This window comes from Pseudonaja textilis, chromosome 7, assembly GCF_049901715.1.
Source record: "Pseudonaja textilis isolate UNSWEBS1 chromosome 7, rPseTex1.2, whole genome shotgun sequence".
Classification (NCBI taxonomy): domain Eukaryota; kingdom Metazoa; phylum Chordata; class Lepidosauria; order Squamata; family Elapidae; genus Pseudonaja; species Pseudonaja textilis.
In genome coordinates, this window is record NC_141996.1 from 8,394,359 (window position 1) to 8,538,537 (window position 144,179).

The following is a 144,179-nucleotide window of genomic DNA, read 5'->3' on the forward strand; positions in this document are numbered from 1 at the left end:
AGTTGCCAGGCCGATATCTTTCGGATGCCACACTGTAGCAGGCAATACTTAGCAAGAATGCAGGAACAGATCTTCACCCTAATGAACTAATTGTCTACTGCAAAACCCCACTTCCCTTTCGATCCTCTTTGGGAGGGGCCATTCACCGTCCACCAGTGGCTTTACTTCTTAGTTGAGCCTTGTACCTTAGCTGTTCCCTTCTTCTGGCAGCTCTGTGCATGCGCATGTTGGGAACAGGCTCCAGCTGTTCTTCTGCCTCACTGATGTCTGACTCTGAAGGCAGCTGATAACTGTCAGACGGCTGTGGCCCCAACTCTGCCTTCAACACAAAGTACTGGTCAGAGCCTTCCTCAGACTCCAGGACTGGCTTATGTTCCTCCCCAACCTCCTCACTGTCCAAATCTGCTATCAGCTGTGCTGGCCGTTGGCGGGCCACAACAGAACTTTTAGAAAATCTCTAAGTCATACCACAGGTAGTTCCGGACTTACAATGGTTTTTTTTAGTGACTGTTCAAAGTTACAATGGTCACTGAAAAAAGTAACTTATGACTCTTTTTCAGACTTATGACCATTGCATCATACCCATGGTCATGTGATTTATGCTTGACAACATATTTTATGGTTGCAATGTCCTGGGGATCATGTGATCCCTTTTTGCGACCGTCTGACAAGCAAAGTCAACGGGAAGCCAGACTCACTTTACAACCGTGTTACTAATTTAACAACTACAGTGATTCACTTAACAAACGTGGTAGGAAAAGTCGTAAAATGGGGACAAGACTCATTTAACAAATTTCTCACTTGGCAACATAGGTTCTGGGCTCAATTGTAGGTTGTAAGTTGAGGGCTACTTGTAGTAACTTCACCACAGCAGCGATTCACTTAACACCTGTGGCAAGAAAGGTTGCAAACTGGGGCAAAGCTCACTTAACAACTGTCTTGCTCAGAGACAGAAAATTTGGGCTCGATTGTGGTCATACGTCAGGACTGCCTGTATATGTGCTTGGTCCTTCGAAGGCATTTGGCATTTGGACAACTGCTTCTTGGGAAGATGTCACTTTGACAGAAGAGACAACCTTGTAGAGGTGGCATCCAGCCAGTTCTGACAGGTTCTGGAGAAACAGTAGCGGACATTTTGAGTAGTTCAGAGAACCGGCAAATACTATCTCTGGTTGGTCTTGCCCCCATCTATTCGCTGCCTCCAGAGTCCCAGCTGATCGGAGTTCCAGCTGATCAGCTGGGTCCTCTTTTGTTGCCCTGCACGGGAGAATGGAGCTGGAAAGCAGGTTAGTGGGGTGGGGAGGGAATGGGATTTTGCAGTAACCTTCCTCTGCCACACCCACCAAGCCACACCCACAGAACCAGTAGTAAAAAAAAATTGAATACCACCACTGCAACCTTGCACTAATAATAATTCTTTCTTCTTTATGACGGTGAATAGCTGGATGAATCTTCAGACCTCAGCGTTGTCTCCCGGAGATTTCTTCGCCTCTAAGGCCACCTCAGATCTGCAATCCAGAATTTCCCTAGGGCAGAGTTGTCAACTTGCTGTTCTCCAGATGTATATTAAACTTCAAAACTACCCGCAGCCTCCAGGCAATCTGGCTTATCCTGAGGATTACGAGTCATTTTAAAACATCTGGGGAACAGCATCTTGGAGAAAAGGCTGCTTTAAGCAACGCAGGTGCTCCGGTCCTGGGAAAGTGTCCTCTGCCCAATCTGGCCATTCGTTTCTTTAATGGAGAAAGGGATGGAGGGTTTGTGTTGAAGTTGGAAATTTGCTGGGACACATCAAGGTTTCTTTGGCCCTGACACTTGGCTTTCTGTAATCCTTGACTTTTACTTCCTGGCTCTGGTTCCTGGCTTGATCTTTTGGTACTCAAAATCACCAGGCTCACATTTAGAATTAGATAATTGGAAAGGAATGATCACTTCCATTCCGTCCAAGTTCATGCTCAGTAGAAAAATCCAGATGGAAGTGTTTGTCTGAAATGGTATAGGGCAGGCCTGTCAAACTGGTGGCCTGGATGCATCAAACACAGGTCACGCTCACCCTGGCTCCACAAAGGTGGAATGGTGGCCTAGTGGTGAAGATGCTCACCTCCTGCTCGGAAGGTTGAGATTCAATCCTAGGTAGCAGCAGATATTTCTCTCACGGGGCACAAAGAAAAAAAAAATCTGCTGCTGTGATCGCCGGGTGGTGTCAGGAAGGGCATCTGGCCAGTAAATGCCCAGTTGCCCTGACTCTATCCCAAATTAAAGAATTACTGCAGGGGTGTCAAACGGGATTTCATCAGCATTGTAGTGACCTTCCACAGGCCAGATTGGGGGCGAGGAGACGGGATAGACTCCTCCTGTAGCGCACTGCTGGCCAAAATGGGGTGCAGGGGGGGTCACATGTGTCCCCCTCAGCCCCATTTCTGTCCCGAATGGCCTTCTGTAGCACTTTGCCACCCAAAACGGGGTGGGGGGTGCACGCAGCCCCCTCCGTGCCTTGTTTACGGCCTCTATGGCCTCCTGCAGCATTCTGCCAGCTGAAAACAGAGGCCTTGCAGAGCCTCTGTGTGGCCTGTTTTTGGCTGGCAGAGTGTTGCTGGCGGCTGGGGAGGCTGAAAACGGGCCTTGCGGGGCCTCACAAGGCCTCCATGTGGCCCATTTTTGGCCAGCAGAACGCTGCTGGCGGCCAGGGAGGCCGAAAACGGGCCTTGAGGGGCCTCGCAAAGCCTCCATGCAGCCCGTTTTGGGTTGGCAGAGTGTTGCTGGAGGCCGGGGAGGCCAAAAACGAGTCTTGCGGGGCCACACAAGGATGCTGATCCTTTGATATTTCCATGCCAGCCTCACAAGTCAGATTTAAGCACCCCGTGGACTGGATCTGGCCCATGGGCCTTAAACTCAAGGACACCCCTGGACTACTGGGTCATAAAAAGGGAGTTACTTTCAACTGACATTTCTAATCTATCAAGATTGCTTTTAATTTTGTGTCTTCAAGGGTATCAGCAATCTCATCAAATTTGAGGTCATCTGCAAATTTGTTAAGCATTCTTCCATTTCTTCATTGAAGTCATTAGTAAAGCCAGATCTGGTCTTTGGCACTCCACTTGACAAATCATTCCAGACTGATGAAGAGCCAGTGATGAGTGTAATTTTTAAGCCTGCGATGTATCCGCTTAATTTTTCAAACCATCCAGCCCACACTTATTTAATTAGCTAAACACAGTGCTCTTTACTAAAATCCCTTGATCTTATGTCTGAAGCATTTGCAAATACACTCAGGAAAGTGACCCAAATAAAAAAGTACATTCAGTGAATTGAGCAAAAAAAATAATAATAATTTCCTTGACAATTCCATACTACCTTCTGTTTTCTAAAAAACAGATCTAAAACCTCCCTTCTTATGTCAAAAGGGCCGTTTTACTGTTCTCTGCATCCTCCCTTTTTGAAGACTGAGAAATATGTGAAACAGATAATCAGAATTGGAAGGGACCTTGTAGATCATCTAGTCCAACCCCCCCACCTAAGCAGAAGAGCCTACACCATTTCTGACAAATGGCAGTCCAATCTCTTCTTGGAAGTCTCAAGTGATGATGCTCCCACAACTTCCGAGGGCAAGCTGTTCCATTGGTTGATTGTTCTCACTGTCAGAAAGTTTCTCCTTATTTCCAGGTTAAATCTCTCCTTGTTCAGTTTCCATCTATTATTCCTTGTCTGGCCTTTCGGGTACTTTGGAGAATAGCTTGACCCCTTCCTCTCTGTGGCAGCCCCTCAAATATTGGAAGACTACTATCATGTCTCCCCTTGTTCTTCTCTTCACTAGACTAGCCAGGCCCAGTTCCTGCAACCGTTCATCGTATGTCCCTATTCATCTTGGTTGCTCTTCTTTGCACTTTTTCTAGAGTCTCAACATCTTTTTTATAGTGTGGTGACCAAAACTGGATGCAGTACTCTAGGTGTGGTCTTACTAAGGCTTTATAGAGTGGTATTAGTACCTCACTTGATATTGATGGTATCCCTCTGTTAATGCAATTTAGGATTGTTTTTCTCCAATCATCCGTTGCTTCATCTGTTCTCAAAGGTATCTCAAAATATCTCATAAAAGTTCAGTCAGAACATTAACAAGTTCATCCAGAGCTCTCTGATCTCATCTGACCTCAGACAGTGTAATGATTCTTCTTTTATTTTGAACATAATTAGCTGAACAAGCTCTTTTTTTTATTATCCTTGGTCAACCTCTGCTCATTTCACTCTCCAAAACTTACTCTATTGTTCCATAACAGGGCTCTTCAACCTTGGCAACTTTAAGACTTCAACTCCCAGCAAAGCTGGCTGAGGTATTCTGGGAGTTGAAGTCCACGAGTCTTAAAGTTGTCAAGGTTGGAGACCCCTGTTTCTTACTATCTGTCCGGTTCTTTCTTTTCAACGTGATCCTTTTTTGCATTGCAACTATTTGTTTAGAGAGCATCCAAAGTCATAACAGCAGCACCCAGTATAGACTGGGTGAAATCAGGTTTAATAGCAGTAACTGTGAGAGGGAGTCTTAGTGGGACAACCAATTAAATATGATTCAACCATGTGTGGCCGCAGCCAAAAAAGCCAACGTAATCCTAAATTGCATTAACAGAGGGATTCAATCAAGACCAAGGGAGGTTACTAATACCACTCTATAAAGCCTTAGTAAGACCACACCTAGAGTACTGCATCCAGTTTTGGTCCCCACGCTACGAAAAAGATGTTGAGGCTCTAGAAAAAGTGCAGAGAAGAGCAACCAGGATGATTAGGGGACTGGAGGTTAAAACATATGATGAACAGTTGCAGAAACTGGACTTGGCTAGTCTGGTGAAGAGAAGGATAGCAGTCTTCCAATACTTGAGGGGCTGCCCCAGAGAGAAGGGGGTCAAACTATTTTCCAAAGCACCCGAAGGCCAGGCAAGGAATAATGGATGGAAACTGAACAAGGAGAGCTTCAACCTAGAAATAAGGAGAAATTTTCTGACAGTGAGAACAATCAACCCATGGAACATAAGTTGCCTTTGGAAATTGTGGGAGCGTCATCACTGGAGGCTTTGAAGAAGAGACTGGACTGCCACCTGTCAGAAACGGTGTAGGGTCTCCTGCTTGGGTGGGTGGAGGGTTGAATTAGATGACCTACAAGGTCCCTTCCAACTCTGTTAAATCTGTTAAAAATTTAATCTATTAAAATGATTTGCGACCGGTCTCCACCCTTAAAACCATTTCAGCACCCCCACAATCACGTTTCTCTTAATTGTCTTTCTTTTTCTCTGTTCTTTCTCCAATGGTTTCTATAGGGGAAGAGAGAGTGTTCTTTTCAGGCATTGAATCTCATTGTTTGCTCAAGCGTTTTAAGATTAGGCTAAAGTCCATAAAAGACCCATGCTCTCCGTTTGTCTATGTTAATTCGAGAGATTTACCTCTACTTTTTAAATTCAACTGATGCAAATCATAAGATCCAGTGTCCCTGAATTCTAAAAAAAAAAAAAAGATATTACTGTATTCTTTCGGAGAGGCAATTGAATCAACTGGCTTGAAGTTAACAGTTAACTTTGCTAACCACAGCAAAATTCGCAGTCCTGAATAAAATGTTTTGGAAACATCTGAAATTCTTAAAGTTTCCTTCATTCTTCAGAAATTATTTCAGAAACTGTGCATAAAACCTCCATTCTTCTTCAAATTCTGAAACAATCTTCTTTTTAAAAAAATAACGTTTAAAAGTAGATTTTGTGTGGATAGATTCCTGATAAATGCTTGCAGAAATATGCGATTTATTGAGCCAACTTTTCAATTTAATGTGGACATATATGTAAAATAAGTGTGCTTTGTATTTTAACTCCATTTTATCGGACGTTAGCTATTAATGAGTGTTCTGTTCTCTCTAATGCAGTGATTTCAAACCAATTCTGCTTTCAATGAATTTACAGATATGAAGATTACCCATGCTAATAAGGAAGTGGAACCAATTCAGAGTTAACGATTAAATAAATAAATTATGCAAACATGGATTGCATAGGTTAGAAGTTAGATAACTTTTTGATGGGCAGCTGATAGTTGAACTTATCTTTTCTTTTCAGGAAGTCAACAGCTGCAGTGGATATAGCAATGTAGGCAAGTCCATGTTTTGCATTTGTTATTATTGTTTGGAGTGTGTGTTTAAAGTATTTAACAAAAATACTTTAAGTCTAACTTGTTTTTTCAGTCTTTGTGTGTTTTCAACCTCTAGTAGCAAGTGTTGTGGCTCGCCAGCAGAGCTGGTGGCAGAATCAGACAGTGAGGATGGTTGGAGAGGAACACGGGCCAGTCCTGGAGTCTGGGGAAGGCTCTGATGAGTGCTCTGCCTTAAAGGCAGACATGGGGCCAGGGTCATCTGACAGTTATCATCTGCCTTCAGAGTTGGAGATCAGTGGGGCAGAAGAACAGCTGGAGCCTGTTCCCAGAGTGCGCGTGTGCAGAGCTGCCAGGAGAAGGGAACAGCTAAGGAACAAGGGTCGCCTCGGGCACAGGGGGAGGGTGAATGGCCCCTCCCATAGGAAATAAAACAGGAGCGAAAGAGGAGAGTTTTTTTGCAGGAGACAATTAGTTCAATTCATTAGGGTGAAGATCTGTTCCTGACTTCTTGCCAAGTAATTTCTGCTACAGTGTGGCATTTGGAAGCTTTCGGCCTGGCAACTCTCCAAGCCTGATAAAGGTCTGCAGTTGTGAAATCTCATGAAAGACTGTTGGCCGGGACTTTGCTGGAGAGGAATTCCCTTTAACCTAAATAAAAGGGTTTTTATCGGGATGAGGAGTCGGCTTCATGATCTTGGGAAGCCTAGGTCAGAACAGTAGAAAAATTTTTCAGTCTTTACGTGTTTTCAACTGTAAGTAGTAGGAAAATATACTGTTTTTAGAACACGTGGCCAGAGTAAGCTCTGAGGATATCCAAAATAAAGATTTGGGGGGATATGTAGAGAAAACTAGAGGATACAAAAGATGCAAGACTTGGGGTGCAGGAAGGTTTCCCCTCCATTCCTGCTTGATTGAATGTTTGTTTAGGTGCCTTCCCTCTGCAGGATTCCTTGACATACGACCACAATTGAGCCCAAAATTTCTGTTGTTAAATGAAACACTGGTGAAATGGGTTTTGCCCCATTTTACAACCTTCCTTGCCACTGTTGTTAACTGAATCACTGCGGTTGCTGAGTTGGCAACCCGTTGTGAAGTGAATCTGGCTTCTCCCTTTGACTTTGCTTGTGAGAAGGTCACAAAAGGGGAACCACACGACCTTGGGACACTGCAACCGTCATAAGTACAAGTCAGTTGCCCAGCCTCTGCATTTGATCACGTGGTCCTGGAGATTAGGTTGTAACTGTGAAAAATGGCCACACGTCCCTTTTTTCAGTGCCGTTGTAACTTTTGAATGGTCAATAAATGAACTGTTGTAAGTCAAGGACTATCTGTATAGCAGAATAATGTAATAATAATAATAATAATAATAATAATAATAATAATAATAATAATAATAATAATAATAATAATAATAATAATAATAATATAGCGGTCCAATCTAAGCATAGTTCACAAAATTGTCTGCTATAACATCCTGTCAGTCAACGACTTCTTCAGCTTCAACCACAATAATACACAGCTGTGGTGGGATTCAAAAAATTTTTACTACCAGTTCTGTGGGTGTGGCTTGGTGGGCATGGCAGGGGAAGGATACTGTAAAATCCCATTCCCTCTCCACCCCACTAACCTGCTTTCCAGCTCTGTTCTCCTGTGCAGGGCAACAAAAGAAGACCCAGCCAATCAGCTGGGACTCAATGGGAGGCAGAGAAGAGATGTGGGTGGGGCCAGTCAGAGGCGGGATTTGCCAGTTCTCCGAACTACTCAAAATTTCCGCTACTGGTTCTCCAGAACTGGTCAAAACCTGCTGAAAACCACCTCGGATACACGGGTAAACAACCGATACAAACTCAAGGTAAACTGCTTCAAACTCGATTGCAGAAAATATTTCAGCAACAGAGTGTTCAACGCCTGGAACGCCCTACCCGACTCGGTTGTTACAGCCTCAACCCCTCGCAGCTTCAACCTCAAACTGTCTACCGTGGACCTCACCCCATTCCTAAGAGGTCCTTAAAGCGGGCGTGCATACGCATACCAGAGTACCTACAGTCCCTGTCTTACTGTCCCCATTCATCTGTATCTACTTCCTTTGTTCTTGTTTATGTTCATACCTACACTTGTTATCTTGTACATTTGACAAACAAATTAAACAAACAAACAAACAAACAAATAAATAAATGAGCTGGAGGTCTTTTAATTCAGCCCCCTGTATCTTTTCAAATTGTTGTCCAATCGCTTCTTAAAAACTTCCAGTGTTGGAGCATTCACAATATCTGTGGACACATTTTGAAATTTTGCTAGGCTGAGCTAGACGTTGTACCTACATTTGGCAAATTTCTCTCTTATCTTGGTGATTCAACGTGCTGCAGCTGCTACCTCCCCCCCCTCGCAGCCCCAAACCTGGCAAACCCTGGCATGTTCACCTCCAATAATAGACGTTAGATAACCATGGAATTGTTAAAACCTTCACCATTGCCACATTCCGTTCCAGGTGGCAAAGATGGGATTTTGTGCCAATGTTTGATTTGGTTTGGCTTTCCAAGTTCCTTCCGCAAAAACAAATTCATTCAAAGTCTTCTTTGGGTTTCAGGTTTGACCTAAATTTTATGAAACCACTTGATAAGCTGTTAAATCTATAGTATAGTCAAAGCTGGAATAAATTACAGGCCACAATGGAGTCCCAAACTTCTGTTGCTGAGCCAGACAGTTGAAGTACTGTCATACTTCAACGAGTAGTCCTTAATGGGTCTAAGTCTACATGAAGGGAAGTAAGCAGTGGGGTGCCAAAAGGTTCCATCTTAGGCCCAGTACTCTTCAATATCTTCATTAACGACTTAGATGAGGGGATAGAAGGGGAACTTATCATATTTGCAGATGATACTAAGCTGGCAGGAATAGCTAATACCCAAGAAGATAGGCTTAAGATCCAGATGGATCTTGACAGACTAGAACACTGGACCATATCTAACAAAATGAATTTCAATGTAGAGAAAAGTAAAGTTCTACACTTAGGCAAGAAAAACCAAAAGTACACATATAAACTGGGTGAAACCAGGCTCAATAGCAGTAACTGGGAGAGGGATCTTGGAGTCTTAATGGACAGCCAGCTAAATATGAGCCAGCAGTGTGCAGCCGCTGCCAAAAAAGCTAATGCAATCCTAAATTGTATTAACAGAGGGATACAATCAAGATCAAGTAAGGTACTAATACCACTCTATAAAGCCTTCGTAAGACCAGACCTAGAGTGCTGCATTCAGTTTTGTCCACCACATTATAAAATAGATGTTGAGACTCTAGAAAAAGTACAGAGAAGAGCAACCAGGATGATTAGGGGACTGGAGGCTAAAACATACAATGAACGGTTGCAGGAACTGGGCTTGGGTAGTCTAGTAAAGAGAAGGACCAAAGGAGACATGATAGCGGTCTTCCAATATTTGAGGGGCTGCCACAGGGAGGAAGGGGTCAAGCTATTTATTAAAGTGCCTGTAGGCCAGACAAGGAATAATGGATGGAAACTGAACAAGGAGAGATTTAACCTGGAAATTAGGAGAAACTTTCTGACCGTAAGAACAATCAACCAATAGAACAGAAGTTGCCCTCGGAAGTTGTGGGAGCGCCATCACTTGAGACTTTCAAGAAAAGATTGGACTGCCATTTGTCAGAAATGGTGTAGGGTCTCCCACTTGGGCGGGGGTTGGACTAGATGACCTACAAGGTCCCTTCCAACTCTGATTATCTGTTAAATCTGTTATCTGATAAATCTGAAGTGAATTTTGCCCCAAGTCTTTCTTGCCACCGTCATTAAATGAATCCCTGTAGTTGTTAAGTTTGTAACAGTGGCACATTTTAAAGACCATTGTAACTTTGAACAGTCACTAAATGAACTGTTGTAAGTTGAGGATGGCCTGTATGCCCAGTAGTGGAAAGATCTGATATTACTTACAATGCAAAAAAGAAAAAAGAATAGCGAAGTGGAGGGAGCTGGCTGAGAAATGACTCCATCTTATTTTACAGAGGTGATATTTATGGCCATAATGAGCCATGCTGAGATTTTTTTTAATGATACTCACATATTTATTGCCTGTTTTGCAATGAGAAGTTTCTTGGAGCAGGTCATTGAACTAATCTAACTCCCGGAATATTGGAAGGACTGTTTTGCACTGGAAGTGAAAAATGCAGTTTCTCTTTTCTCCACCTTCTCCAATCCTAGTTCTGGCAAGGATAATGGGAATCATAGTCCATCAAGTTGGGACTTTATTATGGCAAAGAGAGAACATCGTGTCAAACCTGTCAGCAATCTATATCAAAGCCAAGTATCACTCACTCATCACGAAATCTCCAGAACCATAAAGCCTACAAACTTGAAATTTGGCACATATGTTCCTTTTGGCTTCTAGGTACTCGCTAAGAAAGGGTTTTTCAAAATGACCATCAGATCATTCCTATTCCTATTCCTATTCCTTAATACAGCAATTAACACGCTCTGATGCTAAGGAGTTCTACTCCCCGCCCCACCTGAAAAGAACTCTGTTCCAACTGCCATTTGCCTCACATTCGGTTACCTCAGTTCAAACCGGCAGATATTCTACTCCTTCACTCAGGAGCGGCCTGGGGCTCCTTACAATACTAAATGTTGGTACCTCACCAAAATGTCTTTGCCTTCGACCTATGGAATTGCTTATGGACTCAAAGCGGTGGGAGCGATATTCCCTTATGTGTTTCAATCACGGACCACCACTGAGACAACAGATTGTGAACCGGATTTCTCCTGCATAGCCCGATCACAAAGTTTTATCGAGAAGCACAGGCATCAAGCTAGTTTTCCAATACAACAATGTTCCAATATTTGAGGGGCTGCCACAGAGAAGAAGGGGTCAGGCTATTTTCCAAGGCACCTGAAGGCCAGACAAGGAATAATGGATGGAAACTGAACAAGGAGAGATTCAACCTGGAAATAAGGAGAAACTTTCTGACAGGGAGAGCAAACGGCCAACGGAACAGAAGTTGACGTCAGAAGTTGGACGCTGGAAGCTTTCAAGAAGAGACTGGACTGCCACCTATCAGAAATGGTGTAGGGTCTCCTGCATGGGCTGGAGGTTAGACTAGATGACCTCCAAGGTCCCTACCAACTCTGTTACTCTGTAGCTGTAATTCCTTAAAAGAAGCTGCATATAGGCGAAGGAGTGGCAGAACCTGGGGCGGAGTCAAAACAGGAATCGGCCTGGGGTCTCTACTGTAGCCATAAACAGACTAAATCCAATCCTGCTTGGATTTTGTTGATCCTTCCTTCCTTAGTCCCAAAATAATGCTGATCGCTAATTGAGTAGATTCTTGTGCGCAGGCATCAGCAATAAATCAGTTTAATTGGAATTTAACATATGATCCCTAACTTTTGATTCCTGACACTGCATCTCTTTACAGACTCATGCTGTTGTTCCATTGCAACCCCAGGTAGGTGTGTTTGATTTAAAGTGGGACTGGCAGGTAAAATGTGCGGGTCCATCTGTCTTCTGAATCGCTTGCTCTTCCTCAAACCCAGATCCTTCCACAGCCTTCTTTAAAGTACACCTGCATTTCTTTCCTGTTACTGTTCAGATTTAGAATCTCTCTCACCCCCTCTCCCTCCTCACCCCCCTCCACTCCTGATAGAATGTCCCCTTTCAAGGAGCCCGGCTCCTCAAAATGGAGGGCGAGAAAAGCTGCTTTCCCCTCCTCTCTCGCCCCTCCTTCCTTCCTTCTTCCTATCCTCTCTCTCTTTCTCTTCCTCCCTCCCTCTCCCTGTCCTTCTCTCTCTCTCTTTCTCCCTCTCTCTCACTCCCTTCCTCTCTTTCCCTTCCTTTCTCTCCCTCTCTCCCTTCCTCTCCCTGTCCTTCTGTCTGTCTGTCTGTCTCTCTTTCTCCCGCTTTTACTCCCTTCCTCTCTCCCCATCCTTTTCTCCTTTTCTCTCTCTCTCCCTGCTTCTACCTGTTCTCTCCTTCTCTCCTCTCCCTCACTTTTCACTCCCTCACTGTCCTCCTCTCTCTCTCTGTCCCTCTCTCCCTCCTCTCTCCTCCCTCCCTCCCTTCCTTCCTTCTTTCCCTCTCTCCCTCCCTCCCTTCTTCCTTCCCTCCCTCCCTCCCTTCTTTCTTTCCCTCCCTCCCTCTTTTTCTTTCCCTCCCTCCCTCCCCTCCTTTCCTCCCTCCCTCCCCTCTCTCCCTCCCTTCTTCTTTCCCTCCCTCCCTCCCTCCCTCCCTCCTTTCCTTCTTCTTTCCCTCCTCCCTCCTTCCCTCCCTCCCTTCCTTCTTCTTCCTCCTCCCTCCCTCCCTCCTTCCTTCTTCTTTCCCTCCCCTCCCTCCTTCCCTCCCTCCCGCGACCCTCCTGGGGCAGGGAAGCGTCCGCAAACGTCGCGCGCTCTTTTAAGGCACCTCCGGCTGTCAATGGAGCGGCGGGAGGTGAACCAGGCTGGGGGAACAGCGGAGTGGGGGGTGGTGGAGGGAGGAGAGAACGTCGGAGAGAGAGGTCGGGGATGGGGATGGGGGGGGCGGTGGGGGGCAGTGGCAATCGGAGAAAGCGATCGGGGGTGGGAGGAAGAAGAGAAAGTCAGAGCAATCGGGGAAAGAGAAAGTCGGAGAAAGTGGTCGGGGGCTCCTTTTTTTCCCTTGCTTTTGAGCGAGGGACCAGCGCCTTTTCATGCAGGTCTTTCATGCTCTCCCCCCCCCCACCCGCCCCCCCAGGCACGCATGGATTAGCAGCGTTTTGGGGACCCGAGACAACTGAAAAGACTTCAAGCGCCGACTCCGAACCAACCTCTGGATGCGCAGGGAGGGGCGGGCGGTGCACCGAGATGGGGAGGGGAGAAGGGGGAAGAGGAGGAGGAGGGGGGGGTTATTGTGGAAGGAGGGGAGGGGCATTTGCCCGGCCGGGGAAGAAGAAGAAGAAGAAGAAAAAAAAAAACACACAAACTTGACAAAAAGGCTGGGTTGGGTCACAAGGCGCCTGCGCCAGGCTGCCGGCTGCCGAGCCGTCCCGAACTTTTCCTCCGCCTCCTCCTCGCCTTGGCAAGCGGAGCTCAGCCCGGAGCTCGCAGAAGGAGCGCGGCGGGGCTCTCAGCTCGCACCTCCGAGGATCCCCTTCCCCTCGTACCTTCCTCCTCTCTCTCCGGGGCTGCCCTCCCTCCCTCCCTCCCGCCCAGGGGGAAAAGAAATAAGAGAAAAAAAGAGGTCCACCCGCGGGAGAAAAGCGCTCGCCCATCCCCGCGGACTCCCTCCCGCGTGGGGAAGACACCCCCATACCCCCCAAAAGCTCTGATTTTATGAAAAAAGATTGATTTAAAGCTTTATTTTTTGAGGAGGAGGAGGAGGCGGGGACGGGATCATCAGTGCGAGGAAACCTGCGAGGGGATGGGCTGTCGGTGCCCACCTGCCTGATCGTTGGGATCATCACTTTTCAACCCAGAGCGAACTTTTGCTTTCGGGAGCCCGGAAAACTTTCGGCGCCCTTAAAAACTGCGGCAGAGGTAAGTGGCGAAAGAGTCGGGGGAGGGCGGGGGGAGAGACAGAGAGATAGAGAAAGAGGGAAGGAGACAGAGAGAGAGAGAGAGAACAGAGAGAGAGAGGGAGGGAGGGAGACAGAGAGAGAGAGAACAGAGAGAGACACACAGAGAGAGACAAACACAGAAAGAGAGACAGAGAGAGAAAAAGAGAGGGGGAGGGAGGGGAGAGAGAGAGAGAACAGAGAGAGAGACAAACACAGAAAGAGAGACAGAGAGAGAGAAAAAAAGAGAGAGGGAGGGAGGGAGACAGAGAGAGAGAGAAAGGGAGGGAGGAAGAGAGAGAGGGAGATACAGAGAGACAGGAAGACAGGAAGACAGAGACAGAGAGAGAGAAAGAAAAAGAGGGACGGAGGGAGAGAGACAGAGAGAGAAAGAGGGAGGGAGACAGAGAGAGAGAGAACAGAGAGAGAACAGAGAGCGACAAACACAGAAAGAGAGACAGAGAGAAAGAAAAGGAGAGAGGGAGGGAGAGACAGAGAGACAGAGACAGGAAGACAGAGACAGAGAGAGAGAGAAAGAAAAAGAGAGGGAGGGAGAGAGAGAGAACAGAGAGAGACACAGAGAGCGACAAACACAGAAAGAGAGACAGAGAGAGAGAAAGAAGAGAGGGAGGGAGACAGAGACAGGAAGACAGAGACAGAGAGGGGGAGAGAGAGAGAGGGAGGGAGGGAGGGAGGGAGGGAGAAAGACATAGAGAGAGAGAGGGAGAGACAGACAGACAGACAGACACAGAGACAGACAGACAGAGACATACACACACACACACACACACACACACACACAGAAGGGTGGGTGGCTGGGTGGAGGGGACCGGCGACCCCTGCAGCTGATGCCCTGGACATCCCCTTCCCGCGAGGCTCCCAGGCGATATGGCCAGTGACCAGGGATAATGGGAGGTAGGGTCCAACCCACGATGAAAAAAGAGCCTCTCCTGCCCCCTCCCCCCCAGCCTGAATCACAACTACAACCCCCGTGCGGATTTTGAGGGGGCACCGAAGCCCTTCGGGGCGCCCCGAGTCTTCCCACTGGAAGATCCCACTTTGCATTGGAAGCTGGAAGCTGCCAACCAGGAGGTATTTAGAGGGGCTGCATTTGAGGACAAAATACCCCCGATGGAAGGCCGTCCTTCCTTTCTGCCGCTACCGGGGATGGTTGCCGGTGAGACTTCTGGCGGAAAAGAAATTCGCTTTTGGTGAAGTGGTTCTGTTCGGTAATTGGAAAGGCTACTTCTTGGTGGTATCAATGAAAGGTGGAGCAACGAATCCAAGGAACTAGACGGGATCAAACTTGGTGGCCCAGCCAATGCTCTAGAAAACAGAAAGGGTATTCCCAACATTTTCACTAGTTTGGGCTGCAGTAGTGGGGCTGAAATTAACAGGGGAAAATGAATAGGAACAACAGCTGTGGTATGTTATCTCATTGTTGTGCACTGCCCTGGGTCCTTTTTGGTGAGCTGTGTGGCTGTATAGACAGACAGACAGACAACATAGATAGATACTGTAGATAGACAGACAGACATATCATAGATAGATAGATAGATAGATAGATAGATAGATAGATAGATAGATAGATAGATAGATAGATACTGTAGATTGGGGTCTTCAAACTTGACAGCTTTAAGACTTGTGGACTTCAACTCCCAGAATTCCTCCTCCAGTCATTTAGCTCAGAAATTCTGGGAGTTGAAGTCCACAAGTCTTAAACTTCCAAGTTTGAAGACACTTGCTGTAGATAGATAAACAGACAGACAGATAGACAGATAGGTACTGTAGATAGGTAGATAGACAGACAAAAGGGATGATAATGATGAAGATAGCTAGATGGATAGATATAGAACTGTAACTTTGAATAGACGGTTTGGCAGCAGGCAAAAAAGTTAATGCAGACTGCATTAACAGGGATCAAATCAAGATCACGTGAAGTGTTAGTACTGATTTATAAAGCCTTAGTAAATCCACATTTGGAATGCTACATTTAGTTCTGGTCACCGCAATATAAAAAAAGATGTTAAGACTCTGGAAAGAGTGCAGAGAAGAGCAACAAGAATGATTAGAGGGCTGGAGGCGAAAACCTATGAAGAATGGTTACAGGAATTGGGTATGTCTAGTCTAATGAAAAGAAGGACTAGGGGAGACATGATAGCAGTGTTCCAATATTTGAGGGGTTCCTACAAAGATTGGGGGTGGGTGTCAAATTATTTTCCAAAGCAAGATGGAAAACAGTGGATAGAAGTTGACCAAGGAGAGAAGCGAGCTAGGACAAAGAAGAAATTTCCTAATGGTGAGAGCAATCAACCAACGGAACAGCTTGCCTTCAGAAGTTGTGGGTTCTCCATCGCTGAAGGCTTTCAAGAAGAGATTGGACAACCATTGCCAGAAATGCTTGAGCAGAGGGTTGGACTAGAAGATCTCCAAGGTCCTTTCCAACTCTTGTTATTCTATGTTCCGTGAACAGTCACTAAAAAATTGTTTGTAATTTGAGGACTAACCTGTACTTCTTTCCTGCCTGTCTGAACTTAGGTTATGTATACATCTTTAATTGTCCAAAAATGTGACTGCCAAAGTTAAAAGCAGTTGATCTCATAACACAGCCTTTAGCCTCTCCCATCTGATGAAGGCAAGCATTCCAGAATTCCTCATTAGCATGGCTGGGAATTCTGGAGGCTGAGATGTTTAGACAGCCCCAGACTAGAGAAACCTGAAGAGACATATTTCATCTTGAATAGTATTCTTCTCTTTCCACTTACCTTACCTTCACGTTCAGATTTGTATGAATTTGCTCTTAGCGAGGAGACTTATTTCCTTACTAACTCGATACCTGTGCTTCGCTACAAAACTATGTGGTCAGGCTTAGTTTTTGGGGAGGAAAATAAGGGGAAAGAAATTCTACCTCTGCCTACCAGCATCCATCGGTATTCATCTGGCTATCTTTGCGTCAGGGTGTGAGAGAGTTGAGGGCTGTTTCGAAACTGAAATGGTATTTGCTGTGTGAGCAAGAAGGAGACAGCAAGTAGCCTGGGCGTGGCTTAGCTCAACTGTTCTGTACTAAAGTTGGTTGCTGCTGTGAAACTAAAACTGAAACTGAAACTCCTCTGCTTGTGTTTTGCATTTGGAACAGATTTCTTTTCAGGTGGGGAGGTGGAGTAGAACTCCTTAGCATCAGAGCGTGTTAATAATAATAATATAGGAAATACTAATGCTCTGATGGTCATTTTGAAAAATCCTTTCTTAGCGAGCACCTAGAAGCCAAGAGGAACATAGGTGCCAAATTTCAAGTTTGTAGACTTTACAGTTTATGATGATGTGTGAGTGGTGTTTCGCTTTTATATAGAGAGAGATTATTCTTTGAATTTGTTAAGGAATTTAAGAAGCTACTTCTGTAAGATCAAAGTTTTAGTCTCTCTAGGATTCTTTTATTGAGTTTCCTATTTTTTTGAGTAGGACATACATTCAACAGGGAAACTTTTGCAGGCGAAGTCTGGATTTTGCTCTGGGCTACCATCCTTCTCTTGGTGAGAAAGCATGTTGCTCTGTGCATGCTCAGTGACTCACATAGCAAGACTTAGTAGGTATAGTGGAAATTAAATGAAAGAGTGTTGCATAAAAAATTAGGAATGCTTTTTATGATTGCTAAGTCACGAACCAGAAATTCTTCCATGCTTTTTTAAAATTGGCACAAAATAAGGCACCTCTCACCAGATGTTTATTTCTTATCTTGTTCACTGATTGCTTGCTATTCCGTAGTATCTTATGAATTTTGGTTTTGCTCTTCTCCAACAGCCCTGTAAAGCAGGCCAGCACAATCTCGCAACATTGCAACAAATGTTATTAGACCAAGATGACTAACCAGTGAGTTTTCAGACAAGGCCAGTTGAAACAATTGTCTAATTCATGCTCTTGCAGCTCACATTAATTTATGCGGTTCCTTTCATCTTGGTTGAGGCTTTGGATTTGTAAATCAGAATAGGGTATGTCTAGAACTTCTTGGCTTAGTTGGGAATGCTTGTTTTAAATGTGTTTTTAATGAGGCACAATAGCATATTTTTCCTTCCTAGAGATAAGGGCTTTCTACGGAAACATATGTTCTCTATGTGAAGAATTTTTGTACTTATTTTTGTTTAATTATACTAAACCGACTAAAACACACACACACATACCTCTCAAGGGAAAAAAAAGGCAAGATTTGCAGATGAAATATGCAATTTTTCTTATGTCTTTGAAGGAGTATCTATTTGGTCTAGTTGCTGCCAGCCACAGCTTCTGCACATAGTGTGACTTTAAGCCAAACAGACATTATGTTCACGCAGTTTCCATGCAGACTGGTCTTAATATTCCCCCCTGATTTTTAAGATTATTTCCCCTTAAGGAGACATGTCCTGTTTGACCCACCCATTTGAGTTATTATTATCTGTTTGTTTCCAAATTTGATTTACACCCTGCTTTTTCTAATCTGGCAAGTTCTCAAGGCAATTAATTAAAGGAGTCCTTTTGGCCAAAGCATCAGGAATGTTTGCCCAGGAACTCATTCTTTCTCTAGCTGGCGTTTTGCTGGAATTCTCAAACAACAGGTTTGAGAAGAGGTACTTCAAGAGTCAGTAAAGTCTCTTTCCAGTTGAAGTGAAGTTCTTGTGACTTCATGAACAACAAGGATGATAAGGGGTCTGGAGATTAAATCGTATGATGAGCAGTTGAGAAAACTAGGTATATGTGGTTTGTCAAAGAGGAGGATCGGGGAGACATGATAACTGTCTTCCAGTCCTTGACTGGTTGTCACAAAGAAAAGGAGATTGATTTATCACCACGATAAAAAAAGATGTTGAAACTTTAAAAAAAGTACAGAGAAGAGCAACAAAGATGATTAGAGGACTGGAGGATAAAACATACAAAGAATGGTTGTAGGAATTGGATTGTATAGTTCAGAGATCTCCAAACTTGGCAACTTTAAGACTTGTGGACTTCAACTCCCAGAATCCCTGGTCTAGTTTAATGAAAAGGACTAGGGGTGATATGATAACAGTGTTCCAATATCTAAAGGGCTGCCACAAAGAAGAGGGGGTCAACTTATTTTTCAAAACACCTGAAGGCAGTACAAGAATCAATGGTAGATAGATAGATAGAATTCTTTATTGGCCAAGTGTGATTGGACGCACAAGGGATTTGTCTTGGTGCAAATGCTCTCAGTGTACATAAAAGAAAAGATACATTCATCAAGAGTCAGAATCATAAGGTACAACACTTAATAATAGCCATAGAGTACAATAAGCAATGAAATCTTACTAGGAAACAGTCAATAAAAATTGTTAGGATACAAGCAACAAGGTTACAGTCATAACAGTCATAAGTGGGAGAAGATGGATGAAAGGAAGGATGGGAGGATTAATAGTAATAGTAATGCAGACTTTGTAAATAGTTGGACAATGTTGAGGGAATTATTTGTTTAGCAGAGGGATGGTGTTCATCTTGGTTGCTCTTCTCTGCACTCTTTCCAGAGTCTCAACATCTTTTTTGTAGTTTTGTAGATAGTGCCATCAACACAATGCACATGAATTTGGGCAAACTCTGGGAAACGGGGGAGGACAGGGGAGCCTGGTGTGCTATAATTCATAGGGCTGTAAAGAGTTGGATACCACCTAGTGACTGAACAACAACAACTGCTTGTGTAGTGGTGGGAAAAGGGAAGATTTTTATCATTTGTCATCCTACTTGGTATCCATTTATGGCGGTGAGCCAAGTGCCAGGAACACACAGGAAAAGTGTTCATCCTAGTTTGGTACAAAAAGGTGAAGTGTGCAAGTCTCTGTGTGGTGATCTTCAGAGACCCCTGGAATGGATCCCAAAAATCAGGAGTTTAAGAATCATATTTTCAGGTAGTACCAGATTTTATTTGAAGGCATAACCTTCTGCGAGCTTTTGCTTATTTCATCAGACATGATACATCTGATAAATGAGATGGTCTCCACTGCTTCTGAGGGAATGAATTACAGATAGTCCTTGTTTAATGACTGTAACGGGGGGGCTGTTAAACAATGTAGTCATTAAGCAAGACATCACACAACTGTGTCTTACCATTTTTACTCTCCATTGACTCTGCTTATTGGAAGCATGCAAGTGTCAATCATGTGCCCGCACATATGTCATAATGGTTGTAAGTGTATAGCAAACCATTAGGCTAAATTGACGGCTAAATGGATCAAAGAAAAAACAAAAACAAATACTTTTATTTCTACTTGGAAACCACTTCTGGACTTTGTGCTTGAGATGGAAAAAAAACCACCCAAACTACAATTTTGGGTTTTTCCGCTTAGATAGATGTGTTGTTATAGAAATGGTTAGTTTAAACAATGATGTAAAAGTAAAAAAGTGAGGTTTGGTATTAATGCCTTATTCTACTGCACCAAAAGGAATCAGAAGTCAATGCCTTTTCTTTCTTTCCCCCCTTCTTTTTCAACCTTTCTCCTTCCCCTATTTTTCCTGTTATTTGCTTTTGTATTTTTTGTATGTTATAACATAAATTAATAAAAGATTTAAACATGCGTTAAGTGTGAGGACCAGTTGTAAAGTTAGCTTTTCAGCACCATTATAATTCCAAATGGTTGCTAAACAGTGGAGGGTTCCAGTGAGGCCTACCTCACAAAAGGTAGACTTTTTAAACAAAAACTGTTAGAAGAGGTGATACTGGATTTCTCCTGATTCTGGATTATGATCACTTTTCCCCTACAAATTCTAGAATGGGTGGGGCTTCCCATTTAATCCCATTTTTCTGTTCTTCTTTGAAGACCCTTAGGGCCAAACGGGCATCTTAAGTAGAAGTGGGATTCAAAAAAATTTACTGCCGATTTTGTGGGCATGTCTTGGTGGGCATGGCATGTCTTGATGGGCGTGGCTTGGTGGGCGTGGCAGGGGAAGGATACTGTAAAATCTCCATTCCCTCCCCACCTCACTAACCTGCTTTCCAGCTCCGTTCTCCTGTGCGGGGCAACCAAAGAGGACCCAGCCAATCAGCTGGGACTTGGCAGGCAGAGAATAGATGGGGGCGGGGCCAGTCAGAGGTGGTATTTGCCGGTTCTCTGAACTACTCAAAATTTCTTCTACCAGTTCTCCAGAACTGGTCAGAACCTGCTGAATGACCACCTCTGATCTTAAGCTTTCCAACTATTTAAGTAACCGCTTCACTCTTGGAACCCACCCAAACCTCTCAGCTTTGCCAGATTTTGGAGTGCAACCTTGGCCAGCAGAATTTCACACCGAGGATCATCTGTAAGCAAACCAGTTCGCTCTGATGATCAGATACTGGGCCTGCCCACCTGGGCTCTATTCTGACCTTTATATCCTGGTTTTCAAACTCAGCTGCTTTGCGCGGCACAGCAGATTGCCGCGCATCAGCTGTTGAACACACAGGGAGAGTGCAGGATTGCAAGCTACACTGCTGTCATTAGCAGTGGTGGTATTCAAATTTTGTTACTACCGGTTTGGTGCGCATGGCTTGGTGGGCGTGGTGTGGCTTGGTGGGCGTGGCTTGGTGGCATGGCAGGGGAAGGATACTGTAAAATCTCCATTCCCACCCCATTCCTGGGGGAAGGTTACTGCAAAATCCTATTCCCTCCCCATCCCACTAACCTGCTTTCCAGATCTGTTCTCCTGTGCAGAGCAACAAAAGAAGACCCAGCTGATCAGCTGGGACTCCGATCAGCTGGGACTTGGGAGGCAGAGAATGGAAGGGAGCAGGGCCAGTCAGGGGTAGGATTTGCCAGTTCTCCGAACTACTCAAAATTTCTGCTACCGGTTCTCCAGAACCTGTCAGAACTGGTTGAATAACTACCTCTGGTCAGTAGCGAATCCTCTGCATGCATGTGCAAAGCATGTGTTGTCCCCAAAATTGAGCTCTTGCTTGGTGTCGAAGCTGATAAGTCACCGGACAGAAGGTGTGATACAATATATTTTTATTTTGGTACCAAGATATAAGGACCCTGGCTCAAAACTTAACCGAGGGCCCCGATGAGAATCTTTATAGTCAAGGGGTGGTCACATTAAGCCCTTTGCCCTTCCCCTGATAACGCATGCATAACAGGTAATATTGATCGGTTATTTGGATCTCAGCCCCCTACATAGCTAAATGTCGAGTCATCTGGTTTTCACCCCAGGTCACGGGTATCTTGCAAAGTGTCCTAGTTTCATGTGCCAGCTATATGTGGTTTTTGGGGTTTTTCTTATAAGCAAGCTATTCTTGTCCCTAATATCCTGGCTAGTGGTTTAAGGTGTTAACTTCTGCCTCGCTAAGAATGTGCAGGTCCAACCCCCTTCCTATTGCGGAGCAGCTCAGAGCAGCACTCCCATTCCCCGTGACCCCCATCTTTCCGCAGAGAAAAGTACAAGTTTTAACTTTGTCTGAGGCAGCACCCCCCCCCCACGACCCCCCCTCCTTCTGTAGAGACAGAGAAGACGGGAAGGAGCTAGACTGCCCAAGGCACAGAAATGAAGACGAGAGAAAACGTTTTTATCAGATTTCACGTTCCTCACTCTCATGTCCATTCCATCCCTACCTGGGCCCTATTTCCACATATGACCCTTCCTCTGATCCCCAGGGCCTCCTCTGTACATACATTCCATCACACGATCCTTCACGTGCGCTCGTCGAAACGGTTGTTACACCGGTTGAATTGCACCCCCCGAGCCACGACCACCAAGCCACGACCACAGAACTGGTAGTAAAAAAATTTTTTTGAATCCCACCACTAGTTAAGACTTGCAAAAATGTATACAGGTAGTCCTTGACTTAGGACCGCAATTGGGTCTTTCTGACACCAGTGAAAGAGGCAAGGAGCTCCTACTTCCTGGATGTATTTCAAGTAGAAGTTGGACAGAAACCTGGTCAGAGATGCTTTCATTTGGATTTTTGTGTCAAATGGATATTGAACCCCTGGAGTCCTGAGTGTATCCATCCAATTCTGTAAGTGCAGTTTTAGATAATTATACCGGACACTTTCTTAGTCGGTTGCATTACAGGTAGTCCTCGACTTACAACCACAATTGAAACTAGAGTTGCTAAGCGAGACAGTTCTTAAGTGAGTTTACACAAAGGATGGTTGTGTCGTGATGTCACAGTGCAATCTAGTGGTTTTGATGAGATTATAGCTTGTTGCTGATGCCCCTCAATGCAACTCCTGTCATTTGCACATTATGGCTTAGAACAATATGCAAACCTAGGCATTTGTGGCTTACCTAACTCATGGTTAAACCATCGTGATAGGGTGGTTGTGGGAATTAGGCCACTGTTAACAGGGTTGGGTTTTTGCCTGGATCTTTCTGACATGCCAAATTTCTGCCAAGTGGTTTTTCTTTTCCTACTGGGCGCTCAAGAAGTTCGCTAGGTTAACACTAATGCTCCAAAACAGCTTTCCAATTTTCCAATTGTATTTATTCAAATATGGCCCAAGCTGTGTGATTGAATCAGTTTGCTCTTTGGTTATAAATGTGGACACTTCTTTGGCATGGCTGCATTTGGAGGGGAAAATATATCCTTGTGGCTTGAGAATTCGAGGGCGGAACTCGGTTTGCAGGTTTAATTTTGCTGGGTCTGTTTTCATTTAGATACTTATAGAACATTACATAAAACAGTTCCTTTGCAGAGAAGTTAATGTTTAACTTCTTATCTGAATGACTGTGAACACACCCGGATTTGATCTCCAATCCATTCTCCCCAACTGCCTTTTTGGTCAGGCCCCATAACAAATAGCATTTTATTTGGCCTTGCTAGATGACTGAGGTCTGCTGAAGCAATAGAACATAGAATCGTAAGGCTTCCATCCATCAGAATAAGAGCTGGAAGGGACCTTTGAGATCATCTAATCTGCTCAAGGCAGGAGTCTCCATACCATCCCGGTCAAAGGGGGATGGTCCAATCTACTTTTGGAAACCTCCAGTAATAGAGTACCCACAACTGCAGGAGGCAAGCTGTTCCATTGATGGATTGTGCTCGCCGTCGGAAAAATTCTCCTTGTTTCTAGGTTGGATAAGAGACGAAAAGCAAACGTCAAGAGGTAAAATTTGCCCTTTTCATGATGTAAAACTGTGGTAAAATTTGCCCCTTTCAACTGTGTCTGTAGCTGGGTAGTAAGGAAAGCATGATATGAATAGAATGGAACGGAATAGAACAAGAACAGGAAGGAACAGAATATAATAGAACGCAATGCAGAAAAATGCAGAGTAGAGTAGGGTACATGCAGAGGGCGCATTGCATTGTGGGTACCAGCATGCGCGCACGCTTTCGACAGGCCACAACAAAAAGGTTCGCCATCACTGCTTGGGCGGGGGGTGGGGGGTTTGGACTAGAAGACCTACAAGGTCCCTTCCAACTCTGTTAACTTGTAAGATCTGTAAGACTAAGTCATTCAACTTGCCCTACACTGCCAACTGCTAACCCAATAACATCACAATCCTATTATTTTTATGTGTGGGGGGTGTGTGCAGTTGAGCGCCATATATCTGCTGCGCAACTACTGTATTTGCTGGCACATAGCCCATATACTTCCAGATGGCTTTGAGCATTTTTAACCCCCCTGGCATGGCTCCTCTTGTAACCCTCAAAGCAGTTGAGCTCAGGGTAAAAGGAATCAGCGAGTCTGCTGTTTGGCATCGTTCCTGTCGGTTGTAATCGATACAGTTTATGTTTTTAAAAATGTCACACACACACACCAGGTTTTAGAAAGGGATATTTGGCTTCCTTGACTGCACCCTTAACTAGCCGCAGAAAAGGTTTGTTTCACTTGGCAAAGGTAGAAGAGAGTTGTGGGTCGGTGTACACGCTGCCGTTGGTTTCAGGAATCTTTCTCTTCTCCCTCTTGGTCCACTTTCCCCTCTACCGTCTATCGTTTCCCATGGAAAAACTGCCTTCATCGCGAGCTGTAATGGAGATTATGGCTTTGACACCCGCTTCTCCTCCTAGGAATTCTATCCAGGGTTTGGTAAATCATGACTTTAAAAAAAAAACAGAAGCACAACATGCTTGTCCTGGTTGCAAAACGATTCATGGAATGATTGAGGTAGATAGATAGATAGATAGATAGATGCATTTCAGAGAGTAGGTAGGTAGGTAGGTAGGTAGATAGATAGATAGATAGATAGATAGATGGATGATAGGTGCATATCAGAGAGTATGTAGGTAGGTAGGTAGGTAGATAGATAGATAGATAGATAGATAGATGGATGATAGGTGCATATCAGAGAGTAGATAGGTAGGTAGGTAGGTAGGTAGGTAGATAGATAGATAGATAGATAGATAGATAGATAGATAGATAGATAGATAGATAGATAGATAGATGGATGATAGATGCATATCAGAGAGTAGGTAGATAGATAGATAGATAGATAGATAGATAGATAGATAGATAGATAGATAGATAGATAGATGGATGATAGATGCATATCAGAGAGTAGGTAGGTAGGTAGGTAGATAGATAGATAGATAGATAGATGATAGATAGATAGATAGATAGATAGATAGATAGATAGATAGATAGATAGATAGATAGATAGATAGATAGATAGATAGATAGATAGATAGATGATAGATGCATTTCAGAGAGTAGGTAGGTAGGTAGGTAGGTAGGTAGATAGATAGATGATAGATGCATATCAGAGAGTAGGTAGATAGATAGATAGATAGATAGATAGATAGATAGATAGATAGATAGATAGATAGATAGATAGATAGATAGATGATAGACAAATAGGTAGGTAGGTAGGTGGAGAGATAGATAGATAGATAGATAGATAGATAGATAGATATAGATAGATAGATAGATAGATAGATAGATAGATGGATGATAGATGCATATCAGAGAGTAGATAGGTAGGTATGTAGGTAGGTAGAGTAGATAGATAGATAGATAGATAGATAGATAGATAGATAGATAGATAGATAGATAGATAGATAGATAGATGGATGATAGGTGCATATCAGAGAGTAGATAGGTAGGTAGGTAGGTAGGTAGATAGATAGATAGATAGATAGATAGATAGATAGATAGATAGATAGATAGATAGATAGATGGATGATAGATGCATATCAGAGAGTAGATAGGTAGGTGGGTAGATAGATAGATAGATAGATAGATAGATAGATAGATAGATAGATAGATAGATAGATAGATAGATGATAGGTGCATATCAGAGAGTATGTAGGTAGGTAGGTAGGTAGATAGATAGATGATAGATGCATATCAGAGAGTAGGTAGGTAGGTAGATAGATAGATAGATAGATAGATAGATAGATAGATAGATGGATGATAGATGCATATCAGAGAGTAGATAGGTAAGGTAGAGATAGATAGATGATAGATAGATAGATAGATAGATAGATAGATAGATAGATAGATAGATAGATAGATAGATATCATGTTTCCCCAACAATACGACCTCCCCCAATAGGAAGACCCAGCATGTTTTCTAGGCATAAAATCAAATTAAGCCCCTCCCCCCAAATTTAGGCCTATTTTAAAACATGCAAAATGGGGGGAAGGGCGGGGGGACTTGCCGTTAGGGGCGCCCCCTGGGCAGCAATTCCTCACCACCAGCTGTTCGTAATGGGCGATCATGGCAGAGCGCAGAGAGCTCCCTACTCCTGCCAAGCACCTTTGCGGCAGACCCAAGACCTTCAGCGCCCGCCGCTGTTGATTTCCCTTCTGCCCATGCCGCCGCCGCGTTTGGAGCTGCCACTTCCACGTTTGTAGCACCACTGCTGTTTGGAGCTGCCGCTTCCACATTTGGAGCTGCCGCTTTTGCATTTGGAGGTGCCACTGCATTTGGAGCTGCCGCTTCCATGTTTGGAGCGCTGCCGCTGTTTGGAGCTGCCGCTTTCACATTTGGAGCTGCCACTTCCGCATTTGGAACCCCACTGCTGTTTGGAGCACTGCCGCTGTTTGGAGTTGCCATGTCCGCATTTGGAGCTGCCACCACATTTGGAGCTGCTGCTTCTGCGTTTGGAGCACTGCCGCTGTTTGGAGCACCACCACCATTTGGAGCGCCGCCGCCACTCCAAACACGTTGGCAGCTCCAAACGTGGAAGTGGCAGCTCCAAACATGAAGGCAGTGCTACAAATGGCGGCAGCACTCCAAATGGCAGCGGCACTCCAAACGCAGAAGCAGCAGCTCCAAACGTGGTGCCGGAATGGGCAGAAGGGAAAGCAGCAGCGGCGGGTGCCAAAGGTCTTGGGTCTGCAGCAAAAGTGTTTGGTGGGAGTAGGGAGCTCTCTGCACTTCGCCATGATCGCCCGTTAGGAGCGGCTGGTGGCGAGGCTGCCCGCGGGGCACTCTAGATGAGGATGCAAGGGGGGGAATTAAGTCACCCCTGAAAAGACGGCCTAGCTATTTTTTCGGGGCTCAAAAAATATAAGACCCGGCCTTATTGTATGAGAAACATGATAGATAGATAGATAGATAGATAGATAGATAGATAGATAGATAGATAGATAGATAGATAGATAGATAGATAGATAGATAAATGTTTATCAGAGAGTAGATAGATAGATAGATGAATATCAGAGAGAGAGAGAGAGAGAGAGAGAGAGAGAGAGATAGATAGATAGATAGATAGATAGATAGATAGATAGATAGATAGATAGATAGATAGATAGATAGATAGATAGATAGATAGATAGATAGATAGATAAAGAGAGAGAGATGATAGATAGATAGATAAATAGAGATGACAGATAGATAGATCTAGATAGATAACCTTCTACAAAACTCAGTTCAGTTGTATCCCTCCATCTTTTGAATTCTTCCTTTGAGCCTTCACTGACTTGTAGCAAGGTCCTGCTTTTAGGATGTTCTAGGGTGTCAGGTTCTGAAAATCGAAAGAGATGTTGAAATGCTTCTAAGCAATTTCCGTTACTGTTCCTCACCTGTAGACAGAGATCTTGCCAAACTAAAGTAGACTTCCTGCACCATTTAACACATACTCTGGGAACTGTTAGGGAGGAAACATCTTCACTCTCTTTCTCCCACACCAAGAATCCAAGCGGCATTGTCTCTTGCTCGTCTGGGATGCACTCTCTCCCTCCCTCCCTCCTAGAAATCCAGACTACATTCCACCCCAGTGGGTTCTCAATGCTTGCTGGATCATAACCCCCAAATAACATCTTAATTAACATAGACGTTATTGATTGTATGACCTTTGCACTCTGGGTTGCTCCTGAGCCACATTTGAGAACTATTGCTTGGATGTGGTGGGTTCTGACAGATGCTAATAGATTCCTCCCTGGACTGCAGTTGTTCCTGTTTTCCTAAGCCTTGGTGCTCACAGCTTCAGAAATGATAATAATAAACTTCGGAAATGGTAATAATAAGCAATGATACAAAAAAGAAGCTAGAGAGTGCTAATTTTCTTCTGATCAGAATATGCACTCAATCCTCCATCCCTGCCTCAAAAAAAAGGGGAGATTTTAAAAAAAACCTCATGTTGTTTTTGGCACTTATCCAGCATTAGCTGGCTGAAAATAATGGTGCGTCTAAGAATGAAAAAGTACTTTTTTTTCCTGCTGAATTGGAAAACATCCATTTGATATTATTCATCCTGTAAATTGCATTCTCCATTAAGGCGAATAGATGCCTGCGGTAAGGCAGCAATAATCATAACAACTTTTATCATAACTTCGGGAAATATTGGAGCAAAACCACAGGTGGGGTCAAAGGGAGGCCAATGAATAATTGGCCTTTCTTATGCAAATTCCACTCTTTTGTACACAGGGCATGTCGTGCATATGGAAAGTGGGTGGAGCTTCCATCACAAAGGGAGGGTGCTGTCAGCATTTGGAACAACGCCGGCAATTCTGTACATTGTTCTGCAGCGAGCCACATATTTTAGAATAAAATAGAATAGAATTCTTTATGAGCCAAGTGTGATTGGACCCATAAGGAATTTGTCTAGGTGCAAAAGCTCTCAGCGTACATAACAGAAAAGAGACATTCGTCAAGAGTCAAGAAACATACGGTACAATACTTTATCATAGTCATAGGGTACAATAAGCAATCAAACCATACTAGGAAACAGTCAATACAGATCGTAAGGATACAAGCAACAACATTACAGTCACACAGTCAGAAGTGGGAGGAGATGGGTGAAAGGAAGGATAGGAAGGTTAACTTGATTAATCAACTTGCAAAAGCTCATTTAGTGACAGTTTGAAGTTATTAGCGGCTCTGAAAAAAGTTTATGACTGTTTGTCAGACTTACGGCCATTGCAGCATCCCCATGGACATGCGATCGAAATTCAGCTGCTTAGCAACTGACTCGTATTTACGACGATTGCAGTGTCCCGGGGTCATGGGATCCCCTTTTGCGACCTTCTGACAAGCAAAGTCAATGGGGAAATCCTGGTTCACTCAACAGCTGTGTTAGTAACTTAACTGCAGTGATTCACTTAATAACTGCGGTAAGAACGGTCGTAGAATGGGGCAGAATTCACTCAACAACAGTCTCACTTAGAAAGAACAGAAATGTTGGGCTTAATAACTTGGTCTTTTGCAGTCCTTTACCCAGCCTGTTTCCCAGGCCTTCCTTGCATCAAAAGATTTAGATGTTCCTAAAGCGGACCTCGACTCCCCTTCCCAACCTGAAGAAACCAGGTTTCATTTTGTTTAATGAGTACAGGGTTCAAGGCACTAAGATTAGCAAATGACCTTTGGTTGAGACTATCTTGCGGATTGATTCTGATTGACCATAGCTACTGGGAAAATGAACCAGGATAGAATTAGTTTCCAAATTTACGAGAGCCTTATAATCAGGGGTGGGATACAAATATTTTTACTACCGGTTCTGTGGGCGTGGCTAGGTGGGAGTGGCTAGGTGGGCATGGCCATGTGACTGGGTGGGCGTGACTTTTTTGCAGCACCCCGCCCCACGTGCTCTGTTTTTTTGGCCTCCTGGGCCTCAGGGTAGCCTCCTGGGGGGCATTTTTGCTCTCAGGAGGTTTCCCTGAGGTCCAGGAGGGGGAAAAAATGGAGTGTGGGGGAGGGGTGTAGCACTCACACACCCTGCGCACCCCTTTTTGCCTTTTGGGCCTCAGGGAAGCCTCCTGGGCGAAGGAGTAAGGCAGCAAGTGGGATCCTGGAACAGCTGATCATCGGAACAGCTGATCATCGGAACAGCTGGTTATCGGGAGCAAAAAAAGAAATACCTTAAGGAATGACTGGGCAGGGGAGAATGCAGTCAGCGATGTCGGGCATGCACGGGATGTCGGGCATGTGCAATAAGGACTGACTTAGCAGGGAGGGGAGGGGCAAGTGGAGAGGGGTGGGCCCAGCCAAGGGCATGATTTGCCGAACCGGTAGAATCCCACCCCTGCTGATAAGAGAGAATAACAGAGTTGGAAGGGACCTTGGAGGTCTTCTAGTCCAATCCACAGATTGTGCAGGAGACCCTATACCATTCCAGTCAAATGGTTGTCCAACCTCTTTTTAAAAAACCTCCCTTGTTGGAGCACTCAGAACTTCTGAAGACAAGTTTATCTTTAGTTCGATTTAATGTTCTCCCGCCCCCGATAGAAGAGCTCAGGGTTGATCTGTGAGGTTCTTGCTGCTCTCTGGTGCAGATGTGCCATTACCAAACAAGGTTACCTCATCACTGCTGCACAATGCACTGAAGAGGTTATCGAGTTTGGTAATCAAATGTCTGTAAGAAAACCCCCAAATCAGAGTGCACCAAGGACCCCACAGTTAATGTTCTCCCCACAGCTCTCCTGGAATGGAAATATAGGAAAACCCTATATGAAACCCAATATGAGTGATATGAGTACCATAGAAACCACAACTTATATTCTTTTCTATTGCCAGTGCTACAGGGACATTCGTCACCAGTTAATTACTCCTCTCTTGTTTCAATTCTGGGGCACTCGGTTAGCTTTTATTTATTTATCAGTTCAACAATCAAGATAAATTTTATCCACTAAAAGCAGCAACATTTTGCTCCATTGTGTGTGTAAGCTTTACCCACCAACGTTTGCTAATAGTTTTTGTTTTTCATTTTATCGATTGTACTTTTATTGGTTCGTGACCAAGGTAAATTTTCTGTCTATCTGTTAAGCAGTCATGTTTGTTTCAAAATAAAGTGAGATGACCAGGATGGAGTAAAAAGCACGCAAAGAGCATTCATTCTTGGTGCAGAGGCAAACATTTGACATGCATTCGCTCTGCAGTGGTCTCTCCAAACTCTGGTTTCCTCAAATAAGCTGGGTACGTGGGTTCCATCTTTTCTGGTGACATCTGCCAAGCCTCCAGAGATAAATGTTTTTCTAAATGGGCCAACGGGGGTGCCAGATGTTTGCCCATCTCTCGTCCAGGCATTTCCAAGAGGCTACATCCAACAAACAAGAATAACCTGTGATAGAAACTGGGATAAGGCAGAACGGAGAGGAAAACAGTCACCATACTGTATAAGAACAATTGTAGGATTGTGTAGGTAGGCCTGGACCAGGGGTGTGAAACAGGATTTCTTCGAGGGCCGGATCAACATTGTAGTTTTCCTCCACAGGCCAGTGGGGAGGGGGCAGGGGGTGGAGGGTGGGAGATAGGACATATGCCTCCTGCAGCACCCTGCTGGCCAAAATGGGGTACGGGAGTCTCGGGAGGCCTCCTCTACTCCGTTTTCGGCCTGAGCAGCCTCCTGCAACACTGTGCTGGCTGAAAACAGGCCACGCGGAGAATGCCCGGGGCCTCTGCGAGGTGAGTTTTTGGCCAGCAGGGTGCTGCTGGAGGCTGGGGAGGCCAAAAATGAGCTGCATGGCAGCCTCGCGAGGCCTCCGTGAGGCCCGTTATTGGCCAGCAGAAGCACTGCAGGCCGGTGCTTTGATATTTCCAGGCCAGTCCCACAGGCCAAATTTAAGCACCCCATGGGCCTTGAGTTTCATAGCCCTATTCTAGACTAACTAAGAGAAGGACTAAAGAAGGGGTCTTCAAACTTGACAGCTTTAAGACTGGTGGACTTCAACTCCCAGAATTCCTCCTCCTCCAGTCATGTTAGCTCAGGAATTCTGGGAGTTGAAGTCCACAAGCCTTAAACTTGCCAAGTTGGAAGACCCCTTGGACTAAAGGGTGATATGATAGCCATCTTCCAGTATTTGTGGGGCTGTCACAGACAAAGAGGAGGTCAACTTATTCTCCAAAGCACCTGAAGGTAGGACAAGATGTACAGGTAGTCCTCAACATATGGCCACAAATTGAGCCCCAAATTTCCATTGCTAAGTGAGACAGACATTAACCAAGTTTTGCCCCATTTTACAATCTTTCTTGCCACACCGCTGTTCAGGGAATCCGCTCAGTTGCAAAGTTAGTTACACGATGGTTAAGTGAATCTGGCTTCCCCGTTGACTTTGCTTGCCAAAAGGTCGCCCAAGGGGACCACGTGACCCCAAGACGCCGCGACCGCCATACATAGGAGCCGGATGCCGAGCGTCCACATTTTGATCACATGACCGTGAGGATGGGGCAACGGTCACAAGTATGAAAAATGGTCATAAGTCTTTTTTCCCCAGAGCCGTTGTAACTTTGGTCACGAAATGAACAGTTGTAAGTCGAGATCATTAAACAGAAATCCAACCTAGAACTAAGGAGAAATTTCCTGACAGTGAGGATAATTAATCTGGAATGTCTCGCCTCCCGAAGTTGTGGGCGCTCCATCAATGGAGGTTTAGGCTCTCCTGCTCAAGCAGGGGGTTGGACTAGATAGGAGACCTCCAAGATGCCTTCCAACCCTATTATTCTATGTTCCGTGATGCATTATACATACACCTTACCACCAGGGGTGGGCTTCAAAAATGTTCAAGAAATAACATTCAAGAAATAAATATTGAAACAAGTACTTGGGCAGATCACAAGCCAATGACAATTAAATGGAAAGCACAAAAAAGAAGATCTAGATGGACATTAAATAATACTATTTTAAAGGAAAAAGACTTCACACAGTGGATGGAGAAAGAATTGGCTTTTTTCTTTAGGGAAAACAAAACAGAAGATATATCAATTCAGAATGTATGGGGTACAGTGAAGGCATATGTTAGAGGCTTGATAATAGACTATACAAGGAAAAGGAATACTATGAAAAGGCTAGCCTCTAAGGCCCTAGGGGATGAGCATAAAAGACTTGAAAAAGAGCTACAGAAAATGCCACAGAAAAAGGACATCAAGCTAAAAATGGATATAATTAAACACAAAATGGGTCAAATAGAAAAAGAAGAATTAGCACAGAAAATTAGAGGTGCTAAACAGAACTACTTTGAAGATGCAAACAAACCAGGTAGATGGTTAGCACACAAACTGAGAAAGGAGAAAGAATCAAGGAAAATATTGCAATTAATAGATGACCAAGGCCAAATTTGCCATGGTAGCAAAGAGAAGAAAGAAATCATTCGAGACTTCTATGGGGAATTATATATGCAAGAGAATATTGATGAGGAAAGAGTTAAGCAGTACTTACAGAATGCTAATTTACCTCAGATACCTAAAGAGACTGAAAAAACGTTAGAAAGCAATATAATGATGATGGAGTTAAGCACTCAAGAAGCAAAATAATGGAAAGGCACCAGGTCCAGATGGACTTCCAGCAGAATTTTATAAAACATTACAAGAATCATTGAATCTTCCATTGCTAGAAGTTATGAATGAAGTTATGTTAAAGAAGAAGATACCTAAATCATGGTCAGAAGCCTATATTACACTTATTCCAAAAGAGGAGGCCGACCCATTACAAATTAAGAACTATAGACCCATTTCTCTACTAAATGTAGATTATAAAATCTTTGCTTCAATATTGGCAGAAAGACTTAAAAATATTTAAATAATTTTATCCATCCTGATCAAAATGGATTTCTGCCAAAGAGACAAATTAAAGACAATATGAGAGCAATCTTGGATACTTTGGAATACTACCAGGCACATCCTGAAAAACAAATGGCTCTGATATTTTTAGATGCACAGAAGGCATTTGATAATATGAATTGGCGATTGGGTTTTGTTAGAAAATTTATTCAAGCAATAGAAGCTATATACTATAAGCAAACGACAAAGATAATGATAGAGGGAGAACTGACAGACTCTATTAATATAAGAAAAGGAACAAGACAAGGGTGCCCACTATTACCTTTGTTGTTTGTGTTAACTTTGGAAGTGTTAAACAGAAATATTAGAGATGAAAAGAATATAAAAGGAATGAAAATCAAAAAGGAAGAATTTAAGCTGCAAGCATTTGCGGATGATCTGGTTTTCATCTTAGAAGACCCTTTAGAAACAGCATCAAAATTGATAGAAAAGATAGAGACATATGGAAAGGTGGCTGGTTTGAAAATAAATAAAGATAAGACAAAGATTTTGACAAAGAATATGCTATTAAGACAAAAGGAAGAACTGGCAGATCTATTGAAAATTCAGGTCACAAATAAGATCAAGTACTTGGGGATATATTTGACAGCAAGATGTAGTACATTAAAAGAGAATAATTATATTAAACTTAAACAGCAGATAGCGCTAGATTTGGCGAAATGGGAAAACTTACAACTGTCACTAATAGGGAGAATTTCAACAGTCAAGATGAATATATTACCCAGAATTTTATATTTGTTTCAAACAATTCCAATTAGGCTTGGAAAAGACTACTTTGAAGATTTAAATAAAATTGTGTTGAAATATATATGGCAAGGTAAGAAAACGAGAATAAAGTTAAAACTTTTTCAAGATGCTAGAATTAGAGGAGGATTTGGTTTGCCTAATTGTGAGTTGTACTACCAAGCTACAAATTTGATGTGGGTTAAGGAATGGATAACATTAAGAAATACTAGATTGTTGACATTAGAAGGACATGATTTGTTGTTGGGGTGGCATGCTTTTTTATGGTACAAAGGAACACGGGTATTTTAGAAGACATTATATACGGGAGTCTCTGTGGTTAAACTGGGAGAAGATTAAAAGACAATGTTATTTGAAAATTCCAGTCTGGTTATCGACTATTGAAGCATTTTCTTATCCTATAATATACAAAAAGGAACAAACAGATATGGTGAAATATTGAATGAAAAGGGTGAACTTAAATCTATGCAAAAACTAGAGGAACAAGGTATAAAGATGAATTGGTTTTCATATGTGCAAATACATTCAAGGTTTGATAAAGATTCTAAAACAGAAGGTTTCTATGATAAACTGACTGACTTAGATAAGATTTTGACAGGTACTGATGAAAAAGTGATTAAAAAATTGTATGGATATTTATTAAAAATTAAACTAGAAGAAGAACAAGTTAAAGAAACTATGATTGCTTGGGGGAAGAATTTTGGATGTGGGATTGATTTAGAGAAATGGCAAAAACTGTGGTCTCAAAATTATAAAATGACAATGTCAACAGCATATAAAGAAAATTTGTATAAGATGTTTTACAGGTGGCATTTCCCCCCGACAAGAATAGCAAGAATGTTCAAGAATAAATCCAAAAACTGTTGGAAATGTCATCAGATACCTGGCTCATATTACCATATGTGGTGGACTTGTGCGGATGCTAAAAAATACTGGACTAAAATTCACATGTGGTTGGAAAAAATGACAAAAAAACATATAGACTTGAAACCAGAGATATTTTTGGGGGGAATTTTACCTGAAATATATAGTAAAGACTTGAAATACCTGATTGTAAATGTATTAACAGCGGCTAGGATTGTATTTGCTAAAAACTGGAAAAATGAGAAAATAACATCACAGGAGGAAATCATTAAGAAAATATTGGAATGTGCTGAAATGAGTAGATTGACATTTGAAATTAGAGAACAAGAGGATAAACAATTTTATAAAATTTGGGATCTTTTCTATCAATGGTTAGACAATAAAGTACAGTAATGAAATACGTAGACTTTTAGAAAATAATAAATGTATAAAGATGTTCTTCTTTCTTATTATATCTACAAAATGATTTTAGGATAGATTTGGGATGATAATATGAACTGTTATAAAATAAACTAAGTAAATTATGGTTACCTTGTAAAACATGAATGAATAAAAGTATAGTCAAATGATTGATTAATAATGATACTAAGGTATTTAATTTTTGATTGACAATATGAGATTATACGTAATGTAATTGTAATTGAAGACTACGAAATGGAAGCACAAAACAATTTGTAAACCAACCGGCACACTGTATGTACACCTATGGAAGATAGCTTGATGTTTTTATGTTTTGTTTGTTTAGGTTTGTTTTTAAAAACCAATAAAAAAATTTTTTTTTAAATGTGAGCAAAGGGTCCTCTGCCTGGTTGCTGGCTGGGCGTGGCCATGGTGGGTATGGCCTAGTCAGCCTCCTGCACCACGATGAGGGGGGGGCGTTTTTGCCCTCCCTGGACTCCGGAGGCTTTCCCTGAGCTTCTGGGAGGGCGCAAACAGCCTCCCTGAGCTCCGGAGAGTCTCTGGAAGCCGGAAACAGGCCAATTTCCGGCCTTCCTGAACTTCCGGGTGGCCCGTTTTTTCACCTTCCCCGAGCCTCCATGAGGGCCGTGCACTTACCTGCATCCAAACGGGCCGTGTGGGGACTCCTGGGAGGGGAAAGGAGAGATGGGCAGGGCCAGTCAGGGGTGGGATTTGGGGGTTCTCCAAACTGCACAGAATCTTAGCTAGGGGCTCTCCCTACGAATCCCTAGCACCCCACACCTGCTTATCACGCTCCAAGGAGTACACTGAATTTTTTCCTTCTTCACCCAGTGCCAGGGACCCTTTCTTAAATCTGGCAGTTATATTCCATTCATTTGCGGCATTTCAAGAATGAAGCTAACCCACTCTAACTTTCATTGATTTAACCCCAGCTGGGTTTAAATACGCATAAGATGCATCTAATACGTGACGATAAAGAAAACTAAACTATTAGCTATGGTTTGCTTGAATAAGGCTGACCAAGGAGCGGGCGAGATTTCCTCCCACTTTGCAGTGGGAATTTAGATGCCTGCGGTGCTTTAGCTGCCTGACTAATTTTCAAATTAATTTTTCATTTCTCCCCTCCCCCACCTCTCAATCCTGTTGTTTTCATGCTTTTTCTTTTCTTTTTTCTTTTTTGTTCCTCGCTACTGGGCGGTTTTCTTTCCTCTTGGGTATTCACAAGGCTTTGGATAATGTGGCATTGATTTTTTTTTTTCCCCATGATGAGTAGAAATGTGGGTAGCGGGTTTGAGTTTCACAATGTTTTTGCAGCCTGTTGGAAACCAGCAAGACAATCGTGTGGAGGTTCTCAAATTGACGTCTCAAGGGGGTTGTGGGCAATTTAAAAGGGAGAGGGTGGGTTGTAAAAAATGTTAAACATTGCCTTAAGCATCGTAAGGCATTTCAGACTTCTGAATATTAATAATTTACTGCTCTGTTTTCTTAAGAATGGAATGGAATGGAATGGAATGGAATAGTATAGTATAGTATAGTAATAGTATAGTATAGTATAGTATAGCATAGCATAGCATAGCATAGCATAGCATAGCATAGCATAGCATAGCATAGCCCAGAACAGAACAGAACAGAATAGAATTCTTTATTGGCCAAGTGTGATTAGACGTGCAAGGAATTTGTCTCTGGTGCAAAAGCTCTCAGTGTACATGGAAAACAACAAGGTAACAATAATCATAATATCAAAGTAATAACAATAATAAAAATGATACCAATAGAGAAGATAGTGGAACAAGAGGAACATGAATTCTGTGAAAAACAATCCACAGCTATATTCTCAGATTATTATGCTACAGAGGGTTACTTTCAGATGAAGTCCTATCTATGAATTTTATGAAACATTTACATTTACCTGCTGGAATACCCTGCTGTGTCCAAAATGTTCACAGTTTTGAATTTTGCTTTGATTAAAGTATATTTTGCAGCTGGGGTGGTGTGTAAGGGTGGTGTTTGTGTGGCTATGCCCTGATCCACTGAAGCAGAGTGTAAAGCTACACACACATTTGCAGAGGATGATTTTCGAATGGTTTCCAATTCTTTTAGTAGTAGCTGACGTAGGAGACATCTATACTTCTGAAAGGCAGGAACAAGTTACAGGTAGCCTCGACTTACCAGTATAATTGAGTTCTCAATTTCAGTTGTAAGTTGTGAGGATTGTTAAGCAGGTCTTCCCATGCCTGATTTTAGGATCTTTTTGTGCAGCAGTTGTTAAGTGAATACTCTGGTCATAAAGGAAATACCATGGTTGTTAAGCAGACAGTATAATCATTAAGCAAATCCCTTGTTCGCTATCCCTCTATTGATGCAGCCTGAGACTCCATTGGCTTCAGTGGTGGGATTCAATTTTTTTTTTTACTACTGGTTCTGTGGGTATGGCTTGTTGGGCATGGCATGGCTTGTTGGGCGTGGCTTGTTGGGCGTGGCAGGGGAAGGATACTGCAAAATCCTCATTCCCTCCCCACTCCTGGGGGAAGGATACTGCAAAAGCTCCACTAACCTGCTTTCCAGCTCTGTTCTCCTGTGTAGGGCAACCAAAGACTGATAAATTGACTCATATTTATGACGGTTGCAGTGTCCTGGGGTCATGTGATCCCCATTTGCGACCTTCTGACAAGCAAATTCAATGGGGGAAGGACAGATTCACTTAACAAACATGTTGTTAACATAGCCGCTGCAAAGATTCACTTAATCAAACAAGTTTTGTTTATACATAATGCTCTTCGAGAAGATGGAGAAGCTATGGAGTACATAACCAAGCTTGGTGATACAGGTAGCCCTTGACTTACGACAGTCCATTTAGTGACCACTCAATGTTACAAAGAAGGGACTTATGACTGTTTTTACAACCTCTGCAGCAAAGTCAATGGGGAAACCAGATTAACAACCACTGCAATGATTTACTTAACAACTGTGGCAAGAACGGTCATAAATGGGGCAAAGCTCAGTTAACTCACTTAGCAACAGAAATAGGCTCAGTTGTGTTCGTAAGTTGAGGACTACCTGTAACTGAAAAGGTGGAAAGTTAGTGCAGATTTATTCTGTTGCGAATCCCTTTTATTCTGTTTCTTCAGGATCGAAGTAGAATAGCTGGTTAATACTTTACTCATTAAGACTTTCCTTCTTTTTCTCCAGATCCTTGCTCACCATGGTGGCACTGCCAGGCTTTCTCCTGCTCCTATGGATTGTAAAAGGAGTTGTGCCCTCACATCCTCATGGGAAGCCAACTTGGCCAACCTACAAGGTGCCCGTCGTTCTACCCCAGTTAACCATCCCTTTGGACAAACCCAACTTTGACTCAGAAGCCCAGCTGGAAGTGGTCTCCCCGTGTGGCCCATCTTGCCACAAACGTTTCCCGCCCCCCACGTACGAAGAAGTGAAAGATTATTTGTCCTACGAGACGTTGTACTCCAATGGATCCCGCACCGAGACTGAGGTGGGCATCTACATTGTTAGCAGAACCAACACAGGGGGACAGAGCCGATCGCGGACAAAGAGACAAATCTATGGCTACGACACCAGGTTTAGTATTTTGGGCAAGGACTTCTTGCTGAACTACCCGTTTTCTACTTCCGTCAAGTTGTCCACGGGATGCACCGGAACGTTAGTGGCTGAAAAACACGTCTTGACGGCTGCTCATTGCATCCATGATGGGAAGAGTTACGTCAAGGGAGCCAAGAAGCTACGGGTTGGGTTCCTGAGACCCAAGCCGAAAGATGGCGTCAAAAGGACCAATCACAGTAGCGCCCTTGAGCCCGAGAAAATGAAGTTCCAGTGGATTCGGGTGAAACGGACACACGTTCCTAAAGGATGGATCAAAGGGAATGCCAACGACATTGGCATGGATTATGACTATGCCCTGCTGGAGCTGAAGAAACCCCATAAGCGAAAGTTCATGAAGATTGGAGTGAGCCCAACAGCACGTCAGCTGCCCAAAGGAAGGATTCATTTCTCGGGCTATGACAATGATCGGCCTGGAAACTTGGTTTACCGCTTCTGTGATGTCAAAGATGAAACGTACGATCTCTTGTATCAGCAGTGCGACGCCCAGCCAGGGGCCAGCGGTTCCGGAGTCTACGTGAGGATGTGGAAGAGACAGAATCACAAATGGGAGCGTAAAATTATAGGGATATTCTCAGGGCACCAGTGGGTGGACACCAATGGATCCTCCCAGGAGTACAACGTGGCCGTTCGCATCACTCCCCTCAAATACGCACAGATTTGTTTCTGGATCACGGGGAACTACCAACAGTGTAGAGATGGATAGAACCAATTGAGGTCCTAGAGCGGCTTGCTGGGGAGGGGTAGGGAAAGGGAGAGGCATGGTGGAAAGCATACGCCTAACAGCTCTGTGGGCACAGTTCCGTTTTTAGAAATGCCAGGGTGCAAGGAGTTGACCGGGAGTGTAACCAGATTAGTGTTTGGCAATAAGGCACAGTCTCTGCGCCATGACACAGATCCTGGACTTTTCCTCAGTTTTCGCCTTAGGATAAGCAATAGCGGAGGTAAAGGGGACGGGGCTGAAGCAAAGTATCTGCATCCCCCCTTTTTGCACCCTCTTTTAGGATGGGCCATTGTTCACCAACGGGGATATTGATTGGCTGACTCTTCCACCATTCTGTAGTGCAGGATTGGCTAGCTCTGATAGGAAGGCAACTAGAGAGAGACACGGGCATCCGTTTTTAAATCCAGTGGTGCCAAAATAGCAAATAGAGGATTGTGACATCACAAGGCAAGCTCTGCACTTCTGGATGTGTGTTGTATCATCAGTTAGTATATAAGGAGACTATTAATTTACTTTGGGATGTCGTGATACACTTTTCACCATTTCCTTTTCCTATATGGTTAGAGATTTTCCACGGTGGCGCTTCTCCTTCTCCTCCTCTTCTCACCATTCTCTTCCTCCTCTTCCTCTTCCTCCTCCTCTTCTCACCATTTCTCCTTCCTCTCTGGTTGGTGATTTCCCACAGTCCTCCTCTCCCTCCCCTCCCTCTCCTCCTCCTCCATTCTTCAATTCCCAATAAGAACCAACAGGACATAGAAATGGGATGCCAAAAGTACTTGAAAAGCAAAAGACAAGAGGAACTTAAGCTGATATTCTTCTAAAAGAAGTGGCCAACAAAATGCGAATCTTTGTCCAAATTGAGTGAACCCCGAACACATATTTTAAGGTAGAATGCCATTACTTTCTCTGCTTTCTTTTTTAAAGGCCTATCAAAATTTGAGATCTGGATGTGCAGTAGCTTTCTCCAAGGGTCATGCTAGCCATAAGTCTGGTATGGTATTGAAACACATATTTGATTACGTGACCATGGGAATGCTGCAACGGTTGTAAGCGTAAAAAATGGTCATAAGTCACTTTTTTCAGTGCCATTGTAACTTCAACCAGTCACTGAATGAACTGTTGTAAGTCAAGGACTCCCTGTACTGCATTAGAATGGAACAGTTTAATACCCACAGTACTCCTCTCTGTATTTCATGAAATCTTTTTCCTTTATTTCTAAGCATTTAGAAATGTATTGAGCTGTTCCCTGAAGTCCTCCTGCTTTGAAAGGTGTCATGGAAGGTCGAAGACCACTTGGCCAACACAGGAGCTTGTAAATATTTATAAACCTTGGCTAGAAATGGAAACATGCATTGTAATTCTACTTATTTTGTAAGGATGTTCAAATACAGCATGTGTTTAACACCTCCTCTGTTTCTTGTTGTGTTTCTTGGTTTACTTCCTCGTTTTCTTCTTGTGAGAAAAGTGCAGGCTGTTAAGAAGATAAGAATAACCCGGCTAGATCAAAGCAAGGCCAACCTAGAGGTGACATGGAGTCTTCAAGATACAGTAGCAATAAGCACTTAGACTTATATACCGCTTTACAGTGCTTTACAGCCCTCTCTAAGCGGTTCACAGAGTCAGCAGATTGCTCCCAACAATCTGGGTCTTCATTTTACCCACCTCGGAAAGATGAGGCTCTAGAAAAAGTGCAGAGAAGAGCAAGAAGATTAGGGAACTGGAGACTAAAATATATGAAGAACGGTTGCAGGAACTGAGCATGGCTAGTCTATTGTAGAGAATTCCAATATTTGAGGAGCTGCCACAGAAGGGTAGGGGGGCTGTCAAGCTATTTTCCAAAGCACCCGAAGGCCAGACAAGGAATAATGGATGGAAACTGAACAAGGAAAGATTCAACCTGGAAATAAGGAGAAATTTTCTGACAGTGAGATCAATCAACCAATGGAACAGAAGTTGCCTTCAGAAGTTGTGGGAGTTTCATCACTTGAGACTTTGAAGAAGAGATTGGACTGCCATGTGTCAGAAATGGTGGAGGGTCTCCCACTTGGGTGGGGGGTTGGACTAGATGACCTACAAGGTCCCTTCCAACTTTGGTTATCTTTAAATGGAAGGCTGAGTCGACCTTGAGCCTGGTGAGATTTATAAAAGCCCACTATAAACAGCGATCCCTAACTTTTCTGGCTCTATAGACCTGCACTGACGGCAGCTATGGGCAGAAGTGTGGGGAGGAGGGGATGGTTTTGCACACACAACCCAATCTCACACAAGCACAACTAAAGCTTTGCATGCTCATCTGCCACTTGCATAGCCTGGTTGGTTCCCAGTGAGCCACAGACCAGTGCTGATCTGTGGACCAGGGTTTGGGGGTCCCTGTTCTATTACTTTGTCTTCCTTTGTTCAATACCCTTTCAAAGACATCCAAATTAGTGGCCATCACCAGATCTTGTGGGAAGGCATGACACAGTTTAGCGATGCGTGTGTGAAGGAATGCCTCATCTATATGCTACCAAATCCTTTTGTGTTCTTTAACTGGGAGAAATGGGACACCAAAGGGCAATAATTTCTGAACCTAGATACCTCAAGTGGTCTAGCTTATAGGATGTGTACAAAATCGGAGGCCCTTGACTCTGGAAGTAATGAAATTTGGGGAATTGTGGCTGCTTCAGTGATGACTGTGGCTGCTCATGGTCTCCATTTTCAATGTTCTGTGACAGTTTCCCAGCCAATCTCACAATCCCTTGATCCTTCCCCACCCAGCAGCAGCCACTTGCGAAGGGAATGGAATGGAAGGAGAGGGCAGGGGAGGAAAAAAGGGAGGGAAGAAAGAAAGGAAGTTTCTTGATGCTGTCTACTAGATTCTCACAAGAAAATTCAGTGGGGAAGCCAGCAGGAAATCGGACATTGCTTCTAATCCTGCTGTTTTTTTGGTCATGCTGCTTCTCTGTCTAGGTAAGGAAATACTTGTGAAATGATGATCTGATGGGGCACAGGTTGTCTAATCTTCCCAACATTAATATTTAGTCAGTTTCACTGGTTTTAGAGCTTGGGGAGTAGATGAAAATTCTTCTTTTCCACTTTTTCCAGGCTATGTCTAATTTCATACGGCACCATTCGTTTCCTCACAATTCACTGTTTTTCCCTAAAAGGAACCTAAGTGTTCTAATTTTTTTTCTTAATTGCATCTTTCCATGAACTTTTCACCTCTATTTGTTGGGTTTTGAGCGTGCAAAGTAGGTTGTCCTTTTTTGCCAAAAGAAGGACAGACCATCGGTTGTAGAATCAAAAAATTCACCACCTCCAATCCTTTTATTATTATAACATAAATTCATAATGCCTCTATTTATTGTTCCAGGGGTGCTTGGAAATTGTCCAGCTTGAATTTTTCTGGCCGGCAAACACGACATACTCGAAATTCTTCCCCGTCATTGCCTTTTGTATGGTTGTTCCTTGATGGAGAGCCCTGTTTATGCATAAAAACACTCAGGCTGTGTCCTTGAGAAGGGAAGCATTTGTGGAAGGAAGATTGACAGCAAAACAATCAGCGCAAGGATAATGTTCACATTTCCGTAGAGACCTAAGAAAAATCTCAGGTTTTGTGCCACAATGAAGGAGAATTGCTAGGAACTACATATTCATATAGCTCAGCGGTGGGCAACTACGGCAACTTGATGGCTGTGGGCTTCAACTCCCAGAATTCCTGGCTTCCTGAACATGGCTGGCTCAGGGATTCTGGGAGTTGAAATCCACAGGTCATAACGTTGCTATAGTTCCCATCCTGATCTAACTGGGGGTCAAATCATGGTGTGTGTGCGTGCGTGCGTGTGCGTGTGTGTGTCTGAATGTGGTCTGGCAGCTTCACATATGGTCATTTGGGCCCTTTGTTGGTGGAGATGGTGAGGAACATCATTTGGGATTTGCTATTTCTCACTTTTGTCAAACTTGCTTGTTGAGCTGGAAAGTTATGCTATGTGTTTTGGGTTGTATTTCCCAAACATGCACATTTTTATTGTGCAATCTTATTTACAATTTATGTACCAGTTTTGGTTTCACCCCCTTTTTTATGGCTGGGATCCTGTCAATTTCATTTCTTTATTTCCTCAATAATTTGTCAAATCTGGAATGTCAAGCTTGAATTTTCTAATTATATGCATTTGGGTGTACATTTCCCCAAATATATGCCAATGTGTTTATAACTTTTCCAACACTTTCCTTGCATACAATGCATAATCTTCAATAATATGTCTTTTTACATAAATAGGACTATCATCAAAGGGCAAGCTGCACTAGAATAAATGAACATTTCAAACGAGAGCTACATTTTCATTGCTTGAACATTTCACACTAATTAAGTTTGCATTCAGTGCAAACAACCCATATTTTTGTTCCTTATCGCTTGTTCTGTCCTCACTGCACTAGTTTATTTATTTATTTTTGTCACTTGCTTACAAGATAATAGGTATAAGTAAAAACGTAGTTATGTATACATGGATACATATAAGAAAAATAAATATAAAATATGAAAGAAACAATAGGACAGGGACGGTAGTTATGTTTATGCGCTTATGCACGCCCCCTACAGATCTCTTAGGAAAGGGGTGAGATTAATAGTAGACAGTCTAAGGTTAAAGTTTTTGGGGTTTGGGGGGAAAAAACCCACAGTCAGGTAGAGTATTCCAGACAATGACCACTCTGTTGCTGAAATTGTATTTCCTGCAATCAAGTCTGATGCGATTAATCTTGAGTTTGTATCTATTGTTTGCCCTTGTGTTATGGTTGAAGCTGAAGTATTCATTGACAGGTAGGACATTGCAATGTATGATTTTATATACTATACTTAGATCTGACCGAAGGCGGCGTAGTTCTAGGTTTTCTAGGTCTAGAATTTTGAGTTTGGTGGCATAAGGTATTCTGCAATGAGTAGAGGAGTGGAGAACTCTTCTTGTAAAATATTTCTGGACTTTCTCAACTATGCTAATATCAACTATGTAATGTGGGTTCCAGACTGATGAGCTGTGCTCGAGTATTGGTCTAGCAAATGTTTTGTATGCTCTAGTTATTAGTGTAATATTACCAGAGAAAAAGCTACGTAAGTCTGTGTGCAGCTCAACATGCAGCTAAACTCACCTAGCCTCCAATAAAACAAACCGTGTGCATAGATCTGAACGTTTTATTGAAAGAACAGGATATGGTGAAACTGGGGAAAATAGGGATATATACAATGAGAATCAAATACAAGATAGGCAGTACAGAGTTACTGCTGAACATAACAATTAATAAATACAAGCAATTCAAATCTCACCAGCAATGCTCTGTGTGAGGGATGTGGGTTTGTCCTTGGATGACCATGTGCCACAAATTAAGATGGATTCTTCTCTGTGCTTCTGCCTTCTCCAAATGCTAAAGGAAATGGAATCCGGCTTCCCAGCCTGCACTTGGTTTGAGAGTACAAGCTGATGGGTATGTGGGTTGGGGCAGCTTCAAACAATATACTTGGCCTTTGTCCCTTTGGCCACTAGATGGGACTAGAGAGCAACAATATATAAAAATGATATGCTGGCGCATCACATCGCTAAGCATTAGCAGCAAGTGATTCCAGATATGGATGGCTTCTTTGGAAAGCCATTGTCAGGGTTCCGGCTGTTACTCCAATTAAATAATGCACCTTGAGCCACACTCCCAAAACTTCAAAGGGTTTATTTGAAGCTACCATTTTACATCTGGCACTAACTTGAGCATAGACAACTCTGAGATACGTAATTCACTGTCACCCTTGACCCTGCTTTTCCACCCACCCTTCTGGGTATATCATCCAACGAAACACATCCTTAGCCAAGAGTCATCAATCATTCTCTCCAATTAGATATTTGTGCGGCAGAAGCTTCAGTCATCTAATCAGTCTTTGAAGAAAATATGAATGGAATGTACTTTCGATTCCACACTGCTGCCTCTTCTTTGAAACTCATATCCCCTTCTTCCTATAAAATGCGTATACAAAATGTTTTATGAGTTGACAACCACCTTTAATCAATCAAGGTTTTTTGCATTTACATTCTTTTTCACAATGGTGTTACTGAGTTAAGAACCTCAGTGATTCACTTAATAACTGTCGCAAGAAAGGGGAGCAAGAAAGATTGGGGTCAAACTCACTTAATAGCTATCTTGCTTAGCAATGGAAATTTTGGGCTCGGTTATAGTGGTAGGTTGAAGACTACCAGAGCCTTCAGGGTGATTTCAAGGTGAACGAAACCCTCCAACTGTTTCTCCTTTTAACAAACAGATTGAGAGATCAAATCCACAAATCTGTTATCCGACATAAGGGAACCCATAAGAAAGAGTAGGCAAAACAGCCACTGCCCTTCTCATCTCCTGCCTTAAGTAGTATTTTAATAACAAGGAGTACCAGGACCTCCTGGTACCAGGAGTGGGATTCGACTGGTTTGGGTGAACCAGATGTTAAATTTGCATCTGGTTCACTGAACCGGTAGGTGAACCGACCTGCTGGCCCTGCCCACTCCTCCCCTCCAGGAGTTTCCACGTGGCCCATTTTCAATGCAGGTAAGTTCAGGGTCCGCATGGAGGCTCTGGGAGGGGGAAAAACAGGCCTCCAGGAAGTCCAGAAATGGGCCTGTTTCCGGCTTCTGGAGGTCTTCCAGAGCCCGGAGGAGGCTGTTTTTGCCCTCCCAGAGGCCCGAGGGAAGCCTCTGGAGCAGTGGTGGTATTCAAATTTTTTTACTACCAGTTCTGTGGGCGTGGCTTGGTGGGCGTGGCAGGGGAAGATTACTGCAAAATCTCCATTCCCTCCTCACCCCCACTAACCTGCTTTCCAGCTCCGTTCTCCTGTGCAGGGCAACCCAAGAAGACCCAGCCAATCAGCTTGGACTCGGGAGGTGGAGAATAGATGGGGACGGGGCCAGTCAGAGGTGGGATTTGCCGGTTCTCCGAACTACTCAAAATTTCCGCTAGCGGTTCTCCAGAACCAATCAGAACCTGCTGAATACCCCCTCTGCTCTGGACCCTTGGGAAGGCAAAAAACGGCCCTCTCGGAAGTTCCGGTAGGCCACGACCACCATGGCCACACCCACCCGGCAACTGGGCAGCGAACCGGTTGCTGGGATTTTTGAATTCGAACCCTGGCTGGTACTAGTACCCTAACCCAATAAAAGTACAAATAAAGGCGAATATTTGTAGCTCAGGGTTGACATGAAGGGTCCTTGGTGCTCTCTGAGCTTGGTTGTTTTCTTGCGGGCGTTTCATTACCCAACTAGGTAATGTCATCAGATAGAACTGGCCCTGCTGCCAAACATCATCCATCTTTTTTTTTTCTTTAAATAATATTATTCTAATTTGAACTATACATGTATTCATCTCTTTTATTTTCTAGTTCTGATATATTTCCCATCTGGCCCCAAGGCTTCTTAGCAAAGCTCTTCCATTGGCTAGATAAAAGGATTAGGATTTTTTTTTTTTAAAGGCAGTGTGGAAAAAAAACACTTGACCTCTGAAATGTTTCGTTATCCGTCTTATCTTAAGCTTCTCTAGCCCAGCTTTTTAAACTCTTCTATTCTTGGGGCACTTCAGCATTTATCAGCTCCTGATAAAGATGCCTAGGAATGTGCTTTATTGTATTTATATACAATTACTTTTAATGGTCATTAGGTTGCTCTCCTTCACTTTTCTTTGATGATTAGGGTCATTCTTTTTTTTATGGTTTTCTTCCTTCCCTTTTCCTTCCTTCCTTCCTTCCTTCCTTCCTTCCTTCCTTCCTTCCTTCCTTCCTTCCTTCTTTGCTTCTTCCTCTTTTCTCACTTTCTCTCTTCCTCTTTTCCTCCTTCCTCCCCTTATTTTTGATATATTGTTAGCTTAAAGAAGTGGTTCCCAACAAGTGGTTCCCAACTTTAAGATGCATGGCCTTTATCTTCCAGAATTCCCAGATTTCCCCAACCAGCCAGCAATTCCATTTCTTGGAAACTCTGGGACTTGAAGTCCACACATCTTAAAGTCTCTGGTTGAGAAACGCTGGTTGGAAACACTAATTTCCCTGCCTCTCCTGCCACATACTGCAAATGCAAAATAAACTCATTTTCAAAATATTATTTCTTGTTGAAAGGGATATAATCTAAAATCTATTGACATTTCTGGTTTTCATAAATGCGTATCTTCCTTTTCATTCAGCTGTTAATAACAGTTCTGCAAGCCAGCATGCCAAGGACTGTTGCAGATTATATGGATTTGAGATGTTTTGCTTTCCAGCTTGCTTGGAATCAGTATAGTACTATTTAATAAGGACTTAGCCAGTTGGTGGTGATCAGAGTCAGACCCTGGTCCAACTATTTACTAGCAAGCATTTCTCCCCTTCCCATGGGTCTTCTCAACCTCTGGCAATGTTTTAACAAGATGTAAGAGGGGTGAAAATAAATGAATTTATAACTTAGAGGTGGCGCACTTATATTGAGATTTCAGGGGGAAACCAATTTATAGAAGAAGTGTCTTTTTTTTTAATTAGAATTTAAGATGAAATATACAAATGTGACAGTTAAAAGTACTAAAGTATAATGATTATGAAGTTATCATAAGTGAATTAAATAATGAGATAAATATTTGGAATAATACAATAAAATAGAAAATGTATAAAAGCACTGTTAAGATAAGGAATTGGATATAAAAATTGAATATGTAACCATGGTCATATTTGTATGTATATGTGAAACTTGTAATCATGCTGTTCACTAAAAAGAGATGTTAAAATATGGAAAACTGAATAAAACTTGTTTTTTTAAAAAAAGAATAACATTCATTTAATGGATGTGAACAATTATTTTGCTTTTCCTAAAGGCAAGATTTCAGCAGGGGCTCTTTGCTGTATCGCCAAGTGTTGCAGAAACACACAAACAATGAAGTCTGAATGTTATCTTTCTCGCTCCACGAATCTTCTGGTTCACTGCCAACATAGCTGGTATCTTTTCAGTGTAACTGTGCTGTTTCAGATAGCCACAGTTGGAGACGACAAACATCGGTTCTTCATAAAGGAGAATGTAGCAAAAGCCATAATGTTAACATTCAAAGTTGGCAGTCCATCCGCTTCTAGCTTTAGAACAGTGGTGGGATTCAACCGGTGTAACAACTGGTTCGGTGAGCGTGCGCTTCGCTGCAGTAGAAGGTCAGTTTTAGAGCTGAAAATTGGCCATTTTAAAATGTGCATGGAGTGTTTGAAACCACCCCATTTTCAGCTCTAAAACTGACCTTCTACTGCAGCCCGATGAGTAGAACAGCTGAGGCACGGCAAACTGCTGCGCTGCGCGAATCAGCTGAGCTGCAAAACATGAAAATATAGGACAGACTAGGGCAGGGATGGGTGGGCGAGGCCAACTGATTGCCAGAGCTACTGGTTCACCCAAACCATTCCGAACCAGCTGAATCCTATCCCTGCTTTAGAGTAATCCTTAGATATTTCAGCCAACCCAAACATGGAGAAGTTTCCAAAATGGGAATAACAAAAAACATGAAAGAAGACAATGGATGTAAAACGAACTATTAAAATGGTTGGGTAGCAATGGATTTCTTCATTCTATGCATATCCTCCAAGTGCTCCATCATTGGAAGTTTTCAAGAAGAGACTGGACAGTCATTTGTCCAGAATGGTAGGGGGGGGGAATGGTTTCTCCTGCTGGAGCTGGGGGCTGGACTAGAAGACCTCCAAGACCCCTCTCAACCCTATTGTTCTATGTTCCATGTTTTGATGAGAGGACTGAATTTCACCGGCCTTTCTCCCAAGTAAGTCTAGAGATGATTGCATTGAATCCTGAAATTTATGAACACCAATAGACGGCTAGGCAGTTGATTCTGTAATGCTTGAGTAGACAATAGGGGAAGGGGAGAACAAATTTACAAAAGAAATTTACATAAAGGTCCTTAACGAATTCATTACATCTCTAGAACGCCCTCTTGTAGTCACTGTAATTTCATTGACAGGAGAGGAGAATACTTTAAGAACATCCAAGGAGGCTACATTTTATGTATCTTGTTCTTAAATATCAACTGTATTTACTCAGGGATAAAGTAACTTTAACATAATTACACAAGAGGCATCCTATAGATGGCAACAAATTTAATAAGGAAAATATTTAAAGATTGGGAGGAAAGCCAGCCAGAAATTAGTTGGTGGGAAGAGAGGAGTGGCTTCTCTAAGACAAGGAGAACACATTTGAAATGTGAACAGTTTATCATTGGAAGCTTGTGAGGGGGATGGATAAAACCCCGGAATAATTCTGTCCTGTTCAAGAAAGTTCTCATTTTTAAATTACTCATTTGTGAGTGAAAAAGCTCATGAATTTTTTATGTAGCACTTAAAAAGAGCTGCCAGCTCACCTGGAATATGGAGTGAATCACTATTATTATTCTCCAATTCCATTAATCTGGAACAACTAACCTAGCCGGGTTTTGTATTCATGTTTTGAACGCGATTAAAGGGCTTTGAATCATAAAAGTAGTGTCAAATTATATATGAGGTGCCCAACAATGTTTCACCCCCCAACAGGACTATTCATAATTTGTTCCAAATTTTGGCAGCCAAAATGCTTTCTAAATCTTCATGGCCATCCAATTTAAACACTGATGTAGTGGTTACGGCACCAAGCTAGAAACCAGGAGACTGTGAGTTCTAGTGCTGCCTTGGGTATGAAAGTCAGCTGGGGGATTTTGTGTCAATCACCAAGAGACTGTGAGTTCTAGTCCTGCCTTAGGCATGAAAGCCAGTTGGGTGTTTGGGGAATAAGAGGAAAATAGTTTCTGTTGCTCTGTGGAAAGAGAGTAACTGGAAGAAGTCCAGTTTAGAAGTCTAAAAGACAAATACTGATCTTCAGCACTAGGCCTCACAAATTGTAGTAGTCTAGTACTAGGAGGAGAAATAGACCTGAGGAAATCAAAGATGCTTTTTCCAAAAGGCAACTAGACTTTTCTTTGAAAACATTTGCTTCTCATCTAAGAAGCTTCTTCAATTCTGACTGAAAGGGAAAAAAAAAAATCCCCCAAAAAGTCCAGTTGCCTTTTGCAAAATGCACCTTTGGGACAACCATGACCTGGATGTTTGAAAATCTCCATAGACTTTTAGACCCAGGGAAGTGTGAGAAGGAACAGTGAGGAGTTGCCTGACAGCCAAGGGGACTTGCGTTTGGGGAGATAAAAGAAGCTGTGATGGACAAAAACTTACTGGGAGCCTCTTATACATGTAGTTCTCAACTTACAAACATTTCATTAATTTAACAATTGTGGCAAAACTCATAAAATGAGGCACAACTTAATGTTAGAAATTCTGTTTATATAAAACATCACATAGAGCAAACAAAGAGTACAGTCACCATGTGTTTTACTTCTCAACTATATTACTGTAACAGGAAACAGGAAAGTCTGCTCAGAACAAAAGAGCATACAATATATATATATATATATATATATATATATATATATATATATATATATATATATATATGTATATGTATATGTATATGTATATGTATATGTATATGTATATGTATATGTATATGTATATGTATATGTATATGTATATACATACATACATACATACATACATACACACACACACACCATAGATCCAAACTTGTAAATACTGCCATCTGCTGGTTGAATAATACTGTAGTTGTTGCATAGAAATACATTCTAATAATGAATTCCAACATTTAACAACTGCCTTGCTTAGCCATGGAAATTTTGGGCTCAAATGTGGTTGCAAATCAAGGACTATCAATAAGTTACATTGGACAGCTCAGCAGTACCTCTGATGATGGTCAGTGACCCTTCTGGAAAGGGTGGATGACAAATCTTTAAGCCAAGCAAAAGCAAAGCCCTTCTAGAAGTAGTTAAAGGCCTGTTCAAAAGGACGTGGTATCATAGGGGTGGGAAGTCAGCCTTCCAAGTATGGTAGCCGTGTACACATAAATTTGGGCATCATCTCTGTTGCAAATTTTCTGCATCGTTAATAGCATCTAAACCCACCAAGGAAGAATATAGACCATTCAAAACATAGCTGTGGTCTCAGAAAGCAAGTTTATTTATTGATGTTAAAGACGACAACCAGGGTGAGATTCCACCAAAGATAATGGTCCACTTAAATAAGACATGAGTGTACAGGTCAATACAAAATTATGCATCATTAATAGCAACTGAACCCACCAAGGAAGTATCTAGACCAGGGGTATCAAACACGAGGCCCGCAATGTGGTCAGATCTGGCCTGCAGGGACATCCTGGGAAATGTAAGGGGCCAGCCCACATCGCTTCATCCCAGTGTACAGAATAAGAAGAGGAAACATTGAGCCAGCATGGCTTTTTCCCAGTCTATCCAATGTGAAGAGGAAACATCCCAGCAGTTTGGGGAATGGTGTCAAGCTTGCAATGCCCACCCAGTTGGCCACACCCAATCAGCCACACCCAGTCAGTGGTGTCAAGCTGGCCACACCCACTCATTCAGCCACGCCCCCCCCAAAGTCAACCACAGCCCTGATGTGGGACTCAATGAAATTGAGTTTGACACCCCTGATCAAGACCAGTGGTCGCCCACCGATGGACTGCAGCCAATCGGTGGGCTGTGAGAAAATTTTGGTGGGCCGCAGAGACATCTCACCCCCAGAGCCCTCTCCCAAAGCAATTAATCCAGGCTGCACAGAAACACAAGGCTGCGCCACCCACATGGCCTGCGGGAACCCTGCCCATCCACTCACTCTTTCCCGGCAAACTTGCCTGCTAAATTGCTATTTTTCCTTTTTCCAACCATCAGCTGTTCTGCTGTGCCAGGAGATTTAAATTAGCTAGGAAGCAGGAAATAGTTGGATTTCTTGCTTTCTAGCTAGTCTTTAGATCTTCAGCTCTGCTTTTAAGCATAGCCAAAACTCCTTCAGGACTGAAAGTTCTATTATTCACTGCAGACTCACAGCAAGCAAATTTTATGTGACAGACTGAGCTAGCTGAATGATTCTATGAGCAACTCCATCTGCCTGCCTGCCTGCTTTGCCTGATTTTGAGTAAAAGTTGCTCTTTTTTAATAAAAAATTCAATATTTACATACATGGTGTGCTGTGAGTTAATTTTGTGAGTTTGCTTGCTAGCAAATTTTATGTGACAGACTGAGCTAGCCAATGGCAGATAGATAGATCTCTGAATGAATCTGTGATTCTGTGAGCAACTCAATCTGCCTGACTGCTTTGCCTGATTTTGGGTAAAAGTTGCTATTTTTAAATAAAAAATTCAATATTTATATACATATATATATAATATTTACATACAAGCCATGCTCAGCCAGTCAGATGACTGCCAAGCCACATCACAAATTAGGCCATGCCCACAGAACCGGTTAGTGGTCCCTGGGATTTAAAATTATGAGTTTGGTGGTCCCTGAGGTCCAAAAGGTTGGCGACACCTGATCTAGACCATTCAAAACAAAATTGTGGTCTCAGAAAGCAAGTTTATTTACTGATATTAAGGTTGACAAGAAACCATGGTAAGATACCACCAAAGGCAACGAGACATGAGTATGAAAGTCAGATTTAGACTAGAACATTCTAAATCCACTGGATTGTGGTTTTTTTTAAAGGTTCTCTTCTTCCACCAGCATGATTGAGTTTGGATTCCTTAACTCTACTTTGAATTCTACCTCTCATCCTCCTCGGTCATTAAAACAACATGTCCTTGGCAGACTGAAAGAACCAAAATGGACACCCTTCTGACCTTCCCAGGGTGACAGAGAAAGTCTCCCCCACCATTCCTAAGTGTTGGTCATTTGGAGATTCTCCCAACTGCCGCTGAAAAGTAGAACTACATTTCAGTCAAGAAGTTCCCAAGCCCCACCTTCAGGATCAGACTAGCTATTCTTTTTCTTCCATTGTCTAGGCATCCATTCTTCTTGCCCGGATCCTCAGCTGATGAAGGTCCACCAAGTCATACTTGTTCTTCAGACTTGCTCCGTTCCGGCCTCCTTAATGGCACCACCTGGAAGGATTTACAACATCCGGTGCAGATGTACTTCAAAAAACATAAGTAGGCGCTTCCAGAAATTATCACGGTGACGATAATGATCACTGTAGCACTGAAGGCTGGTGATGCTTCCACGACCGAGTGAAATCCTCCTGTTGCTGAGAACGTTGGTAATTCAGTGTTCTCTCCTAAGGACAAGAGAAACACAAGAGGGGTGACATGATAGCAGGGTTCCAATATCCCTAAGGGGCTGCCATAAAGAAGAGGCGGGGGCCCAACCAGTGGTGGGATTCAAATTTCTTTGCTACCAGTTCTGTGGGCGTGGCTTGGGGAAGGATACTGTAAAATCTCAAGTCAGAGGTGGGATTTGCCGGTTCTCTGAACTACTCAAAATTTCCACTAATTTCCACAAATTTCTCCAGAACTGTTCAGAACCTGCTGAATACCACCTTTGGGGTCAACCTATTCTGCAAAGTACCAAAAGGCAAGGCAAGAAGCGATGGATGGAAACTAATCAAGGAGAGAACCAACCTAGAACTAAACAATTTGTCAGAAATTTCCTGACAGTGAGAACAATTTATCAGTGGAACGACTTTTGCCTCCAGAAGTTGTGAATGCTCCATCCATCACTGGAGGTTTTTAAGAAGAGATTGGACAAGCAATTGGAAAGGAGTGAGGTGACCTAGAGATGGAGGCCTCGCCTCACAATCAGGAGGCTGTAAGTTCGATCCTAGGTAGAAGCAGATATTTCTCTCTCTGGGCACACTGAGAAAATATCTGCTGAACAAAACTCCTCATTGGTGACAGGAAGAGCATCTGGCCATGGAAACACTTTGCTAGTTCGATTCATTTGCCTAGACTCCACCCCGCGAGGGATTATGGTGTCGTTAAATGAAAATGATTGGACAAGCAATTGTCTGAAATGATATAGAGCCTCCTGCTTGAGCAGGGGGTTGGACTAGAAGACCTCCAAGGTCCCTTCCAACTCTGTTATTCATTTGCAATATGACATTGGTCTCTCCCACATGATCTTTACAATTCTGGTAATCCTCAGTTTATAACCGCAATGGAACCTAGACTTTCGGTCGCAAGTCATTGTGATGCAAAGTTGAGGCACCGTGTGACCGGATTTGAGTTTATGACCATTTTTACAATGGTTGTAAAGTGACTCACTGCAGTCATAAAGTGAATTACAATGGTTTTAAGCAAACCACGCATTCCTTAAGCCAATCCAGCGTATTCAATAAGTGTTTTTTTTTTTGATGTTTTCTGCTAGAATAAAATCAGGGAGGATGTGCCGAGCAGGTCCTTCTGTGAGGCTGATCTAGACCCTTGAGAAATGGGACAAAGGATTGTGGAAAACAGGACAGGACATTCTCGCCAGTGGTGGGATTCAATTTTTTTTTTTACTACCGGTTCTGTGGGCGTGGCTTGGTGGGCGTGGCAGGGGAAGGATACTATAAAATCCTCATTCCCTCCCCACCTCACTAACCTGCTTTCCAGCTCCGTTCTCCTGTGCAGGGCAACCAAAGAAGACCCAGCCAATCAGCTGGGACTCAGGAGGCAGAGAAGAGATGCGGGCGTGGCCAGTCAGAGGTGGGATTTGCTGGTTCTCCGAACTACTCAAAATTTCTGCTACCGGTTCTCCAGAACTGGTCCGAACCTGCTGAATGCCACTTCTGGTTTTCACCCAATGTAGCCGATAAAAGAGAACAGCCATGTTAACCTCAAATAAAGTACAGGTAATCCTTGACTTACAACAGTTCATTTAGTGATCATTCAAACAAAACAAAACAAAACCATACGCCTTATTTTTCACACTTTATGACTGTTTTGACATCCGCACGATCAGGTAATCAAAATTCAATCACTTGGCAACTGGCTCATATTTACAATGATTTCCGTGTACCGGGGATCACGTGATCCCCTTTTACAATCTTTTGACAAAAGATGTCCACGGGGAAGCCAGGTTTACTAAAGAACCTTGGTACTGATTGAACAGCTGCAGTGATTCGCTTAACAACCGTGAAAAGAACATCGAAAAACGGGACCTAGCTCACTAAACAACTGTCTCACTCGGCAGCAGAAATTCTGGGCTCGGTTGCGGACATAAGTCAAGGGCTACCTATAGTCTGGAAACATCTTTTCAAACTAACCCTTTTTTAAAAAATTAAAACTGGAGGGTTTTTTTTAAAAAAATAAATAGTATGTTTTGTTTCGGAGGTAAATGCATCTGACAATCAGAGCTACAGTTCGCAAAAGGTTACACCTTTTAATAAAACCTCTTAGCTGAACAGCTGCTCCTGGAGTCCTCCTGAATTTTTTAAATCAGCACAAATCACTATGGTTATCTCAACTTTGATAGGCTCCCCGCCGTAGACAGCAACTTCCATTATTTTCACATCTGCTCTTCACTTAGAAGGATGGAAACCAGGGGAAAAAACCCCCTCTTTCCTGAATTTTCAAAACTCCAGGCTCTCATTAACCCCCGCAGACTGTTTTCAAATGCAACCTCAGATCTGAAAGGTCCTTGGGACTCGCTGAGCTTGGTTGCTTTTTCTTGCTTCATGACCCGACTTGATACAGGGTGTCCTTGATTTATGACCACAACTGGGTCCAATATTTCTGCTGCTAAACGAGGCATTTCTTAAGTGGATTTTGCCCCGTTTTACAACCTTTGTTGCCCCAATTGCACTGCAGCTGTTAAGTTAGTAACACAGTTGTTAAGTGAATCTCCAGAACTGGTCAGAACCTGCTGAATACCACCTCTAAGGTCAACTTATTCTGCAAAGCACCAAACGCAAGGCAAGAAGCAATGGATGGAAACTAATCAAGGAGAGAACCAACCTAGAACTAAACAAATTGTCAGAAATTTCCTGACAGTGAGAACAATTAATCAGTGGAATGACTTTTGCCTCCAGAAGTTATGGATGCTCCATCACTGGAGGTTTTAAGAAGAGATTGGACAAGCATTTATTAAGTGGATTTTGCCCCATTTTACAACCTTTGTTGCCCCAATTGCACTGCAGCTGTTAAGTTAGTAACACAGTTGTTAAGTGAATCTGACCTCAGGGAACTGCATCTGTCATAAATAGGAGTCAGTTGCCAAACATGTGAGTTTTGTTCACATGACAAGGTTGCACCGTGGGCATGTTGCTGTCAAGGTTCCGACGGACGCCCTAATTAATTCATGAGCCTCAAGCCAAATGTTAAAAGAAATCCAATTATTTATTAGGAGCAACATATCGGCACTTCTCCCAAGTGCAGTTGGCTTTGCCCTATGTAATTTACTGCCTACCTGTGATCCTGTTTCCCACCCCTCCTCCCAGAGTGTGTCATAAATCACATTCTCCAATGAAGCACTTTCATGGAAAACACGCCTTTCCGGCTGGTTCTGGTAACCTAGGACACAATCTGGAGAACGGTATGCATGGAATCTGCTTCTGGTCACAGCAACAAACTGCTCCATCAGATCTTGCCTCCCTCCTTCTTATGGGAACTCGAGAGCAAGCCGGGAATACTTTACAAGTTGATATTTGCACTGTGGGGATGTTGCAACAGTTGTAAGTGTGAAAAACGGTTATAAGTTACTTTTTTTCAGTGTCGTGGTAACTTTGAATGGTCACTAAATGAACTGCCCTAAATCAAGAACTCCCTGTAACATCACCAGTTAATTTGGGTAATGAAACATTTGCAAAAAAACCAACCAAGCTCAAAGAATAACAAGGACCCCTTATTTCAACCCTGAGCTACAAATATTCTCCTTCGTTATGCTCAAATCTTTCCACAGTCAATTTGTTCTCCAGGTTTTCCTTTCCATTCCTTCTGCACATCAGATTCCTCCAAGGATTTCTTTCCATCTGTGCCTAGATTCACAAAGTATTTACTTTCTCTCCAGCACACAACAGGACCACTTTTTAATATATATTTTCACCCGAAGGCAACTGTGCCTGTTCTCTGGTGTCCAAATTAGGTACAATACTTCTTGATGTCTTTGTAATCCTTTGCATGAAATAGCTAAAAAGAAAAAAAAAACCAGCTAACTTTGGTTTTGAGAACAATGGGAACATGTCCTTTATTATTATTGATTCCAAAAAGCAGTCCATTGAATTTGTTTCTCAAAATTCACTTTTGTCCTTTGTTTTAGTCATTTCATTTTTTGTTATGCACATGTTATATTGCTTATTGCACAGTCCGGTGGCAGAAAACCTTTTTCATACTTGCTTCTTTCCACTTTCTGGGATTTTAATATGCTTTTTAACATATTGATATTAAAATCGTTTTTGTAATGTTTTTCTGGGTTTCATGCAGGGGTGGGCTGCTGAGGGCTCGAAGGGGCTTAGGAGAGCCCCTAGCTAAAACTCTGCGGGGCTTGGAGAGAGAAAGACAAGCAGCAAGGGAAAGCTCTTAATAGGCTTAATTGAACTTCTGGGCATTCAGCCAAGAGCATTTCACACCTCATAAAAGTGTTGCAAGCTAGATAAACAATCCACTCAGTGCTTGTGAGGGAGAGCCATTGAGTAAATCAGATAACAAAGCCACTAGCCTCTGAGGGGATTAATTCCCCAATAGTAAGAATCACGTAACTCACCAGAAACTCCACTAAGACTCCAAGATCCCTCTCACAGTCACTGCTATTAAGCCTGGTTTCACCCAGTCTTATATTTAAGTATTAAATGCATGAAATAATAAACAATTTTTGGTATGCATCTTTTTTAGGTAATTAGGGCAAAGAAGTGACGTTGAGTTGGCCACACCCACCCAGTCACATGACCACCCAGCCACGTCCCACCCAGCCAGTCATTAGGGCAGAGAGACCCTTGCTAGAAAATTTGAATCCCACCCCTGGTTTTGTTCTTGGCTTTTTCTTATTAAAACGAAATTATAAACATAAATCATTTGGTTTTTTAAAATCCTCGTGGACCTCTTGAAGATTTGCCCTTTATTTTTTTACCCAAGAAAATATGGTCATAATAATTTTGGAGCTTGAGACAAATTTGCAGCATCCATGTCAGGTTAAGCCTCTCATCGGTGCTCAGGCTCAAGAGCAGGAAATTCATTCAATCATCTTGTTGTAATTACTGATAGTCCTTGACTTACAACTGCAACTGAACTCAAAATGTTGGTTGTTAAATGAGTTTTCCCCCCATTTTACCATCTTTCTTGCCATGGTTAAACAATTCACTGCAATTGTTAAATTAATTAACAAGGTTGTTCATTAAATCTGTCTTCCCCACTGACTTGGTTTCACAGCAATCAAACAAGTCAGTCCTAGAGGAGATCCAACCTGACTGCTCTTTAGAAGGCCCGATCCCGAAGAGGAAACTCAAAGACTTTGGCCACCTCATGAGAAGGAAGGAATCACTGAAGAAGAGCCTCATGCTGGGAACAATTGAGGGCAATAGAGGAAAGGAATGGCAGAGAATGAGGTGGCTGGATGGAGTCACTGAAGCAGTCGGCGTGAGCTTAAATGGACTCCAGAAGATGGTAGAAAACAGGAAGGCCTGAAGGAACGTTGTCCATGGGGTTGCAATCAGAGATAGTATTCAGCAGGTTCTGACCAGTTCTGGAGAACCGGTAGTGGAAATTTTGAGTAGTTTGGAGAACTGGCAAATACCACGTCTGATTGGCCCCATCTTTTCTCTGCTTCCCAAGTCCCAGCTGATCGGCTGGGTCTTCTTTGGTGGCCCTCCACAGGAAAGCAGAGCTGGAAAGCAGGTTAGTGGGATGGGGAGGGAATGGGATTTTGGAGTATCCTTCCCTCAGGAGTGGGGAGGGAATAGGGATTTTACAGTAACCTTCCCCTGCCATGCCCACCAAGCCATGCCCACAGAACCGGTAGTAAAAAAATTTTTTAATCCCACCACTGATTGTGATGGGTTGGATACAACTTTGCAACTAACAACCACAAAGCTGAATTGATCCACAGGGAGAAGAATTGCCCAGAAAACCGTGACTCACAAACCCCAATGGTTTCTATTCACTACGAATCATATCTCAGAAACTGTATATCCAGCATGCTGATATATTAGGAAGAGATAAATAATAATTAAAATCACATGGATGGGTTTATTAAAAGCATTCCAATTGTCAGGTTGTCATTTGCAGCGTGAATGCCTTTTTCGCGGGGTCTTATTTTTGCAATGTGGCTGACCAAAAGCATCTATAACAGGCTTGTCCAACCCGCGGCCCATGGGCCGCATGCGACCCAGGTCGCCTCGTAATGCGGCCCAGTGCCCACCCCAACCTTCGTGCCAGAGCCAGCGAGGAGGAGGAGAGACAGGCGCAAGGCAGGGCGAGGTGAGCGCCAGGCCAAGCAGCAACAGAAAAGGCGGGCACCGTCAGAGCGCCACCTCCTGCTGTTGCCACCACCACCGCTTCTGCCCCCGCCGCCGCTTCTTCCCCCGCCACTGCTGCTGCTTCTGCCCCCGCTGCCGCTGCCCCCGCCGCCGCTTCTGCCCCCGCCGCCAGCGCTGCTGCTGCTTCTACCCCCGCCGCTGCTGCTGCTTCTGCCCCCGCCACTGCTGCCCCCGCCGCCGCTACTGCTTCTGCCTTCCAGTCCTCCCTCATCCAGCCGGGCCATTTGCAGGAGAGGAGGTAGGCGTGAGGCGGGCGAATTTTCTCCCCCTCCCCGCAAAATTTGGCCAGAAAATAAACCGTGATAAAAAAAAGTGATAAAAAAACTGTGATAAAAAATAAATAATTTTTAATAAATAATTAATAATAAATAATAAAAACATCTCATTTCCAAATTTAATTTGTTAACTATGTTTTCTATGGTTTTTTTGGATGATCAGGTATTGTTACTGTTATTTTATGTGCGGCCCAAACCAAATTTTCATCTTCTAATGTGGCCCAGGGAAGGTGAAAGGTTGGACATCCCTGATCTATAATATGGTCCTGCTTTCACTCCTGGCTATTCAGCGAAGAGCCAGTGCTTTGCAAGGAGCCCATTGTAGATTGTTTTATTGGTTGCATGCTAATAATGTTATATTTTATCTTCAGAATGATTTTGTTGCTTGAGGTGAGTCAGGGATTGGCTTCAACAGCAAGACTGGGAATACTAGAGACTAAGAAGGAAAAAAGTAGAAGAGTTGTGATGGGAAACCAAAGGATGTCCCCTTAGTGTAACCCCAACTTGAAAATCAAAACTGTAAATATTTAGGTAAAGCCAAAGTTCCTTCATGTTGAGTTCAGCATATGCATGTTATCCTGGTTATCCTGTGGGTTCTGTCTATTGTACTTTTTATTTATTTATTTGTCAAGCAAAGATTAGATAACAAGTATAAATATAAGCATGGTTATGAATACATGAAATGGATACGAATAAGAAAGAAAAAATAGGACAGGGACGGTGAGCACATTGGTGCGCTTATGCACGCCCCCTACAGATCTCTTAGGAAAGGGGTGAGGTCAATAGTAGACAGCCTAAGGTTAAAGTTTTTCGGGTTTGGGGAAGAAACCACAGAGTCAGGTAGAGTATTCCAGACATTGACCACTCTGTTGCTGAAGTCGTATTTTCTGCAATCGAGTTTGGTATGGTTAACCTTGAGTTTGTATCTATTGTGTGCTCTTGTATTGTTGTGGTTGAAGCTGAAGTATTCATTGACAGGTAGGACATTGCAGTGGATAATTTTATGTACTATACTTAGATCGGACCAAAGGCAGCGTAGTTCTAGGTTGTCTAGGTCTAAAATTTCAAGTCTGGTGACATAAGGCATTCTGCTACGAGTAGAGGAGTGGAGAATTCTTCTCGTGAAATATTTCTGGACTTTCTCGACTGTATTAATATCCGATGTATAATGCGGATTTCAGACTGATGAGCCGTATTCAAGTATTGGTCAAGCAAATGTTTTGTGTGCTCTAGTTAGTAGTGTGATATTATCAGAGAAAAAGCTACATAGGATTACAGTGGGCTCTAGCACTTAGATCATTAGAGATGAGTAATCCAAGGTCCTTGACATAGTTGGGGTCATCAACAAGGTCTTGACTATTCAGCTTTTATTTTATTTTCTGATTATTTTTTTTTGCCAATATGTAAGACAGAGCATTTATTTCTTGAGATTTGAAGTTGCCATTTGTTTGACCATTCTGATACATAGACAAGGTCATTTTAAAGGGTAGCAGTATTGTCAGTGGTGTTGAACAGCTTTACATCATTAGCGAAAAGAGCACAGTTGCTCTTAATACGATCACAGTGGTCATTTATGTAGAGTATGAAGAAAGTTGGTCCTAGAAGGCTGCCTTGGGGGACTTGTTTCCTTCCTAAGAAATAAATAAAAAAAAGATTCTTTCCATCCTCAAGCACTCTGTCCTCTGAAGAATAGAGAAATTGTATTGTCCACTTTTTCCTATCAAGATCTCCATGCTTCAGTCAAGCTTTGTGGTGGACAAAACACAACGAATGAGTCTTCTCTAGCACCTAGAAGCGTGGATTGCATCACCCATTGGATTTTAGCCCGATCCTGAAGAAATAAAGATTCATACAGTGGTGGGATTCAATTGTTTTTACTACCAGTTCTATGGATGTGGCTTGGTGGGTGTGGCAGGGGAAGGACACAGCAAACCCCCAAAACTTTAACCTTAGACTGTCTACTATTGACCTCACCCCTTTCCAAAGAGGTCTGTAGGGGGCGTGCATAAGCGCACCAACGTGCCCACCATCCCTGTCCTATTGTTTCTTTTATTTTTCTTAGATGTACCCATTTCATAACCACTTATATACTTATACCTATTATCTTGTAAGAGATTGACAAATCAAATCAAATAAATAAATAAATAAAAATCAACATTTCCACCCTACTCCAGCGGAAGGATACTGTAAAATCTCCATTCCCTCCCCACCCCACTAACCTGCTTTCCAGCTCCGTTTTCCTGTGCAGGGCAACCAAAGAAGACCCAGCCAATCAGCTGAGACTCTGGAGGCAGAGAACAGATGGGGAAGGGGCCAGTCAGAGGTGGTATTTGCCGGTTCTCCCAACTACTCAAAATTTCCGCTACCAGTTCTCTAGAACTGATCAGAGCAGACTGAATACCACCTCTGAATTCATATTATATTTATGCTAACTCAGAATAGTGGAAATTGGAGCCCAGGTCACTTAGGAGGTCCTGGATCTAGGGGGCTGATTTATAAGTAACGTCCTTCTAGAAAGGTTGGAAGGCAATGTCCACAAATGTGGTGCGAGGGAAGCCAAGTTAGGAAACTCAGATATAACTCAGTAATAGAACTTAGAGGGTAGAGGGAGTGTTATTTACCATGGCAACCAGTTGACACCCTTGAAAGCTTCCAAGACCTACACAGAGAATTTAGCTGCATATATACAATAAAACCAGTAACTTTATAAAAAAAAAAGATTAACATTGCATGCCACTTTTTCCCCCAGTACGCAGCCCGTCTTAGATTAAGAGAGACTGTAGTTTCCAGCTGATTAAATTAGAAACCCTTTATGCTAGAAAAGCTTTTTACAGCTTCGTTTGTTCAATTTATTGCAGATTTTGTTCCTTTTAATTTTCTCCTTTTCCCTTTCAAAGGTCAAAATAGCCTTGATTGCTTCCTATATGTGCTTTCCTGGTCAGTTTTGTCCCCGTACTCTCTGCCCTCTGCCTCTTTCATCTTTTTCTATTCTTGACTTCCACAGAACTGTACCAGATTTTGTCTAGCCATCTGATTGTCCTGGGCTTTTATTTTATTTTATTTATTTTATTTTATTTTATTTTATTTTATTTTATTTTATTTATTTTATTTTATTTTATTTTATTTTATTTTATTTTATTTTATTTTATTTTATTTATTTTATTTTATTTTATTTTATTTTATTTATTTTATTTTATTTTATTTTATTTTATTTTATTATTTTATTTTATTTTATTTTATTTTATTATTTTATTTTATTTTATTTTATTTTATTTATTTTTTTATTTTATTTTATTTTATTTTATTTTATTTTATTTTATTTTATTTTATTTTATTTTATTTTATTTTATTTTTATTTATTTTATTTTATTTTATTATTTTATTTTATTTTATTTTATTTTATTTTATTTTATTTTATTTTAATTACTTGTTCTTTTCTTCCTGTGGGCTTTCAGTGGGAGAAATGTGTTAAAATCAATGTTTATTTTAAGAGCAAGCCACCCAAAAAAATATATAGTGAATGCTAGTGAAAGCAGAGAAATGTCACCCTAGAAATGTATATTTTGTCAGTTTTTACCTAATGGGCTCTCCTGATCAATATGTTTTTAAGTTGTATGTCCTATCAGCCAAGTGCTTAATTATCATTAGATGGGAGGGGGGGTTGTCCCTTTTCGGTACATAAATATAAGCCTCTTTGTAAATCAAAGCATTGTGCTTTGGGCTATTGTCATAGCAACAATAGGGCCTTTTTGGTGGTAGCCCCATCTTTTTACATCTTCTGGTAGATTTGGGTTTTTTTTAAAAAAATCTGCTCCTTTTGTCAGGGTTACAAGTAATACATCCATAGCAAACAGAACTCCAAGGCTGGTTCTGACCTCGGCTTCCCCCAAAAGCACTAAGCAGACTTTTTGTCCCAGCAAAACCCCTTTTATTAAATGAAGGAGAATTTCTTGCATTCACTTTCAGCCGAAGGCCTGGCAAACAGTCTTTCAAGGGTGTATTTAGGAGCACAGACCTTATCTAGCTTGGAGAGCTGCCAAGTAAATATTTCCAAACGCAGTGCTGACAAGGAAGGACTCAGCACAGAGTCTGTGAGATGCACAGACAGATCTTCACACGGCTGCAATGAACGAATTGTTTCCTGCAAAAGCCCCCTCCCCTTTTGCTCCTCTTTTAATTCCTATGGGAGGGGTCATTCACCATCCAGCTGTGGCTTTACTCCCATGTCAACCCTGCTCGTAATTGTTCTTTTCTTTTGGCAGCTCTGTGCATGCGCAGGCTGGGAACTGGCTCCAGCTGTTCCCCTGCCTCACTGCTGTCCAACTCCGAAGGCAGCTGATAACTGCCAGCCTGCCCTGGCCCCATCTCTACCTCTGATGCAGAGCCCTCATCTGAGCCTTCCTCAGCCTCCAGGACTGGCCCAGGTTCCTCCCCAACCTCCTCACTGTCCGACTCTGCTGCCGGCTTCATTAGCTGCCGGCAGGCCACAACAGAGGCAGGTAGATTCCTCAAAAAATAATTTTATTGGATATATCATATTGGCCCAGTTCTGGTGAAAACTGACTCTGACTGTTTGTGTGGTTTTCCCCTAATTAAAAGTTTTTTCCTTTCCCCAAACAATCAGTCACATGGTTCAATCAAGGTGCTGTCTGGTTGCCTGGTAACTTCACTCCTCCTCTTTCTGGCCACCTGTGGGAACGGCCTAGATTCCCAGGAGAAAGTATTTTCTTTGGGCTACAAAACCCTAGCTATCTCTATTCCCCCCTCCTTCCTATCCCTCAGCTTCAAAATGGCCACAGTCAGGTCAGCTTCAGGGTTGGCACATGTACCCTGTTTCTCCAACAATATGGCCTCCCCCAATAGGAAGTCCCAGCATGTTTTATAGGCATGAAATGAAATTAAGCCCCTCCCCCTAAATTAAGGCCTATATTAAAACATGCAAAATGGGGGGGGAATGGTGGGAGGGACTTGCCGTTAGCAAGTACTTTTGTTGCACACCCAAATATGGTGCTGCCTGCATTGAACCCGATATGAAGTGCCCCACCAATGCCGAGGTCAACATCCAAGCCATCGCTGCCCACCTGCCCGAAGATGCAAGGGGGGGGAATTAAGTCACCCCCGAAAAGACGGCCAAGCCATTTCAGGGCTCAAAAAAAAAATAAAACACGGCCTTATTATATGAGAAACACGGTAGCTACTGGATATATGAAAGTATTGGATTTTTTTTTAAAAAAAGCAAGATAGGAAGAAAACGAACTCATTTGAGTTGTGGTGCTGAAGAAGACTCTGGTGTAGTCCAAAGGTGACCAACAAGCGAACACTGGCATGCATAAGAGCAGACACGACACTCAAAAGCAAGATCACAAAACTGTCAAGAGTGCACACAGCTTTACTATGTGAGACAACCAAGGAGCAATAACAGCAAACAGAGGTTTGTAATAAATAGTGGTTTTATCTACAAAAGAATGTATACTATATATATATGTACTACAGGCAGAGGTCAAACAAGCAGCAAAATTACAGCATGAAAGAACAGACAGCGAGAGAGAGACACCCAAACAGGGCCTCTTATTATTATACAGGCTCTTAAAGAGATAACAGCCAAAAACCTTGCTGGCTCGTTTCCATCATTGCATCATTGTATCATTGCACCAGCTGGTCAGCTCTTAAATTTCTACTCTAACAAAAACTGCATCTCACTTACTTTGGCCGTGTCTCACCGGGGTATTCACTGGAGAAAGCAATTGTGTTTGGAAGAGTTAGCGGTAAAAGGAAACCAGGCCACCAAAGAACATAGTGGCTGGATGCCATCAAAGCTGACACCAGCCAGAGCATGGAACAACTCAAAGAAGTAGTTCAAGATTGGAAGATGTGGACAGAACTGGCCTAGAGAATTGCCAAGAGATAGACACAACTGAATGGATAACATCACCATCATATGAAGGCAAGCAACATGGTTGAAGTTTATCTTTTTATGCCATCCGTATCATCCTGTTAGGATAAGCACCCAAAACCAAGAGATCGGGGGTGGGATTCTACCAGTTCTCACCTATTTGCTAGAACCTGTTGTTAACTTTCTAAGCAGTTCGAAGAACCAGTTGTTGGAAGAAATCTCCTTTTGTTTTTTTTCCACTTTACAGGGTGAATCCTGTAAGGAAGGCAGGAAGGGAACATCCTGGTATTGTTTCTAGCCAAATCTTTATTGCCCTGCTTACAGAAACTGCCTCTCTGTTAACCCTTATTACATTCTTGGCAGTATGCCTAGACTTCCTGTCTCCAGAGCTTCTGGGGCTTAACTTTCTTAAAGGGGAAGAGTTGTTTTAAGCTTTTTAGACTGCTGTTGGGAGGAAATACTCCCCTGGAAATACTTCCAGCCAGCCCAGGATGCAATGATCAGCACTTTGAAGAAATAATTGAATAATGAAGCAGAGCTGCTGAAAGAAGCTTTTAATGACAAGGAAGCAAGATGAGTGACATTCAGCAAGGCTTCTTGGATAGCCAGAAAGATTGACATTCAAACATAAGTTTCCATACCCTTTCTGAGTTTTGGTCTAAAACTGGTTTTTGGTCAAGTTTAATCCTGTGTTTATTGATGCGATGATTTTCCCTATTCAGCTTTGTTTGGAAGGAAAAGGGTTAATCTCTGTTCCTGAAAAGTAACTGGGTTGAGAAATCTGGCTAGTTCCTAGTCTATTTGTTCTGATAATTGGTTTAACAAGCAACAGCTACTGTTGTGATTTAATTATTTGTGTTGTGTTTGAATGTTTTCCTGCCTCATGATTTTCCCCTCATCTGGGGGTGTGAGTGTGTGTCTTCCTTCACTGCTTTAGTGGTTCCTGGCACTATCCTTTTGGAGTGTACTTCCAAGAGGCAGGATGCAAGCTTGGCACTGATTTTTTTTAATGCTTTTGGTGGTGGCGGGGGGATGTGATCTTTCCTTAAATCTGGATGATTTCCTTAGGATATCTTGTGAGGTGAGTGAGACCAGCTGGTATCTTTAAATGGTGCAAATGGATCTAAGGATTGCTTCTCCTGGAATCTCTAAGGATTCCTCTTTCTGGAGAGCTTAAATGACCTCTCTGCTAAAGGGTTTATGAGCAAAAAAGCATAGAACATAGTAGGGTTTAGAAGGGATATTGGAGGTCTAGTCCAACTCCCTTCTCAAGCAGGAGACCTAATTTATTCCAGACAGACAGGATCTCTTCAAAACCTCCAGTGATGGGGTACCCACAACTTCTGGAGATAAGCTTAGAATGAAGTGGCCCATTGCTACTGAACTATGCTGGTAGTTCATTTTTCATCCATTATCCTCTTACATGTTTTTGTGATTCCCGTTTTGGAAACTTGCCATATTTGGAATGACTGGTATATCTAGAGATTATTCAAAAGCTAGAAACCGATAGGCTGCCAAATTTGGATTTCAACATTATGGCCTCTGCTATGGTGTTATTTACAAAGAATTGATGTTTATTGTCTCCAATAACGGCTATCTAAAACAGCACAATTATATTGAAAAGACATCAGTTAGTTGGCAATGAACCAGAAGAGGATTCAGGAATGGGGTGCGGGGAGAATAATAGACTGACTTGCTTGTTTGTGTGTTTCTGCAACAATTGGCACAACAGCAAAGAACTCCCACTGAAATCCTACCATTAAAAACAAAAACAAAATTCACATTCATTAAATGAGCACAATTCACATTGTGCTGGTCTAAACACAACTAAACTTTCCAAGGTGATTTTTCAAGTTACATTTCAACTACAAGTCCAATATGTGGAATTAACTAGGCCATCTGTAGGCCATCAAGTTGGATAAATATTATCCCAAGACCATGACCTTATTAAACAGACAATAATTTTGTGATTTGATACAGATGTGTTTTCTTAATATCTTGGCAGTTTAGTTGTTTTTTTTCCGAGAATTATTGCTTTTACAATTCTTATTGTGTTTTTATTAGTTTCAAAAAAAAGTTTGAGCTTGGGAGAGAGGGAGGAAGGGAGGAAGGAAGGAAGGTTGGGTTATCTGATACAGGAATGTCCAACCTTGGCAACTTTAAGACTTGTAGGTTTCAACTCCCAAAATTCCCCAGTCAGCATATTAGCATAACTAGCTGGGGAATTTTGGGAGTTCAAGTCCACAAGTCTTAAAGTTGCCAAGATTGGACACACTGATTTAAAATATTAATATTGTCTTCACCTCCTGGTTAACAACAAGCGTGAAGATTAGTTTGAAAAATGCAATAAGCCTGAAGATTTGGTTTGAGTACAGTAGAACCTCTGGTCACGAACGCTTTTAACCACGACCAAATCGGGTTCCGACCAGAAAAATTCACAATTCATCTTATGATCAATAAATAATCCAGGGCACAATGCCAACTGGGTGATTTATGGCCAATGATTCTCTGCTTCTTAATTGTATTTTTTATATATAAAAGCCAATCATTTGAGTGGTGGGATTCAAACATTTTTACTACTGGTTCTGCGGGCGTGGCTTGGTGGGCGTGGCGGGGGAAAGATGCTGTAAAAACTCCAGTCAGAGGTGATATTTGCCGGTTCTCTGAACTACTCAAAATTTCTGCTAGCGGTTCTCCAGAAGTGGTCAGAACCTGCTGAATGACCACCTCTGGACTTAGTGTAAAACAGTGGCCCCCAAACTTTTTTGTGCCGCGGCCTGGTACTGGCATCACAAAATGATCCACGGCCCGGTACCGGCATCAGCACACATGACAAGGCAAGGCGAGCCGAGCGACCGGCCGGCCAGCCATCCCCCACTTCTCCCCACCACCTTCAAGCCTCCTTTGTACCTTTGTTGATGGGCTTCATTTCGGGATGGCTTCGGAACGGTCGCTTGGCTCGCCTTGCCTTGGGTGCTGAAAGAATCCTCGCACCTTAGTTTCTTTCGAAGCCCCCCCCTTCGATGAAACTAAGGCGCGAGGATTCCTTCAGGACCCAAATGCCGCTTTCCAACCAGAAAAGCTCACCCGGAAGCACTTTCTCGTCAAACAAGATGGCGGCGCCCAGCAAACCGGCGGCCCGGTAGAAAATGTTCCACGGACCACTACCAGTCCGCGGCCCGGTGGTTGGGGACCCCTGGTGTAAAACACTGATGATTGATCGATTAGACTATGCCTCATCAAGAAAGCATCATGTCTTAGTGACTGCACTGGTTTCCCCCATGGTAATCTGTCACTAAATTGATCTTGCTGCTCTTCCCATGATACACCCATCCCCATTGTAATAGGAGCGTCTCCATTTGTCCTCTTCCTTTCTTTTTTTCCCCCTACCTTTCCCAGCATTAGAGCCTTAACCAGTTGTGGGATTCAAAATTTTTTACCACCAGTTCTCTGGGCGTGGCTTGGTCGGCATGGCAGGGAAAGGATATTGTAAAATCTCCATTCCCTCCCCATTGCTGGGGGAAGGTTACTGAAAAATCCCATTCCCTCCCCACCCCACTAACCTGCTTTCCAGCTCTGCTCTCCTGTGCAGGGCAACCAAAAGGGACCCAGATGATCAGCTGGGACTCCAATCAGTTGGGACCCGGCCAATCATCTGGGAGGCAGACAATAGATGGGGGCGTGGCCAGTCAGAGGTGGTATTTGCCGGTTCTCTGAACTACTCAAAATGTCCTCTACCGGTTCTCCCGAACTGGTCAGAACCTGCTGAGTACCACCTCTGGCCTTAACACATAACAGAATAACAGAGTTGGAAGGGGCCTTGGAGGTCTTCTAGTCCAACCCCCTGTTCAAGTAGGTCCCCCTATACCATTTCAGACAAGTGGCTATCCAGTCTCTTCTTAAAAGCCTCCAGTGATGGAGCAACCACAACTTTTCAAGGCAAGTTGTTCCACTGGTTAATTGTTCTAACTGACAGGAAATTTTTCCTTAGTTCTCTCTTTAGTTTCTATCTGTTGTTTTCTTGTCTTGCTTTCTGGTCCTTTTGTAAACAGATTGACTCCCTTTTCTTTGTGGCAGCCCCTCAAATAATTAGAATATTGCAAGCCAAGGAGACAATTTGTTCAGAAGCTGTTGAAACAGAAGAAGAGCTGCCCTAGATGTTAAAAATACTTCTTCCTTTTCAGAAATCCAAATAAATAAACTCGGCCAATGCTATAAAAGCATTTGGGCTAAAATAAATAACGCAGTTAATGAAAGCCATACTTCTGTTATCCGCCCAATGCAGAAGAAGCGAATGCTGTTTTAAATCTGTAGAGATTCTCAGTCCCTCCTGGTCACGGTTGTCCCAAAGATGCTTTTTAGGAGGCAACTGGACTTTCTTATTTTTTTCTTTTGAAGATGTTTCACTTCTCATCCATGAAGCTTCTTCAGATCTGACAGGATAGTGGGGAATGGAAGGATTTGTATTCCTTGCAGACAGCTGGTCATTTGCATCCTTTTTAGAGAGTCGTTGAGGCCACTTGGAGGTTTATCTGTGTCCTCGGGGTCAGTGGTGCTCCTGGTTCCTGTAGCCTGCATTTTTTTCCCCCTTTGGAAATGCTGTTTCCAGAGCAACTCCAATTCCTTTCAAGTAGACATAACATTGCAGTGATACCTTGGTATTTGGCATTTGTATTGAAATCATTAGGAGGCACTAATTACCTTGCTATTTTGGGAGACAACCTTTCTATAGCATGGTCCTTTTCCGGGAAATTCTTGACGGGTATATTTTATTACCTTTTTTTTAAAAAAAGAAAGTGAGCCTAGGCTTAGGAGAAAATAAAATTTGCAACTTGTAACTCTTGAAAGGTCTGGAAAATCTTATCAGAAGAAATATGAATTGTGCAAAAGAGTATTTTTCCCCCCCCTCACATTGCAATGTACATTAGCTGCTGGTATTTGTTTAGATTCTCGTTATCACTGGTGAATAAAGCAAGCTTGTGATACAGGGTTGTTGCCTCTTCACTTTGACCGTCTTCTACTAACTGTGTTTCTTGCACAATCACCAGAACTAGTTCTTAACAGGATAACAGAGTTGGAAGGGACCTTGGAGGTCATCTACAGGGGGTGGGATTCAGCTGGCATGGACTGGTTCCAGCAAACTGGTAGTTCTGGCAATGAGTTGGAGCTGCTCGCCCACCCATACGCTATTCCTTTGTTTGAAGCTCAGCTGATAGGCGTGGCACGCCTCAGCTGTTTTACACACTGGGGCTGCAGGGGAAGGTAAGCTTTAGAGCTGTTTTCAAACGCACTGCACGCACATTCCTCGAACTGGTTGTTACACCGGTTGAATCCCTCCACTGGTCATCTAGTTGATCTCCCTGCTTGAGCAGAAGACCCTATACCACTCTAGACAAGTGGATGTCCAGTCTCTCCTTAAAAGTCTCCAGTCATGAAGCAACCAACTATGTGCCTACTTCTTAAAAAAGCTACCCACTGCCATAGCTGAACCTCTAAGCATAATCTTTGAAAAATCTTTCAGGACCAGCTCCTTGCCAAAACTATGGACACAAGCCACGGTCATCTCCATCTTCAAAAAAGGGAGACCCCAGCCTAGTTGAAAATTACAGACCAATCTCTTTATGCTGCATCACCTGTAAACTCATGGAATCAATTATTAAACAATCCTTCATCCTCCACTTAGAAACAAACCACCTACTCTCTAATAAACAATTTGGTTTTAGGAAAAAACTATCATGTTATCTGCAACTCTTACACTGCAAAAACATATGGACTACACAACTCGATCAGGACAAAGCAATAGATGCAATCTACATAGATTTCTGTAAAGCTTTTGATTCAGTGGTACACGACAAACTACTCCTTAAACTAAAATCTTATGGTATCTCTGGATACCTGGATAGAAGCATTCCTGTCAAACAGAATTTGATAGGACGCTCCCAATTTTGACCATTTGTTAATGGTCAAAATTGGGAGTGCCCTATCAAATTCTGTACCTGTCAACAGTGGTGTCCCCCAAGGCAGTGTTCTAGGACCAACTCTCTTCATACTCTACATAAATGACCTCTGTGATCATATCAAGAGCAACTGCGTTCTCTTCGCTGATGATGTAAAGCTATTCAACACCACACACAATACTGCTACCCTTCAAAAAGACCTTGACTATGTATCAGAATGGTTAAACAAATGGCAACTTCAAATCTCAAGAAATAAATGCTCTGTTCTACATATTGGCAAAAAAATCAGAAAATAAAATAGAGGCTGAATAGTCGAGACGTTGTTGATGATCCAAACTCTGTCAAGGATCCTGGAGTACTCATCGCTAATGATCTAAGTGCTAGAGCCCACTGTAACTACATAGAGAAAAGGGCGTTAAGAGTTGTTAACCTAATCTGCCCTGTGTTTTTTATTTTTTTACAGGAAAAAAAAATCCATCCAAAACAAGTCACTTCTAAGAAACCAACATTAATCGATGTTCCTTTAAAAAATGTTCCAGGAAGCTCTCAAAAAAGCTTTCAGAGAGCAAATTCCATGAAAACATAAATAGTACAGGAAAAAAAATGAAGCAAAATACAAATTCATAAAACTTTAGCAGAGAAGAAAATAAATAACATGGTAAAAATAAGCAAGGTGAAATGCTCAGTTTTAAAGGTTAATAAAAAAATTCCATAGTACAGTATTTCTCAACTTTGGCCACTTTAAGATGGGTGGACTTCAACTCCCAGAATTCCCCAGCCAGCTATTTGGGCTAAGCAATGACCCTGGGACAATGAAATCATCAAAAATATGAGCCAGTTGTCAAATGCCCAAATTTTGAGCATGTGACTGTGTGGATTCTGCAATGATCGTGTGAAAAATAGTCATGAGTCACGTTTTCAGTGCCAATTTCAAACAATAATAAACAATGAGTTGTAAGTCGAGGACTACCTGTAATCATTTCCAAAATCTTGTACTAAAAGTCTCAATATTCCAAATTCCCTGTCCTCTTAATTCACGTATAACCCTCTCATATCCAAGCTTTATTTTACTTTCATTTTTTTATTTACATATTTTAACATTCTTAAACTTATGGCTCATTTTTTATTTTGTTCAAGAATGAAAGTAAAATTACCAGGTGGCTTTTCAAACTTGCCGTTCTGAAGGTCTCCAATAGCTTTAATATAGTTAAATAGAAAAGTGATGAAAGCGAGTCGAAAGTGAGATTAGCAAACGCAGCATCCTTTAAACGGCTCTACTACCAAGATTGCAAACTTGGTGTTCATTTCTTGGCACTCAAACATGCGGGAGATCAATGATCTGCAGTCTCCTGGTCAGGAATAGCCATCCAGTACACACGTGGGTTGCTCTGCCATCCTCTCCTGGTCCAGAAAGATTCCAAAGAACTAGTCTTTTCACCGTTCTTCTGCCTTTGCTGTGGTTACGATGTCCACATTTTTAGAGAATTGCTTAGCTCCCCATGCCTCTCCTAGAAATCAGGCTTGTGATTTTTTTACTTCCAGGTTCTCCATTAACTCTACTTGTCACAAGTGAAAATGCGTGGATGCAAACAGTGATTGCATGACTATGGGATGCTGCAATGGTCATAAATGTTTGCCAGTTGTGAAGCATCCGAACGGCAGGCCTGTGGGTGTGGGGTGCTGCAATGGACACAAATGCGTGGATTGGACCCCAAACTCATTTTTATACCATCGTAAATTGGAATAGTCTCTAAATGAAGTAGTTGGTAAATGAGGATTACCTGCAATTTGCAAATACCCTTTTAAAGTTGCTTGCATTTCGGTTAATAATGGATCATCAAATGTGTTTCACAGGCAATACAGTACACAAGATATATTTCCCTGCTATTTTTCCATCCAGCTACAACATTGTTGTGATCGCTGTCATCTGGCATGGAAAAATCTTGCTTGAGAAGTAAACACAAAAATGTCCCCAAACCTTGCTGTTGAAATTTCTCCTAACGAACGATGCTAGGGATTTATTTATTTATTTATTTATTTTGTCAAGTGATTATAAGATAACAGGTATAAGTATAAACATAGTTATGAATACATGAAATGGATACATATAAGAAAAATTTAAAAAGAAACAATAGGACAGGGACGGTAGGCACATTGGTGCGCTTATGCACGCCCCCTACAGACCTCTTAGGAAAGGGGTGAGGTCAATAGTAGACAGCCTAATTTTTCTATCTATCTACCTACCTACCTACCTCTATCTATTTCTCTATCTATCCATCTATCTAATATCTATCATATACATATACTGTATATCAATCTCTCTCTCTACCTATCTACTTACCCATCTACTATCTCTATCTATCTATATCTATCTATCTATCTATCTATCTATCTATCTATCTATTTATTTTTATTTGTCAATTGCTTACAAGATAATAGGTATAAGTAAAAACGTAGTTATGAATACATGGATACATATGGGGGAAAAAAAAAAGAAACAATAGGACAGGGACGGTAGGCACCATTTGTGCGCTTATGCACACCCCCTACAGACCTCTTAGGAAAGGGGTGAGGTCAATAGTAGACAGCCTAAGGTTAAAGTTTTGGGGGTTTGGGGAAGAAACCACAGAGTCAGGTAGAATATTCCAGACATTGATCACTCTGTTGCTGAAGTCGTATTTCCTGCAATCAAGTTTGGTGCGGTTAACCTTGAGTTTGTATCTATTGTGTGCTCTTGTGTTGTTATGGTTGAAGCTGAAGTATTCATTGACAGGACATTGCAATGTATGATTTTATATACTATACTTAGATCAGACCGAAGGCGGCGTAGTTCTAGTTTTCTAGGTCTAGAATGTCAAGTCTGGTGGCATAAGGTATTCTGCAACGAGTAGAGGAGTGGAGAACTCTTCTTGTGAAATATTTCTGGACTTTCTCAACTGTGTTAATATCAGACACGTAATGTGGGTTCCAAATTGATGAGCTGTATTGAAATATTGGTCTAGCAAATGTTTTGTATGCTCTAGTTATTAGTGTAATATTACCTGAGAAAAAGCTACGTAAGATTAGGTTAACAACTCTTAACGCCTTTTTGGCTATGTAGTTACAGTGGGCTCTAGCACTTAGGTCATTAGAGATGAGTACTCCAAGATCCTGTTACTGAAGTCATATTTCCTGCAATCAAGTTTGGTGCGGTTCACCTTGAGTTTGTATCTATTGTGTGCTCTTGTACTGTTATGGTTGAAGCTGAAATATTTTTTGACAGGTAGGACATTGCAATGTATGATTTTATGGAATGCAGTTTCAGCTTCTCCCTTCTCCACCAAATGGAAATATAATTCTTTTGCTTATCAATTGATCATTCTGAATGACACACTGTTCACAACATGCTCCAAAAAACCCGTGAAAGATAATTGCATCATGGCTTACTGAGAGTCGCTCTTCCAAAAAAACCCCACTGAATCGAATAAAGAGAAACTGAGAAATAAGCAGGTCCGAGCATGAATGTATTTGTCCAGAAATTGGAAAACCAAAGTTTGCAGGTTCAAATATTTAGCAAAACATCAGAAGCTGCAGATTTGTTTAAGCTTCTTAGATAAACTCAAATCTAATCTAAGAAATGACTGTACTTTAAAAGTTTAACTCAAAACAAGGGAAGCAGGTGGGAGGGGAACAAACACGAAAAATATAAATAACCACAAAGCAAATAGCAGGCTACTTCTGCTGACTGCCGGCTGCCTGAAATTTGGCAGTTTGAATCTCACCAGGCTCAAGGTTGACTCAGCCTCCCATCCTCCCAAGGTGGGTAAAATGAGGACCCAGATTTTGGGAGGCAATAGGCTGACTCTGTAAATAACTTAGAGAGGGCTGTAAAGCACTGTGAAGCGGTATGTAAGTGTAAGTGATATTGTGAAGGGAGGGAGGGAAGGAAGGAAGGAAGGTAAGTTAGAATGCGGCATTGCAAGCTAACTCTGTTGACTGCCAGTAGTTTGATCCTGACCAGCTCAAGGTTGACTCAGCCTTCCATCTTTCCGAGGTCGGTAAAAAGAGGGCCCACATTTTTTGGGGGGGCGGGGGGGTAATAGGCTGACTCTGTAAACTGCTTAGAGAGAGCTGTAAAGCACTCTGAAGAGGTATATAAGTCTAAGTGCTATTGCTATTATCCTCTTTCTTTCTATCTTCTTGACCAACACAGACTTTTCGAGAAAACTAGGTTTTTTTTTAAATAGGTAGTCCTTGACTTACAACTTGCAAGTGAGCCCAAAATTTCTGTTGCTTAGCAAAACAGATTGTTAAGTAAGTTTTCTCCTATTTTATGGCCTTTCTTGCCACAGATGTTAAGTGAATCACCACAGTTCTTAAGTTAGGAACAACAGTTGTTAAGTGAATCTTGCTTCCCCGTTGACTTTGCTTGTCCCAACATCGTAAAAGGGAGATCACCAGTGGAGGGATTCATTTTTTTTTTACTACTGGTTCTGTGGGTGTGGCTTGATGAGCGTGGCAGGGGAAGGATTCTGCAAAATCCCCATTCCCTCCCCACCCCACTAACCTGCTTTCCAGCTCCGTTCTCCTGTGCAGGGCAACCAAAGGAGACCCAGCCAATCAGCTGGGATTCGGGAGGCAGAGAAGAGATGGAGGCAGGGCCAGTCAGAGGTGGGATTTGCTGGTTCTCCGAACTATTCAAAATGTCCGCTACCGGTTCTCCAGAACTGCTCAGAACCTGCTGAATACCACCTCTGGGGATCACCTGGTCTCTGGACACTGCAACCGTCATAAATATGAACCAGTTGTCAAGTGTTGAATTTGGATCATGTGGAGATGCTGCAATGGTCGTAAGTCTGAAAACCGATTCCCAAGTCACTTTTTCAGTGCCGTTGGAACTTCAAACGGTCACTAAATGAACTGTCATGAGTCGAGGACTACCTGCGTTAAGATTTTTAATCAGAGAATTTATTTCTTCCTCATTTTACTGTTCTGCCAATCTTGTTCTTTTTTTCCTGACTGGATGTTTGTTTCTGCTTGAAGGAACACCTCCCTCGTGTAAAAATAAGTTAGGAAGAAATGGTGATGTGAGGACATTTCTGATCCAATCCAAGTTATAATTCTCTACCTTGCATCCTGAGCAGCTGTTTCGCATTCAGAATGATATGCTTCAAGTGAAGCCTTTTTGCACACTTCATCGAAACAAGTTCTGGGAATTCATGAAGACGTCTCAAGACTGGGACAACCTGTTAGGCATCACAGATGGCTGCTTCATGTGAAGGAGCGTTCCAGACATGGATTTAAGGATCCGTGTAAATCTAGCAGATCGTTCTTGCCTCATTTCATTCTGTCTGATCAATCGATCAGAACAGAGCTGGAAGCAGGAGGACCTATACATCTTCAGACCATTGAGGTGAGGTATCTCAAGTGAGGACCCAGATAAACCTCCAAGTGCCTCAACGACCCTTTAGAAGGATGCAAATGACCAGCTGCTGTCTGCAAGGGATATAAATCCTTCCATTCCCCACTGTGAAGAAGCTTCTTGGGTGAGAAGCGAAACGTCTTCAAAGAGAAAACAAGGAAGTTCAGTTGCCTCCTGAAAAAGCACCTTTGGGACTTCAGACAAGCCTCCAGACAGTGATGAAGCACCCACAACTTCTGAAGGAAAGCTGTTCTACTCAGGGGTGGGATACTACAGGGTTAACTACCGGTTCGGGATTTACAAACTTCCCTGCCCGATGTGAGTCATGTGCCTGTAAATCATCATTAGCACGTCATTAGCACGTTGCTGCTGAGAAGCAGCCTTTGAAACAGCCCTTTTTTCTGGTTTTCGGCAGCTGAAGTTGAAAAAAATCAGGAAATAAAGGTCAGGTAAGAGCCCGGATGGGTGGGTGGGCAAAAACATCAGCAGACATAGAACCGATTCTATGTCTGCTACTCTTCAGAGCTACCAGTTCTACAGAGGTGGACAGAACCGGTAGAAACCCACGCCGGGTTCCACTGCTGAATTGCCTACAGTGGCTTGGATATCAGAGTTATTTTAATACTAGCTCGATACCTGTGCTTCGCTACGAAGCTATGTGGTCAGGCTTACTTTTGGGGGAAGAAAATAAGGAAACAAAATTCTGCCTCTGCCTACCAGCATCCAGTGAGTATTCATCTGGCTATAGCATCCTGTCAGTTTGTGAGAGAGTTGAGAGCTGGTTGGAAACTAAAACAGTATTTGCTGTGTAAGCAAGAAGGAGACAGCAAGGAGCCTGGGCGTAGCTTAGCTCAACAGTTTTGTACTAAAGCTGCTTGGTGCTGTGAAACTAAAACTGAAATTGAAACTCCTCTCCTCTGCTTGTGTTTTGCATTTGGAACAGATTTCTTTTCAGGTGGGGAGGGGGAGTAGAACTCCTTAGCATCAGAGCGTGTTAATAATAATATACGAAATACAAATGCTCTGATGGTCATTTTGAAAAAAATTTTCTTAGTGAGCACCTAGAATCTAAGAGGAACTTACATGCCAAATTTCAAGTTTTTCGCCTTTACGGTTCTGGAGATCTTGTGATGATGCGTGAGTCGTATTCCGCTTTTATATATATAGATAAATTGTTGTTAATTAAATGTTTGTCCCATCTCATTATAGCTCTTCCCAGGTCAGTTTTTTTCACTCAGCTCTCTCTATCTATCTCTTCTATCGAGAGCTGCTAAAATGAGTATTTTAAAACCTGAGGTTCCAATCAAAGACAGGCCAAAAGTGTTTTACCTATTTCTTCAATAATAGTAATAAAATACCATGGAAACACAAATACTGTGGATCTAGAAATTCTCCTCAGCTGGCATTCTCTCTGTCCCTTTTCAAGAAAAATCTACACAGTCCACTTGCAAAAAGTAAAGAAAGGAAATTAACAATTTACTGAGTACCTAGGAACATCTTGGCATTGTAGTTTTTCTTCCACAGAAACATAATTAAGGAGAAATTAAGGAGAAAGTACTGAAGTGGTTTATTACGCTAGCAACCAGGCATGTGAAAGATTAAATCACTGTGTTAAAAAGGCCTGAAAAGCTAAGCAGCATTTTATTTATGCTTAAAATAAATATCTTATTTTAAGCAGCAGAAATGTTGAAACAACGGAGACGCAGCTACCGGTAACAGTAGACAGAAGGAAAAGGAGATAAACGTTGAACTGGGGGTAAAAGAAATAGAATAGAACAGAACAGAACAGAACAGAACAGAATCAGAGCAGAAAGAAGAATAGAGTAGAGTAGAGTAGAGTAGAATAGAATAGAATAGAATAGAATAGAATAGAATAGAATAGAATAGAATAGAATAGAATAGGATTTATTGGCCAGGTGTGATTGGACAGACAAGCAATTTGTCTCCGGGGCATAAGCTCATTGTACATACTATAACATCCAGGAGGCGAGAAGTCCTAATATTAATAATATCACAAGGTTAATGTACAGATATAACTCATTTTTAAATATATTTAATTATTCATAATCAACTGGCCTTCTGAATAAATGAGGTACGGAAAATAATTACTGCCTCCACCCATATCTATACATCCAGAAGAAGCAGTAGTAAGAGACGATATAACGTCAGTTTAAGAACTGGTGACAGCAAGATGTTAAAGTATGCATTTACTCCTAAAAGAATCCTACAACTCCCCCCAAAATATTCTTTGTTTTGCCAAAGAGAATTTGCTGGTTCCTCCTTAGTGTCACAGTTTTTACTGTAAGCTTTGGCAGAAACAGCGGCAGAAACAATTAAGGAGAAGGTTGAACCGATCATTCTTCGATCTGCAGGTGTGGGATTCCTGCTTTACATGCATTCCAATTGTGCCTTTACTTTAAATTGCTACTCATTCCAACAGTTAGAGGGCTATCATGTTTGATGTGGCAAAAATGCAGAAGACGACACGCAAAGATACATTGTTAGCATCCTAGTGATTATCCAGATTTCTGCAGTCCACACGTGGTCACTTTGGTGGACAAAAGCTTTGGTTCTTTTTCCTCAAAACTCAGCACAGCGGGTTCTCGATTTAGAACCACAGTTGAGCCCAATATTTTTGTTGTTCAATGAGTCTTCTTCCCTTTTACAACCTTTCTTGCTACATGTCAGCATTCCAGGGAAGCTCCATTCCAATCAGTAACTCCGAGACAAGCATAATCTCAAAAATACCTTTATTAGAATAGCACCTGGCGCATCTGTGGAATTTCGAAACTAAAAGTTTCCTGGACTTCCCACAATGTCAACAACTACAAACCATCCCCTTTTCTCTCAACATCACATCACATGAACCAATCCCAAAGTAAGTTCCTTTTTGTTCCTGTGCCACACTCTATAATTTTGAGCTAACAAAAGAATTCTATTTTGTCTACTAAGGGCTACTCAATTAAAATCACCCCCCTCCCACTTTCTCAAGCTATGTGGTAGCGATGAATAAGGATTCCAAAGCTGACACTACAGTCCTTAGGTGAGTCACTGCTAGTAACCCTGTTAGTAACCCTGTTGTTGAGCTTCCTCCATTGACTTTGCTTGTCAGAAGGTTGCAAAAAATAATCACATCACCCCAGGGACAATTGCAAGGGTCATAAATATGAGTCAGTGGCCAAGCATCTGAATTTTGCTCATGTGGCTATGGAAATGTTGTAATGGCCATATATGTGAAAAAGTATTTTCTGGTACAGCAGTTGCGTTGCGCTTGGAAGCTATCAGCCTGACAACTCTCCAAGCCTGATAAGGTCTATGGTTGTAAATCATTCTTGAAAGACCATTGGCCGAGACTTTGCTGGATGTGAATGAGAGGAATTCACATTAGCCTAATAAAAAAGGGGGTTTTGTCAGGACGAAGAGTCTGTTTCGTGATTTTGTGAAGCCTAAGTCAGAACATGCTAAGCAAACTTTTAAATACCATCTTTTTAATACTGAGAGCCATCCGAGGCAACAAACATTTCTGCGAACTGCTCAGCACTAACCCAATTAATGCTTATTCTAAAGCATGAATAAAGACAATGTTATTCGTTAATAGCAGCATCACATAAGATCCTTCTTGAATAATTTATTATTTTTTAAGGGCAGCATATACCACGCTGTTGACATAGAACCAATCCCTTAAACTTACATAAAAACGGTTTATGATTAATAAATAAACAAACCTTCAATATTTATCTATATTAGATTTCATCTGTGTGCAGTCTGCACTCAGAAGAAAGCCTCCAATGGAATAAAAGCCCTTTTCTTCCAAGTAAGCTGTACCTTCCCCATCTTAAAAGACCTGATCTGAGGGGGAAATGCTGGGATTGTCCACCCTTACTTCTGAGTTATGTAAAAGTGAAGGAAAGCCACATGCTATTTTAGTCTGCCACTTAAAACAAAATTATCAAAGGGTACTGTACTCTTTTAAGGGGTTTCATTTTTCGTAAATGGCACATGCACATCACATTTCGATAAGAACACAAAATATGTAATCTAAAATCTAAATTATTATTAAGTCTGTGTCTAGATTACATATATATAGAAAGCCTGACACACGGATGAACACAATACACAAGCCTGAAGATGGCAGATGAGATTCTGCCCTAATGTTGCTACAACTTTAAAAGCACAACTATAATGACGTGGGCAAAATAGCATCCCTGAATTGTGATTGCGGGGACAAAAAAACAAACCATCCAACATATAGTATCAGAGTGCCACAACACTGATTTCCTGACAACACTGATTTGCTGATTTCCTGACAAATGAAGCAAAAAATTATATCTGTAATCTAGACCTAGAGTACTGCATCCAGTTTTGGTCACCACACTATAAAAAAGTTGTTGAGACTCTGGATAAAGTGCAGAGAAGAGCACCCAGGATGATTAGGGGACTAGAGGCTAAAATTATATGAAGAATGGTTGCAGGAACTGGCCCCGGCTAGTCTAGTGAATAGAAGGACCAGGGAAGACATGATAGCAGTCTTCCAATATTTGAGGGGCTGCCACAGAGAGGGAGTCAAGCTATTTTCCAAGGCACTTGAAGGCCAGACAAAGAATAATGGATGGAAACTGATCAAGGAGAGATTCTACCTGGAAATAAGGATAAATTTTCTGACAGTGAGAACAATCAACCAATGGAACAAAAGTTGCCTTCTGAAGTTGTGGGAGCTTCATCACTGGACACTTTGAAGAAGAGACTGGACTGGCACCTGTCAAAAATGGTGGAGGGTCTGCTTGGGTGGGGGTTGGAGTAGATGACTTCCAAGGTCCCTTCCAATTCTGTTAATCTGTATCAGTATCAGACATACGTTTATAATATTTTAAGAGGTAAGCTAAGGTGATTTGATTGAGCAAATTACAGGCCAGATGTTGGTAGCCCTTGCACCACAAACTGGTTCAGTGGTTCACAAAGTCGGGGTTCGCAAAGCTTTAAGCTGTGAACAACTGAAGACATCTTCATTTCTTTTTAAGAAATTCTGGCATGATCGTTCATGTATGCATTATGAATTGTTTCCTACTCTTGCGTTCTTTCAGATTAGGATGTTGTAGGCTGTTATTTCGAAACAAACCTTTTTGACACCTGCGTATCTATTGGTTTTACCTTTAAAAGGTTAAATCTCTCTGCTAAAATCCATCACTCTGTTGGAAGTGTTGAGTGCCTGTGTAACCTATTGTGACTAGAAGGTCAAATAATTATCCATCTGAAGGCAGCACAACCAGGATGATTAGGGGACTGGAGACTAAGGTATATGAAGAATGGTTACAGGATCTGGGCATGGCTAGCTAGGGAAGAGAAGGACCAGGGGGGACAGGATAGCAGTCTTCCAATATTTGAGGGGCTGCCAAAGAGGGGTGGGGATCAACCTGTTTTTCCAAAGCACCCAAAGGCCAGACAAGGAATAATGGATGGAAACTGAAGAAGGAGAGATTTAACCTGGAAATAAGGAGAAACTTTCTAACGGTGAGAACAATCAACCCATGGAACAGCTTGCCCTCAGAAGTTGTGGGAGTGCCATCATTTGAGACTTTCACGAAGAGATTGGACTGCCATTTGTCAGAAATGGTGTAGGGTGTCCCGCTTGGCTGGGGTGGGGTGTGGGGTGGGGTTGGACTAGATGGCCTATAAGGCCCCTTCCAACTCTGATTATCTGTTCTCTGTTATCTGAATGGATGGGCAAAATTATAATTTTTACACAGAATAGTAACTGACATGAAAGAGCTGATTGTGTGACAAAGCAGGATCACAAATTAGCAACAGCAATAGCAGTAGCACTTAGACTTATATACTGCTTTATAGTGCTTTACAGCCCTCTCTAAGCGGTTTACAGAGTCAACCTCTTGCCCCCAACAATTTGGACCCTCATTTTACCCACCTTGGAAGGATGGAAGGCTGAGTCAACCTTGAACCTGGTGGATTTGAACTACCAAATTGTAGGCAGCTGGCTGCAGAAGTAGCTTGCAGTACTGCACTCTAACCACTGTGCCACAGAGGTGTGTATGTATGTATGTATGTATGTATGTATATATATATGTATGTATGTATATATATATATATATATATATATATATATATGTATATGTATATGTATATGTATATGTGTAACGTTGCCTAGATACTTCGAATCTTACGTGGGAGAAAACCCGAACAACCAAAGATCCACATACAAATACCCGCGAGAACCTCAGAAAACAAATATATATATAATGTGTGTGTGTGTGTGTGTATGTGTATGTATTGTATATGTATATGTATATATATATGGCATTCAGCTTTGTTGGAGTATTTTCCCACGTCATTATAGTTGTGCTTTTAAAGTTGTAGCGACGTTTCAGCAGAATCTCATCTGCCATCAGATTCTGCTGAAACGTCGCTACAACTTTAAAAGCACAACTACAATGACGTGGGAAAATACCCGAACAAAGCTGAATGCCATACATGTAAGTACCCGAAAACTTAAGAAAATGTATGTATGTATGTATGTATGTATGTATGTATGTGTATATATATGTCAGTTGCCTACTGTCTGAATTTTGATCATGTGACCACAGATGCCGAAATGGTTATAAGTATCAAAAATGGAAATAATTCGCTTTTTTAGTGGCAGTGTAACTTCAAACGGTCACTAAATGAACTCTTGTAAATCAAGGACTACCAGTACACCACTTCACAGTGTGTTACAGCCCTCTCTAAGTAGTTTAAAGAGTCAGCCTATTGTCCCCCCAAATTTGGGACCTCATTTTACCGAGGATGGAAGGCTGAGTCAACTTTCAGCTAGTGAGGATCGAACTGCTAACAGTCGGCAGAAATAGCCTGCAATACTACATTCTAAACACTGCACCACTACAGCTCTTACTAATCCATTGACACAAACCACTGATAGCTGGATTTGGCTTCTCTTGGAAATATTTCTGTGCCTTGAAGGAGTCAGAAAAAAAGCCATGGAAGTTTATTTCAATATATGATTACTGCAGCAACATTACTATATGCAGAAAGATGGAACGATTTGGCATTAACCACCATGGAGGGATGACTGGTGAAATTTATAAAAGTTGCTCACCTGCACAAACCGATTTCTTTGATCAGAGAAAATACATATCTCTATCTTTATCTCTTCCCTCCCTCCCTCCCCCCTCTCTTTCTCTCTCATCTATTTCTATTTTTCTATTTCTATTTTCTCTCTCTCTCTCTCTCTCTCTCTCTCTTCACAGTGCTTTATAGCTCTCCCTAAGCGGTTTACACTTATATACCGCTTCACGGCGCTAAAGCGGTTTGCAGAGTCAGCCTCTTGGGCAAAGAAAATCCGGAATGGTATCAGATCTCCTGCCACGGGCAGGGAGGGGTGAGGTTGGGGGTTGGACTAGAAGACCTCCAAGGTCCCTTTTCCAACTCCCGTTATCCTTGCCTGCGCCGACCCTTCCCCGCCTCTACTTACCGCGCAGCGCAGCCGGGGCTATTGCAAGCAGAAGCAAGCCCAGCCAAGCTGGAGCGCCTTCCCGGCGGCCCGGCTCCATCGGCGACGGTTTTCCGCTCTTCCGAAGAAAAAGAAGAAGAAGAAGAAGAAGAAGGAAAAGGGACCCGGGAAAACGGAGACGGACTGGCAACGAAGCTGATTCGGATTTGCACCCGGGCAGGCGGAGGCGCGGCTCAGGCTTCAGCGAGCCCGGACGTTGGGAAGTGCAGAAAACGGTGCAAACCGTCCGCCTCACTCGCTCTACCTGTGCAAGGACCCGCCTGCCCCCTTTTAGCCAGCTGGTGTTAGGAGGAAGGAGAGGGGGTTTCTTGCTGCTGGCACCGCCTCCTCATTTCTCTCTCCCCCCCCCCCCCACACCATCACCACCACCGTTGAGGAACAGAGGATGGACTCCCTTGCACGCCCACCTCTTGCACGCCCACCGCGAGGAGAGCTCCGGCGGTGCACCTTTGTTAACTTTAGCCGCAGAGGCTTGCTGGCATCCGCGCAAAGCATAACCGTCACCCAAACCTTGGCGGTGTTTTCTTTAAACCTCTGGAATTAATGTCCTGTCTTTTTATATAAAGAAAGACAAAATATTCTCTCTCCCTCCAGACCTTGGAGATTTTTTTAAAATTTATTTATACTATGTGTGTGTGCGTGTGTGATGTCTCCAGACCACCTCTCGATAGATAGATAGATGGATGGATGGATGGAAGGATGGATGGGTGGGTGCATAGATAGATAGATAGATAGATAGATAGATAGATAGATAGATAGATAGATAGATAGATAGATAGATAGATAGATAGATAGATAGATGATGGATGGACACAGAGAGATATTAGATAGGTAGGTAGCTATGTGTGTATATAGATATATATTAGATAGATAGAGGGGGGAGAGGGAGAGAGAGAGATTAGGTAGGCAGGTAAGTAGAGAGATTATATATATGATAGAAAGATAGATAGATAAACAGAGTGGCCAATGTCTGGAATACTCTATCTGACTCTGTGGTTTCTTCCCCAAACCCCCAAAACTTTAACCTTAGACTGTCTACTATTGACCTCACCCCTTTCCTAAGAGGTCTGTAGGGGCGTGCATAAGCGCGCAAATGGTGCCTACCGTCCCTGTCCTATTGTTTATTTTTTTTTCCCCATATGTATCCATGTATTCATAACTACGTTTTTTACTTATACCTATTATCTTGTAAGCAATTGACAAATAAAAATAAATAGATAGATAGATAGATAGATAGAGAGAGAGAGAGATAGTAGATGGGTAGGTAGATAGGTAGAGAGAGAGACTGATATACAGTATATGTATATGATAGATATTAGATAGATTGATAGATAGAGAAATAGAGAGATAGAGGTAGGTAGGTAGGTAGGTAGGTAGATAGATAGAAAGATAGAGAGATATTAGACAGATAGATGTATAGATTGATCGATAGATATAGATATAATTGTGTGTGTCTGTATGTGTGTCTGTCTGTGTGCGTGCCATGTGCAATGTTTACTCGAGATGAATGCCGGCCTTGAAAAACCCAAATCAAATAAAAATGGAAGAATAAAGACAATAGACTTAAAAAAAAAAAAAAACACCCAAGGCTCCGTTAAGGTGAGTGTCACTCACGTCAATTGAACCAGTGGTGGAAAGGGAAGGAGGGGGAAGGGATGGCTCGATGCAGTTTTGCTGAATTCTGGAAGAACGGAATCCAAAGGCCTGTTTGGTGAGGGGGACTCCAGTAAGCCTGGAAGATGGAGTGGGGGGGGATGCAGGAGAAAACCCACCAGATTGGAGGTTTGTCTCTTCCTTCCCTGTCTATTAAAAACAAAAAAAAATAGGTATATATGCCAATTTATGAAAAATCACTGGCTTTGTGGTCTCTTTAATCATGTACTCTGTGGATTCTTTAATCGTGTATTCCCTATAGACCTGACATGTCAGTAGTTTTTGAACAGGAATCAGTCCCCATCTTTCTCTCAAAGCTAAAATCAGAATAGATTTGAAAACCGTGAGATATTCTGCTTTCAAATCCCGGGAGAGTGGACTCAAAAGGTGACGCTTAGTTTTTAGACGGTGTCAGATTAAAGGCTGGTTTTTGTGGTGTGCTTAAGTGCTCGTGCTTTGGATTTCTTGCAGGTGTTTCATTAGGCAACCTAATCAGTGTGGTGGATGTTACCTAGCTGGGGTAATGAAACACCTGCAAGAAAGCAGCCAGAGGTGGAATTCAGCAGGTTCTGACCCGTTCTGGAGAATCGGTAGCGGAAATTTTGAGTAGTTCGGAGAAACGACAAATACCACCTCTGACTGGCCATGTCCCCATCTATTCTCTGCCTCCCATTGAGTCCCAGCTGATGGGCTGGGTCTTCTTTGGTTGCCCTGCACAGGAGAACGGAGCTGGAAAGCAGGTTAGTGGGGTGAAGAGGGAATGGGGATTTTGCAGTATCCTTCCCCTGCCACGCCCACCAAGCCACGCCCACAGAACTGGTAGTAAAATTTTTTTGAATCCCACCACTGAAAACAACCAAACTCAGAGAGCAACAAGGATCCCCTGAGCTACAAATCATTCCACAAACATACAGGTGATCTTGACTTACACTCATAACTGAGCCCAAAATTCCTAAGCGAGACAGTTATTAAGTGAGTCTTGTTCTATTTTGCAACCGTTGTGGATGCAGTTGTTCAGTGGATCACTGCGGTCGTTAAATTTTGTCACACGATCCGTGCCTTCTCCAAAAAGCTGGGCCTTTGCCTGATTGTCCCAAAGGTGCCTCTTCTTTGTGGCAGCCCCTCAAATATTGAAAGGCTGCTACCAGGGGTGGAATTCAATTTTTTTAACAACCGGTTCTGTGGGCGTGGCTTAGGTGATAGGTGTGGCTTGATGGTCATGTGACTGGATGGACATGGCTTGGTGGTCATGTTATTGGCTGAGTGTGGCCAATTCAATGTCACTCACACCGAGGCACGCATCTCTTCACCTGGCCTCTCGTGACGGTGGGGATGTTGCAACAGTCGTAAGTGTGAAAAATGGTCATAAGTCACTTTTTTCGGTGCCATTGTAACTTTGAATGGTCACTCCACACAAGCAAAGTACCAGCAAAGGAGGGGAAAAAAACTCCAGAGATGTTCCAGAGACAGGAAGTCTAGTCCTGCCAAGAATGTAATAAGGGTTAACGGAGAGGCAGTTTCTGTAAGCAACACCAGGATGTTTCCTTCCTGCCTTCCTTACAGGATTAGGCCAGTAATTTCTTCTAACAACTGGTTCTCTGAACTGCTTAGAATGTTAACAACCAGTTCTAGCAAATAGGTGCGAACTGGTAGAATCCCACCTCGGATGCTACCATGTCACCCCTAGTTCTTCTTTTCTCTAGACCAGTGGTGGCTAACCTTTTTTGGTTCTCATGCCAATAATTACGTGTGCACTTGCTTGCGCACACTCGTGTGCCAGCACCCAGAAGGCAATGCGTGCTCCCCCCCCATGCCCCCTGCGCATGCACGCACGATTCCCCCTCACGCGCTGCGCATCTCTGCGCATGCATGCATGATTCCCCCCTTGCACCGCACGTCTCTGCATATGTGTGTACAATTCCCCTCTCATGCCACATGCCTCCACCATACACGTGCAATTCCCTCACACGCTGTGCATCTTTGCGCATGCACGCACATCTCCCCTGCACCCCACCCCACGCCTTGCGCATGTGCGCCAGATACCTGACAATCAGCTGTTGGGCAGATGCATGCATGTGCATGTGCAGTGGTGCTCTTCGGGACGACCTCTCACGTGCCAGCGGAAATGGCTCTGCATACCACTTCTGGTACACATGCCATAGGTTCCCCATCACAACTCTAGACTAACCAAACCAAAATCCTGTAGCCATTCTTATGTTTTAGTCAGTAGTGGGATTCATTTTTCTTTTTTTACTACTGGTTCTGTGGGCGTGGCTTGGTGGGCATGGCAGGGGAAGGATATTGTAAAATCTCCAGTCAGAGGTGGTATTTGCTGGTTCTCTGAACCACTCAGAATTTCCGCTACCGGTTCTCTAGAACTGATCAGAACCTGCTGAATGCCACCTCTGATTTTAGTCTCCAGGTCTTTGATCAGGGGAGGGACTCTACCAATTTGGACTGGTTTGGGTGAACCCCTAGCTCCCATGATCAGATGGCAGCTAACTGGTTCACTCCAGTGATCATGTGCTGTACTTACCTACATCCTCTCAGCTGATTCGCGCTGCAGAGCGGATTGCCGCTCCGCAGCTGTGTTACTCCCCAGTAGTAACATAGCAGGTAAGTGTTATTGGAAAGCTGTTCATGTGCACACAGCGTGCTTTTGGCACACACACACGATCACCAAATCGTTTGTTACACCAGCAGCATCCCACCACTGCCTTTGATCCAGAGGTGGTCATTCAGCCTGTTCTGACCAGTTCTGGAGAACCGGTAGCGGACATTTTGAGTAGTTCAGAGATCTATCCCACCTCTGACTGGCCGCGCCCTCATCTATTCTCTGCCCCCTGAGTCCCAGTTGATCGGCTGGGTCTCCTTTTGTTGCCCTGCACAGGAGAACGGAGCTGGAAAGCAGGTTAATGGGGTGGCGAGGGAATGGGGATTTTGCAGTATCCTTCCCCTGCCATGCCCGCCAAGCCATGCCCACAGAACCAGTAGTAAAGAAATTTGAATCCCACCACTGCTTTGATCATCTGTAGAGTTGTAATTGCAGGAATGTTCCAATCTCAGATGGCAAACCTCAGATAAAGAATGTTTCCAAGCAAATACAACTCAGGCAAACAAAGTCAGTAATCTAAAGGAGGATTAGAGAGAGGAAGTAAACATGTGTTAGACTCTAACTAGAGATAATTAATTGTATTAATTACTGTGCTAAACAGTAATGAAAGTTAAGCAGTAACCAAAGTTAACCAGTGATGGAGGATAACTAAAAATGTGTATAAATGCAAGACTAGACTCTAATAAAGTCATCATGATTCAGTTGTTCATGATCAAACAACTCAACTGCCTCGTCCTTACAACAATCATCTTAGTTGCTTTTCTCTGAGCTTTTCTCAAAGTCTCAACATGAATGATTGTAAGTTGGGGACTATCTTTTCAATGGCAGGCATGATTCTGGTCCTTTAATTTAAAGAACTTAAAATCTTCCATCTCCCCACCCCCTTGTCTCCCAAGGAACATGTTTTCCAAATTAGACAACTATTTCTCCCCCAAACTCCTTCTACTTGACAAGTAGTGATTTCTCTAAGTTAAAGAGCTTTAGACCTGTTGCAGGAATGTCAGATAATTTTTTTAATTGTACCTTTGGTGCTTTTGTCTGCGTCCATTACCGTGCTGAGAATTGTCACTTCGCTGGGGTGGGAGAACACACCTAAATTGCCTGTGTCAGTTAAGGCCAGAACATGAGAGATTTTGATGCTTGAATGATGTAGTGTTGTGGCAGTCCTTAAAAACCTAATAATAGGCCTTTATCAGTCACTTAAAATTGGGGCGGGCAGCCATCGGTGGGCCATTGTGTTAGAATAAATGCAATAAGCTTTGAAAGATTGTGAGGTTGTTGCGTTTAGTGATTTTTCGTGATGGTTTTCAGAAGAATTTCTACTATGTCTGGGAGGTTCGATAGCAGTTTTGTCTTCTAAGGGATTCCATTCCATCTAAAATTCTAACTTTCTCTCTCTGCCTTAGCTAAATGATCCTCTAATAATCACTGAGGGTGATTAGACGGAAGAACCCTTATTATACAAGACTCAGGATTTAACAGTTAATGGTAAAACAAGTTAATGCTTTTAATGTATTTAGAAATTCATGCCCAGCCTATTTTTTTTAACACTGTCCTACCTGTCGCAGGTTCTTTTTTTACAGTATATTTAAATTATTGAGCTCCATAACACAAGAGAACCAACACAACAACACAGGACCACAAACGAACCCTTCCTTCCTTTCCCCTCCTTCTTGTTCCACCTTCTCTTTCCTTCTTTCCTTCCTCTCTCCTGTCCCACCTTCTCCTTCCTTCCTTCCTTCCTTCCTTCCCCCTACCTCTTCTCCCACCTTTTCTTTCCTATTTTCCTTCCTCTCTCCTGTCCCATATTTCTTTCCTCCCTTCCTTCCTGTCCTCCTCCCTCCCTCCTGTTCCACCTTCTCCTTCCTTCCTTCCTTCCCATTCTCTGTTCCTCCCTTCCCCTTGCATGTTTACATGTTTCCGAACTGCTAGGTAGGCAGAAACTGGGTCAAGTAATGGGAGCTCACTCCATTACGCGGTGCTAGGGATTTGAACCGCCAAACTGCTGACCTTTCTGATCGACCAACTCAGCATCTTAGCCACTGAGCCACTAGGTCCCACTAAAAGAACGGTTGTAAATCAAGGATTATCTGTAAACAAATATTGTTAGCTACCCCAAATGAGTATGGTGAGATAGGTGGACATATAAAATGAATGAATGAACGAACAAAAATGAACAAACGAACAAATGAATAAATGAACAAACGAATGAACAAATGAATGAAGTATAGTGATTCTTAAGAGAATTCCAACTGTTTCAGAAGCCCCAAGAAAATATTAAGTGGGGAAAAGTTATTAAGATGGGGAGAACATCCTAAAATAGCGTGAAGAGAATTAAGGTCAAATTGCTGCTAAGCAGGAAGAGGGTCAAAAAGAAAAAAAAACAAGACGGTGCCCATGTCTAACAAAAGTCCCTCTTCTGTTTTATGTTCATCACCCATCAGGCAGAGGAAATCAGGAGGCAAGGCAGTTCAAATGAAAACAGGTTTACTGCCTGCTAACAGTCTCTATAAGAATCTGAACTACTAACAGTCAAAGCAAATTGGCGGTAATTAGAGTCAATGGAATTCAAGGTGGGTGGGACTTAGAGCTCTTGTGGGCATGAAAGGACTGAAGACTAATGACAGACTTGACTCCTCCTTCAGGCTCAGCTGGTCATCTCCTACATCACCTACACATATGAAAAGAGATGGGGCTTCCATCATGATGTCCTCTCTACCTTCTTGACTTTTTAAAAATCCCTTCTCCTTAAAGCTGCTGTGATGCTAAGCATGGTGGGGGTTGATTGGTAAGGAGAATGAAAAGGAGGGCATTGAAATGGAGCTGGAGATCACAAGATTTTGAATTAGCAATAAGTGTTTTGGTGAGGGTGAAAAAACCTCCTCCCTACTGTTTCAATTGCAGCAATAGCACTTAGACTTATATATCACTTCATAGTGTTTTACAGAACTATCTAAGCCAATTTACAGAATCAGCATATTGTCCCCAACAATCTGGGTTGCCATTTTACCAACCTCAGAAGGATAGAAGGGTGAGTCAACCTTAAACCTGTCAGGATTGAACTCTAGGCTGGGGACAGAGTTTGCGTGCAAAACTGCATTCTAACCACTGTGCCACCAAGGCTCTTATTATCCTTCAGGGATGGATGGTTGGTTGGTTGGATAGATGGACAGATGGACGGACAGGTAGATAGATGGATGACAGAAAGGTAGATAGATGGATAGATGGAGGCATGGATGGATGGATGGATAGGTAGGTAGGTAGATATAGATGATAGATGGATAGATGGAGGTACAAGTAGGTAGGTGTATGGATAGATTAGATGGATGGATGGATGGATGATAGGTAGGTAGGTAAATGGATAGATATAGATGAGGTGGAGGCATAGGTGGGTAGATATGTGGATAGATTAGATAGATAGATAGATGATAGATAGATAGATAGATAGATAGATAGATAGATAGATAGATAGATGATGGGTAGGCAGATGGATAGATATAGATGAGATGAAAGCATAGGTTGGTATATGTATGGATAGATTAGATAGGTAGGTACATAGATAGGTGGGTACATATAGATGAGATGGAGGCATAGGTAGGTAGATGGATGGATGGATGGATGGATGGATGCAATGTTGCTACAACTTTAAAAGCACAACTACAATGACGTGGGAAAATACCCGAACAAAGCTGAATGCCATACATATACGTATATGTATGTGTGTATATATATATATATATATATATATATATATATATATATATATATATATGTGTGTGTGTGTGTGTGTGTGTGTGTGTGTGTGTATGTGTGTGTATGTATGTATGTATGTATGTACGTATGTATGTATATATGTATATATGTATATGTATATATGTATATATATATATGTTTTCTGAGGTTCTCGCAGGTATTAGTATGTGTATCTTTGGTTATTTGGGTTTCTCCCGCATAAGATTGGAAGTATCTAGGCAGCGTTTCGATGAAGTCTCATTCATCATCTTCAGGCTTGTGTCTTCGGGCACAGAGCTGAAGACACAAGCCTGAAGATGATGAATGAGACTTCATCGAAATGTTGCCTAGATACTTCCAATCTTAGGCGGGAGAAAACCCAAATAACCAAAGATACACACACACACACACACACACACACAGAGAGAGAGAGAGAGAGTTGTGGTTCACCAGCAGCAGGTGGGGATGGCTGAAGTCTCGGAGAGTGAGGATGAGGGATGGGGCCAGGACTATCAGGGAATGGAGTGCTGCCTTCGGAGCTTGTGGAGGCTGGCAGCAGTGAGGAAGAGGTCCCAGAGGAGCCTGTGACCAGTGTGCATGCACGCAGGGCTACTCAAAGGAAAGAGCACCTGCAGCAGCACGGGTGACTCAGGAGTAAGGCTGCAAGGTGATGGCCCCTCTCTTAAGGGATAAAAGCCAGCCCTCAGAGGTGGGATTCTTTGCAGGAAGCAAAGAAGTTCTTGCACTTCAAGTCTTGCGGAAATTCAGACTATCCTGGTTTGTGTTTGGAGACTTTTGGTTTTGATTATTTCCTTGCAATTTAATCTAATGTTCTTGGCAGCCTTGCACAACCTTTGGCAAGGCTTGTTCTTATCTGGGACAATTAGTTTTTAATAACATTTTACTGTGAATGAATGGAATTCACAGAGAAGCATTCAAAAGATTTTACTTTTATCTCTGTTTGATGTTTGCTTGCTTTGAACGAGGCTTGGGTCAGAACAGATAGATAGAGATATGTAGGTTGGTAGATAAATATACATGATAGATGGATAGATGGAGGTATAGATAGGTAGTTGGATGGATGGATAGACAGACAGAGACAGGCAGGCAGGCAAATAGTTAGAAAGAGAGATCACGCACGCACACACACACAGACACAGAAAGAAAAACAAAGGGAGGGAGAGAGAGAGAGAGAGAGAGAGAGAGAGAGATGATAGAGGGATTTTGTTCCAAAGCAACAGAAGCCATGGTCCATATCTGAAGTGGTAACTGAAAATGTGAAGACAAAAATTCAAATACATCTAATATTAAAAAACACAAAATAGATTTCACATCTTTTGGTAATTCAGCCATATGTATGTAATAAACCCTTTCAATTTTGTGTTATACAAATTGAGACAGATTTCACACATCTTTTTGTAATTCAGCCATGCATATTTAATATACCCTTTCTTATACAAACTGAAAGAGAACCTATAATTTTTTGTCAACTTTCCAACATTCAATTTGGTGACAGGGTCAAATAATTTTTCCCCTTAACTCTTCTTTACCAGCTAAACCACAGTCAGTTAAATAAGGTTTATTTTCTTCCTCCATATGTTACTTCATTACACACACACACACACACACACACTCCTATGAGCAGAACTTCCATTCTTCCCCTTGTTGAAAAATTGGCCTCCTACACATGTGACATGAAGAGAGTTAGATACAATTCCAAAAAGGGACTTTGGACACAAGCAGAGGTCTTGCTCATTAAAGCAGCTATGTCAGTTCTTGGACCACATGCCCTTTATAGAGACCAATAGTGCTATCTTGGGAGAAGTTGAGTTGAGTTTTTACTTTATTGTCATTGCACCATGTACAATGAAATTAAATGCCATTTTCAGTGTACATTATAACTGTAAATATAAAACACAAACATGCATCCTTCACATTCGATACAATTGAAAACCCCTGATATCGCATTAATATTGCACTATACAGTAGAATTCAATAGAGTTATTGCCCTGGGATAGAAGCTGTTTTTCAGCCTATTTGTCCTTGTTTTTATTATCCTGTACCGTCTGCCAGATGGTAATAGTCCAAAAAAAGGGTGCCCAGGATGAGATGGATCTTTGAGAATGTTTTGAACTTCCTTAGGGCAGCGGGAGCTATAGAGCTCTTTCAAAGAGGGGAGAAGGCAACCAATGATCTTCTGGGCAATGACGTTAACCCTTTGGAGTGCTGTCCTATCTGCCCTTGTGCAAATTGGCAAACCATACACAGGTGCAGTAAGTTAAAATACTCTCTATAGTGAACTTCTTTAAAGAGTTGCAAACACACTGTCCGTGTTCCAGAAAACCTCCACTCCAACAAATAACTCCGAGACAGACATCCTCTCAAAAGTTCCTTTTATTAGAGTAGCTAACTGGCACATCTGGGAAATCCTGAACCTGAAAGTTCCAGGTTTCCCTTCAATAAGTAAAATATTACAAATCCACCCCTGCACCCCTCATTGCATCACATGCCCCAATCACCATCTGTCCCAACTTGAGACATTCCCTCAACCACTCCTCAGCCAGGTGCAGAAATAACATGACCTTGACTTAGAAGAAGAATGCTATTATGTCTAACCACATAAGCTCCATGAAAATTCTCCCCTCCCATCTTCCCAGGCTCAAGAAGGTGGCTACATTCATAGTCCCGTGTGCTTGTGTAACAACATGACTGGACCAGGGGTGCGATTCAACTGGTATAACAACCAGGGCGCGTGCACACCAATCATGCACTTCATATGCGTGCTCCGCATTGAAAAAAAGCTAATACTTACCTTCAATTGCAGCTGAAGAAAACAGCTGACGTGCGGCAAACTGTTCTGCTGCACGAATCAGCTGTGCTCTACCCAAAAGACATAAAGCACAGGAAAAAGCAGGCCGGGCAGGCCCACATGATGATTGGAGAGAACCGGTTTGCAAACAGCTGATCGTTGGAACAAGGGGTTCCCCCAAACCGGTCCAAACTGGGAGAATCCCACCCCTGAACTGGAGCCACTTAATCTGTACTTGTACTTCTGGGCAGAGCAGAGGAAGATATTCAGAGGCATGGGCGGTAACACCAATGCTTTATGAATCCTTTGGACAATTCATACCTAGAGAACAGGCCGAGACCAGTTAGTAGAGCTGGAGTTCGCTTCAACACATGTAGACATGACTGCTCTACAGTTAAATCAACAATGATAAAAGAGTTTTTGGTAGCTTCAGGCTTTCGCTTTTATCAGTACAAGAAGCAGCACAGGACTTTGATGTATTTTAGATGAGTTTCAGTACTAATTTCTTAAGTCTTCAAAATACAAAGGGTTAGGAAAAGAAAAGTTCGCTGTTGTCTTGCATTTCTTTTAGACTTCTTTCTTTAACCCTTTCCTTGCTTGTGAAATCTGCCCCATAACTATTATGATATTGGAACCAACACACTACAAATGCTAATTACTGTATTTTTTGCACTATAAGACGTACTCCCCCCCCCAAAAAAAGTGGGTGGGAATATCTGTGCTTTTTATAGACCCAATGTCACCAAAGCCCCGCCCACCCACCGCCCACCCCGCTTCAGCCTTTGCCTCCCAGCAATTTGCCTCCTTGCAGCAAACAGCAAACAGCCTGGACAGCTTCAGCACGGCCTGATTTAGTACAAGCAGCTGATTGGCGGTTGGATCAGCCTCCCGGAATATCATCAATCAGCTGTTCCAGGCTGTGGGGATCAGCTCAGCCCATCGCCACCCATTGCTGCCTCCACCTATCGCTGCCTCCACCTATTTCTGCCTCAGCCTATTGCCGCCCATTGCTGCACTGGCTCCACCTATCGCCACCTCCTCCTATCTCTGCCTATTGCCACTTCAGCCTATCCCTGCCTCCACGCACCCCATTTTCGGCCTCTGAGCATCCCATTTTTGGCTCATTCCAGGCAGCAGAGATTGCCGCTGCTGCTGCCGCCTATTGCCACCGATTGCCGCTGCCTGAATACCACCTCTGATCCGCAGTCCCTTCCAACTCTGTTATTCTATGTTCTGTTTCATGCCATGTTTTGGAAGTCTATATTCCCAGACTCAGATAATTCCATTACAGATGGAGTCCTCCAAGATTATCTAGTAAAAAAGGCATTGTATAGTTGCTGTTTTACAGCGATTCCTTGTCCTTCTTCTGGAAGCAAGTAACAGGGAAAAGAATGGCAAATTTTGGTATCTCCTTTTAAGCTGCACTTCAAAAGAAGTGTCCACTAATATTATCAGAGGCAGGAGGGAATAAAGACCAAAGGACAATTATAATCAAAAGAAAAATTAGCCCCATTATTTCCAGATTTATCCCTTCCAAGAAAATTCGTCAATGCCTATCTGCTAAATTTCTCAAGAGGTGAGGCGATAATGGGAGAAATCTATAGTCTTTTATTCATTTCTTCTTATTTTACTTTATTTATTTATTTATTTATTTTTATCAACTGCTTACAAGATAATAAGTATAAGTAAAAACATAGTTATGAATACATGGATACATATAAGAAAAATAAAAAAAACAAAAGAAACAATAGGACAGGGACGGTAGGCACATTGGTGCACTTATGCACGCCCCCTACAGACCTCTTAGGAAAGGGGTGAGGTCAATAGTAGACAGTCTAAGATTAAAGTTTTTGGGGTTTGGGGAAGAAACCACAGAGTCAGGTAGAATATTCCAGACATTGATCACTCTGTTGCTGAAGTTGTATTTCCTGCAATCAAATTTGGTGCAATTAACCTTGAGTTTGTATCTATTGTTTGCTCTTGTGTTGTTATGGTTGAAGCTGAAGTATTCATTGACAGTTAGGACATTGCAATGTATGATTTTATATACTATACTTAGATTGGACCGAAGGTGGCATAGTTCTAGTTTTCTAGGTCTAGAATGTCAAGTCTGGTGGCATAAGGTATTCTGCAATGAGTAGAGGAGTGGAGAACTCTTCTTGTGAAATATTTCTGGACTTTCTCGTGTTAATATCAGATACGTAATGTGGGTCCCAGATTGATGAGCTGTATTCAAATATTGGTCTAGCAAATGTTTTATATGCTCTAGTTATTAGTGTAATATTACCAGAGAAAACATAAGATTAGGTTAACAACTCTTAACACCTTTTTGGCTATGTAGTTACAGTGGGCTCTAGCACTTAGGTCATTAGAGATGAGTACTCCAAGATCCTTGACAGAGTTTGGATCATCAGCAAGTCTTGACTATTCAGCCTGTATTTTATTTTCTGATTATTATTTTTTGCCAATATGTAGGACAGAGCATTTATTTGTTGTGATTTGAAGTTGCCATTTGTTTGACCATTCTGATACATAGTCAGGGTCTTTTTGAAGGGTAGCACTATTGTCTGTGGTGTTGAATAGCTTTACATCATCAGGGAAGAGAACGCAGTTGCTCTTGATATGATCACAGAGGTCATTTATGTACAGTATGAAAAGAGTTGGTCCTAGAACACTGCCTTGGGGGACACCACTGTTGATGGGTACAGAATTTGATAGGACGCTCCCAATTTTGACCATTTGTTGTCTGTTTGACAGGAATGCTTCTATCCAGTTATGCAGGTGTCTAGAGATACCATAAGATTTTAGTTTTAGGAGTAGTTTGTTGTGTACCACTGAATCAAAGGCTTTACAAAAGTCTATGTAAATTGTGTCTATTGCTTTGCCCTGATCAAGTTGTGTACTCCATATGTTTTTGCAGTGTTAGAGTTGCAGATTATATGATAGTTTTTTCCTGAAACCACATTGTTTATTAGAGAGTGGTTGTTTGTTTCTAAGCGGAGGATGATGTATTGTTTAATAATTGATTCCATGAGTTTACAGGTGACGCAGCATAAAGAGATTGGTCTGTAATTTTCAACTAGGCTGGGGTCCCCCTTTTTGAAGATGGGGATGACTGTGGCTTGTGACCACAAGGAGCTGGTCCTGAAAGATTTTTCAAAGATTATGCTTAGAGGTTTGGCTATGGCAGTGGATAGCTTTTTTAAGAAGTAGGCACATATTCCGTTCGGTCCAATAGATAGAGATGGTTTTAGATTGCGTAGTGCTTTTTCAACATTGTCTTCTGTAAAATCAATATGTATTAGATCATTGTAGTTGTCTGTGGTTCAGCTAGGAAATACTGGGCATGATCCATTGCTGTTTACAAATACTGAGCCGAAGAATGTGTTAAAGATGTTGGCTTTAATGGTGTCGTCGTTGCAGTCTTTACCATTAGGTCCTATCAGGGGTGGGATGGACCTTGAGTCTTTTAGTTTGTTGTTTACAAAATTGTAAAAAGCGTGGGTGGAATTGGTGCGTAGAAGGTTTTCTTCTTGTTTAATGTGATAATTGGTGCATTCAGTTTTTATCTAGTGGCATAAATTTTTGTATCGGCTTTTGAAATGAATTTTTGAAATGAGCTGGTCTTCTCTGGATGAATTGCTTTTTAATCCTGAGATGTTATCAGGCTCCTAACTTTTTCTTTTTAGCTCTTATTATGATGAAGTGTTTTTTTAAGTCCAATGATGTATTATCTCATTTCTTCCCTTATGTAAGTTGCTCTTCTTCTTCACTTGGTCTCCATTAACCGCGTAGCATCTGGTGTGCAGATGGAGACATTTTGTCCTCTTCTGTTCCTGGGAAAAATCTGGGACTGCAATATCTTGTATCTGTTTTAAACACCCCTTGTTAAAGATTACATTTGCATTAAAACCCAGAAAAAGACCTACCCTGGGGTATTTTTTTTTTTAAAAAAATCATTAGCCATTCTAGTAAAGGTTGCTGGGGATTATAGTCAGGGGTGGGATCCTATCAGCAGAGCAATCGGTTTGGTAAGCGCGTGTGTGCGGTACTTGCAAAACAACTTCTCCCGCAAACAATCACCGTCTCCTGCCGATGCATGGCACTCAGCTGTGCTGTGCAAAACAACTGAGGTAAGAATAAAGGACAGCCTGGAGTCCAGATAGGTGGGTCCTCCTCTGACTGCCCAGTCGGCCTCTGCCCTTCCCCAGCCTCCTCCACAACCTCTGGAGCCACACTTCCACTCCCTGTCGGCTGTTCCTCCTCTCCCTCAGAGTCAGTCTCCACCAGGGGCATGACAATGTATATACACATACAAATACACATTCACATACACATACATACATACATACATACATACATACATACATACATACAGTTCCAAGTAAAGTTGCCTTTTATAGTACACACTGATAAACTTTGTTTTAAATTTGGAAATAAGTATAAAGAAGTTCATAAAATTAAGATTCTTGGGCAATTTGCATAATTTTTTTAAAAAAACACACACTAGGATAGGGGAAGCAGTACATGAACATTTTTCTATTTTCTAAGAAGTTGTTTAAAAAGATGGAATGGTTATGTTGGGGAAAAAATAGTTTCATCTGTAATCTATATACTAGCCAGAAAGTAATCAACAGATTTCACTCCTCTTAATTACCAGGTTGGAAAGTATAAGCTTACCACTCTTCTAAAAGTCAAATATATAAATGCTAGTGATGAGATTCAAAAATAGAACTCAATCTGCCAAGCCAAAATAAAGCAGGTAATTTTGAGTTGCAGCCTCTCAAACATAAAAGAACTTTCTCCAATTTTGATGTCCTTTAAGAAGCACGGTTTCCATATTCCAAAATTGTCAGTCATGGCCTTGTGGGATAGTGACTTTGGACTATTAATGATGCGGTGGCTCAGTGGCTAAGACGCTGAGCTTGTCGATTAGAAAGGTCGGCAGTTCAGAGGTTCGAATCCCTAGCGTCACGTAATGGAGTGAGCTCCCGTTACTTGTCTCAGCTTCTGCCAACCTAGCAGTTTGAAAGCATGTAAAAATGCAAGTAGAAAAACAGAGACCACTTTGGTGGGAAGGTAACGGCGTTCCGTGTGTCTTCTTCAGTGTTTAATCCATTCATCCATCCATAGAGTATTAGATTCAATATCAATTACTTTGATATTGAATCTAATATTTCTTCATGGTGTAACAGAAAAAGAGAGTTGGAAGGGATCTTGGAGGTCTTCTAGTCCAACCCCCCCACCCCTCCTTAGGCAGGAAACCCTACACCACTTCAGACAAATGGTTGTCTAATCTCTTCTTAAAAACTTCCAGTGTTGGAGAATTCACAACTTCTGGAGCAAGTTTTGTTCCACAGGTTAATTGTCCTCACTGTCAAGAAATTTCTCCTTAGTTCTAAGTTGGTTCTCTCCCTGATTAGTTTCCATCCATCGCTTCTTGTCCTTCCTTCAGGTGCTTTGGAGAATGGACCGGTCTCCTTCTCTTATTTTCACCCCTAGTCCTTCTTTTCAGTAGATTAGACATACCCAATTGCTGCAACCAAAGAGAACTTGAGGAGACATGCATTGAATCAGAATAGAGCTGGAAGAGACCTTGGAGGTCTTCTAGTCCAGCCCCCTACTCTACCAGGAGACCCTATACCATTTCAGACAAGTGACTGTCCAGTCTCTTCTTAAAAACCTCCAGTGATGAAGCACCCACTACTTCTGAAGGCCAGCTGTTCCCCTGGTTAGTTGTCCTCACTATGATGAAGTTTCTCCTTAATTCCGGGTTGCTTCTCTCCTTGATGAGTTCAATCAATTCAAGAATTCTGCAGAAGCTGACTCCATTGTTTTGGGGACGTTTTCTTGATTAACACTCAAGCGTTTCTAATTAATCATTTAACCACTGGACTCCTGAATGATGTCTAGTTTCCCACCTTCATGTACTTGTGTGCCTGAAACGGAAAGAATTTTTTTTTTGCTCATCATTACAAGAAACCTTTTTTTTTTTTTTTTTGCAATCAGAACGTTTTGGCAGCAGAACCATCTTTCTCTACGAACAGAAACAAAATATTTATTTGGCTTGATGTATTCTACCTAGCAGGTAGTGGCTCCCAATTGCAAAATCCTCAGATTTGGTATGGGATACACAGAATTGGAAGGGACTTTGGTGGTCTTCTAGTCCGGGGATCTCCAACCTTGGCAACTTTAAGACTTGTGGACTTCAACTCCCAGAATTCCTCAGCCAGACCTCCAAGGTCCCTTGCTGGCATCAAGTGTTCCAGTCACATATTCAGAAACTAAGAGAAACTAACAGAGGTGGAAGGGACCTTGGAGGTCTTCTAGTCCAACCCCACTGCTCAAGCAGGAGGCCCTATACCAGTAGTGGCTAACCTCTTTGGGCTCCTGGGCCAAAAATTGTTTGTGTATTTGCATGCACGCACTCACATGACAGCACCCAGAAGGCAATGTGTGCATCCCCCCATGACCCCTGCGCATCCGCACACAAGCCCTGCCTGTCCCCTGCTGCCCCCTTACCTGCACTGCACCTCCAGCTGATTTTCGGCTCATTTGGGGCCTTTTTTGGCCTCCCAGAGGCTTGAGGAAAACTTCTACAGCCTTTGCAGGCCAAAAAATGGGCCTGTTTCATCACTTCCGGTATTTCCAGAAATACAGGAAGTGACAAAATGGGTCTATTTTTCGGCCTGCAAAGACTTTCCTCAACCTCTGGGAGGCTGAAAAAGGCCTCAAACAGGCCAAAAATCAGCTGTGAGGCGCATGCATGTGCAGTGAGGTAAGTTTGCCTGTGGCTCGCGTGCCGGCACAAATGGCTCTGCATGCCACCTGTGGCACGCATGCCATAGGTTCGCCATCACAGCCCTATACCATTTCATACAAGGGGTTGTCCATCTCTTCCTGAAAATCTCCAGTGATGGAGCACATGCCACCTCTTGGGGCAAGCCTTTCTGCTGATTAATTTTTCTTACAGTCAGGAAAATTATCCATAATTCCAGGTTGCGTCTCTCCTTGATTAGTTTCTGTTATGTCCTGAGGACTCTAGGAGTTCTCACTCAGGTCCATTCACTTTGCGGGGGCGTTCTCCCCTTTACCCATTGGTTGGTTCTCCCCAGCAGCCAGCTATAAAAGCAGGCTGCGGGGTCCGACCAGTTGCTGATCACTGCGAGCCAGTTCCAGGCGTGGCAAGCACGGTCAGCCCTTTATTGTTATAATAAAGTATTGTTGCACTCATGCTCTGGTTCAGCCTCTCTTTTCCCAAACTTAACACTGGCGACGAGGATGGGATGGCTACCAGAAGCACCATGCAACCGCTGAGTCACTAGCCGCCGATCCGCAGCCAGAGAGAGCGATCGGCCGGCCGATAAGAGCAACGCTGATCCGCAGCCAGAGAGAGCGGTCAGCAAGCAAAAAGAGCAAACAAAAAGCTGACGCTGGTCCGCCGACAGAGAAAGCGGCCAGCAAGCAATAGAAGCGAACGCTGATCCGCAGCCAGAGAGAGCGGTCAGATCAAAGTTAGAAGCGTCTGTAGCCGCTTGTTAGCCCAGCTACAGGGAAAGTGAAGCGCTGCGAGCCGCAGCCGCTCATTGTTTAGGCGCGAAATTCAAACGGCCGTCATTTGAATTTCAAACCTAAAAGGCACAGCACAGCGCTGTAGTCAAGTCACTGACGCCACACAGGCGCGAATTTAAACGCCACCAACGGCTGACGGCCAAACGTGGTTGACCCAGAGAGAGAGAGGATCGCGAAAAGCCTCTCCAGAGCTGAAATCACTTGCCTGCCACAGGCACTAGAACATTTTCTGCTGCCCCAGAGAGATTCTTCCACAGGTTGTTCTACCGGCCCCATCACCATGAACTCCAATCCAGTCTTCCCAGCGTTCAAACTGGATGAGGAGAAGTGGGAATCATACAAGAACCGTTTTAACCATTATATCGATGCAATTGGGCTTGCTGATGCTGGAGAACATCGGAAAAAATCGTATTTCCTGATCTACTGTGGAGCCATCGTCTTCGATACTGCCACAGCCCTCGTGGCTCCACGTGAGTTGAAAAATGTTCCTTGGTCAGAGCTACTTGAAATCCTCACTAACCACTATTCTCCCAGGCCCTCACAGATTGCCAGGAGATTCACCTTCCGTATGAGGAAGCAAGCGGACAAGGAAACCATTAATCAGTATATGGCCACTCTCAGAACAGCAGCATTACATTGTGGGTTTGGAACCTACCTGGAGGACATGCTCCTCGATCAACTAGTCTGCGGGGTCAAGGACCTACACCTTCAAAGGCGCCTCCTCGCGAAAAAAGACCTCAATCTCGCACAAGCAGTCGAGGAGGCCTTAGCAGCAGAATTGGCAGCACACTCAGCCACCGAAATCCATGGCCCGACTGCCAAGCTGACATCAATCCCAGTCCACTCCGAGGAGGTGGTAGCAGAGGAATCCCTGAGTGATGAAAACGACGTCCACCGCCTCTCAAAGCGACAGACGGCCGCAGGTAGGAGCCAAACAAGAAAACATCGGTCCACCCAAGCACATCATCCTGTGCCTAGCCTGTGGTGGATCTCATCTGAGGGCCACCTGCAAGTTTAAAGGAGCCACCTGCAATAACTGCCATAAAAGGGGGCACATCGCGAGAGTCTGCCAAGCTCCCCAAGGCTCAACACAAAGGCACCCCCCGTCTCACACTCGGGCTGCAGAGGCAAGTATTGAACTGTCGCACACATCACCGTGCCAAACACACTTGCCACACTGTTAGTAAAATCTCTCTCCGTTTACTTAGAAGGTAAACCGTGCCGCATGGAGGTTGACACAGGGTCAGCGCTCTCAATTATCTCGTGGAACGCCCTCAAGAGGCTCCAACCCAGCCTATCTACTAGCCGGCTCCAGAAGTGCCAGTTTAGCCTGAAGGACTACCAGGGGAGGACCATTCCTGTGATTGGCAGAGGCAAGTTCCTTGTCAGTTTTAAAGCTTTTAAAGGTCACCTACCTCTAGTGGTAGTTAACGGCAATCTCCCTACCTTATTGGGGCTCGATTGGTTTCCCCATCTCGGCCTAGGGCTAACAGGAGTCCATGCTGTCTCAACCTCAGACACTGACTCCTTATTCGCTGATTACTCAGATGTATTCAGCGAGGAGCTGGGGTGTTATAACGGTACCCCAATATCGTTCTCAGTCGAGCCCCAGGCAGTCCCAATCAGGCTAAAACCGCGTAGGGTCCCATTCGCTATTCGGCCAAAACTAGATGCTGAATTGGATAAACTATTAAAACAAGGGGTCATTGAGCCAACAGATTTCGCCAAATGGGAGACGCCCATTGTCACACCCTCAAAAAGACGGTAGCCTGAGAATTTGCTCGGACTACAAGACCACAATCAATAAGTTTCTACAAGTTAGCGCTTACCCAGTGCCCGTCATTCAGCATTTATTACACACTTTTGAACCTGGCAGCATTTTTGCCAAATTGGACATGTCTCAAGCTGTATCAACAGTTCCCTGTTGACAACCAAACAGCGGAACTCCAGACCATTGTCACTCACAGGGGTGCTTTCAGATGCAAGCGTCTCCAATTTGGCGTAAGTGTTGCCCCAGGTATCTTTCAATCCCTCATGGAGCGGATTTTACAGGGCCTCCTGGAGTAGTACCCTACTTCGACAACATCTTGGTCTCGGCCAGGGACAGACCCCAACTCTTCCAGAGAGTTCGAGCAGTGTTAGAGAGGTTCAGACAGCATGGCCTCAAATTGAAAAAAGAAAAATGCGCCATTGCCACTAGACAGGTGGACTTTCTGGGTTATAAAATTGACGCCTCAGGCATTCACCCCTGGAGTCCAAGGTTAAGGCAATTCATGAGGCACCCACTCCAACCTCCAAAACGGAACTACAGGCCTTCTTGGGGCTATTAAACTTTACGCGTCTTTCTTGCCCCATAAAGCATCAGTAGCTGAACCCCTACACAGATTACTGGATAAAAAGTCACCTTGGCACTGGGGGCACAAAGAAGACCATGCTTTTCACGCCGTGAAATCACTACTCACGTCAGAGGCGGTACTTATTCAATTCGACCCAAACCTTCCTTTAGTGCTGGCAGCAGACGCATCCCCCTTGGAATTGGGGCAGTATTGAGCCACAGGCTTCCCAATGGTGCCGAGGCTCCCATTGCCTTTTTCTCCAGAACGCTCTCCGCAACAGAGCGTAATTACAGCCAGATCGATAAGGAAGCTCTAGCAGCTGTTGCAGCAGTGAAAAATTTCACGAATTTCTTTTTGGCCATTTTTTTCGAGCTGGTCACAGACCACAAGCCCCTCCTGGGTCTACTAGCTGGGGACAAACAGACCCCTCAAGTCCTTTCCCCTAGGATGACGAGATGGACCCTCTTCCTAGCAGCCTACTCCTACAGACTCATACACTGGCCAGGTAAAACATTGTCCCACGCTGACGCTCTCAGCCGCTGTCCCTTGCCGGCCCCGGCTGAAGACCCTGCTCCTGTCCACGCTATTTTCGAGGTAACACAATTGGACCTCCCCATCACTGCCCTTGACATTGCTGCTAAAACCAAGGCAGACAAAACGCCGCCCAGGTGCTCGACTGGGTGAGGAGGGGGTGGCCGGGTGGCAATGTTGAAAACAAATTCTCACCCTTCAAGACCCGCATGCAGGAACTGTCCAGTTTGCAGGGCTGTCTACTGTGGGGCACTCGAGTGGTCATCCCGACCTTACTGCGCACCCGAGTCCTGGAGGCGCTGCACGAGGACACCCTGGCATCGTGAGAATGAAGGCATTAGCACGCAGCTACGTATGGTGGCCAGGCCTCGACGAGGACGTTGTCAGATGGGTAAGTTCCTGCAACATTTGCCAGGAATCCCGTCCTGCTCCTCCTATTGCCACCCCTACTAAATGGGAGAGCGCCAGCGCTCCGTGGTCCAGAATTCACATCGACCTGGCCGGCCCCTTGCATGGGAAGATGTTCCTAGTGGTTGTGGACGCCTATTCCAAATGGATTGACGTTGCACAGCTATCCACGACCACCACACAAGCAATCACCAACGTACTAACACGCCTGTTTGTTACGCACGGGCTACCCGACTCCATTGTCTCCGACAATGGCCCGCAGTTCGCATCAACTGAGTTCAGCCATTTCGCTGCCAACCTGGGTATCCGCCACATTTTCACAGCCCCATTTCATCCTGCCAGTAACGGATTGGCTGAAAGGGCCGTCAGGACCACTAAAGAAGCCCTGGCTAGGTTCAGTAAGGATGACTGGCACCACAAACTCTCGCGTTTCCTGATGAGCCAGCATTCAACTCCTTGTTCAGTCACCAACAAGTCCCCAGCTGAGCTCCTGATGGGCAGGCGTCTGAGGACTGTATTGGACAGACTTCATCCACAATACTGCCCTGACTCTCCCTCGCTTCCACATCGGGGTTAGACATTTTATCTTACAGGAGCCAGTATTCGCGAGGAACTTCGCTGGTGACCCCCTGTGGATCCCAGGCGAGATCGTGGCCATCACCGGACCAAGGTCGTATCGGGTCAGACTGGAGGACGGCGGGTCTGGAGAAGGCACCTGGACCAGCTGCGAGGCGCCTCAGCACCCACACTAGCAGGGACCCAGAATCACAAAGCGACGGGAGGTCTCAGCATCAACCCCACATCCACATCCTTCCCGGCGACCAGTACACACCAACCGTCAGTCCAGAAAACCCGAGCACGGACAGCGGCGTCCAGACGGTGGACCAGCCCGATCCAGTCTATGGGAGCACGTCCCCAGTGACCAACCCTGCGAGTCCCGGGCCTGCCCGAACCGAGGGGCATGTTGGTGACACTCACCCGGCTCTGCCTTCCCAGACAGACTCTGAGCGGACAGTCAGCGTTCCAGAGCTGCGCCGTTCCGGGCGCCAACATAAACCTCCTGCCTACCTCAAAGACTATGCGTGTTCGCATCTGGGGGAAGGGGTGTTATGTCCTGAGGACTCTAGGAGTTCTCACTCAGGTCCATTCACTTTGCGGGGCGTTCTCCCTTTACCCATTGGTTGGTTCTCCCCAGCAGCCAGCTATAAAAGCAGGCTGCGGGGTCCGACCAGTTGCTGATCGCTGCGAGCCAGTTCCAGGCGTGGCAAGCACGGTCAGCCCTTTATTGTTATAATAAAGTATTGTTGCACTCATGCTCTGGTTCAGCCTCTCTTTTCCCAAACTTAACAGTTTCCATCCACTGCTTCTTGTCCTGCCTTCTGATGCTTTGCTAAATAGGTTGACCTCTGCTTCTTTGTGGCAGTCTAAAGGTGAAATTCAACCACTTTGGCCCACCTTGGTAGAGGTGGTAAGGAAGGCTTAAATTGGTAAAAAAAAATTCACCTGTGATTGCTATTACTATTATACCAAGTATACCAAGCCACGCCCACAGCACACCCAGAGAGCCAGTAGGGAAAATTTTTGAATTGCACCCCTGTGGCAGTCCCTCAAATATTGGAACACTGCTATCATATCACCCCTGGTCCTTCTTTTCACTAGACTAGAAAAACCCTATTCCTCAACTGTTCTTCATCATCTTTGTTGCTTCTTTCAGAGTCTCTACATCTTTTTTATAATATGGTGACCAAAACTGGATGCATATTCCAAGTGTGCTCTTTAAAAGGCAGGGTTTACACTATCAGTTTTTAAAGGTGGTGTCTTCAATCTCCTTGTGCCACAGATTTGAAGATATTAAGATGATATTTGAAGATATTAAGATGAAACTAGGATGATTAGTGAACCGGACACTAAAACATATGAAGAATGGTTTCAGGAACTGGGCATGGCTAGTCTAGTGAAGAGAAGGACCAGGGGAGGCAGGATAGCAATCTTCCAATATTTGAGGGGCTGCCACAGAGGGGAAGGGGTTGAACTATTTTCCAAGGCATCTGAAGGCCAGACAAGGAACAATGGATGGAAACTGATCAAGGAGAGATTTAACCTGGAAATAAGGATACATTTTCTGACAGTGAGAACAATCAACCAATGGAACACCTTGCCCTCAGAAGTGGTGGGAGCTTTACCACTTGAGACTTTCAAGAAGAGATTGGACTCCCATGTGTCAGAAATGGTGTAGGATCTCCTGCTTAGGCTGGGGGTTGGACTAGATGACCTACAAGGTCTCTTCCAGCTGTCACCTGGAACAAAGACTCTCCTTATTCTTGACAATGCTCACCTTGATAAAAAAAAAATGCTCAGGAGAGATGGAAAGTTGAAGTCCCCCTTTTTTGCCCTAAAATACAGCATCATTCAATGCACAGATTGGGGGATCATTCTGGCAATAAAAGTGGGAAGAAATTTTTGGATGGTTGCGTTGGAAGACAGTCCAATAAAGAAACACAAAAGGCAGTGAATTGTGCAAACGGGCCCATTTCCAGCCTTCCCAAACTCCCAGGAGGCTCATTTTTGGCCCTCCCTGAGCCTCCACATGCGCCCTGCACTTACCTGCATCCAAAAAGGGGCATGTGGGGACTCCTGCATGGGGAGGGAGGGGTGGGCGGGGCCATCCAGGAGTGGGATTTGGGGGTTCTCTGAACTGCACAGAATCTTAGCTAGGGGCTCTCCCGAACCCCTGCGAACTCCCAGCAGCGAACACCCTGGTCATAAGTCAAGGACTACCTGTACAAATCAAGTGGTGAAGGGCACTGTCCTAAAAGACCCTCCTCTCATCTTCTACTGATCAGTAGATCTTCTTTCTGCTCCCGAGTAATTTGTCTTTTGTTTTGTTTTTATACTTTGCCTATGTTCCTGCCAAGAGAAAATTAAAACATGAAAACACCGCATATAATTTACAATCCCACTAAAGCTTGCACAATCTGTGCGATTACGTGATGGCACAGTCAATAATTAACATTCGATTTGAAATAGCTGGCATTTGGCTAGTTGATGGCTTTCATGCACTCAATCCGTTTTTAGAAGAGGCAGCCTTTTGCCTCATTAGTCACAGTGAGGCAGTAGGTCAAAATCTCTTCTCACCAACCCACAATTTATTCTTATGAAAAGTGTTAATAGGCTGAACAAACCAGAGTGCTCTGACTCCTAGCCAACCTTAGTTAAAAGTAATTCAATAAAGGCGTACACTTTCCCCCAAAATGAGTCCCAGAATCCTTTGCAATAGCACAGTGGTTTATTTGGGAAGAAAAACTTTTAAACTGCACCGCATAATTCAATCGATCAGAACAGAGCTGGAACTGACCTTGTAAGTCTTCTAATCTAACTCCATGCTCAAGTGTTTGGAGGCTGCAAATATTCTGGCAACACGGTCATAACGAACATTAATTTAAGGCTCCTTTTTGTCTATAAACAATAGGTAACACAATAATGCTTCAGGGTTTTATTACACCTGAATGCTGAGCTATAGTGACAGATCTACAAAGTTTCCTTCAATTGATACGTTAAGGGGTCTCCGGAGTTTAGTTCTTTATAGATGCTTAGAACTATAAAGTATATAAACAGCAATAACAATAGCACTTAGACTTATATACCGCTTTATAGAGCTTTACAGCCCTCTCTAAGCGGTTTACAGAGTAAGCCTATTTCCCCCAACAATTTGGGTCCTCATTTTACCCACCTCGGAAGGCTGGGAGGCTGAGTCAACCTTGTGCCTGGTGGGATGTGAACTGCCAAATTGTAGGCAGCTGGCTGTAGAAGCAGCTTGCAGTACTGCACTCTAACCACTGCGCCACAGAGGCTCTTATAAATGCTGAGAAATGCTTGGGTTTCTTTCTGCAGATTGTTTAATGCCAAAGGTTTCTTAAAAAATATGAATCTACCTAACTTCTATCCATCCATTTCAGATGTCATGGTCTATCAACAGGATCACCAAACTTGGCAACTTAAAGGCAACTTGTGGATTTCAACTCTCAGAATTCCTCAGCCATCCATGCTGGGAGTTGAAGTCCACAAGTCTTAAAGTTGCCAAGTTTGGAAAACATACACACACACACACACACACACACACACACACACACACACCCTGTTGTAGACCCTGACATCTCTAATGGATGGACAGATGTTAGGCAGATTCATATTACCTGTATTTTGGGGAGTACAAGACATTCCGAAGTATAACATGCACCTAGCTTTTGGGGAGGAAAACAAGAAAAAAAAATCTGCCTGTGCCTCCAACCAATTTGCCTCCTTGCAGCAAACAGCCTGGTTCATTTTCAGGTTCAGCGCAGCCTGATTAGCACAAACAGCTGATTGTTCGGCTGGATCAGCCTCCCAACGATCAGCTGTTTCAGGCTGCAGGGGCTGCCATAGCCTATTGCTGTCTCCGCGTGTCCCATTTTTGACCTCCGCATCCCGTTTTCAGCCTCCATCGCGTACCCCATTTTGGGCCCATTCCTGGCAGCGGGGATTGGAATGGGTGGAAAATGGGGCGCACGGAGGCAGAAAACACGGTGCCTGGAGGCGGAAATAGGCAATGTTGATCCCTGCAGCCTGAAACAGCTGATCTTTGGGAGACCGATTCAACCGACAATCAGCTGCTTGTGCTAATCAGGGTCTGCTGAAGCTGAAACAGGCTGTTTGCTGCAAAGAGGCAAATTGCTGAGAGGCAGAGGCCAAAGAGTGGGGGTCTGTGGGCGGGCATGGCTTCGGCAACATTCGCTGTATAAGTCGCACAAACATTCCCACCCACTTTTGAGGGTGGAAAAAGTGCATCTTATACTCTGAAAAATACGGAACCTTTGGTGTTGTGGACTTCAACTCTCAGAATTTCTCAGACAGCATGGCTGGCTGAGGAATTCTGGGAGTTGAAGTCTACAAGTCTTAAAAGTTGCCAAATTTGGAGACCCCTGATCTAACAAGATCCATCCATTCAAACGAAGAAGCCAGAAATAATTAAGTCGGAATGCTAAAATATCTGAAAGGACCAGCATCAGGAGATGATCCCCAGAACCAATCAATGCCTTAGGAAAATCTTTCTCGAACTCTTAGCTCCTTTCCAACCGACAAATAGTATTAAAAGGCTTAAACTTTCATGAGCGGCAACTGATTTCATGGGATGTAATTTTTGTAAATAAGCACAACTCTCCAGATGGGTTATATTGCAATACCCTTCATCTCCAAGATTATCTGTGTTGGCTTCATTTCTAAGGCTCAGTTAAATTAGCAAAACTCCATTAGATCAGGTTTAGTATCCATCACAAAGTTTTCATATCTTCTCAGATTTCCTGCTGGGTGACTGATCATTCTGAGACACAACCTGAAGGGAGAATGGCCACACTCAGTGTTTACTCTCAGGAAGAGCTCTGATTCCATCTTCTCCTATTCTGGGCACCAAACAAAGCTTTTTTAAAGTTTTCTTCATGTATATCTCTCTTTAATGGATTGCTCTTCAGATGTAAAAGTTTATAATCCACAGCCATATTCTTGATCCTTTCTGTGAGGTTCTTATTGGTACTCTTTTCACTATGGCTGTTATGACGAAGGGTGTGTTTTTATTTTAACCATATTCACAGGTTCCATACTGGGAAAATTTGAGATAGAACAATCTTTTCCAGATTTTAAAGCACTCTAATCATGGAGTCCAAAAATGTTTTTCAAAAGACTTTTAAGACTTTTCAAAAGGACCTCTTTGTTTTTCCTTGAAGATGTTTCGCTTTTCATCCAAGAAGCTACTGCAATTCTGACTGAATGGTGAAGGATGGAAGGATTTATGTTATGCAGTATATTTTGCAAAGAATAGAAATCTTTCCATTTTCCACCATTCAGTCAGAACTGAAGAAGCTTCTTGGAGGAGAAGCGAAACATGTTCAAACAAAACAAAGCCCAGCTGCCTTTTGAAAAAAAGTACATTTAGGACAACCATGACCTGGGTGACTGAGAATCTCATAGACATCTAATCATGGAGGATTCTTAAATGTCCATTTGTCTCTAGCCAAGTATCTGGATGGAAAACATGTTGTGAAATTTGAGTTGAGTCTATCACGTGCACCTCTATAACTGTCTGGTTTGGTTCTGCAACCCAACAAGACAGACACAGACTTCAAAGAATAATTAGGACTGCAGAAAAACAACAACTATTACCAACCTGCCTTCCATCGAGGACCTGTATACTGCACAAGTCAAAAAAAGGGCTGTGAAAATATTTACAGACCCCTCACATCCCAGACATAAACTGTTTCAACTCCTTCCCTCAAAATGTCGCTATAGGGCACTGCACACCAGAACAACTAGACACAAGGACAGTTTCCCCCCGAATGCCATCACTCTGCTAAACAAATAATTCCTTCAACACTATTCAGCTTTTTACAAAGTCTGCGCTACTATTATTAACCTTCTCATCACTCCTTATCACCCATCCCCTCCCACTTGTGACTGTATGACTGTAACTTTGTTGCTTGTATTCTTATGATTTATATTGACTGTTTTCTAGTATGATTTGATTGCTTATTGTACCCTGTGACTATTATTAAGTGTTGTACCTGATGATTCGTGACATTCGTGAATGTATCTTTTCTTTTATGTACACTGAGACCATTTGCACCAGGACAAATTTCTTGTGTGTCCAATCACACTTGGCCAATAAAAGAATTCTATTCTATTCTATTCTATTCTATTCTATTCTATTCTATTCTATCCTATCCTATCCTATCCTATCCTATCCTATCCTATCCTATCCTATCCTATTCTATTTGGAAATGCTACCACCTTTTCTTTATTCCTTTACTCTTTGTTTTAGTCAAATTTCCCTCCCCTTGTCTCTGAATAAAATGATGTAACCATTCCCATTTTCCATTAAAGTAAGTTCTTTTGAGATACAAAAGGAATTGGTTGTCATTATTCTTGGAATTGGATCTGGATTAAAACTTCAGGAAAAATATCACAAATAATTATTTCATGTGAGTTATGTCATCAATAATAAAATTGGCCCTTTCCTGTGCTTACAATGAAACCAGCATGTTGACGACTGATATTGTACAGATCATTTTATACATCTTCCATTAGTCATTTTATTCATCTTTCTGCAGCATCCATAATACGTATTGTTTTAATGATGAGGCAGTCGAGTTGTTTGATCATGAACAACTGAATTATGATTATCTTTATTGGAGTATAGTCTTGCATTTATATACATTTTTAGTTATTCTCCGTCATTGGTTAACTTTGGTTACTGCTTAACTTTCGTTACTGTTTAGTACAGTAATCCATACAATTAATTATCTCTAGTTAAAGTCTGTCTACTTCCTCTCTCTAATCCTCTTTATCCATAGATTAGTGACTTTGTTTGCCTGAGTTGTATTTGCTTGGAAACATTCTTTATCTGAGGTTTGCCATCCGAGATTGGAACATTCCTGCAATTACAACTCTACATATCCTCGTTTTTTATTTTAAATGGAGGATTCAAAGATTTATAAATGTATCGCAATTGTAGAGGGTTAAGAGAGGGGGAAGCGGGATGAAACAATGTGAATAAATTTGGAATACATTGAATAAAACAATAGGTTGCAATTAGTACAATAATAATAATTATAGCATAAAAGAAAAACTGTCTGAGCCAAGACCAATCAGGGAGCCATTGGTTAGCCACTCAAAAAGTGAGTAATGAGCATGGATATTATTTTGAATGTATGATTGTAAATTGGCAAGCTCATCCTCAATAGTTTTATTCAAAGAATGAAAATGCACAGCACATCCACGGCGTCCAATAAACATACAGAACCCTCCCTGATGGGCTAAAAGATAGTCTATGGCAAAAAGCTGCTGTAAGACATATTGATTTAAGTCTTCTATTTCATGCTGCAAATCACGAATAATAGCAGCGCTAGCATTGATGGATTTTTCAAGTCTGCAGATGAGACCAAGAATAGATCATCTGTTTTCTTGAGCAATTATGCCAGGATAAGAGCCTAGAGTAAGGACTCCTATAATGGCCCCTGCCAATGCATGGCCAAATGTAGAACCAGAAGACAATTGTGTGTCAATAATGACTTCATCATTACATGTAGGCCCCAGAGAGGAACGCCGCTGTCGAGTTGATGGGAGCGTACCTATTTGAACAGGTAGAGTAAAATAACCTATAGTTGCACATTGATAATTCTGAGGATGAAATTGTAGCGTATTTATCAAAAAAGAACCACATATTAGAATCCTTAAGCTGCCAACCAGCACATATCGATCCTGTATTAGATTGATCAGAGGCATTAAAAATAGGAAAATTATCAGGATACATATCAGGAGCTATATTAATTCCATGCAAAGAAGAATTAAAGGTACCTGACAACCAATAGTAGTCAGAACAATAACTATAATTCCCTAGTTCTTTTAATATGTGCTGAGCAGCATCATAATCAGACCAATTATGAAGCCAAGTGTGTTTAGCGTGACAACAGAAACACAGGCCCCTTGTAAACTGACTAATTTTCAAGTAACGCCAACAGACAGAATTCAATTGCATAGGGGGTTTAGAAAATAGCCAGGAGTCTGAAATAGATTGTAGTTGTGAGACAATAAATGTAGAAGACATGATCAAGTTAGGGGTAAAAGAAATTTGACCAAATGCCATTGGAGGCTCATAGTATAAAGTAATATTTGTGCCATGGGTCATAAACATGTATTGGGCATGACGAACCCACAAATTAGGGTTAAGACGAACCACAGAAGTATCATTTTGAGCAGAAATACCATTAACCATAAACAAGAAAATACAAAGTAAAATGGTAACAGAGTTAGTAGTAATAATAGCAAAAACAGCAGCAATAAGATTTTCAGGAGTCTGAGGTAATGAGGCCTGTTGCAGTTGTTGAGCTTGATATGTAGTAGATTTAACCTGGCCCCAAGTGATGGGTTGCGGGCGTGTCAACCTTGGAAGACGGACTTCCATGTTCAGTTGAAGATTGAAATCCAGAATCAGGTTGTGAAGGCCCTGATGCCATGCCATGATACAGACGAACACAGCGCACTGGAATTCACACTGCTTGTCGAGTAGAAGGATCTTCCACGGCGGTGTAACCGCGACCCCAGGTGATCAGTGGTGTAGGGCCTTTCCAGGTTGGATCTGGAGCTTGGTGATACTTTACCAAAGGCCTTGCTCAGTAGTTTTCAGTAGTTTGAAAATGCAAATTAACAGGTGAGTCTGCAAGAGAATCTAAAAAGGTTAAATAATGCCAAGTATATAATGCTACAGCAATGAGATTTTGAATCTTTCGCAGATGGTAAGGGCCAGACTCAGTTTGTAATTGTTTCTGAAGCAATGCCTTAAAAGTACGATGAGCTCGCTGAACTATAGCTTGACCCTGAGAGTTGTAAGGAATTCTGTGCACTAAAGTAATATTCCATTTCTGACAAAAGGTTTGAAATTCCTTACTAATATAAGCAGGGCCATTGTCAGTTTTAAACTGAGAAGGCCGACCCATTATAGCAAAAGAGGATAGGCAATGAGAAATAACATCTGAAGTACGTTCATGTTTTGAAGCAGTAACCCAAAGGAAGTGTGAATGAGTGTCAATAGACGTATGAAGATAACAGTATGGCTTAAAGGTTGAAAATTGAGTTACATCCATTTATCAAATTTGATTAGCTTGGGTTCCTCGTGGGTTGACACTCACTGGAAAGGGAACTGCCAGTTGCTGACAAGCTGGACAAGCACAGACAATATCCCAGGCTTGAGATAATGAAATTTTAAATTGCTTTGCAAATAAGAAATAAGAATGACTAGCAACAGGGTCAGCAAACAAAGAGGCAACATCCTTTAAGGATTTATCTGCCTTCCAATTTCCTTCAGTCAAGGCATTAGTAAAGGGATTATGACTTCGAATGTGTTCTACATACAAAGAATACAAGCGAGTTTCCAAACTATTCTTTAAAGATAAAAACAAGGATAAATTCTTATCCAAAGAGAGAGCACAATAAGAAAAGGGAAAAGATTGCATAGCTAAATACACATATTGAGTATCAACGATCAAGTTAATAGGTTGGTCATTGAACAATCGTAAAGCCAAAATCACAGCAGCCAGCTCAGCACGTTGAGCTGAAGTCTGTGGGGCAGTAAATTTAGAATATCATTGTTGTTGAATCTGTCAGACAACCACACCCCTTGTAGGTGATCCATCAGTAAAGACCGTAAGAGCTTTAGAAATAGGATTTCGCACAAAAAAGGAAGAAAAGGGCAGATTTAAAGTAGTAGTAACCACTATTCTAGGATCCTTGGGTAAAGAATACAAGTTTCCCACATATTGAGAAAAGACTATCTGATATGATTCTGAAATCATCATCAAATGCTCATGTTCAACTTTTGTATGAGTGAAAGCTATGCTAATGAGATCCTGTCCTGTAAGATGTAAGGCTCGTTTATGACCTTTAATAATCAAATCCTCTAATGCTGATTGATAAGGATAAATGTTTCTAGGCAGAGTAGCTGACACATTAATCCATTCATGAATGTTGACCGCTTGTGGGGACGCATTAGAATAAAGACATCCCATGGGTAAGGGTGTAGTGGGAAGAATTGTTAAGTTCTATTGTTAAGGATGTTATCCTGTCCACATATCGATGCTTAAACTTATTCAATATGTCTTGAAGGCATGTTCTTTGAAGATCAGTTAATACAACTAGATCTCCTGGTGATTGTGCTCCCTTCAAAGACTGAAATAAGGGCAACATATCACCAGTTGTAATGTAGAAGAATGGGCGTGCCCAATTAATAATGCCAAGTAATTTTTGCCATTGTACTAATGTATATGATTTCTGTACTTGTAATTCAGAAAGAATTGGAATGGAGGAATTGTGCAACATTCTATGTCCTAAGTAGGTATAAGGTTCTACCTTTTGAATTTTGTCTGAGGCTATATACAATCCCTTGTTAACTCTGTTAACTCTTTTAACAACTTAGATTCATCAAAATCCGGGGCTGCTATCAATATATCATCCATATAATGATAGACTAAATAGGAAGGAAATTTATTCTGAAAGGATTGAAGGGCATTATCCACGAAATATTGACAAAGTGTAGGGGAATTAAGCATTCCCTGAGGCAACACTTGCCAACGATATCATTTTGTGGGCATGCAATTATTAAAAACTGGGACAGTAAATGCAAATTTTTCTTTATCTTGAGGCTGCAAACGTATAGTTAAAAAACAGTCTTTAAGATCAACTACCGGAAGAAGGCGGAGCCTCCTCGCTGACGGATGGTAGATCGCAACTCTCTGCGGCTACCATCTGTGCTCTTTCGTCAGAGAGCCCCAATTATTATGATTAGGGGCTGAAACTGCCTTGGAGGGGCAGCGGAGTAAGGGGAAGCAGCAAGCTGATTGTGGGGAGCCGCATCTCCCCGCTTGGGCTTGTTTTTTTTTTTTCCCCTGAAGACGACTGCAGCGGTGGTTTAAAATGGCCACCCCGAAGAGGACGACTCAAACAGCTGATCAACTGTATATGCTCCTCCTCCTCCTAAAGCAGCAGCCTGAGCATGTCTCATATATTCACTCTCCCAAACCACATATTGCATTAAAGTTAAAATCATGCGAAATATTTGCTTCCAATCTTCAGGGATCATTGTATAACCATTTTTTATTCCTTCTACAAGTCTTCTTGTAAAATTACCACTAATCCCATAGTCTGTAACGGCCTTTTTAAACTCTCTTAAGATCTGATAAGGCAGACCCTCCCATTCTGCTACTTGCAATCCAAGCTGTGGCCCCTGACCAGGATGATATTGTACTGGACAAACAGACAGTAATTCTGCAAGTTCTGTTCCTAAGACAGAGGCATCCCTTTTACAAGTCTTTACCATTTTCTGAAAAGAAGACTGAACAATAGAGTCAGGAGGCTTTTGCCCTGTATCTGCAGGAGCTGAGGGAATTCAGGTGAAGAAGGGGGACAAATGACAGCATTAGTATAATGTGAAAGTGGAGGTGTTAAAAGAGAAAGTTCATTGTGACCAAATGTTTCAATTGCATGCCTACATAAATGCCACATGTGCAAAAGTTCTGTTTTCGCTCGAGGTTCAGTATGCAATGTTTTCCCAATACGTTCCCAATCAATTAATTTTAAAGACCCCTTTTCTGGGTACCATAGGCACTGAGCTGCAATCTCCTGGACCAGCCTTAAGAGATTTCTCTGTGGTACCTCAGTATTATTTTTCTTCAACAAATAGCCTAATTAATCTACATGCTTCCTTTGTTCCTCAGAAAGCGAAGACCCCATACTTACAGAAACCAAAAGGTTGAAGAAACCACAAAGGGTTGAAGGTGCACCAAATCCTTGCTGGACGAAGTAAGAGGGTCCCTGTTCAGGTGCCACTTGTTGTAATGACGAGGCAGTCAAGTTGTTTGATAATGAACAATTGAATTATGATGATCTTTATTGGGGTATAGTCTTGCATTTATATACATTTTTAGTTATTCTCCATCATTGGTTAACTTTGGTTACTGCTTAACTTTCCTTACTGTTTAGTACAGTAATCCATACAATTAATTAACTCTAGTTAAAGTCTAACATATGTCTACTTCCCCTCTCTAATCCTCCTTTATTCATAGATTAGTGACTTTGTTTGCCTGAGTTGTATTTGCTTGGAAACATTCTTTATCTGAGGTTTGCCATCCAAGATTGGAACATTCCTGCAATTACAACTCTACAACATATTTTGGTACTTATGGATCTCATGGGCTATTTAAAAAGGGCCAACTTCAGTGACTTGGATAGAGATATTGAACTGAATCTGCTCCACCAAGGGTTAAATCTTTCCTGTGGGATAATAGAAGCACAGATAGCCATTCCATTTCCAAAAATCCTCCTTTCCACTAAATCAGAGTCTTATGTCAGCCCCAACAGAAAATGTCTTTAAGCATAAACTCCTGGCTCAATATTTACCTTCTGCAAAAAACACCAATTCTGCAAAGCAAGCATCTGAAAATATTAGTCTCCCTGTTGAAAAAAACAGAAATGGCTCTTCCTTCCTTCCTTCCTTCCTTCCTTCCTTCCTTCCTTCCTTCCTTCCTTCCTTCCTTCCTTCCTTCCTTCCTTCCTTCCTTCCTTCTGTTGGAGGTTAAAACCCACCCCTCTCCTAGGAAAATGAAATATTTTAGGATATATTTTTAAAAGGCAGAATATTTCCCCTAAAAGAGGAGAAGAAACTCAGAGAGGCAGAAACTCAGCCCCATCCCACCTTTGTCAATGGGCCATTAAGGGCTGGGCCAGTCTATTCTACATAACAAAGATTTATCTCCTTCAGGCAGAGCCATTTAATTGCCCTTCATTGCCTCACTCACCAAGTTTCAACCAAACTTAGCATGCAGACAACCTACAAAGCTAGCTGTGACCTCTGATAACAACCAATCAGAATACTCTTCCTGTGCCCCAAGAAGTTCAAAACCAGAGAGGGTATAAAACCCAGGGACTCTCAGCATCTCTTCCCTTTTTCTTTGCCCAAGAGCTCCAAAGTGTGTGATCCTATCTACCATTAAACCATCTTTTCAAACAGCCTCCATGTTTCCAGTGTCTTTTTCCCCACTTAGAACTGAACCCAGAAGGATATTTCTTCCAATCCTTCCTTCCTTCCTTCCTTCCTTCCTTCCTTCCTTCCTTCCTTCCTTCCTTCCTTCCTTCCTTCCTTCCTTCCTTCCTTCCTTCCTTCCTTCCTTCCTTCCTGCCAACCAACCTACCTGCCTACTTACCTACCTTACATTTAGACTCCAAATGGATGGAAACCGATCAGGCAAAGAAGAAGCAACCTAAAACTAAGGAAACATTTCCTGACAGAGCAATTGAACAGTTTGCCTCCAGAAGTTGTGGGTGCTTCAACAGTGAAGGTTATTTTTAAAATGAGAATCTCCTTACCTTTAGAAAGAAAAACCCATGGCCATTAAAAGCGTTGTCCTTCTGTCTTTAAAGTTATCCATCCAAAACTTCTGTCTGTTGACCACCAGTGCCACCTGGTGGACAAGGGTGAGGCATTGTGAATAGCAGGAGACTGCGCCAAAAATATTCTGGCTTGAAATTAAATGATGCAAGCCTGGAGTGTCCAGGAAACGGTTTTATATGTCAATTTGTAGTTCAACCATAACTCAGGGTTAACGTTTTGATGGGCTTCGTTGAGGTCCTGGAAACCAGCAGTATTTTGCATCACATTCTTATTTTCCTTTGCTCCACAGTAGATCAGTGGTTCTTAATCTGTGGTCTGCAGACACCTGGGAGACCGTAATATTATCATAGAAAGTCCTTGGAGGCTTGAAGAGATGTTATGTTTTAAATCTTGAGGTAACTCCTGGGGGTCTGTGGCCATGGTCCCTGGCCACAAAATATATTTGAAGAGGGTCTATGCTGAAGAAAAGATTGAAAGCCATAGCAGTAGAATACGTATACATATACATATATGTTATGTCTCCTCTTGGAAATTCAAACGAACAAACAGAAAGCAGCCATTTCACAATCAAATCAAACTGAAGGAAATAACAAGATAACGGCTGGCAGAAACTGTTAAGACTCCCCTTCGAAATTCAAACAAACAGAGAGCTCTTTGCAGTAACGTCCTCATTCAAAATAGTCATTTTGTTCCTGGAGAAAGGCACCAGCTCAGCTGTGTCCTTTTATACCCATTAAGGCAACGTGCTAATTAACTGGCTTGCCCTTCAGATTAACGCTTCCTGGTTCTGACGTCAATCCACGATCTAACAGTCATCAGAGTCAAAACTCCCAACAGGACCGATCCTTCCAATCACAACACTATCCCCCACCTCAGGGCCCTTCCCCCGAGTCTGATGATTAACCTGATGATGTTTCATTGACAACCCCACTCTGTCTCCCACAGCCAATGGAGGCGTCACTCGTTCCAATTGTCTCAGGTGGTCTACACATTGGAGACTTGGAAAAGAAATACCGTTCTGCGACCAAGCCACCAACGGATTGTGCAAACGCAACCAGGACATTCCGAGCACCAAAGGGAGATGAAGGTTCGAGGTGATATAAAAACTTATCGCCTCCTCATGATCCCCAATGATCATACGCACTGGCTGGGTGGCGAAACGAATGGGCCCAGACTTGAGCTCACGCCCATCCACCGTTTCCACCTTAATGGGTGGATGTACAGCAACCAATGGGATCCCATAGTGCGTAGCAAAAGCTCGGTTAATAAACTGATCATAAATCCTACTTTAGACCGGTCAGTTGGGAAGTCTTCAGGCCTCAGAGAGATAAACAATTGGCATTGACCCATAAATGCCGGGAACCTGTCCATTTGCCCAGAAAATTTCTCCGGCATGGATACTGGGCTTTTCCTCACAGGAGGGGCAGGGGGAATAGCAGCAGGGCTTGGTAAGCTGGACACATAATTCAGAAATTGTGTTACCTGATTCTGAAGCGTCACATTGCTTTGCAGTAGCTGATTAATTTGTTGTTGTTGCTGCTCTACCAAACGCTGCAGTTGATTTGAATCCATCTTGCTTTAAAGATGGTTTGTTTGGGCCAGGAACAATAATGTTATGTCTCCTCTTGGAAATTCAAACGAACAAACAGAAAGCAGCCGTTTCACAATCAAATCAAACTGAAGGAAATAACAAGATAACGGCTGGCAGAAACTGTTAGGACTCCCCTTCGAAATTCAAACAAACAGAGAGCTCTTTGCAGTAACGTCCTCATTCAAAATAGTCATTTTGTTCCTGGCGAAAGGCACCAGCTCAGCTGTGTCCTTTTATACCCATTAAGGCAACGTGCTAATTAACTGGCTTGCCCTTCAGATTAACGTTTCCTGGTTCTGACGTCAATCCATGATCTAACAGTCATCAGAGTCAAAACTCCCAACAGGACTGATCCTTCCAATCACAACACATATACATATACATGCATACATTACATATATGAATAGAACAGAACAGAATAGAATAGAATTCTTTATTGGCCAAGTGTGATTGGACACACAAGGAATTTGTCTTTGGTGTATATGCTGTCAGTGTACATAAAGAAAAAATAAAATACATTCATCAAGAATCATAAGATACAACACTTAGTGATAGTCATAGGTTACTAATAAGCAATCAACTCATGCTAGGGAACAAATAAAACAATATAAATTGTAAAGATACAAGCAAGACGGCTATAGTCATAAGTGGAAAGAGGTAGGTACTAGGAAGATGAGTAGAATAATAGTAATGCAGACTTAGTAAATAATTTGACAGTGTTAAGGGAGTTAGTTGTTTAGCAGAGTGATGGCATTTGGGAAAAAATTGTCCTTGTGTCTAGCTGTTCTGGTGTGCAGTGCTCTATAGCGTCATTTTGAGGGTAGAAGTTGAAACAATTTATGTCTGGGATGTGAGGGGTCTGTTGATATTTTCACAGCCCTCTTTTTGACTAGTGCAGGATACAGGTCTTCAATGGAAGGCAGGTTGGTAGCAATTGTTTTTTCTGCAATTCTAATTATCCGTTGAAGTCTGTGTCTGTCCTTTTGGGTTGCAGAACCAAACCAGACAGTTATAGAGGTGAAGATGACAGACTCAATAATTCCTCTGTAGAACTGGATCAGCAGCTCTTTGGGCAGCTTGAGCTTTCTGAGTTGGCGCATAAATGACATTCTTTGTTGTGCTTTAATGTATAATATAAATTATAAATATAATTAATACATTTTTCTTTTACGTTCATGTGAACAGTATATTGTCTTGGTCAGTTTGCTTACAAGTAGTAATATTTATCCAATTTCTAATCTCTATCTCTATTATCAAGACATTGATAAAACAAGTTCCATGTTGAAAAATATTCTCTATCTTCTTTATCCTTTATCTTTAATGTCAGTGTATCCATTTCTGCACAATCTCTTTTTTTAAAAAAATTACTCTCTCATCTGTAGGTATTTCCTCATTTTTCCAGTGCTGTGCAAATACAATGCTCACTGCTGTCAAATCATGGAATATTAAGTATATAGTCCCTTTATCATAGTTTTCTTGTACTATGACTAAAAAAAAATATTTCTGGTTTGTAATCTATGTGTTCAGTAGATGATTTCTAAAGTGATGATGCATGCATGAATTTTCCACTAGATGTCACTAACTCATCACAAAACAAGCAGAACATTAAGCATCTGGGAGCAGAGATTTGGATCCTCGATATTACATTACAATAATAGATCAAAGATTAGGGTGAATCATTAGAAGGGACCTTTGAGATCTTCTAGCCCAACCACCTGTCCAAGGCAGAAGACCTTATACTATCCCAGACAAATGGTTATCCAAATTTTTTTTGGAAAACCTCCAGCAATGGAGCACTCACAATTCTGGGAGACAACCTGTTTGTCTGATTACAGATAGTCCTCAACTTACAAGTCATTTAGTGGCCGTTCGAAGTTACAACAGCACTGAAAAAAAGTGACTTATGGCTGTTTTTCACACTTACGACAGTTGTGGCATCTCCATGGCCAGGTGATTTGCATTTGGATGGTTGACAACTGATTCCCATTTATGATGGTTGCCTGTGATCTCCTTTTGCAACCTTCTGATGAGCAAAGCCAATGGGGAAACCTGATTCACTTAACAACCGTCTTACTAATTTAACAGATGCGGTGATTCACTTAAAACAAATGTGCCGAGAAAAGTCGTAAAATGAGGCAAAATTCACTTAACAACTTTCTCCCTTAGCAACATAAATTTTGAGCTCAATTGTGGTCGTATGTTGAGGACTACCTGTACTGGAAGGCAGCTATCCTGTCACCCCTAAACCTTCTCTTCATTAGACTAGACATATGAGGCTCCTTTAACTACTCAAGAGGTATTCTTAAAACATAGGCAGAAGCCAGGAAGAGCCGCGGGGGCGCAGTGGTTAGAGTGCAGTACTGCAGGCTACTTCTGCTGGCCGTCGGCTGCCTGCAGTTCAGCAGTTCAATTCTGACCAGGCTCAAAGTTGACTCAGCCTTCCATCCTTCTGAGGTAAGTTAAATGAGCACCCAGATTGTTGGGGGCGACAGGCTGTCAACCACTTAGAGAGAGCTGTAGAAGCACTGTAAAGTGGTGTATAAGTCCAAATCCTATTGCTATTCATCTTTTTCTGGATTGTTCTGACATCTACCAAAAATGAAACCAATAATTTACACTTAGTTGCACATCCAATTACATTTTGAGGAACTAGAACTAAGGGGTGTTACTTCTACTTTTTCTAAGGAATTACAGAAAATCCTCCCCTATTGCAGTCAAGATTTGGTGAAGGAAATGAAGACTTAGTTTAAATTGGCTGCTTCTTTCGAAAAATGAGGTGCTGTTGCTGTTTGGTTTATTTGACTTATATGTATATATCTATAAACTGCTTTGCTCAACTCTTTCTTGATTAATAATATTAATTATTGCACACACACTCACAAATAAGTCACAAATTGTCAGGACTCTTGCTCATTGTGCAAAACATTGTAGCATCCTTTTTATCATAAGCTCCCCAATGCAGCTTCTCCCCTGGATATTAAGAACAGATAGAATAATAGAGTTGGAGGGGACCTTGGAGGTCTTCTAGTCCAACCCCCAGCTCAAGCAGGAGACCCTATTGTCCAGCCTCTTTTGGGGAGCCTCCAGCGATGGGGCACCCACAACTTCTGAAGGCAGACTGTTCCACTGGTTGGTGGTTCTCACCATTAGGAAATGTCTCTTTAATTCTAGGTTGCTTCTCTCCATGGTTGGTTTCAAAAGTGTGTTATTCAGCAGGTTCTGAAGAACCGGTAGTGGAAATTTGGAGTAGTTTGGAGAACCAGCCATTCCCACCTCTAACAGGCCCCGCCCCCATCTCTTCTCTGCCTCCCGAGTCCCGGCTGATTAGCTGGGTTGCCCTGCCCAGGAGGACGGAGCTGGAAAGCAGGTTAATGGGGTGAGGAGGGAATGGGGATTTTGCAGAATCCTTCCCCTGCCATGCCCACCAAGCCACACCCACAGAACCAGTAGTTTAAAAAAAAATTGAATCCCACCACTGGTTGGTCTCCATCCGTTGCTTCTTGTCTTGCCTTTTGGTGCAACGGATGGAAACTAAGAATACGCAAGCATTTAAGCACCAGAGAACTTGCAAATTGTACACCACCCAGAGCCCCTCGTTGAGGGAGATGGGTGATTAAGAAGTGTGAAATGTACACATCTATCTATCTATCTATCTATCTATCTATCTATCTATCTATCTATCTATCTATCTATCTATCTATTGACCTATCATCCATATCTATCTATCTATCTATCTATCTATCTGTCTGTCTGTCTGTCTGTCTGTCTGTCTGTCTGTCTATCTATCTATCTATCTATCTATCTATCTATCTATCTATCCATCCATCCATCCTATCTATCTCATCTATCTATCTATCTATCTATCTATCTATCTATCTATCTATCTATCTATCTATCTATCTATCTATCTATCTATCTATCTATCTATCTATCTATCTATCATCCATATCTATCTATCTATCTATCTATCTATCTATCTATCTATCTATCTATCTATCTATCTATCTATCTATCTATCTATCCATCCATCCATCTCTATCTATCTATCTATCTATCTATCTATCTATCTATCTATCTATCTATCTATCTATCTATCTATCTATCTATCTATCTATCATCTATCTATCTATCTATCTATCTATCTATCTATCTATCTATCTATCTATCTATCTATCTATCTATCTATCTATCTATCTATCTATCCAAATAAACAAACTCTTTCCCCCCCTGTGGAATAATTGCAGGATCAGTTCATCATCATGCATTAAAATAAACAGCCTGCACTTTCTGCTTGAGGGACATTCCAAGACAGCTTTTCAATTAAATTTCAGGAAGGACATGTCACTTCCTCAAGGAAGTGGGAGTAAACCTCAGGAAATTAGCTAATGGTTAATGTAAATAGAAAAAGCTTTGGATTCTCATAACAGGCTCTGCATTGAAGCCGGATTACCGATTTCCCTTGCGTTGAAACAAGTAAAACTGTACAAACTGTTTGTTTGTGTGAAGAAAAACCTGGTGAACTTTATACCTTGGTGTTTTAAAAGGAGGCTGGATCCTTAAGTGCTGTTTTGGCCAGCGGTCAAAAAGAATTTGCCCTCGTGAACTATAAGATTTCAGCAGAGAAGAGACTAGCCCGTGGCTGGAATCCCCATTGGGGGAACGGGTTTGCAATCAGACGTTTTGGGGTTATTTCCAGCAAGGTTAGACTTATAGGAATGAGAAGGGGGACATGAGCCAGGGAAGGAACAATTTGAGGGCAGGATAACAAAAAAATTTGAGAGGCACAATTGTCCTCTCCACAAAGATTGTCCCCAGGTTTCTTAGGTAAACACCGGGGTGGGCTTCAAATATTTTAGCGACTGGTTCTCTGCCCAGTTTGCTGGATGGGCGTGGCCTAGTCAACATTCTGCATTTTCACCCTCCCTGGGGTCCATAGGCTTGTTGTGGTTCACCGGCAGCCAGTGCAAATGGCAGCGGAATCGGACAGTGGGGAAGAAAGGGGACCAGTCAGGGAATCTGGAGAGGACTCAGACGAGGGTCCTGCATCTGATGCAGGGATGTGGCCAGGACCCTCTGGGAGTGGGGTGCTGCCTCCGGAGCTTTTGGCATCTGGCAGCAGCGAGGCAGAGGAGCCAGGGGAGCCTCTTCCCAGTGCGTGTGTGCACAGAGCTGCTAGACGGTGAGAGCAGCTGAAGCAGAAGGGGACACTCGGGAGTAAGGCTGGGAGTTGATTGCCCCTCCCATAAGGGATAAAAGTCTGGCCAAGATGACGAAACCTTTGCAGGAAGCAAAGTAGTTCAATCGGTTCCAAGTCACCCTGAAAGCTCTTTATACTTAGGTTGGTTTCTTTTCTAGCGAATTTGATACTTCTGTTTTGGCAGCACTTCACAGAGAGCAGCTGTGAAAGGTGTGTGCTTATCTTGGGGGACTGTTTGAGCTTAATTCCGGCTGGGAATGAAAAATATTCCCTGCAATAAAACAGGTTTTGTTTTTAAAACAGGTTTGTGAATAATGACTGTTTATGAAGCCTAGGTCAGAAGAGGCGAAAACGGCCTCCCCAAGGCTCCGGTCCCATTTCCAGCCTTCCTGAACTTCTGGGAGGCTCATTTTTTGCCCTCTCTGAGCCTCTGCACTTACCTCGCATGCAAAATCGGCCATGTGGGGACTCCTGGGAGGGGCGGGGCCAGCCAGGGGCGGGATTTGCAGGTTCACTGAACTGTGCAGAATCTTAGCTAGAGGATCTCCCGAAGCCGTGAGAACCTGCAGCAGCCCACCCTAGGGTATAGAATCCTTCATTTACAATCATTTGCTTAGAGACCTTTTGAAATCACAAGGGCACTGAAAAGGTGACCTATGACTATTTATGCAACTTCCCCATGGTCACGTGATTGAAATTTGGATGCTTGGCAACTGACTCATATTTATGAGTGTCCTGGGGTCATGTGATCCCCTTTTGCGACTTTCTGACAAGCAAAGTCAATGAGGAAGCCAGATTCACTTAACAACTGCAAGGATTGACATAACTGTGGCAAGGAAAGCCATGAAAAGGGTTAAAATGAGCTACGGTGGCGCAGTGGTTAGAGTACAGTACTGCAGGCTACTTCTGCTGACTGACGGCTGCCTGCAATTTGGCAGTTCGATTCTCATCAGGCTCAAGGTTAACTCAACCTTCCATCCTTCCGAGGTGGGTAAAATAAGGACCCAGATTGTTGGGGGAAAGAAGCTGACTCTGTAAACCACTTAGAGAGTAAAGCATTGTGAAGCGTATGTAAGTCTAAGTGCTATTGCTCTTAGCCAAGGGAGGGAGTGTTGTCTGAAGACACTTCCCTAATCATGAGGCCCAAAGGGCATGGAACGCTGTAACTTTCCCGCCGAAGTGGTACCTATTTATCTACTTGCATTTGCATGCTATCAAACCACCAGGTGGGCAGGAACTGGAGCAAGGAACAGATTGCCCATTCAAACATGCACACAATATCAAAATGTGCATATAGAAGGACAAAGCTTATGACATGACATGACACCTTTGTCATTATCTAAATTACCTTCTTCTTCTAAAGCAACTTCTGGCTGCTGAACTCCCCAGCTCTGCTATGGGGAAACCGTCCAAAAAATTTTTTGGTTCACAGCATAATTAAATGACTTTTCCCTATGGAGGCTATTAAAGGTAAAGTTTCCCCTTGCATATATGTGCTAGTCATTTCTGGCCCTAGGGGGCGGTGTGCATCTCTGTTACAAAGCTAAAGAGCCAGCACTGTCCAAAAACATCTCCATGGTAATGTGGCTGGCATGATTAAACACCGAAGGTGCACGGAACACCGTCACTTTCCCACCAAAGTGGTCCCTATTTTTCTACTTGCATTTTTACATGCTTTCGAACTGTTAGGCTGGCAGAAGCTGGGTTGAGTAATGGGAGCTCACTCCGTTACGCGGTGCTAGGGATTCAAACCACCGAACTGCCGACCTTTCTGATCGAAAAGCTCAACGTCTTAGCCATTGAGCCACTGCGTCTCTTGGAGGCTATTAATGATGTCCAATGTCCAATGATGGGAATCAGAAGAGGACGGATGATCCTTGAAGTCCCTCCCAACTCTGGCTGCAGAGTAATTTTTTAGTATGCTTTTCCGCGATAAGGAACCACGTAGAGTGCCCAAAGTTCCACAATTCTTCTTTATTGTGACTTAGGATACAAGATAACTCATTACCACGTCACACGCTTTAATAAAACAAAACAAAAAATATTTTGATACAAAAATTAAATAGGAAGGCCTTCTTTTTTGTACAACGATAAATTAAGAAATTTACAGTAGACATAGCTATTCCTCTGTACAATTGCTGACAAATGTCCCTCTAGCCTCACCCCCAATTGTGTCCATTTTAATTTAACAGAAAACAAAAAACAAAACTGGGGTAGAAATTATCCGCAGTAACTTGTCTTAAGACACGTAACGTAAAACATGTACCTCTGTGTCACAATCTCAGCCGGTGCTGGCCAACCTGAAGTTCGGTGTCAATGAAATCGCCCATATCTTTATTTTACAAGCATTATCAAGGTTTTATTTTTAAAGAAAAAAAAATCTCTGATACTATAATAGAAAAAAAGACGTGGCCGGAATCATTCCAGAAAAAGAAAACGGTGGGAGAGGAACGGAGCAAATATGCTTAAATTGTAACTTGGACAGAGGATTAAAAACATTTGCATGTGATTTAAGAGCGAGCAGGAATACAATTGCGATTCAGTGGTTCAATTGTTCAACGTGTCATGTTCCACGCAGCAGCCAAAGTAAGTGGAAAGCACTCCCAGAACAAATGGGTTGTGTCATTGCAGTGCGCAGGAGGGCTGTGCATTTTTTTAAAAAGTGTTCCTGTATATTCAATCTACTCCCTCCCCTGCCCTCCCCATCCAACTAAAGACGTCAATGAGTTGGCCCCAGTCACCCTCCCAGGTTGCTTAAAAATAATTGCAGGAAACATTTCTACACAGGGGCTCCCGACTATAATCTGAATTAGACCATCCAGCCTACTGAGGTCAGGTTCCGGTGGCTTTACTCTTTGAGTATTTCCAAGCCCTTTACACCTTTCAGATTGTGACAAAGGAGGCTGTCTATCTGGACAACAAATGGCATTTCCACGAACTTTTTATTCGTATAGATGTTGGCAGGTATCCGTAGAACAAAGGTACACCAAGGTGGCCATCTCATCCTAGAGTGCTGGTGTGCAACCATATCATGTTAAGATGTAGGGTGGCAATATGTTTCAAAAAGATATCATCCACTTCATATCTTTGCCCCCTCTGGCTCCATAATTTTGTAATTTGCAAATGCAGAGTAAAGCTGATGACCAAAGAAAACCCCACACTTTTGAGCTTGGCAGCAAATTTACAACGAGGAATGGTTTGCTCTATTACAAATAACATTTTTCCCCTACTTAGAAATGAGTACAAAACATCGGCCATTTAAAAATGCAATTTAACGATCAGATTTCCTTTAAAAAAAATAGTTCTTCAAGATCAGAGGTCTCCAAACTTGGCAACTTTAAGACTTTTGGACTTTAAGTCCCAGAATTCTGGGAGTTGAAGTCTACAAGTCTTAAAGTTGCCAAGTATGGGGACCCCCTGTTCAAGGTAAATGTTTTTTTTAGCCTCTGCAATTTTAAGATGCGTGGATTTCAACTCACAGAACTCTCCAGTCAACAAGTTAGGATTACCGATTGAATAATAAAGGGAAAGAAATCCCTATCCAGAAATGAATAAAAAAACACAGGCCATCTAAAAAGGTAGCTTGGTAATCAGTTTTTTTTTTTTAAAGGTTCTTCAAGATCAAGGTTTTTCAACCTCTGCCACCTTTAAGGTACACAGACTTCAATTCCCAGAATTCCCCGGCCAGCAAGCTAGGATTTCCGATTGGATAATAAAAGAGAGAGAAACACCTGTGAAATGTTAGAAGCCAAAAATAATGCCAGGTCTTTCCAGGCATCAATCCTGTCCCTCCTATAAGCACGCTCAAAAGAGGCTTTTGTACAACTCTTCAAAAGAAAAAAAAGAAAGAAAAAACCAGGAGTAGAAAGTCTGTTTTAACTACAGGTAATCCTTATTTTATGACTGTAATTGAACTCCTACATTCGCTTGTAAGTTATGATGGTCATAACTTATATAATGGGACCACACCTGATTTGACAAGCTTTTTCTTTTGCGGTAGTGTTTAAGCAAACCCATTGTTCAACCGTGAGATGGGAAGCGGAAATCCACACCAATTTCCAACATAAAACTCGAAAATCGTGGTCACCTGACTGTAGCAAGGTGCTGAAAATGGCCATAAATGCAGACTGGTTGCCAAGCAACCAAAACGCGATCATGTGACTGGGGGTGGCGGCAGGACGGATATCATAACTTCGCATTTCAGGTCGCAAGTCCCATTTTGGGGGGGGTCCATCGTAACTTCGACCCAAGGTCGTAAGTCGAGGTCTTGCCCTTGAATCAAAAGAAAATAGAAGCCCCTCCAGTCAATAAAATGAAGTAGAAGGTCCGGTTTCGTGACCAGTCGTTTTGTGAGTTGCGAGAAGCAGAGAACGAAATAGGTATTTACGCATCACTTCTCCCCTAATCCCACCTGGGAACTGTACAAGTTGTCGTGTGTTTCAACGAGAGCCACACATGGCAGAGCAGGCTGCAACTTTGCAGGTTAAAAAACAACAACAACCCATTCCACTATTACATAAGGTAGTCCTTGATTTATAACCATTTGTTTAACAGCTGTTCGAAGTTACGACGGTGCTGCAAAAATAATAATTTAGGACCGGTCCTTGTTTTTACAACCGTCGCAGCATCCCCAGGGTCATGTGATCAATATTTGGGTTGCTTGGCAACCAGCATGTATTTATTAAGAGTTGCAGCATCCCGGGGGGCGGAGTACGGAGACACGTGATTGCAGTTTCTGACCTTCCCACAAGCGAAGTCAATGGTGGAAGGCGGATTCACTGAACAACCATGGGAGTTATTTAACAACCAGGATGATCCACTTAACGGCTATGGCGAACACGTTTATAAAATTGGGCGCAGTCCACTTAACGACTGCCTCGTTGGAAGTTCCAGTCCCAATTGTGCTTGTTAAGATGAGGACTGTTTGGAGCTGAATACCCTTCAAGCTAACAGCAGACAATCCTTACCGTTAAAAGGTTTTATTTATTTGTTTGTATATAAACAATTATTGGCCGCCTCTCTTACCAGTTGTGGCCTGTTGGCCGCTGGCCCCTCCAGAGAATCAGAGGAGGTGGCGGCGTGGGAGTCAGGTCAGCATCAGGGTAACCTGGGGGCTCTGAGGGGGTGGAGCTGGCAGAGAGAGAGAGAGAGAGAGAGAGAGAGAGAGAGAGAGAGAGAGGTGGAGCCTGGGCCGCCCGTCAGCCCTCAGATGGAGTCAGCAGCCCCCAGGTCTGGTGGTGGCTGATGAGGAAGAGGAGGAACAGCTGGGTCCAGTGCCGGATGCATGGATGTGCAGAAGGCAGAGGAGAGGAGAGCAGTGGAAATCTATGGGCCGGTCCTTGGGAAGGAAGAGATATCGCTGCTAGCGAAGCCCCACCTAGCTCTAGGGATAAAAGACAGGGAGATGTTGTCTCCATGCCGGACAGGCTTGTTAGCCTGTGAGAGAAAAACTGTTTGCTGCAAATGCCGGCATTCCTAGTAAAGGAATATTTTGAGTTCACGTCAGAGGATTTGTTGGGTCAAAACAGTAACTATGAATACAAAAATATCCACTGATCTGCCCTGCAAAACTGGGCTCATGAAAATACTGCTTTTTTTTTTTTTTTACCAGTGACTCAAGGGTTGATGGGACTAGCGTTGTGTATGGAAGTAGGAAATCCTCTTCAGATGGAGGTGAAAAAATTAAGAATTAAACCAGCTTCCCAACCAGCTAAAATCCTCAACGCAGAAGCCTCCCAAGGCAGGGGTCTCCAACCTTAGCAACTTTAAGACTTGTGGACTTCAACTCCCAGAATTCTTCAGCCAGCTTTGGAGACCCCTGTCCCAAGGGTTCACAGCCACCAAAACTTCTTCAGGACAGGGTAAAGAACAAAGCCACCCAATTCTTAAAACTTCATCCATCTTCTGCATTTTATTCTCTCTCTTTTTTTTTCCTTTTAAGGATAAAGAAATTTTATTTCATTTCATTTCATTTATTTATTTTAAAAAGCCACCCGGATATTCCTTAGACCAAAAGGCCAAAAAAAAAAAAAAAAAAAGGGCAAACACACTCAAAGTGAACCTTTCCCCTATTTGGGGGGTTCAGAGGGAGTCAGCTGTGCTTCCCCATCACCCCCCCCCCACCTTTCCGGGGCCTGGGGAATGTCCCCTTAATTGTAACCGACGCACAAATTATGCAGCCGATCTGTGTGGATGCAAAGCTGCCAAGGAACGTAACGTTTTAGTTTGCCCAGACTGGCGTCAACGCAGATACAATCGAGTGCAGGGTGAAACCTATTAAGCCTTAATTGCTTTTAATGCCAGGGGTCTCCAGCAGTGGGGCAGATTAGCTTACCGGGTTGAAGGAGTGGGAGGGGGAGAAAGAGAGGGAAAGAGAGAGAGAGAGAGAGAGAAAGAGAGACAGAAATGCAGAACAAAACCGGGCTTTGAAGAGAGACAATAGTGAGAAGTGGCTTTGCATCCCCCCCTCCTTTTTTTTCGCTCCTTAGCTCCCTGTTGCATACAGGCATCCTTTAGATAAAGACTTTCAGATTTGGAGATGGTAGAAAGGATCCCCAAAATAAGCCAGCGGTACCTGAAATCCAAGCTGGATGACTTCAAAGAGGAGAGGAAGATTCAGGGATGGGGAGAGATCCCAGGGCTATCACTTATCCTGGGAAGTCGTTTTTAAAAAAACCTCATTAGGTGGCAATAGCAAACCACACACACACACACACACACACACACACACACACACACACACGCGTATGGTATTCAGCTTTGTTCGGGTATTTTCCCACATCATTATAGTTGTGCATTTAAAGTTGTAGCGACGTTTCGGCAGAATCTCATCTGTCATCCTCAGGCTTGTGTATTGTGTTCGTCTGTGAGTCAGACTTTCACAGATGAACACAATACACAAGCCTGAGGATGGCAGATGAGTTTCTGCCGAAACGTCGCTACAACTTTAAATGTACAACTATAATGATGTGGGAAAATTCCCGAACAAAGCTGAATACCATACATATAAATACCCGTGAAAACTTAAGAGAAAATATATATATATATATATATTTTCATGGATACAGGTATGTAGGTTTAGGTGTGTTCGGGTCTTTTCCTGTGTAAGATTAAGAGTATCCTGGTGACGTTTTGGTGAGGTCCCACTCACCATTCTCAGGCTGGTGCTTTCGGCTTCATGCTTGTGCGAGCAGTGTGTGATCGGAGCTGCTGTCTCTCTATAAATACTGATGGTGGGGGCTGGTGTGCTGGGCTGGTTGGCTGTGCTGCTGTCTCTTGATTGGTAATCATATATATACAGAAGATATTAGAAACACCAATCAAGCAGAACACAGCAAACTCCAAGACCAATAAACACAGACCAAGACTCCTAACCAATCATGATGAAGAAAAAACCATTCTAACACAGCAGTAGGCTAGCACCAAATTCAAAACAGAAACAGCTGTGAAAGCCTGACTCACAGACGAACACAATACAGAAGCCTGATGATGGCAGATGAGATTCTGCCAAAACCCGAACAAAGCTGAATATATTTGTTTTGGAGATTTTCACGGGTACAGGTATGCAGGTCTTGGCATGTTCAGGTCTTTTCCCGTGTAAGATTGAGAGTATCTTGGCGACATTTCGATGAGGTCCCACTCGCCATCTTCAGGCTGGTGCTTTCGGCTTCATGCTTGTGTGAGCAAAGCATGATTGGAGCTGCCATCTCTCTATACATACTGGTGGCGAGGTGTGGTGTGCTGGCTCTGTTGTAAGTGGGCTGGCTGGCTGTGTTGTCATTTCTTGATTGGTTGATAGAGTTGATATTTGCAGATTGGTTGGCTTTTTCATAAGAACCTATGTGGCTGAGGTACTGACTGTGTGTCTATCAACCTCCTGTGTTGTAATGACCAGGGTAAAGGGCTATGTGATGGACTTCTGAGTTCAGGAAAATCTGATGTTCAGGAAAAGACTTGAACATGCCAAGACCTACATACCTCTACCCGTGAAAATCCAATAAAACATACACACACACACACACACACACACACACACACACACACTGCCGGGAGGGTGGGATCTCCACATGCAACGGATGAAAAAAATCAGGAATCTGGGCCAAGTAGTCCTCAAATTATGACTACCATTGAGCCCCAAATTTCCCATTGCTGAGCAAGATGGCTGAGTTTTGTCCCATTTTACAGCCATTCTTGCAACAAGGATGGAAGTGAAGCACTGCAATTGTGAAGGGAATCTGGCTTCCACCGTTAACCTGGCTGGTCACAAGGTCACAAAAGGGGATCTCGCGAATCCCGAAACCCTGCAACTGTCATAAATATGAAGCAGTTGCCAAGCGTCTGAATCGGGGATACTTGCAATGGTTGTAAGTGTGAAAAACAGTCGTAAGTCATTTCGGTGCTGTTGGGATTTCGAACAGCCACTAAGCGAATGGTTGTAAGTCGAGGACTTTCTGTACAGGTAGCCCTAGACTTACAACAGTTCATTTTGTGACAGTTCAAATGTTACATCTCTTCACAACACCATTGGCTAGTTGGTATTTCTCAACTTTGGTCCTTCTAAGACAGGGGTGTCCAACCTAAGACCTGCAGGCCAGATCCGGTTTATGGAGTGCTTAGATGTGGCCAGTGGAGCCACCTTAGAACCAGCTAAAGATCAGTCCACGGTGCCTTTGCCAGTCAAAATGGCGCTCGGGAAGGCCACACACATCCCTCTCAGGCTCCATTTTCAGCTGCGATGGCCTCCTGCAGCCCTCCGCCAGCAAAAAGGAGCTCCTCCCCGCCTGCAAACTCCGTTTTCATTGGCAGCTACAGGAGGTTGTCATGACCAAAAACGGAGCTGAGGGGACCATGCGTGCCCCTCCCGAGTTCCGTTTTTTTCTGGCAGAGGGCTATCAAAACAAACTACTAGCAAAAGTGGCATTTTGATCGCAAGGCAAGGAGGCATTGAGAAATTCCTCTAGAGACAATGTCCCACGCCCTGTCTAGGCCACCACATGTGCCCCGCGACACAAATGACATCGAGCCGGCCATGCCCACCCCACCCCAGCCACGTCCACAACCCTGACCCTGCGAGGTCAAACACAACCCTGATGCAGCCCTCCATGAAATCAAGTTTGACACCCCTGCTCTTCTAAGATGTGTAGACATCAACTCCCAGAATTCCCTAGCCAGCATGCTGGCTGAGATATTCTGGGAATTGAAGTCCATGCATCTTAAAGGGACGAAGGCAGAGGTGATATTCAGCAGGTTCTGACCAGTTCTGGAGAACCGGTAATGGAAATTTTGAGTAGCTCGGAGAACTGGCAAATCCCACCTCTGACGGGCCCCGCCCCCATCTAGTCTCTGCCTCCCGAGTCCCAGCTGATTGGCTGGGTTTTCTTTCATTGCTCTGCACAGGAGAACAGAGCTGGAAAGCAGGTTAATGGGGTGGGGAGGGAATGGAGATTTTGCAGGAACCTTCCCCTGCCACGCCCACAAAGCCATGCCATGCCCACAAAGTCACACCACGCCCACAGAACTGGTAAAATTTTTGGATCCCACCACTGGACCAAGGTTAAGGAACACGAAAATAGGCCCCAAAAGCTTAATTTTGAAGAAGCTATTTAAAGCACGGCAATGGGTATTGAGAAATTCCTGCCTCTACCCTTAACCTCTTTGAGAATAAAAACCAGCTAAACATTTTAAGCCGTAAGCTCTGCAAAGGAAACACCACATATCGGATGCCTTCAGGCCTCCAATTTGGAAAAAGCTGCCAGACATTTGTTAAAGCAGGGATTTAGTACCAAAAAAAGGAAGAATTGTTCCATTTCTTGGAAAATGTTAAACTCCCGCCTCGATAGCTGAGGCTAAAAGTTTAATTCCTGAGGCAAACTTCCGCCAGCAACTTTTTTAGTGGCTGTGTGAGGCTTGAAAGTTAAATTAAGAAGTTAAATAGACTGCATTATGCTTCAGGTTTTTTTTTTTTTAAAGGAAAGAACTTCTCCACTTCTCAAAATTTCTCCCAGAACATTAAATGTATCTGTTGCCCCTGCAGGGGCTTGTGATATCATTGCTATCCTCTTGTGATGCTAGAAGGTTAATCTTGTTTCGTAACCGCTGCTACTGAATACAAAAACAATCCTGCAGCTATTGTGCTTAAAAGTTTCGTGGAACTATTGGGTTTTAAAGTTTCTTGGGTTTTTTTTTTTTCTCCCCGCAACGAAATAAATCTATCAAAGCAAGGGTTTTGTGGATTGGATGACCTTATCTCTTGCATTGTGACATCTTGATGTCATTTGGGGGTCATCCTGATTAGAAACACATCCTGTTTCCATCCCATGTTTGTTTCCTCAGCTCAAATGCAGCCTGAAACCTTAATCGGTGTTTTTTTTTTTTTAGTCGATGACGCTAAAGGCAAATTGACTTCGCTTGAATCTCAAGACCTTTTCTCTGATCTGTCTCTGAAGGAATTCTGCAGAATTCCAAAGCTTGCACCCTAAAACTGCAACTTTCTGCAGCCTCCAAGCTCTTGGGCATCACTTCTCCAAGTGGAGAGAGACCTCGCATTCAGAATTCCCTGACACCAGCCAGTTTCTCTCCAAAACTTGCAAGAAATTCCTTCCTCTCTCCGTTTTGCTCTCTTGCACTGCTTCGTACGAGACAGCGATACATGTGAGTCAGAACAGGGGAAGGGGAAGAAAAAAGGGAGTGAGAGACGAAGGCACACTGTGCGTTATCAAGGAGGTGCAAATGGCCCGCGAATCCCAAAACCACCGCTTGTTGATAGACATCCAAGAGGCTCTACTCTTTATCTTCACAACTTTGTGAAGCCGCTGCAAAAAAAAATTGTGCTTTTTTTTTTTTCACCCCTCCCAGCCTGGCTGAGCTTCCTTTGCTACTCTCCTGTCCTCCTTCAAAATTCTGCCAAAACTCAAATGTTTCTCAATAAAGGATTTGTTCCAATGCTCCTGCTCCAGAGGCCGCTATCCCATCAGCTCCTCCTGCATTGGGGAGGCGAAGAAAAGAGAATTTGACGCTCCCTGGCTTTTCTTTTATACCACTGTCTCGTTTCCTTTCCCAGGCTTCATCCACCCGTCTGCCCTCTTGGCTCCCCGTTTTACCCTCCCTGAATTCACCAGCCTATTGGAGCACTTTTGCCAAGTGTGCAGCGTCTTGGCCGACCAAATCCACATGCCAGACGTGATGCCCACCAGGAGGGACATGAAAATCTTGAGCATCTCCACAGCCATGTTGGAGGCATCCGCGGAGTAGCGGAAGACCCCCCAGTTGGAGATCTCATAGAAGTAACAGGCAATGACGCAAGTGGCAGGCACGGTGTAGAGCACGGAAAACACCCCAATCTTCACCATCAACCTCTCCAGCTTGTCTGTTTTGGTCCCGTCCTTTTGGAGGTTGGACCTGATCTTGAACAAAGCCACCAAGCCGGCCGCAATGAAGAGGGTCCCGATGACCAAGTAGGTGAAAAGGGGAGCCACCACAAAGCCCGTCAAGGCGTCAAGGTTTTGGTTGCCTACGTAGCACAGGCCCGTCAGCTCGTCCGCGTCGACCAGCCTCATGATCAGGATGACAATGGTCTTCACCGCGGGGATGGCCCAGGCAGCAATATGGAAATACGAGCTGTGCATCTCGATGGCCTCGTGGCCCCATTTGAGCCCGGCAGCCAGGAACCATGTCAGGGTGAGGATCACCCACCAGATGGAGCTCGCCATGCCGAAAAAGTACATCAGCAGGAAAATGATGGCGCATCCGGTGTTCTTCAGGCCCTCCTGGATGAGAACAGGTTCTACGGCCTCATCGAAGTCACAGGAAATCCTTTCTCGGCCTACGGTCAGCCGGACAATATAAGCGATGCTATAAATATTGTAGCACATGCTCAGGAATATGATGGGCCGCTCCGGATAGGAAAACCGAGTGGAATCGATCAGAAAGGTCAAGACCGTGAAGGCAGTGGAGATGAAACAGAGGCTGGCCCACACAGCCATCCAGATGTCGGTGAAGGCCTTGGCGGACCGGCTGTAGAGGCCCGCGTCGTAGCCGCACTTGAGGACGCAGCTCAAGCTTCTCCGGACCCAGATGTATTGATCGGAGTTCAATCCGACATTCTGGCATTCCTCCCCAGGGTGCAAGGGAGCCTTGCTGTGGAGGGGGATCTCTTCATCTCCTGGCCCTTCCATGCACATGTGATTGTGGTCATTATGTGGGGGGAATTTGCTGCAGTTCAGGTTTTCTGGCCAGGAGAACCCAAATTCTTTCAGGACCGGCTCACATCGCCTTTTGACGGACAGGCACATGCCACTGCAGGGGCCGATCGGGATGTTGATTTGCTCGGTGCACATGGGGACGTAGACGGAGCACAGGAAGAACTGGAGGAGGGAGGAAAAAAAGGACAAACTTCAGAAAAGGGTGTGCAAAATTATCTGCTACAATGTCCTACCAGTCAATGACTGCTCCAACTTCAACTACAACAATACAAGAGCGCACAACAGATACAAACTCAATGTAAACCGCTCCAAACTCAATTACAGAAAGTACAACTTCAGCAACAGAGGGGTCAGTGCCTGGAATGCACCACCTGACTCTGTTGTTACATCCTCAAACCCCCAAAACTTTAACCTCAGACTATCCACTATTGACCTCACCCCATTCCTATGAGGTCTGTAAGGGGGCATGCATAAGTGCACCATCGTGCCTCCCGTCCCTGTCCTATTGTCCCCATTTAATTGTCCCTATTTTCTGTATTTTTATTCATGTTTATACTTATACCTATTATCTTGTAAGCGATTGACAAATCAAATAAATAAATAAAATCTTCTCAATGTTTGGCATTCTGGACTTATCTGTGTTTCCCTACTTTGGCTACTTTAACAAGTGTGGACTTCAACAAGCGTGGACATGGCTGATGGAGAATTCTGTGGATCGAAGGCCATACAAATGTAAGTCAAGGGTTACCTGTACAGAAATCAACAACCAGGGACAAAAGCCCATCCTTTGTCTTCCTTAACATAGGTGGGGGGTTTTGTGTACAAAACCAGATCCAACAAAGCTAAACCGAAATCTCCAATCCAAATATGGAGGTGATTCCAACTGGTGTAGTGGACTCGCCCATGTATTTTTCTTGGCAACAGTGATTGGCTATTACTGGAACGTCTTTTCAGGTTCCCACCTGGAGAGCCAGTTTGGTCTAGTGGTTAAGGCACCAGGCTAGAAAGCAGCAGACTGTGAGTTCGAGTCCCACCTTAGCCAGTTGGGTGAATCTGGGCCAATCATCAGGAGATGGTGGTTTCTAGTCCTGCCTTAGGCTTGAAAGCCAGTGAATCTGAGCCAATCACCAGGAGATGGTGGTTTCTAGTCCTGCCTTAGGCTTGAAAGCCAGTGAATCTGAGCCAATCACCAGGAGATGGTGATTTCTAGTCCCGCCTTAGGCTTGAAAGCCAGTGAATCTGAGCCAATCACCAGGAGATGGTGATTTCTAGTCCCGCCTTAGACTTGAAAGCCAGTGAATCTGAGCCAATCACCAGGAAATGGTGATTTCTAGTCCTGCCTTAGACTTGAAAGCCAGTGAATCTGAGCCAATCACCAGGAGATGGTGATTTCTAGTCCCGCCTTAGGCTTGAAAGCCAGTGAATCTGAGCCAATCACCAGGAGATGGCGATTTCTAGTCCCGCCTTAGGCATCCCAACCCACCTCACAGGGTTGTTGTTGTGGGGAGAATGGAGGAGGAAGGCATGTTGGATATGTTTGTCGCATTTGGGTTACTTGTAAAAATAATAAAGGCGGGATGTGGATAAATAAATAAATAAAATCAGCCCAGGTTGAACCAAATTCCCAGCCTCGGTGCTCCTGCTGTTTTCCCATCCAAATATTAGCCAGGTCCAACCCTTCTTAGCTTGAGTGTATCAGCGTATCCAAGAACGACAGGACAACAAAACTCCAACTTCTTTCCCCCATTAAAAATGAGAACTGAAAGATTCTGGGTTCTACCCAAAGTTTCCTCCCCTCCAGCTATGCTCGCTCACCACAACAAAGCTAAGATTAATGCAGGCCTGTTAATTCACCGCATCAAACACGATGCTGTTTTTTGAAGAAAAAAATATTGAAATATACCCTTTTTTAAAGCGGAAAAATTCAGTGAAAGGGATGCTGACATACCTCTGCTCCACCCCAATCAGCTGGGACTTGGGAGGCAGAGAATAGATGGGGGCGGGGCCAGTCAGAGGTGGGATTTGCCAATTTTCCGAACTACTCAAAATTTCTACCACCGATTCTCCAGAACTGGTCAGAACCTGCTGAATACACACCTCTGGTCGTAAGTGTGAAAAATGGTCATACGTTCACTTTTTTTCGGGGTCGCTACAACTTTGAACAGTCACTAAATGAACTGCGGTAAGCGGTTAGATCTGAGCGCAGAGTCCCCTGATTCAGGCCATGCTCTCAATCTCTGCACCCAAAAGGAGATATAAATTGGTTCCCCGCCCCTGTTTTATGCAAACTGGAAAACTTGTTAACATCTTACCACCACCCCGTAAAAAAGCCACCCAAAACTGGTGCATTCTAGCCGCTAGCAACAAACAAATAAACCGTTTATGTGTCCAAGGAATTGGAAAGCTTTACTGCAGTTTCAGATGGCTAATTATTAATGTGGGCTAGAAACATGCTTGAATGCATTTGACCAGCGAAGCTGTTTCAAATGTGTTTTTAAAAGCCAGAGTTTATTTAGAGTGGCCTAAAACTGAGTCACTGCCTGTTTTTCTCCCCCTGCATGTTCAGTGGAAGGGATTTCGCCTCCATTAAGGTGAATAACATATCTGACATACTTTACGGCAACTGCTGGTTTGCCTTTTGTTTATTAAATGTCAATTCGGAGCACCCACTCTGGTGTCAAGAGCTGAGTGCGGTTGACTAAATTCCTGAGCTACCTGAGCAAACACACACTCTTTGCAGGGATAACCTGCCAATCTCCTAAAACAAACCTGAGATTTTCTTTTCAAGACAAACAGCTTTTTTTTGGCCTCTGTGTGCAAATTGAGAGAGAGACAGACAGGCAGACAGACAGAGGGAGGGAGACAGAGAGAGAGAGACAGAGAGAGAGAGACAGAGAGAGAGACACACACACACACAGAGACAGAAAGAGAGACAGAGAGACAGTGAGAAGGAGACAGGGAGAGACACAGAGAGAGAGAAAGAGAGAGACAGAGAGAGAGAGAGACAGAAAGAGAGACAGAGAGACAATGAGAAGGAGACAGGGAGAGACACAGAGAGAGACAGAGAGAGAAAGAGAGAGACAGACAGAGAGACAGAGACAGAGAGAGGGAGACAGAGAGACACAGACAGAGAGAAAGAGAGACACAGACAGAGAGACAGAGACAGAGAGACACAGAGAGAGAGAGGGGGGGAGACAGAGAGACACAGACAGAGAGAAAGAGAGACACAGACAGAGAGACAGAGACAGAGAGACACACACAGAGAGGGGGGGGAGACAGAGAGACACAGACAGAGAGAAAGAGAGACACAGACAGAGAGACAGAGACACAGAGACACAGAGAGAGAGGGCGGGGGGGAGACAGAGAGACAGAGACAGAGAGAAAGAGAGACACAGACAGAGAGACAGAGACACAGAGACACAGAGAGAGAGGGCGGGGGGGAGACAGAGAGACACAGACAGAGAGAAAGAGAGACACAGACAGAGAGACAGAGACAGAGAGACACACACAGAGAGAGGGGGGGAGACAGAGAGACACAGACACAGAGAAAGAGAGACACAGACAGAGAGACAGAGAGACAGAGACACAGAGAGAGAGGGCGGGGGGGAGACAGAGAGACAGAGACAGAGAGAAAGAGAGACAGGGACAGAGAGAGAGAGAAAGAGAAAGAGCGAGAGAGAGACTGACAGAGAGGGAGAAGGAAAAGGAGAAAAACTTTAGAAAGATTGTATTAAAGCTTTGTAAAAAAGAAAAAAAACCATCAATCCACCAGACCTTTGTGGATTTAGTTGTTATTGTAAGTCTGTTTCTTATCTTGGCAGATTCACACCCAGTGGAAAACTTTGCTACTGCTCTTCCACTTTGCCTTTCAGTTTTCATTCCAGACAAGAAAATGTGTTACCACCATTCCTTTTTTAAACCTGCTTCCACAGGTAGTCCTTGACTTCTGACCACAATTGAGCCCAACATTGCCATTGCTAAGTGAGACAGTTGTTAAGGGAGTTTTTCCCTGTTTTACGACCTTTCTTGCCACAGTTGTTCAGTGAATCATTGCGGTGGCTAAGTTAGGAACACTGAAGTTAGTTAAGTGAATAGTCAGAAGGTCGCAAAAGATGATCACATAACACTGGACACTGCAACCATCATAAATATATGCCACTTATCCAATGTTGCCACATGCCCAATTTTGATCATGGGAATGATGCAACAGTGCAAAAAACCCAGCAGTCACTTTTTCAGTATCTTGTAACTTTGAATGGTCACTAAACAAAAAATTGTTAGTCAAGGACTACCTGTACAAAATA

General features: G+C 43.0%; 2 protein-coding genes across 2 annotated transcripts in view; one reads left to right on the forward strand and one right to left on the reverse strand.

The window, feature by feature from the left end:
* Positions 1 to 13,037: 13,037 nt before the first annotated feature.
* Positions 13,038 to 41,287, forward strand: PRSS23 (serine protease 23). Its single transcript, XM_026706920.2, has 2 exons — positions 13,038 to 13,609; positions 38,731 to 41,287. Exon 2 carries the CDS (start codon positions 38,744 to 38,746, stop codon positions 39,860 to 39,862), a length of 1,119 nt encoding a protein of 372 aa, XP_026562705.2. The 5' UTR covers positions 13,038 to 13,609; positions 38,731 to 38,743; the 3' UTR covers positions 39,863 to 41,287.
* Positions 41,288 to 137,326: 96,039 nt separating this feature from the next.
* The window catches only part of FZD4 (frizzled class receptor 4), an 11,348-nt gene continuing 4,495 nt past the window's right edge, over positions 137,327 to 144,179 (reverse strand). The window contains exon 2 of the mRNA XM_026706814.2: positions 137,327 to 140,037. Within this exon, the coding sequence (XP_026562599.1) occupies positions 138,706 to 140,037 (1,332 nt within the window). The 3' untranslated portion in view covers positions 137,327 to 138,705. The remainder of the gene's footprint in view (positions 140,038 to 144,179) is intronic.

Excerpts from the sequence above, each read along its gene's own strand:
- PRSS23 (XM_026706920.2), top strand. The coding sequence starts at position 38,744 with ATGGTGGCACTGCCAGGCTTTCTCCTGCTCCTATGGATTGTAAAAGGA.